This window comes from Phocoena sinus, chromosome 5 (genome assembly GCF_008692025.1).
Source record: "Phocoena sinus isolate mPhoSin1 chromosome 5, mPhoSin1.pri, whole genome shotgun sequence".
Lineage (NCBI taxonomy): Eukaryota > Metazoa > Chordata > Mammalia > Artiodactyla > Phocoenidae > Phocoena > Phocoena sinus.
In genome coordinates, this window is record NC_045767.1 from 65,313,932 (window position 1) to 65,421,140 (window position 107,209).

Sequence of the window (107,209 nt, forward strand, 5' to 3'; positions counted from 1 at the left end):
CTCAGTGAAAGAGGAGAAAAAATGCAAAATGACCTTAGAGTTATGACTGAGTGTTTCAAAAAGAGAGTTAAATGACAGACTTGGATAGAATAGACATTGGTAAGAGACGGAGGAAAAAAGTCTCAAAAAGCTGGCAAAACACAAGGTCAGGAAAGGGCTGTAGGAAAAAAAAATATTTCTCTGCATTTAGAACAGGAAATTTGAATCTGTAGAGCAGTAATAGTAACTATCAGAAGCTACAAAAAGGAAGACTTGAACAGTTCCAATGTAGGCGAGTATTATCAGGGGTCAGCAAAGCACAATTATCCCTTGTCACGTTTGTTTTTATGTGCTTCAACACATCAAAACACATTGTTCTGTTAGAGACATCAGAAGAGTTACCAGGTGAACTTTCCTCCATCCATCTAAAGCCAATTTCACAACGTTCACATAAATAATGTTTACATATATTATATATTCTGAAATTGGGAAACTTTTTAGATCTAAATCTCATGCTTAAGCAGCACAGTATACTCAGATGTTCTCCTTTACACTCTTCAAAAATATTGAGGATTCCAAAAAGCATTTGTTTATGTGGGTTAAACAATATTGTGTTAGAAATTATAACTGAGAAGTTATTGAAACATTTATTAATAACTATAATAAAATCCATACATGCTTATATAAATAGTATAACTTCAGTGAAAAATAACTATATTTCCCAAACAAAATCTCTTTAATGCCTGGCTTAATAGAACACAGCTGGATTTTCATGTATGTCTTTGCATTCAATATGTTGCACATGTTGTTTTGGTTGAAGTACATGAAGAAAATCCAGCCTCACGCAGATACGTAGTTGGAAAGGGAAAGAATATTTTAATAATTTTTTCAGATAACTAAATCTAGGCAAATGGTAGTTTCTCAAAGGTTAGGTGCAATATGGAATCTGAAATGTTATGAATGAACTTTTTGTATTCTGGTACATTAAAATCCATTGGTCTGTCTTGATCCTTGAATGGATGTTTTACCCATGCATGATTTTGTGACATCATGCATTGGTCATTTGGAAACTATTGCCTCACTAACTTATGCAGATCTTCCAAATGTTGACATATTTCATTGCATAATTTCTAGCAATCACATTTATTAATATCACCCAATTTAATCAGAAAGGTCTTTAAGCATATTGGGAAGCTGTCAAGTCACAGTGGCAGATATGTTTTCTAAAACTCTAATTTTCTAATGCCTTAGGAGTTAGGAAAAGAAAATATTAGAACCTATTTGCCTTTGTATCATTTAAAAAATATCTGTGTGGTTTATAATGTACATACATTATATGTGTAGAACTTCCTGTATATAATTTGTTAAAAAATAAGACGCATATTAAGAAGTTTTCTTATGGGTTAAAAAAAAACTCTAATTTTCAGTTGAAAGCTTGAATTTTATCATTTCAACAAATTCTGCCAGTTGTTTTCCTTGACATGATAGGCTTACCTTGTTCATTTTTGATAAAATGCCTGCCAAATACCCAACTCTTAATAAACATAGTTTGTCTCAATCATTATTTTAAGTAAAAATGGTGTTCCATGAAAAAAGTGGCTAAGTTCAGCTTGCAATGCAACCATTTGCACAAGTGCTTTACCATGAACTTTGGTATGCAGAAGTCCTTTATGTACCTTTCCCATGTATCATATAGAATATTGACATGTACTTTAAAGTTGAAGTTTAATAAAATAATTTCTGGGGCATCTCTAGTGGTGCAGTGGTTAAGAATCCGCCTGCCAATGCAGGGGACACGGGTTCGAGCCCTGGACTGGGAAGATCCCACATGCGGCGGAGCAACTATGCCAGTGCGCCAAGACTACTGAGCCTGCGCTCTAGAGCCTGAGCCTATGCGCCACAACTAATGAAGGCCGCGTACCTAGAGCCCGTGCTTCGAGAAGCCACTGCAATGAGAAGCCCATGCACCGCAATGAAGGGTAGTCCCCGCTCGCCACAACTAGAGAAAGCCCGCGCGCAGCAATGAAGACCCAACGCAGTCAAAAATAAATAAAAATAAAATAAATAAATTTTTAAAATTCTATTGCTTCACTGAAGACATTCTAAAGTGAAACTGGCATTTTCAAATAGTGAGTGTATAGCATTAGTAAAATTATTACTAGTAATTTTTTGCATACTACTGCTTCTACATCATCAGTGCATATGTCAACACAGTAAAAAGGCAAATAATATCTTAGTTTTATTATGATAATAGTTTGGGCATTGCACATTGACTCTTGAAGACATCTCAGGGGCCCCCCAGGTGCCTTCAGACTATACTTTGAGATGAATTTTTCCTTATCCTTGCTAGAATGCAAATCCTTTTATGATTCGAGGGGTTTTTTGGTCTTGTTCACTAGTATGCCTCCAGGGCTTAGATTATGCCTGGCACATAGTAGGCATTCAATAATTATTTGTCTAATTAATTATGTAATGAAGTAAGCAATCAGAACTAGATCATAATAGTGAAGAGCTTATAATCTGCATTACTGGAAACTCATTTTTTAAAAATTAGTTTTGAACAGATAAAATTTACAATGGGATACATGATGAAAAGTCTCCCACTTTGCCTTCCCCAAGGAACTTAAGCTGTTTTCTCAGAGATAACCACTGCTGTCAGTTTCTCTTTTTTCTTTTTAATGTTCTGTACATTTTTATTTATTTATTTTCATTGGGGTATAGTTGTTTTACAATGATGCTGTCAGTTTCTGATGTATTTTTCCAGTGATATTTTATGGATTCACAAGCATATTCCTTTCTTCCATCACATACTTCATGGTATACTACACACAATCTGGACTGAATAGTGGCTTTTCTAAATAAAATTTTTCTTTTGGAATAATTTTGTATTTACAGAAAATTTTAGAGAATCTTGTATACTCTACTCACTTCTACTACTGTTAGCATCTTACATAATCATAGTACCATGTCAAAACTAGGAAATTAACATTGCTACAATACTACTAACTAAATTACAGAATTTATTCAGATTTCACTAATTATGTCCTTTTGGTTCTAGGGTCCAATCCAGGATACCACATTGCTTTTAGCACAATGCTCTTTTTCCCTTAGAATGTATTTTGAGGATCGTCTCAGGTCAGTTTATATGCAGTTGCCTCATTCTCTGGAAGGACTGTAAAAATGGACTGAAAGTGGAATTTCAGGACCAATGGTTATGTGCATTTAAAAATTACCAAACCTCTCTTCCCCAAAGAAATTAGCATACCCTTCTAATTAGTCTCCCAGTGATTTGAGTGTTGTAAATTTCTTTGAAGTTCCAAGATTAATATTGGGGACTGAATGAAGGTGATAAATGTAAAGTATTCAAAAAATTTTTGCACACTTCGAAATTACTATTTTTAATGTACTAGCACAAATTCACATAGCATTGCATGATTTATACATTATACCAATAATTTATTGGGCCATGACCCACATGTATAGTCGGTTCCTGTTAGGACCACTAGGGGGCTCTGCTGGAAGGGTTTTACAGTTAATTAGTCCATTTACGGGAATGTTTCGAGATGATGTTTTAGATTTCTAAACTCTTAAAACTTGAAAGAGATCATCTCATCCAGCTTCCTTATTTTGCAGAAGAGGAAACCAAGTTTGGCCGAGAAAGCTGGTATGGAGGAGAGCTGGAATTTAAAATCCTCTCTTGGTTCCCGCGGCAGGAGTTCAATAAATTCTTTTTTGCCATGTGCCTCCACTGAATGATTCACCCCCAGTGGCTATTTTCTTTTCTACTGCCACAATTTTGGTAATTTTTGCTAAGACGGTGTATTTATGATATTCTTCTAATAGGACACTTTACTGATTGGTTAGGTGAACGAAATGCAAGAAATATAAACTTCTAAATAAACGTTATTACTTATTACAAAATGTTCTCTATTCAAAGCATCCCTCAGCATCAAAACCATATTAGTTACTGGAAGCCCTAGCAACCACTTTCAAATTTACTTTCCACTTAAAACATTTTACTCTTATCTTTACTCATTTATTCATTCAATATTTATTGACTGCCTACTAGCTCCAGACACTGTTGTAGACCCTAGGGTTACAGAAGCTGCCCTTCGTCCCCAAGAAGCAACTATTTCTCCATTGTTCACTTTATAAACTATTTTTACAGGGCTTAGTTCAGTGGTTCTCATAGGGTGGTCCCTGAACCAGCAGCAGGAGCAGAAGCACCTGGGAACTTGTTAAAAATGCAAATTATTAGGCCCACACTACACTCCAGCAATCTTTTTTTTGTTTGTTTTTAAACAAGCTCTCCAGGGATTCTGATGTACATTCAAGTTTAAAAACTATGGTTTTAGTTCCACGGCTTGGCATGAATTATCTAAGTAGGTCAAAGATCAACATCCGGCTTCTGAACTCTCAGACATCTCCGTGGAGTAAGCGGTCTTAGATACAACTGAGACCCAACAATGACCATACTTAATTTAATGATTTGTTATACCTGGAAAGATCCTGGGCTGATTGTAGTAACAGTATTATAATGGCTTCAGAACAAAAACGAACCGCAGTAGATTTTCTTTACCAATAGAAAATGGGCCGGACTGAGTTCCGGGACAGTGTTTTCAGACACTAGACACACACGACTACATTAATCCCGGGGGTTCTGGGTCTGGCTGAGTCAGGGTGGCGCTCTGAGCCGAGTGGGGCCGCGTGAACCGGTCAGGTTGGATTCGAACCTTCGGTTAGAGGCTAAATTCTGGAAGCCTCGACCATATCACATTGGTTCGTACAGAGGAGGAGGCGCCGGAGAAGACCGGGTAGGCCTGGGTAGCGCCGGCCGGCGCAGAAGCCGCACCTTCCTGGCCCCAAACGCCGGCAGGGCGGAGCCACGCGGCCGCAGCTCGGGCAGAGACGCGAGGCGCGGCGCAGCGCTGCGCGGGTTCGCGACTGTGGCGTAAGGGGCTACGACGGCAGCGGCTGCGCCGCCCGGCCGGGTCAGCGTCGTGCGCATGCGCGGACCCGGCGCCATTTTGGTGGCCGGGCGCGGAGGTGATTCCACGCTCAGGAGAGCGCGGCGGCAGGGGTGGCGTTGGCCGCGTTCGTGTGCACCGGTGTGACTCTCAGAGGGAGGAGGCGGTGGAGGAAGAGGTGGCGGCGGTGGCGGTGGTCGTAACGGTGGCGGAGGAGGCGGGTACGAATCAGCTGCGGGCGGAGACATGGCCAACATCGCGGTGCAGCGAATCAAGCGGGAGTTCAAGGAGGTGCTGAAGAGCGAGGAGGTCAGAAATGAACTCCCGGACGTCCCCCACCTCAGCCCAGGGCGGGAGGGCCCTTCCAGTGGCGACCCCAATATCCCTGGTAACCCCCGGGTGGCCTGCTTTGCTGCCACCCTTCTGCTTGTGGGGAAGCAGCAGTCTCCCCCTCCTTCCGCCGTTTTCCCCTCCCTCCCAGGGCCCTGGGATGAACGGTCTCGCGGGCGGGTGGTTTGGGGAGGAATACAGCTAGGGGGGCGGATGGAGGAGGGGCGCTTATCGGCGGGGTGTGAGCTCTAGAGAGAGCCCCAAGGCAGTGGCAACAGCTGGAAGTGTGGCTGTAGGGTGGGGAGGGAGCAGGCCGAGCCTGAGAAAGCCCGGGAAGTGGGTTGGGGGAAGGGGAAAGGTGGTAACTGGATCCGGAGAGCCGCGCTGCCCAAAGGCCCACTCTTTTTAAGGGTATTCTGGGTTATAACTGGTCTGGCCGCCACGGTCCTTTCCTTAAGGGAGGAGCGGTGCGAGTCCTTAGGTATTGATGAAAGAAGGACGTTCAGAGTTACTCCCTCTCAGTTCGGTATTGGGAGAGAAGAGAAGGCATAATGGGGTGCTGTCTTCTTTGAGTGGGCGGGGGGATAAGGGAATTTTCACCTGAGATAGGAAATTAATTCCATATTAGACCGTTATCTCATTTCTACTTACCCCGACATCTAGGCCTCTTTTCGATTGACATCTAAAGCTTTTTGACTGGGTAAAGGCAAGTTGTTTGGTGTATTAAAGGCATTTAAATATTTTTAGCTAGGATTAGGATAAAATAATGGAGTGTACGAGAAGCTTATTTCAAAATACTGTCTACAAGTTACAGAGTGTCCCAAGACAGTGCCTCTGTGACAATGTTGTGTTGTGCCATGAAACTTCACTATGATGTCCCTCATAGTTAACTTCATTATGATGTCCCTCATAGTTAACTTGATTCTTACTTTTGAAGAACATCCCTATTAAAAAACATGAGGTTTCAGCAGATTAATACATTGTTATATTTCCTTTTTAAGTAAGTAGGTTAATCCCAACATATTTATATCTGAAATGATTAAAAAAAATTTTGTCTTAACCTGCTCTTGAGTCCTTTGGAAATTTTAGATACTCTTGTATTAGCCGCACTTATTAATGTAAGATATTTAAAGTGTTTTAGTAATTTGACTCAAAATTATGAACGAATCAGTACAGTTTTTTTTTTCATACCCAAATCAAGAAGAATGCTAGGTTGTTTTCCTCCTTGGATTCAACAAAGAGAGATTAAAAATACTGACTCGTTATTTTCAAGATGTCACATATCATTATTGGATGTATTATTGCCATTTGTACTTTACTCTTACATTGGTACTTTAATGATCTTAATGCTTTGTGAAATTCAGCATTCTAAGTATGTGATGAGTTATTAACATAAGTCTGATAGCAGTTGAACTTTGAGTCTAAAGTGATTATGTATTTTTCCAGTTAGACATGGAGAAAATTCTTTAAAATTATTTAAAAATGCCAAATCCTAGCAGATTTACTGAATGTAATAGTATATAAGTAATGATTGGTTTTACAGAGCATGTGTATGTACTCTGACCTCTGTATTTGTTCAAGTGCCAAAACTCTGAATGGAAGGATGACTTTGTATTTTTGTGGTACAGTGCAGAAAAAGAGTCGTAAATGCCTGTACTGATTTACAGTGAAACAGTGATTCTAAGTTTTTCTCTAAAAAGAAAATATATTCCAGGACAGTTGACATATATCTTCCTAATGAAAGTTTGCAGCTAATATTGTTGCCAGTAGCCTAAAACATTTCTTCTATGATACGGTTGTACAAGCCTGACACTTAATATAAGACTTTAATGCGTTATTTTCTATTAATTAAAAGTGGTAAGTTACTGCTCTCATAATTCATATAGTCTCTCTGCATTATGTGAGTTGACTTTTCACCATGATATTCTTAGTACTTAAATTGATTCTTAAAAGAAATCTTGTATTGCTATAGTAATACATATTGTTAAAATAATACAGCTCTATATCGAGTAAGGGATGATGAAGCCTTGCTTCAAGTGACATAGTGTTTCAGAGGAAGAAAACAGAAAATACAAACAGGAAAATTTATCTTTTTAAGGACAGTACCTTTATAAATCTGGAATGAAACTTACTCCGGAAAGTAAGTGAAAAGAACATTTAGGAAAGGGTCAGATATTGGAATATATAACCAGTAAATAGCTTTATTTTCGCCAATATTTTATTTAATTGATATTTTACTAGGTCCAGTTCTATAAGTGGATTATGTTGATTATTTTCAACTCATTGAAGAACTTGTAGTACAGTCCACGTGTTTCCTTTTTATGTAGGTAAATGCAGTATTTGAGTGGCTGGTCAGTTAATCAAGTATTTCCTCATGTAAATCTCCATTTTACCAAAGTTTATTTCATATGCTTGTGTTTACTAAGACTCCTGATTGATTTTAAGGATTTTTTTCCCCCCTTTTAAGTGCCTTAGTAAAGATAGCTGACATTTGCTGAATTCTGGCCATAAGAAGTAAGTGGCCACTGTTGGAGTGTGTTGTTAGTTAAAATATAGCCTCCAAGATAAATGTGAAAAGCACAGTGCAGAATAGTGGGAGGAGGCCACCATTTGTATCAGAAGTGGGAGAATAGGTGTATTTGTCTGTATAGGTGAAAGGATTAATGAGAAATTGGTAACATTGATTGCTTCTCTGTCATTGGGTGTCTTGGGCAACAGGCATCAAAAGATCCCTTTTGAATTTTGAGTCATGCTAATACTTTATTTACTCAAAATAAACCATGTAGGCCTTTTTTCCTGAAACTGTGTTTGGAAGTCTGTCCTTTATGTGTCAGGTTTATTTAAATCTGAGTGTGAATTTTAAGTAATGTTTCAAAGTTGCTAGGCATGGAAAATTGATTTAAAGTACATTTTATGGTTATTTTTTGAGTTGAATTACATAAATGAGTTGTTACTTATGAGGATAGAATAAAACTATAATCTGTATTCATAGGTTGTATTATTATGTACTATCAATTATTATTGGTATTAACAGCTAACCACCATTTGTAGAGGAGCTCTCAGTTCCATTTGTTTATATACATTATTGCTAATTCTCAAGAACAGGTCATTGAATTAGATTTCTTATTTCTTAGATGAGAAAATTGAGATTCAGAGAATTTAAATTATTTGTCCGCAAATGTATAGCTTTGAGATGTAGATCTAAGTCTGCTTGTGTTTATATTGTACCATGCTGTCATGACTTGCCAAAGGTAGGCATACTTTTAATTATTTAAAAATAATTGAACCTGGTTTGTATTACTGATTAAAGGATTTAAACACAACCTAATTTGTTAGTTTAAACATTAAAATAAGTGTTACCTGTAATTAAAGGTTTACTTGCATTTCAATATGGAAAATATTTTTAAATTTGATGTTCAGTGTAGTAAAATGCCCTTAAATCAGTGCACACACTCTTGCTTGTTCTTGTGCTGTATGGTACTTGTAGTTTTTTTCATATTGTAGCTGCTCTTTGCTAGCTAGGATTTTCTAGGATTCTCATAGGGAATATTTAAATCTATGGCATTAACAAATTGGTTTCATGAAAACTACTATTGTATATGTTTTCCTTAAGTATTTAAATGGATTTTTGTATCTTTTATTTTAAATTTTATATATTTGATTATTCTGTGTAGAACTAGTTGCAAATCTTTAGAAGAAAGTCTCTTGATTTATATAGACCATGCAACCTTGGCACTATGTGGGGCAAATAATGAATTCTTTGTAGTGGGTGGTTCTCCTGTGCATTGTAGGATGTTTAGCACTATCCCTGACTAATAGCACTAGATGCCAATAGCACAGGCAATCCTCCCTCCACCTCCCTACCCTCTCCCTGCTAATCATATCAACTAAAAATGTCTCCAGACTTTGCCAAATGCTGAGAACCACTGCTGTAGACAAAACTCTTTAGAAGAACATTTAAGACTGTTAACTAGGTAGGATGTGTAGTATAATTTCTCTAAAAGATGAATGAATGGGAAGTAAAGGTACAAAAAATTATATAGCATGGCTCTACTAGGTTTGAATGTTCTGTTTTTGTTTTAAGACTTTGACCCTTATCAATTAATTATCATCATTTTCTTTTAAACTTTTTCCTTTTTGATGTAAGGAAAAAGCTGAAATTTCCTGCTATAAAGTAATGTTACCAGAATTTGAACAATTTTTTACTAATAGAAAAGTGGTATGTTTTTACAGTTATGTAAATTATAGTTCAGTTTAACTTATTTAGATAGTGTGCCTTAAGAGGTTCTGGGTGTAGGTTGAGCAAGGAAAGTGTTATAGATTTGAGGTAAAAAAAAAAAAAAAAACAAAAAGCCTGTCCAAGTAATACTCTTTGGGGTGCATTTCTCTTCTCTCTCTTTTTTTTTTTTTTTTTTTTTGGTTATTATAAAGGCTTTGATCTCTGTCAATCCGGCACAGAGTTAGATGCATTTGGGATCCCTTTGCAGGTCACCCCTTTGTAAAGAATATATATTCTTATTTCTCAGTAAATATGTGAGCAGTTATTGAGCATATTGACAACAGCCCTAAAAGACTTACCTGGTTGGAGGAAGATAAAAATGTTAGATGCAAAAAATCAATGCTATGGCAGTTCTGAGGGTATGTGTATGTAGGGAGGTTCTTGAGCTAGGTTCCAAAGGAAAGTTAAGACTGACTTCGAATTTCAGGAGACAGTCATAAAGGAATTACAGGAATACTGTAATTTACAAGTAAATGATCTCTTCTGTAGATGCCTGAACTGGAACTAGGGAGCAGGGTTATGGACAAAATTAGGCAAGAAACACATTTTTATATATATGTGTATATATATAAATATATATATATATTTATATATTTATTTTAACATCTTCATTGGAGTATAGTTGCTTTACAGTGGTGTGTTAGTTTCTGCTTTATAACAAAGTGAATCAGCTATATATATACATATACCCCATATCTCCTCCGTCTTGTGTCTCCCTCCCACCCTCCCTATCCCACCCCTCTAGGTGGTCACAAAGCACCACATTTATATATTTATAACAAAAAGGTTGCACAGCTCTGATATACACAAACATAGTTGTGGAGTTAGAACACATAAGTTTTCTTTGGAGAAAAAAACACCTTTTTCATATCAAAATAATAAATGGTAATATACAAAGTACATACAATAAAGTGTGACCAGCACCCAAAACAAACAGAATATTATTATTACCAGCACCATCAGAATCCCCACACCCCACGCCTTTCCAGTCATTTTCTTGGTTTTTAATAGCACAGACTAACTTTGAGTATGTTTTTGTTTTTGTTTTTGTTTTGTGGTACGCGGGCCTCTCACTGTTGTGGCCTCTCCCGTTGCGGAGCACAGGCTCCGGACGCACAGGCTCAGCGGCCATGGCTCATGGGCCCAGCCGCTCCGCGGCATGTGGGATCTTCCCAGACCGGGGCACGAACCCGCGTCCCCTGCATCAGCAGGCGGATTCTCAACCACTGTACCACCAGGGAAGCCCTGAGTATGTTTTTTTGTTTTTTGCTTTGAGTATATTTGAGTAAAAGGATAGACATAAGAGCATATACTATATGATTTCATTTTAAAGGTTTTCAAAAGATGACTTTCAAAGTCTTTGTTCAAAGCATGCATTAATAGTGTCTTAGAAAATGTGTTGAATGTTAAAGTTGAAAGAGATCTTAGATCTAGGCCAAAAACTTCATCTATAAGATCAGGAAACTGAGGCCTAGAGAGATTGATTGTTGCTCAGTGACTCAGATCTGGTTAATGGTGAACTTCACCCAAGCTTTTGGCGTACCAGTTTATTCCAACCATTATATATGGTTGCTTTATGGGACTATACTTTTCATAAACAATATAAAAGCTGAATGCTAATAAAACTAAGTACAACAGTGGGTGACAGTTCAGTATTGAGTATTGTATTTAAATATATTTTGCTTTTCTCTCTTACTGTGAGAAAAGTCTGCCAGGAGGCAGAGATACTTATTTCCCCAAGCATGGTGTAGTAAGTTTAGCTTAGTGATTAAGAGTGTGGGCTTTGGAATTAGATTTGCGTTCAGTCCTGGCTTTTCTGCTTAATACCTACAGCACTGACTGTTTCAGCTTTCTTATCTGTAAATAGGGAGATCAAGAGAGGCTTTACAGTGCTTAGAGCAGTGCTTGGAACATTCAGTAAATGGATAGCTGCTAAGATGTCAAAATTAACTGTACTTTCATACTCTGCTATTGTTGTCCTTGGACCATAAAGGTTTCCTTCAAAGGTTTAGTGATAGCTCTACGGGAATTTGCCTCCAGAAAAGGCTTAATAACATGATGAGGGACTTTAGTACTTCTGATATTGTTTCTTTGTGTGCAAATAACCTGTGGGGGCTGGTGGCCAAGGGGAATACAAAAGAATATATGTGGGCTTTGTTCTGAAGATGTTGGTTAGTCTTTCTTTAGGAGACAGTTATAAATTGGAGAGAAGTTTGTGTTAAAATGACCTTTCTGAGTGAAAAAGAAGTAAATTATTTGGGAGCCTTTCATATAATATGGAGTAATGGGATTATTTTGGACTTCTTGACATGGCTCTGGTCTCCTTTAACTGGACCATGGAATCCATATGCTAATCCTCTGGTGTGTAATCTTGAATTCCTTTGTAAAATCCCTATTTTAAAGTTGGGTCTTGGAAACTAGAAAGTCGTGGTCACATCCATGTGACATCTGTCGTATGTTCTGTTATGTAATTCTGAAAAGGTGAGACAAGTTCATTCCATTCAAAACCCTTGTCCTTTCCCTCCCTTAGTTCTTTACTTTTACTGCAAATTTAACATTTATTTATTTATTTTGGCTGCTCCGCGTCTTAGTTGTGGCACGTCATCTTTAGTTGCGGCATGTGGACTAGTTAGTTGTGGCATGCATGCGGGATCTAGTTCCCCGGCCAGGGATTGAACCCGGGCCCCCTGCACTGGGAGCATGGAGTCTTACCCACTGGACCACCAGGGAAGGGCCTTTACTGCAAATTTGAAACAGTAGCTACCTGTAGTTGAATGTCTACTATCCGATATTTTATATATATCACAGCCTTATGAGATGGGTGTCATTCTTGTTTTATGGATTAGAAAGTTGCAGCTCTGAAGAAATTAAGTAAGTTTCCTCAGTGTCGAGTAACTTGGTGGAACAGGGGTTTAAAACCAGGTCTCTGACTCTGTTTACTGGTTATGGTGGAAAGAATAGGGTATAATCATATCTGCTGCTTGCTTCCTATCCATTATCTTTAAAGATGTTTAAAAAAATTATATTTTAGACTTAGAAGTTAAGAAATAATATATGAACACCTTTATATCCATGGTCCAGATTTAATAGATCTTAACTCATACTGGGTTTAGCCCTTCCTCCACCTCCCCAAGAAATAAAACAAAACATACAGACAAAGCTCATTCTGTTCTCTTTCCTTCTTTAAGTAACCACTATGCTGGGGTTGAGTATATCCCCCCCCATTCATATTTTTGTTTTTACTATTGATAAACACAGTATTTTTGAGTGTAAAATCACTTTTTAGTATTTTAAACTTAAAAAAAATCTTTTTCCATAGATGATTTATAATATTCTACATCTCCTGCAACTTTTCTTCTCAGCGTTGTTTTTTGAGATTTATCTGTGACGATGCATATGCTCTAGTTCTTCAATTTTATTAAAAAAATTTTTTTTAATTTATTTTTTTTTAGTTCTTCAGTTTTAAACTACGTTGACCCTTGACCAACATGGGTTTGAACTGCATGAATCTATTTATATGCGGATTTTTTTCCATAGTAAATACTGCAGTACTACACAATCCACTGTTGATTGAATGTGAAGATGTGGAGGAACTGGGTATATGGAGGGCCAACTATAAGTTATACTTGGATTTTTGTCTGAGCAGGGGGTCGGTATCCCTAACCCCCCTTGTTGTTCAAGGGTCTACTATGTAGAGTATTTCATGTCACAGTTTTAAAAATTCATTGTTATTGATGGCGCATAGTTCCAACTTTTAGAGATTATAAAAAAGGATGCATTGCACATTATTATAGTTGTTTTCTTGGGCACATAAGGGTTTTATAGGAAGTAGACTTTCAGGATCTGAGTGTATTTGCATCTTCTACATGACTCGATATTGCATCATTGTTCTCCCAATTGTTCTCCCAATGATTGTATCAATTTACACTTGCTCTAGAAGTAAATAAGAATTCTAGGGACCTGACATTTGGAAGATTTAGATTTTTGTCAGTCTGATGGATATGAAATGATAGCTTATTTTAATTTTCATTTCCCTTGTCAGTAGAGATATTAAGCATGTTTTTGTGTTTATTGGCCATAAGGCTTTCTTTTGTAAAATTAGTGTTTGCATTCCTTACCCTTTTTTTTTTTGCGGTACGCGGGCCTCTCACTGTTGTGGCCTCTCCCATTGCGGAGCACAGGCTCCGGACGCGCAGGCTCAGCCGCCATGGCTCACAGGCCTAGCCGCTTTGCGGCATGTGGGATCTTCCCAGACCGGGCCTGCATCGGCAGGCAGACTCTCAGCCACTGTGCCACCAGGGAAGCCCTCCTTACCCATTTTTAAGAATTTGTGTGGTTTGTATTTTTCTTATTAATTTGTAGGAATTCTTTATCTGTATAATTTTGTCTACTTCTGTTATGTGGCTTAATTTCTGTCTTATCTTTTTTTAATGCTCTTTTTAAAAAAATTGTGGTAAATAACATAATAAAACTTTTCTTTTCTCTTTTTTTTTTTTTTTTTTTTTTGCGGTATGCGGGCCTCTCACTGTTGTGGCCTCTCCCATCACGGAGCACAGGCTCCGGACGCGCAGGCTCAGCGGCCATGGCTCACGGGCCCAGCTGCTTTGCGGCACGTGGGATCTTCTTGGACTGGGGAACGAACCCATGTCCGCCGCATCAGCAGGCGGACTCCCAACCACTGTGCCACCAGGGAAGCCCCATAAAACTTTTCATTGTATTTTTAAAAAATATTTATTTATTTATTTTGCTGCGCTGGGGTCTTAGTTCTGGCACGTGGCATCTTCGTTGTCGCATGCAGGATCTTTTAGTTGCAGCATTCAGGCTCTAGTTCCCTGGCCAGCCTGGGCCCCCTGCATTGGGAGCGACGAGTCTTAACTGCAGGATCACCAGGGAAGTCCCTCATCCTGTATATATTTAAGTGCACAAAAATTTCAGTGGCATTAAGTGTATTCACATTGTTGTACAACCAATACCACCATCCATCTCCAAGACTTTGCTTTTTGTAAAATTGAAACTCTGTACCCATTAAACACTAACTCCTTACTTCTCAATGCTCAACCCCTGGCAGTTACCATTCTATTTTCTTTCTCTATGAATTTGATTATTATACATTATTTGTTCTGCTGGCTTATTTCACTTAACTTTATTGTATCTTTGATCTTACTGAGTTTACTTTTAAAGTAGCCAAATTTGTCTGTCTTTTCCTATATGGTGTGGTTTTTGTATTTTGTTTAAGGAATCTTTTCCTACTCTGGTTATCATAAAGATATTCTCCTGTATTTGGTTCTTAAAAGTTAATTCATTCCTTAACTTCTGTACTCAGGTGTCTTCTGTCTCTATCATATCATATTGAAACTACTTTTTCAGGCATTACCAATGTCTTCTAAATTGTGAAACAAAAAGTAACTTTTCAGCAATTGTCCATTTTGTACCTCTTTCTTCCACGTTTCCAATTCCATCTTAGAGCTTTCCCCTTTCGGTTACTCTGATAGGACTTTTCTGGTTTTTCTTCAGCTTCTCTTACTGTCCTTTGTAAGTTACTGATCTCATCGTCCTCCATCATCCATTTATCTCCTGAATCTTTGTTTCCGCTTTTGTGTTCTTTGTTAATCATCTTAGGTCAGGTTTTCATTTCTCAGATGGACTATTTATATTAAAATAGTTTGCTTATTTACATTTAGTTCTCTGCCTTTGGTCTGTCCCAGCTTCTAATTCAACTGGCGCCATGCCACTGGATTTAATTTTTTTTTTTTTAACCTTCCAAAGAAGTGCCTTTATTACAGGGTTTAGGAAAGGAAAAAAGCTCTAGAAAAAGGAAATTTCCAAAATAGGTCTTCAGCAAGGGTGGGTGCAGTGACAAGTCCAGGCTGGAGTCTTGATCTCACTAGAGGTCACTTCCAGGTTGTGAGGACGGTTGTCCTGGAGTTTCTCGATCGGCCCCCTCTGGGCCCCAGCGACTGGCCCGGTGGACTTCTCAGCCCTTGGTCAGCCTTGTCGCCTTGTGCCAGCTCCTCGTCATACAGAATTTCATAATTGCCAAGGACTTCCTTTGGGGGTGACTTGTTTCATTTACAGTCTGGAATTTCAACGTTAGGGACCGCGATGTTGAGGGTGTCATTAATCAGGTTATACTTAAGGATTTGGTCGTTGGCAGTGCTGGAAGTGAGGGATGGGGAGCATTCACCTTGATCAGCCAGGGCTTCAGCTTGTCGTTGATGATGATGTCGTAGCCGTAGCACTCAAAGCAGTGTTTGTCGTTGTTCATCATGGGTGCCACGGCCTTCAGGGACTGCATGAAGATCCAGTGGATCTCGTTGAACAGCTTGCTGGTCACCTCCTTGCCTCAGATGCTCTCCAGGTAGAGCCGCAGGTTGTTCACGGTCCACGTGCCCCCGTGGATGTAGTTGTAGTCCTCCCCTTGTTTCTGAATGGCAACGTTGGTGAGATGAACAAACACATTATCCAGCTCACTGGTACTCGGGGTGTATTTTACTGTGCAAAAGCAGCAAAATCCAAGTGTATGCATGTAGTAGCGCAGTGGGCGGTACGTAGACACCAGAATATACAAGCGCAGGTCAAACTTCCTGCCGCTGATTAGTAACGGGTTGTTAATGTACAGAGAGATCACGTAGGCTTCCTTGGTAGACTGAGTCATGAACGAAGATGTTTTGCTGTCCCAGGGCCACTTTTTGATTTGTGAGAGCTTGTTGATCAGAAAGATGCCCTTTCCCTGAGCTTTGCCACAAGGTTTCATGATCCAGGTGCTGGAAGGGCTTTTCCTGAACTCCACGAACAGGTTGTAGTCGGCGGGCAGCATGTAGGTGACGGGGACGAAGTCCAGGTAGAGGTGTTTCCCACTTTCGTCCTTCTCTGCTAAAGGACTTCCTTTCTTCTCCAGCTCTTTTCAGTATCTCTTGATGTTTTTCACCATCAGATCCTTCTGCATCAGTTCATAGTGGTTCGGGAAATGGTTGACTATTTGATCATCTAAGAGCCGGTAGCCAGTTTTGACAGTAAAAACATTGCGGATGGTTTGCTTGCTCTTCCAGTAAAAATTCCAGTCCTCGTTTTCTGTCACTTGGACCCATCCTCTCTTTTCAGAGTTATTTATCAGCAATGACTTCTTTTTTTTTTTTTTTTTTTTGTGGTACGTGGGCCTCTCACTGTTGTGGCCTCTCCCGTTGCAGAGCACAGGCTCTGGATGCGCAGGCTCAGCGGCCATGGCTCATGGGCCCACCCGCTCCGTGGCATGTGGGATCTTCCCGGACTGGGGCACGAACCCGTGTCCCCTGCATCGGCAGGCAGACTCTCAACCACTGCGCCACCAGCGAAGCCCAGCAATGACTTCTTGATATCAGTGATCCATTTCACTTTTCCTGCCATAATCCATAGGTACTTAAGGAGCCAGTGGGAACGTCCAACTTCTCTTCAGTTTCACCCAGTTTTGACTTGGATTCTCACCTGATGTCAGATTGTTTTCCTGTGACTTCCTCCTGTGGGGCACACAGCGCAGAGGAACGCCCAGGAGTGCAGAGGACGGTGGCCCTGCACCGCGGCCCAGCCCTGCCTCCCTGGATTTAATTTTTAAAACGTTATTTTGTCATTTTCCTTTACACTGTCTACGCCCTATTGCATGAAGTCAAAACCTTTTTACTGTTGTTCTAGCCTACCTTTCCTTATTTCCTGTCAAGTCTCAACTTAAGTTGAGACTGAACATACCTCAGACCCTCACTCTCCCTCCAGCCTTTAGCTATATTGAGTTGTTCTGTCTGCTTGGAATAAGTCCTTAACCTCCTTTCTTTGCCTTTTGAAAAACTTACTTCTCCTAAAATGCCATTTCTGATAAGCTTTTCTTTTTTTCCTTTTTTAAAATTTATTTATTTGTTTTTGGCTGCAGTGGGTCTTTGTTGCTGCACGTGGGCTTTCTCTAGTTGTGGCGAGCGGGGGCTACTCTTCATTGCGGTGCGCGGGCTTCTCATTGCGGTGGCTTCTCTTGTTGCGGAGCACGGGCTCTAGGTGCGAGGGCTTCAGTAGTTGTGGCTCATGGGCTCTAGAGCGCAGGCTCAGTAGTTGTGGTGCACGGGCTTAGTTGCTTTGTAGCATGTGGGGTCTTCCCGGACCAGGGCTCAAACCTGTGTTCCCTGCATTGGCACTGCACCATCAGGGAGTCCCTGATAAGCTTTTCTTGAACCCACAGTTTACCTTTTTTCTCCAGTATCACTTTGTTGGGGTTTTTTTTTAGAGCAGTTATTATATTTTTGGTAATTGTATATATGTCTTTTTGCTCCTGCTAGATCATTGGGCTCCTTGAGGATTCTTATTCATCTTTTTCTCTTCAGCGTCCAGTATGGTGCCTGAAATGTAATAGGCTTAGTAACATTTAAAGTATGCCAAACCTCCCCCCCCTCGCCCCCCCCCCCACCCAAATCTTTGATAGGTGTCTAATCTTTTGGAGCTATTGCTGAAAGTGCTCTTTGCCTAGGTTTAGGACAGGTCTGTGTTACTCTGTTCATTATTTTTAGTCTTTGTGTGATTATGGATTTTTCTAGTGATTACAAATGCAGGGCTAACTAGCATATGTAGCTATTTCTCTCAAGTGACTGTGGGGTGCTTTACTTTTAGGTTTCTTTGTTTCATGTGAACCATCCTATTTGGGATTGGTGTACTTAATTGTGGGTTGTCAGATACTATTGCTTTTCAGCAGTGATATAAAACACTTTGTGCTTCATTTTTCTTAAATCATTCTGTACTAGTTCCTTTATTTTTAAAATATATGTATAGAATATACTGCAGTTTATGCATCTGTGCATTGAATATTTGGTTATTTCCAGTTTCTTGCTGGTACAAATGTGCAAGAATTTAGTGTGTATTGCTAGATGAGATTTTAGAAGGTTATATATGTCAGACTTTTTTTAACGTCTCTTGGCTTGGTCATACTTTGATTATATCCTTAGGTGTTTACTTACGTGCTTTATCTCCATCTGTCTGATGGAACTGTGAATGTGTGTCATTGAGGACATAGACCTGTCTTACTGATTTTTACATCCTCCATTGCTTAGCACATTGCCTGGTGAGCAGGAGGCATTTGTTTTCCTGAATGAGGTTCAGTATTTCTTAAGCTCCAGGGAGCTAATCCCCAAGCACTATGAAAGTAATACCTTTCATCCTGCTTCTGGTACTAGGAAGAATTGAATATGTTGATAAAGGTGGCCGCCAGTGAAGTTAGGTTTCTGTTGATAATGTAGTCAGGTCCTGAATTGGGATGGTATACTGTCCAAGCCCAAAACTGGGGAAATAAGATGGTGGGAAGAGAATCTTTTTTGCTTTATTTTGTAGTTTTCCCCTTTGAAGATCTCAGGGGGCATCTATTTAGTATTATATATGACATCATCTGTATCCTATGGTTTAGTTTAAACTCTTTAGTTAGCTCTACATTTTTCTTCATTTATTCAACAAATATTTATTGAATGCCACCTGTGTTTGCTAATAAGCTAGACATGGTCCATGCTGTTATGGAGTAAATTATGGTCCAGTAAGATGGTGAGACATTGAACAGCTAGTTATGTTTGTTGAGTTTAAGTAAGGAGAACTGTGAGGGTGAGGTAACCTAAACTCAGGGAAAGAGTTCCTTGGGAATAACCCTTAAACTAATACTTGGGAGGATAAATTGGAATTAACTTAGTCATATATTAGGATGATCAACTCTTACATGCACATAGAAAGCTAATAATTATATAGTCAAGAATGTAAACCATTTAATTGCTTTTCTTTTTTAAATAAATAGTCAAAATTCTGTGAATATAAAAGTAAGAAACTTACTAAACTTTGAAAAATACAGGGAACTATATTATAAAGTAAAAATTATCAGTAATCTCACTCCCAGAGATAATTCTTTTCTTTAAAAAATGTTTGTCTATGAAATATTTCACATATACAGAGATACATCTTAATTTTGGTTTTCCTTTCATTTTATCTATGTATGTACATATATATACATATTTAGATTTTTTTGGGGTGGGGGAGCATTGAATACAATTCCCATGGGACTTTAAACCGAAATCTGTAATTTTTAATCATTTGAAGTTGTTTTTCCCTATTAGATTCCAAGCTTCTCAAGGGTAGGCATCATGGCTCATCCATCTTTGTATTATCAGTACCAAGAGCTCTTTAACAGATATTTGAGGGCTCTCTTTATGGTAGGCACCATGATATGTGTTGGGGATATAGTAATGAGTGGGATAAGGGAAGACAGACAAATAAGTAATAAATGCAGTGCAGAGCTGTATAATAATATTGTCCAGATGAAATTAATTGGTTGTTTTTGATTGGGTGTTCAGAAAAGACTTATCCTAGAATTGTAAACTTAAATTGAGATCTGAATGATAAAAGCACGTCACTGGGGAAGAACAGTCCAGATCAGAGGAAACTGTTAGTGTAAAAGCTCTAAAGTGGGAATGAATTTGCTATGTGTAAGCAACCAAAAGGAGGTTGTTGTGGCTGCAGTATTGTGGGTAAGGGAGGAGAATGGTGCAAGATGAAGTTGGAGATGTAGGTGTGAGCCAGATCACACACAAGCCATTTGAGGATTTAAAGCAAACGACAGAATTCGTGTTTTTAAAAGATCACCTTGGCTGCTGTGGGGAATGAATTGACCCTGAAGATAATGAGGAAACGTTTACTACTTAAAGGTTGAGTTTTGCTGGATGTAACAAAAGAAACAGTAGTAGTGATTGAAATAAATAGGAAAAGTCTGGAGGGGAAGTATCCCAAAGTTGCTTGGTTAGGGGCTTTATAGTGTTAATAGTCTACTTCTAACTTTCAGGTTACTATTCTTAGGAGTTTGACCCTTGTCCCTAAACTCTCAGAATGGCTATCAGAGGACCAGGCAGCCTATCTGAATTGTAAAAAGGGAAAGGCACCAGGCACCGCCAGCTGAGTTCACTCCCTTTAAAAGAGATATCTGAGGTTCCATTCAGTGACCTCTCTTTTTATTTTTTTATTCACCACAGTGTCATAATCACTTCTTGGTTTAAGGTAGGCTAGGAAATGTTTATTAGCTGAGCACATTGCTCCCCAATTAAAATGAGAATTTTGTTAGTAAGGAAGGAGAAGGAAATTTGTTAGGCACTTCCTATGTGGGGTTGGGGATAGGAGGCAGGAATGAACTCAGGAAGCCTTTCTAGGTAGCCTAGGCAAGAGATGATTGTAGCTTGGGGTTAGGGTGGAATAGAGGAGGCTTAAGAGAAGTGTTTGGGTTATGTTTTAAGAGTGGAGTCACCAGAGCTTGCTGATGGTGTAGAGAAATAATGAAGAAGCTGGAAAAACACCTAGATTTTTGTCTTTGCAACTAGATGGATGGTGGTGCTAATTTTTGAGTTGAGGAGTGGGAAGAGCACACTGGAGGTGGGGAGGATAAGAATTTAAGCAGTTCGTTATGTGAGTCTGGAGGTTAGATCTGAAGAGAGATTTGGCATCATAGATACATAGATGGTATAATTTGATGCTTAGACTGGGTAACTTAACTCTAGGAGAATTTGGTTAGAAAAGGATGGGTCTAGGACAAAATCTGGTTTTTGTCCTGGTTCCATAGCACATGTTGAAGTTGAATTGACGAGAACCAACAAAGGAGAGCATGGTGTCATTGAAGCCAAGAGAAGACAGAGTTCCAAGAAGAAGGTGGTCAACTTTGTCATGTTGCTTAAATGGGAGAAATGACCGTTGAATTTGCAGTGTGATCATTGTGACCTTGACTGGAATATTTTCATTGGAATGGTGTGCATGTGTTATTGGGGTGGATTGTTAAGAGGAATGAGATGAGGAACTGGCAACTATGGTCAACTTTTTAAAGGAGTTTTGCTTTTACAGGGAAGGAGAGAAGAGGGGGAGCTGGAGAAGACCATGGCTTCAGAGATCTTTAAAAAAAATTTCTAGTAGATATTAGAGTATGTTTGTATGTTGATGGATGGGAGAAATTGATTATGCTAGAGAGAGGAGTAACTGAAGGTGCAAAGTCCTTGAGAAGAATGGGGTGGTATTCCTAACATAAGTGGAAGGATTAATCTTTAATAGGAGCAGAGACACTTAGGGCAATGTTAAGTTTCTATTTGGGATTTGTGGTTTTCACTTGAACATCAGACCACTGAATGGTGGTTGTCCCCTGCTCCCTCCCCCAGCAGTGCTGCTTGGGGCAGACACAGGAAGTTTAAAAAAATTTTTTTTTTAGTTCATTGGAGAATGAGTTTAATTAGCATTAGGGCTTTGCCATATGAGTACACTGCAGGAAGAAAGGTATCAAGGTTGTCAAGAGTATTTGCAAGGGAGTGATTATAATGAATGCCCAAGGAATCTAAACTGGCTAAGGAGGAAGTGAGGACCTTAAAGGTGACTGATAATGAGAGAGAGTCAGGGAGAGTGGTTCTGTTTTGATGAAGCCAGCTAATAGCTGGGTTTGGAGTACCAAAGTGAATTTATTTGATCCACGGAGGTTGGGAATCTGAGAAACTTGAAGTGGATTTCGGAGAAGGTGCAGGTTTAGGTAACGACAAAATCAAGAGTATGATTATGGGGATAAGAGCTTACAGTCTGTTAGTATTTGTCGGGAACATAGGCATTCTTAATCCTGTTTCCTTGCTCTTCTATGAGAATTGAGAAGAAATGTACAAAGATGACAAATTAGGCAACAGTCTCTCTCATCAACCACAGATAGCTGTTGATATAAACATCCTTTAAATCAAATCAAGATCTTTGTATGTATACTGTTTTATATCTTTTTCCTCTTAATATATCTTGTGTTTTCCTCAGGGCATTAAATATTCTTTTAAAATATTTAGTATTTAACTTGAGTATTAGAATTAAATAGTATTTATATATTAATATTTAGTAGTGCCTGACTAAACCATTCTTTTGTCGAATATTTATAAGTTGTTTCTATTTTTTCTTGTTATAGCCTTTCCTGCTGAAAGGCATATCTTTACATAATACTTTTTTTAAAAAATAAATTTATTTATTTTTGGCTGCATTGGGTCTTCGTTGCTGTGCACGGGCTTTCTCTAGTTGCAGCGAGCGAGGGCTACTCTTCATTGCAGTACGCGGGCTTCTCATTGCGGTGGCTTCTCTTGTTGTGGAGCACCGGCTCTAGGCGCACAGGCTTCAGTAGTTGTGGTTCGCGGGCTCTAGAGCGTAGGCCCAGTAGTTGTGGCGCACAGGCTTAGTTGCTCTGCGGCATGTGAGATCTTCCCAGACCAGGGATTGAACCTGTGTCCTCTGCATTGGCAGGCGGATCCTTAACCCGCTGTGCCACCAGGGAAGCCCCCATAATACTTTTTAATCTGAGTTTATTTCCCTAAGATAGATTACTGGAAGAAAATTACTAGGTCATAGTATCTGAACTTATGACCAAGGTGTGTTCTAGAAAGTTGGTTGTAAATTGCTCTAGCACTGGCACTGTATGAGGCAGCCCATTTCATCATATTCTCACCATTAATACAACCTTCTTTTAAAAGTCAGATAGAAAAATTAACTGTTCCATTTTATCTGTTTATTTAACTTGTTTTTTTTTGAAAAACATTGTTTATTTAGATAAACATTTGACCAAGCCCTAGTTTATCCAGTGAACTTGAGCACGTTCTATGAACTAGACATTCTGTGGGCAAGTAAGTGGCAGAAAAAATAAAACAAATAATTCGTTTAACTTTTTATTAAAATTTTCAAGTGGAAGAGTTGAAAGAATGTATGCTTCTGTCATCACTGCCTAGATTCAACAATTGTTAATGCTGCTGTTATGAAGATAATTCACTACCAAAAGCTGAGCATGCATCTCCTCTAAATAGCATTCTTTTACATAACCACAGTATCATTATTCTATGTAAGAAAATTGTTAATTCCTTAGTATCTAATATTCAAATTTTCCCATATCTCCCTAGTTACTTAAAAAAATGTCTTATAGTTTTTTGGATTTTTTTTTTGAAGGATCCGCTTAAGGTTTACACATTGCATATGAATAGTTTTTTTGTTTGTTTGCGGGGTTTTTTTTGGCTTGCGGGATTTGGTTCCTCAACCAGGAATTGAACCCTGGTAATGGCAGTAAAAGCGCTGAGTCTTAGCCAGGGGATTCCCTGAATGTAGTTTTTAGTCTTTTAAAATTTATGATGGTTCTCCTGCACACACCTCCATTTTTAATCCTGGAGATTTCCTCATGGTGATGCTTTAACTTGTATTTCTTATAAACTGGGAGATCAGGTATAAAGGTTTGACTGGATTATCAGGTTAAACATTTTTGGCAAGACTCCAAGTGTACTGTCGGTACTTCATATTGAATTATGTTAATATATGTGTAATATCAGGTTTTCTCACTGTTCGTGATGTCAGGTCAATTTTGTAATCACTTGATTAAGGTGAGAGCCACAAGATCTCTTTGTGAAGGTACGTTTTATTCATTTTGCAGTTCGCAAGTAAACTGAAGTTAATGCTTTGGTACTTTGCAGATATCTTACTCTTTAGTATCCTTTCACCTGAAAAGGATCATCATCCATTGATTTTCCTAATTGTCAACTTTATATTTACCTAGCTAGAATTCTTCTAGAAAGAAGAGCTTTCCATTGTTAACTGGGATGAAAATTGCTTATTATCAGAGTATAGATTTGGTTTAATAGTCACCTCCTATGGCAGCGAATGATTTTCCTCTTTCTCTTTTTTAAAAATTTTTTAATTTATTATTTTTGGCTGCATTGGGTCTTCGTTGCTGCATGTGGGCTTTCTCTCGTTGTGGCGAGCAGCACTTCTCATTGCGGTGGCTTCTCTTGTTGTGGAGCACGGGCTCTAGGCGTGTGGGCTTCAGTAGTTGCAGCACAAGGGCTTCAGTAGTTGCAGCACGTGGGCTTCAGTAGTTGTGGGCTCTAGAGTGCAGGCTCAGTAGTTGTGGCGCACGGATGTAACTGCTCTGCGGCATGTGGGACCTTCCCGGACCAGGGATTGAACCCATGTCCCCTGCACTGGCAGGCAGATTCTTAACCACTTCGCCATCAGAGAAGTCCCCTTTTCTCTTTTTTTAATCAGTGTATGGATGTCTTAGCCCATGCTGCCACAGCAAATTACCATAGACTGGGTGGCATAAACAGAAATTCATTTTCTCACAGTTCTGGAGGCAGGGGACTTAAAGTCATAGCTGTGAAAGTAATTTGAGATTGGTTTCTGTTTGAAATTATTGTGGTTAAAATACGTTTATGGGGGCTTCCCTGGTGGCGCAGTGGTTGAGAGTCCGCCTGCTGATGCAGGGGACACGGGTTCGTGCCCCGGTCCGGGAGGATCCTGCGTGCCGCGGAGCGGCTGGGCCCGTGATCCATGGCCGCTGGGCCTGCGCGTCCGGAGCCTGTGCTCCACAACGGGAGAGGCTGCAATAGTGAGAGGCCCGCGTACCGCAAAAAAAAAAAAAAAGTTTATGCAAAATAAATTTGTCTATGTTTGATTTTATAAAAGAGTTTGTGTTTAGATGGAAGGATTACTGTAAGTAGTAACAGTGATGGCAAATATTCTTATCCCTTTTTATAAGGAAAACATAGTTTTGCCTCAGTTTTAGATATATATCCCTTGTTACTTTAACATCTGTATTTGTCAAATTAAGGCATTTCCAAATACCTTTTTGATAAAATTTTTCATGGAACTGTATTCTTGAATTCTTGGAATAAACCCCTCTTGGTCATAGTGAATAGTACTTAAATTTGTTATGGTATGTTAACCAAGATTTTGTTGAGAATTGTGTATCTTTTTAGTGAGACTAACCTGTGTTTGTTCAGAATTGTGCTGGCTGAGTTTGGGGGATCAAAGCCATTGTTTGTCCTATAAAATGTGTTTGTAATCATTCTGTCCCTTTCATTGTTTTGGAACAGTGTGGGATCATTTTTTGTAAAGTGGAATGTATGTTTGAGAACCAGGTAGCTTTTTAGAGAGTGGTTGCTAAGTTTTTGTCAGTTTCGGTATTAAAAAAAAATCTCTTGGGACTTCCCTGGCGGTCCAGTGGTTAAGACTTCACATTCCAATGCAGGGGGTTGCGGGTTCAATCCCTGGTCGGGGGAGGTAAGATCCCACATGCCTTATGGCCAAAAAACCAAAACATAAAACAGAAGCAGTATTATAACAAATTCAATAAAGACTTTAAAAATGGTCCACATCAAAAAAAAAAATCTCTAATTTAATATATTACATTTCACTTATTTATGATCTGTTTTAAGGTGTAGTAAACACAGGATATGGTTTATCTCGTTTTTTAAAGGTTTTTAATTTATTTATTTATTTCTTTCTCTCTTTTTTTTTTTTTTTTTTTTTTGGGTGCATCCGGTCTTCATTGTGGCATTCGTTATGGCACTTGGGCTTCTCTCTAGTTGTGGTGCACAGGATCCAGGGTGTGCAGGCGCAGTAGTTGTGATACGTGGGCTTAGTTTCTCCACGGCATGTGGGATCTTGGTTCCCCAACCAGGGATCAAACCCACGTCCCCTGCATTGGAAGGTGGATTCTTTACCACTGGACTACAAGGGAAGTCCCGGTTTATCTCGTTTTTTAGTTTCCTTTCTCTTTCCTGCCTTTAGTTTACTTATTCTGTATTTTATCAATTGAGCCCATGACTTTTTGGTTTTATTTTATTTTATTTCATTGAGTCACTGGTTCCATTGTTTTTCTTCCTTTTTGTTTGGTTCAGTTGTTTAGTTTTTTTTTTCCTTTTTGCTGTCAGTAGTTTGAACCCTTTAAAATTCCTTCTTAAATTTTCTTAGGTGACATAGGAGTTTGGAAGGTTAAAAGAAAAGTTGTTTTAAATTACTTAAGGGTACAGAGTCTCATTGTTAAAATTTTTCAATTACAGAAATACACAGAGTAAAAGTTTTCGTTACCCATCCACCCTTTCCTTCCTTCCTTCCCTCAATCCTAATCCTGTCTTTCAGAAGGAACCTATAACAATTTTTTCTATGCATCTACATATTCAGAAAACATAGGGACTTCTAGTTTGTCAACTGAAAAAAAATACACAACCTAGAAGTTGAGAATTACATTTTGTTTGGCGGGTTTTCCAAGGACTTAAGCCTGGAAGATAGCCTCTCAGATTGCTCTGAGGAACCGGTCCAAAGAGGTAAGGGAGGAGCCAGGACTTACAGGAGTTTTGCAACAAAAACCAGGTAGTCGGAACATCAAAAGATTACCATTAATTAAAGAAAACCAGACATCTCAGGGTAATGAATTTAACACTTTTCTATGTATGGGAAGATGCAAGAGTTTGGACTCATTGAAATCGTTCCTTTGATATGCACCTTAACTATTTAGGGCCTGTATGTATCCTGCTTTTTTCCATCCTGAATCCCCTCAGGGTACACTGTCAGGACTGGGTGCAGTGGCTGAATGCTAGATGGCTGCAACATCCTTTGTTTACGGATACTGCAAGCAGTATTTTTCGTCTACAAGTTTATGAACTTCCATAAATACAAACAAGAGTACAGACACACTAAAAGTTATTTTAGCTCTGTGTGATGATAGATGTTGTAAAGGAAAGCTTGTGCAGTATCACAAGACTTTTGAACAAAGAGATCTAAGAACAGCCTTCTGACACCTGATTAGTTGGTAAGAGAGTTTTATATAGTCCTTTAGATTTTGACAAGAGAATGCCATTAAATGATTAATAAAAATTTAAAATAAATTTTTATTTTGTAGTGTTTTATTATGATATTTCTGAACAAATTACTTGAGTATTTTTGTTTTTGTTTTTTTTTTGCGGTACGCGGGCCTCTCACCATTGTGGCCTCTCCCGTTGCGGAGCACAGGATCGGGTCGCGCAGGCTCAGCGGCCATGGCTCACGGGCCCAGCCGCTCCGCAGCATGTGGAATCTTCCCAGACCGGGGCACGAACCCTTGTCCCCTGAATCGGCAGGCAGACTCTCAACCACTGTGCCACCAGCGAAGCCCTGGATTTTGATTTTAATATATATGGTGACACATTTGAAGAGTTCAACAACGTGTAAATTTATTGTTGGAATTCGTAACTTTGTGCTTCCATTTTATGTTTATCTTCATTTTTATTTGCATAAACTTTAACAAACAACTTTCAACTTTGACAGAATGCCTTTCATTTTCATGAACTAATTAAATTTCTAGTTACTTAGATATATTAATATTATTTAACAGTTAATATTCTAATATTTTTGTCTCTCAAACTTTTTATTTTAAGCCTCTGTTGTGTCTGTGGATATGGTAATTGATTGACAAATATTTTTGGATCTTCCAGGTCTAGGAAATACTTTAGTGGCTCAAGGATAATTTTCATCTTGCCTTTTCTTTATTTGGGAATTTTAAAGCATATCTAGGTTATCTTGTCTCTATAGCTTCACATATAAATGTCTTTGATATTCTCAGCATGTATTAATATCTTTAAAAATATATTCTTACACAGAAGTACCATTATTACATCTAACAGATTAACCAAAACATGTCGATATCATGTAATAAAGTCCATATTCAGATTTCTCCAGTTGTCTCAGAAACATGCAAAGGCTGTTTTTCATTTTTACAATCTTTTTAGTTTTTATTCTGCAAATTTGTATAGTTGGTAATCATAGAATAAATACTTTCTGTTCTATTTTTTTTTTTCTTTACATATCGTGAACACTTGAATGTTTAGTACTCATTTTTTTAACTTGAAGACTTAGAAAAGAAAAATAGCTGTCACGTTCACAGCAAAATTGAGAGGAACGTACAGAGATTTCCCGTATACCTCCTGCCCCCACACATGCATAGCCTTCCCCATTATCAACATCCCCCACCAACATAAATATCTTTTACAGTGGTTGAATCTACATTGATATGTCATAATCGCCCAAAGTCCATAGTTTACCTTAGGGTTCACTCTTGGTGTTGTTTATTCTGTGAGTTTGGACAAATGTATAATGACACGTATTTATCCTTATAGTATTGTACAGAGTATTTTCACTGCCCTAACAATCCTCTGTGCTCTGCCTGTTCATCCTTCCCTCTTTCAAAACACTGACAACCACTGATTTTTTAACTGTCTCCATAGTTTTGCTTTTCCAGAATGTTATAGGGTTGGGATTGTGTAATATATAGCCTTTTCAGATTTGCTTGTTTCACTTAATAATGTGTAGTTAAGTTTTCTCCATATCTCTTCATGGCTTGATAATTATTTTTATTGCTGTATAATATTTCATTGGATGCAACAGCTTGTTTATCCATTCTCCTGTTAAACGACATCTTGTTGGCTTCCACGTTTTGGCAATCATGAATAAAGCTGCTATAAACATCTGTGTGCAGGTTTTTGTGTGGACATAACTTTTCACATCCCTTTGGTAATTACCAGGGAGTGTGATTGCTGGATCATATGGTAAGAGTATGTTTAGTTTTTTAAGAAACTGCCAAACTGTCTTCCACAGTGGCTGTATAATTTTCTATTCCCACCAGTAATGAATGAGAGTGCCTCTTGCTCCACAACCGTGTCAGCATTTGCTCTTGTCAGTGTGCTGGATTTGTGCCATTCTAATAGGTGTGTAGCGGTATCTCACTTTAATTTGCATTTCCCCATGACTTGACTGGGGTGTCTTTTCATATGCTTATTTGCCATCTGTGTGTCTTCTTTGGTGAGGTGTCTGTTTGGATCTTTGGCCTTTTTAAAAAAAAAAAAATTAATTTATTTATTTTGGCTGTGTTGGGGCTTTGTTGCTGCGCACAGGCTTTTTTCTAGTTGCGGTGAGCAGGGGTTACTTTTCGTTCAGGTGCGCGGGCTTCTCATTGTGGTGGCTTCTCTTGTTGTGAAGCATGGGCTCTAGGTGTGTGGGTTTCAGTAGCTGTGGCTTGAGGGCTCTAGAGTGCAGGCTCAGTAGTTGTGGCGCACGGGCTTAGTTGCTCCGTGGAATGTGGGATCTTCCCGGACCAGGGCTCGAACCCATGTCCCCTGCATTGGTAGGTGGATTCTTAACCACTGCACCACCAGGGAAGTCCCTTTGATCCTTTTTTTTTTTTTTTCAATCTTTTGAGGAACCTCCATACTGTTTTCCATGGTGGCTGCGGCCAATTTATATTCCCACCAACAGTGCACAAAGGTTCCCTTTTCCCACGTCCTTACCAACACTTGTTATTTATTGTCTTTTTGATAATAGTTGTAGAATGCATAAATTTATTTTTATTTTTTTATTTTTATTTTGCGGTACGCGGGCCTCTCACTGTTGTGGCCTCTCCCATTGCGGAGCACAGGCTCCGGACGCGCAGGCTCAGCGGCCATGGCTCACGCACCCAGCCGCTCCACAGCATGTGGGATCCTCCCGGACCGGGGCATGAACCCGTATCCCCTGCATCGGCAGGCGGACTCTCAACCACTGCGCCACCAGGGAAGCCCGCTTTGGCCCAATTTTAAATTAGGTTGTTATCTTATTGTTGAAGTTTAAGAGTTTTTTGTGTATTTTGGATAACAGTCCTTTATCGGATATTTCTTTTGCAGGTATAGTCTCTCAGTCTGTGGCTTGTCTTCGCTCTCTTGACATTGTCTTTTGCAGAACAGTTTTTTATTTTAATGAAGTCCTACTTATCAGTTATTTCTTTCATGAATTGTTCCTTTGGTGTTGTATCTTAAAAAATCATAGTCATACCCATGCTTTATACTTTTATATATTATATTTATGTTTGTGATCCATTTTGAGTTAATTTTTGTGAATGGTGTAAGGTCTGTGCCTAGGATGTGGTTTTTTGTTGTTGTTGTTGTTTTTTGTGGGATCTCAGTTCTCACACCAGCGATTGAACCCAGGCCATGGCAGCAAAAGCTGAAATCCTCACCATTAGGCCACCAGGGAATTTCCTGCATGTGTATATCTTGTTGTTTCAGCACTGTTGTTGAAAAGACTGTCTTTATTCTGTTGTATTGCCTTTGCTTTTTTTTTTAAAGATCAGTTGACTGTATTTATGTGGGTCTCATTCTGGGCTGTCTATTCTATTGCATTGACTTATTTGTTAAATCTTTGGCCAATATTACATTGTCTTGAGGTCTGTAACTTTATAGTAAGTATTGAAATTGGGTAGTGTCCTTTATTTTTTTGGTTCTTCTTTGTTATCATTCATCAGGGTTTTGTAGTTTTCCTCATATAGTTTTTGCACATACTTTGTTAGATTTATACCTAAGTATTTTTTTCTTTTTAAAATTTTTGATGTTAATGTAAGTGGTATTATTATTTTTTTTTATTATTATTATTTTTGAGGTATGTGGGCCTCTCACTGTTGTGGCCCTCTCCCGTTGCGGAGCACAGGCTCTGCATGCACAGGCTCAGCGACCATGGCTCATGGGCCCAGCCGCTCCGCAGCATGCGGGATCTTCCTGGACGGGGGCACAAACCCGTGTCCCCTGCATTGGCAGGCGGACTCTCAACCACTGCTCCACCAGGGAAGCCCTGGTATTATGTTTTTAATTTCAAATTCTGCTTGTTTACTCCTGGTATGTAGGACGGCAGTTGACTTTTGTATGTTAACCGTGTATCCTGCAACCTTCGTATCATCACTTGCTTGTTCTAGGAATTACTCTGTTCTTTCAGATTTTCTACAGAGATGATTATTTCAAACAAAGACAGTTTTATTTTTTCCTTCCCAATAGTACACCTTTTATTTCCTTTTCTTATTTTATTACATTGGCTTGAACTTCAAGTATGATGTTGAAAAGGAGTGGCAAGAGGGGATATCCTCACATTGTACCCGATCTTACTGGGAAAGTGTTGAGTTTCTCACCAATTAGTATGATGTTCATTGTAGCTTTTTTGCAGATATTCTTTACCAAGTTGAGAGAGTTTCACTCTATTCCTGACTTACGGAGAGTTTTTATTGTGAATGAGTGTCAGATTTCATCACATGGTTTTCCTGCACCTTTTGATATGATCATGTGGTTTTTGTTTTTTAGCCTGTTGATTGGTTGGATTACACTAATTTTATTTTTGAATGTTGAACCAGACTTGTATATACCTGGGATTAAATCCCACTTGGTGGGGATATATGTATACATATAGCTGATTCACTTTGTTATACAGCAGAAACTAACACAACATTGTAAAGCAATTATACTCCAATAAAGATGTTTAAAAAAATCCCAGTTGATTGTGGTGTATAATTATTTTTATATGTTATTGGAATCAGTTTGCTAATATTTCATTGACGATTTTTGCATCCCTGTTCATGAGAGATATTGGTCTGTAGTTTTCCTTTCATCTGTGTTTGTCTCCTTTTAGTATTAGGGTAATGCTGGCCTCACAGAATGAATTAGGAAGTATTTTGCAACTATTCTGTGAAAGAGATTGTAGGGAATTTCTTCCATAAATGTTTGGTAGAATTCATCTTTGACACCATCTGGGGCTGGTGCTTTTTGTTTTGGAAAGTTATTAATTATTCAACTTCCTTAACAAATATTAGTCCTTATTCAGAGTATCTATTTATTTTTGTTTTGACGGAGTGTGTCTTTCAGAGAATCAGTCTACTACATCTAGGTTATCAAATTTGTGAGCATAATCATTCGCAGTACTCTTTTATTCCTTTGTCTGTGGGATTAGTAGAGATGGCCTCTTTCATTTCTGATATTTAGTAATTTGTGTCTTGTCTCTTTTTTGTTGTTATTGTTAACCTATCTAGAGGCCCATCAATTTACTTGATTGTTTCAAGGGACCAGCTTTTGGTTTGGTTGATTTTCCTTTGTGTTTTCAATTTCATTGATTTCTGCTCTAATTTTTATTTTTATTTTTTTAGGCCGCACTGTGCGGCATGTGGGATCTTAGTTCCCCAACCAGGGATCGAACCTGTGCCCCAGGGAAGTCCCTCTGCTCTAATCTTTAAATTAATTTTTCTTTTGCTTCCTTTGTATTTAATTTTTTCTTTTTCTAGTTCCGTAAGGTAGAATCTTAGATTATTGGTTTTTTCTTCTTTTCTAATACATGCATTCAGTGTGAATTTTGCTCTAAGCACTATACTTCATGAAATCCCACAAATTCTGTTAAGTTGTACTTTTGTTTTCAAAGTTGGAAATGTTAAACAATTTCTCTTAATATGTCTTATTTTACTCGTGTTATTTAGAACTGTGTTGTTTAGTATTTTGAGGTTTTCCTGCCATCTTTCTGTCATTGATTTCTAGTTTAACTCCATTGTGGTGTGAAAGCATGCTTTGTATGATTTCTGTTCTTCTGAATTTGTAAGGTGTGTTTTGTGGCCCCAAATATGGTTTACCTAGTAAATATTCTGTGTGACCTTGAGAAGAATGTGTATCTTGCTGTTGCATGAAATAGTCTATGGTTATCAATTAGATCCAGTTTGATTGTTGGTGCTTATTAGTTCAGCTGTGTCCTTACTGTCTTTCTGCCTGTGGATCTGTCAGATACTGGCAGAGGAGTGTTGTAGTCTTTGGCTATAATACTGAACTCATCTAACTCTCTTTGTAGTTCTATTGCTTTTGCCTTATGTATTTTGAAACTCTGTTGTTATGCTCATACAGTTTAAGTTTTTTGTTGTTTTTGTTTTGTGTTTTTGGCCATGCCGAGCGGCTTGTGGGATCTTAGTTCCCCATTGAAGTCCTCGGGGAAGTCCCCAGTTTAAGTATTTTTAATGTCTTCTTGGATAATTGACCTGTTTATCATTATGTGATGTCCCTCTTTATTCCTGGTAATTTTCCTTGCTGTGAAATCTGCTTTGTCTGAAATTAAAATGACTGCAATTTTCTTTTTTAAAAAAAAACTTATTTATTTATCTATATTTATTTGGCTGCATTGGGTCTTAGTTGTGGCACACGGGATCTTTGTTGCGGCATGTGGGATCAAACGTTGCAGCTCATGGGCTCTTCATTGTGGCACACGGGCTTCTCTTTAGTTGTGGTGAGTGGGCTCCAGAAAGCGTGGGCTCAGTACTTGCAGTGCGCAGGCTTAGTTGCCCCATGGCGTGTGGCATCTTAGTTCCCTGACCAGGGATCGAACCACATCCCCTGCATTGGAAGGCAGATTCTTTACCACTGGACCACCAGGGAAATCCCCACTACAACTTTCTTTGGATTAGTATATTTTCCTCCGTCCCTTTACTTTTTTTTTCAAAATTGTGATGTTGTAAAATACACAGAAAAGTCACCATCTTAACCATTCACGTTGCCGTGAATCCACTCTCCAGAGTGTATTCATCTTGCAAAACTGAAAGTCTATACCCAGTGAACAATAACTCCCTTTTCCCTCTATCCCCAGCTCCTGGTAACTACCATTTTACTTTCTGACTCTGTAAGTAGAATCATAAAGTATCTTTTTGTGACTGACTTATTTCACTTATCGTAATGTCCTCAAGGTGCATCCATGTTGTGTCAGATTTCCTTCCTTTTTAAGGCTGAATAATCCATTGTGTACACCACATTTTGTTTATTTATTCATCTGCCAGTAGGCACTTGGGTTCTTCCACCTTTTGGCTTTTTTGAATAATGCCATCATGAACATGAGTGTGCAGATTATCTTATTTGAGACCCTGCTGCAGTTCTTTTGAGTATGTACCCAGAAGTGGAATTGCTGGATCACATGGTAATTCTGTTTTCCTTTTTATCTTTTTTTTTTTGTGTGTGTGTGTGTGTGTTTTCAATTTTTTGATGAATTATACTGTTTTCCATTGTGGCCACACCATTTTATATTCCCACCAGTAGTGCACAGAGTTCCAGTTTCTTCACATCCTTGCCAACACTTGTTATTTCCAGTGTTTTTGATAGTGGCCATCTTAGTGGATGCGAGGTGGTATCTCATTGTGGTTTCGATTTGCATTTTCCTAATGATAGTTGCATAGTGAATTGAGCATCTTTTTATGCACTTGATGGCCATTTGTATATCTTGTGGAGAAATGTCTATTCAAGTACTTTGCCATTAAAATTTTTTTTAATGGTTTCCCTATTATTTTAAAAAATATTCATTCATTCATTATTTATTTATTTATTGGCTGCGTCGGGTCTTAGTTGGGGTGCAACTCTTCGTTGTGGTCTTAGTTGCAGCTTTTCTCTAGTTGTGGCACGTGGGCTCCAGTGCGCATAGGCTATGTAGTTGCGGCATGCAGGCTGTCTAGTTGTGGCATGTGGGCTTAGTTGCCCTGCAGCATGTGGGATCTTAGTTCCTTGACCAGGGATCGAACTGACGTCCCCTGAATTGCAAGACAGATTCTTAACCAGTGGACCACCAGGGAAGTCCCACTTTGCCATTTTTAAATTACGTTGTTTGTTTTTTGTTGTTGAGTTTAAGAGCTCTATATATTTTGGATATTAACCACTTGTCATTTATATGATTTGCAAATATTTTCTCCTATTCCATAGGTTACCTTTTCACTCTGTTGATTGTATGCTTTGATATACAGAAGTTTTTCATTTTGATGTAGTCTGTTTTATTTTTACTTTTGTTGCCTGTGTTTTGGTGTTGTATTTAAAGTGATTTTTCATAGACAACATGAAGTTGAATCCATTTTTTGTCTACTTCAACAGTATATTTTAATTATTTAGACCATTGACATGTAAGATCATAACTGATAGCTGGATTAATGCCTACCATATTTTTAAATGGTTTTCTTTTTATTGCCCTTGTTCTTTTTTTGTCTTTCACTCTTTTCTGCCTTATCTTGTTTTTAATTGATCATTTTATATGATTCTAGTTTTAGTTTTTTTCTTCTCTTAGCGTAGCAGTTGTGCTTTTTAAAAAAAAAAAAAAAACTTTACCCTTGAATTACCATACACACTTACTTAAAAGTGCTCTTCTAGGAATTCCCTGGTGGTCCAGTGGTTAGGACTCTGCACTTCCACTGACGGGGGGCCTGGGTTCGATCCCTGGTTGGGGAACTAAGATCTTGCAAGCTGTGTAGCACAGCCCCCCCAAAAAAATGCTCTTCCAGATAACACTACATTACTTCATGGGTAGTGCATATTTTATTTCATCTTCATTTATTCCTTTCCTAATGCTGTTGCTTTCTTTAAATACATTCAAAGTGTCTGATCGATATCATTATCCTTCTTTCTGAAGAATTTCTTTTAACATTTCTTGCAAGGCAGGTCTGCTGGCAATAGATTCCCTTAATTTTTGTTTATCTGAAAAGTCTTTATTGTTGAGTTCTGAGGGATAATTCCATTGGATATAGATATCTAGGTTGGTGGGGCTTTTTTTTTTAAACGTTTTAAATGTATCACTTTATTCTCCTCTAGCTTCCATGAATCCGAAGAGAAGTCTAATGTAACTCTTATCATTGCTCCTGTATAGGCAAGGTGTTTTTTTTCCTCTGGCTTCTTTCAAGATGTTTTCTTTGTTCTGATTTTCTTCAGTTTGAATATGGTATGCTTAGGTATAGATTTTGGTTTGAACTCTGAGCTTCCTGGATCTGTGATTTGGTATCTGTCGTTAATTTAGGGAAATTCTTAGTTATTACTTCAAATATTTCTTGTTTTCTTCTCCTTCTGGTATTCCCATTACTCATATGTTTCACCTTTTGGATATTCTGTTGTCTTTTTCATGTGTTTTTCCTTTGCATTTCAGTTTTGGAAGTTTCTATTGACACTTCTTCTAGCTCACTGATTCTTTCTCCACATTTATGTACTAATGAGTCCATCAAAAGCATTTTTTTTTCTGTTAACAATCTTTGATTTCTAGCATTTCCTTCTGATTCTTTCTTAGAGTCCATCTCTCTGCTTACATTACCCATGTGTTTTGGATGTTGTCAACTCTTTCTGTTACAGCACTTAGCATATTAGTCATAGTTTTAAGTTTCCAGTCTAATTCCAACATTTTTGCCATATCTGAGTCTGGTTCTGATGCTTACTCTGCCTCTTTAAACTGTGTTTTTTGTCTTTTAGTATGCCTTGTAATTTTTTTCTTGAAAGCCAGGCATAATGTACTAGAAAAGGAACTATACAAGTAGGTCTTTAGTGTTACCTTTTATGTTTATCTAGCTAGGGTTTAGGCTGTGTTTACGATTTGCAGTAGCTATAGGTGTCAGGCTAGAGTGGGCTGGAGGGTATTGCCCCTCTCTCAGGTTGGTTAGATCTATTAAAACCCCAATTGATGTTATGCTCTGGTGAAATAGTTTCGCTTGCGGGCAGGCTTTGTTAAGAAGAATCAAATACTCTGGGCTTATTTCTAAATAAGAGAAATGGCTACTTTCTCCCTTCCCTTGCCAGAGCATGAGGGGATTTTTCTCTGATCTTCACTGTGAAAACCTTGTAGGAATCCTGGAGGTAAAAATTCACAAAAGTGGTAGGGCCCCCTGGGAGTTTTTCACTCTCAAATTTATCCCCACTGTGCCTCCAGCAATGTCAATTACAATTTAGGTTTTCATACTCTGGTAGTGGTTCAAGCAGAGATGCTTGTGAGCTTTTGTTCTGGTTTGATTCTCTTTTTCTGCCCGTTTGTCTCTCCAGTTATGGGGGCTGTGGTTGACCCTGTGACTTCAAGTCTCTGATGGTTCTAAGAAGAGTAGTTGATTTTCAGTTTGGACAGTCATTTATTCTTCTCATTTCAGATTTCACCCATTCTACCCCATTCCATCTTCTTCATTACATTATCTGCCATCCTTACTTTTAAACGTCTAACTCTACCATAGCTGTGTCATGAGCATTTAAACATACTGTTTAATGGCTATGTTATAAAGAAACCCCACCTTCTGCCCTCTTTCTTCATCCAAACTACTGCTTTGTTTCTCACTTCCCCCTTTATAGCCAACATTTGGAGGAGTTCTCTCTAATCATGCTCTCCATTTCCTCACCATTCATGACTATCCAGTTAATAGTGGGTGTTTTTATCTTTTCACTTTGCAAAGACCTCCCTGCTGCTCAGCCTTTTTAAAGTGTTTCAATCAGAACAAAAGTTACATGTGTATGTGTTTAAAATAATTTTCAAACAGCACCATGGTCTCCCATTTACCTCAGATCCATAATTCTTCGTTTTCTTACCCCCAGAGATCCACCATTGCCGATTTCTTGTATGTGTTTTCGGAAGTTTGTGTGTGTGCACATTCAGGGCTTTCACTATGAAGAAGATAATTTTTGCATATTTTTTCTTTGTGCAGTCTTAATAGTAATATATGTAAAGTCTAAAGTCTCTTTGAGTTAAGTGTAAAATAAAAATTCTAAATGGTAAATATTGTGTCATAGTGTAAATGGTGGTATGTATTTCTTACTGGGCAGACACTGGGGCATCCTATAATTGATGGTATCTTAAGAGTCGGTGAAATAGAATGTATATGCCTTGGCTCCTGCATCATCTTTAGAACCAGGCTTTTCTGATTATTAGCTGTGTGTGATCGCTTTGTGTCTTAGTTTCCTTATTGGTAAACACATAAAGTTGTGAGGGTTAAATGAATTATTACATATAAGTCAGTTAGGATACAGCTTATATGGTGTATTTGTTATTATTAATCTCTCAGCAACATTAACTACTCTGCTTTTTTTTTATAAATTATTTACTTTTGGCTGCGTTGGGTCTTCGTTGCTGCGTGCGGGCTTTCTCAAGTTGTGGCAAGCAGGGGCTGCTCTTCGTTGTGATGCGCAGGCTTCTCATTGCGGTGGCTTCTCTTGTTGCGGAGCAATGGCTCTAGGCGCGCAGGCTTCAGTAGTTGTGGTGTGCGGGCTCAGTAGTTGTGGTGCGCGGGCTTCAGTAGTTGTGGTGTGTGGGCTCAGTAGTTGTGGCTTGTGGGCTCTAGAGTGCAGGCTCAGTAGTTGTGGTGCACGGGCTTAGTTGCTCTGTGCAGGTGGGATCTTCCTGGATCAGGGCTCGATCCCGTGTCCCCTGCACTGGCAGGCGGATTCTTAACCACTGCACCACCAGGGAAGCCCTAACTGCTCTTCTCTTTGAAACATTTTTCTTTCTTTGGTGCCAGTGATAACAGAGTATCCTGGATTTTCCTCTTGTTCACTGTATATTCAGCCAAGCTCACTCCTGAACTCTAGACCTGAATTTTCAACTGTCTACTTGGCCTTTTGGATTTTCATAAATATCTTTTTTCAACATGTCCAAAGCTGAATTTTTGATTTTCCTTCTTCCCCAAACTCTGACCCCTCAATTTCCCATTTCCTTATCTTAGTTATTGTTTTACCATCCACCCAGTGAAAAATCAAAACCGTAAGAGTGATCCTTGTTCCTTCCTTAAGATCATACAGTTTTAGTATATAATAACTAAGTTCTATAAATTTTATCTCCTGCTGGTCTTAATTCATCTGCTTCTCTTCATCTCGGTGTACTTTCTAATCACTCTCACTGGATTCCTAACCTTCTTCTCTGTATCTGCTTTAATCTCCCTCCAGGCATTTCCCTCCCACTGCAGCCAGGATGTTTTAAAAGACCCAAATCTGTTTGTCTTGTCACAACATTTTTTTTCTTATTGTTCTTCATGGCCCTGCGTAATCTGGCTCCTGCCTACTTTCCCTCCCTCATTTCTGCTCTTTTATTCTGTGTATTCTAGTCACATTGGTGGCTTTTCAATTTCTAAACATGCCAAGTCCTTCCTCGCCTCTACTTTGCACAGGATGAACTTTCTGCCTGAAATGCTGTCATTGCCTAAGTTAAATCGTTTAAAGGTGATTTCCTGAGGGAATCAATCCTCTTCTTAATCATGACTCATGATATCCTATCCTTCATTTAAAAATTATATAATTTGTTGTTTAATACCTTAGAATGAAAACTCTATTTATGGGGATAAAGTAGGTTAGAGAACATTTCTGGTTGATGATTTTACCACCAGTACCTATTTGCCTTGCAAATGGTGGGTACTTAATAAATATTCATGGAATTAGTAGGTTCAGAACTGTAATTATTCTGTATTCTAGATTGTGTGAAGTGTGATGACAAAAGTCCAGAAAGTAAGATTTTAATGGCACACTGTTTCTGTAATTGGAGAGGCTATTATTTCCTGGTTCTTTGGAGCTACACTGTCCAGTACTGTACCCACTAGCTATGTGTGATTTTTTTCTTTTCCTTCAAGTTTAAAAAAAATTACTCTTTTAAAAAGTGTATTAGTCAGTGGTTTTTAGTATAACAAGGTTGTGCAGTTATTACAAGTATATAATTCCAGAACATTCTTGTCACCCCCAAAAGATCCTTCCTATTTTCCCCTCCTCCCTGAGAAACCGATATTTTACTTTCTGTTTCTGTGGATCTGCCTATCACATGTGGCTTTAGAACACTTGAAGTGTGGCCATTCCAAATTGAAAGGTGCTGTAATTGTAAGACACTGAATCTTGAAGATTTAGTATTATAAAATGTGAAGTATCTCAGAAATTTTAATTACATATTAAAATAATTTTTAATATATTGGAGGTAAATATTAAAATTAATTTCTCATGTTTCCTTTTACTCTTTTTAATGTGATTAGTAGAAAAATTTAAAAATACATTTGTAAAACACTCCCTCACACCATACACAAAAATAAACTCAAAATGGCTTAAAGACTTAAAATATAAGACATGACACCATAAAAATCCTAGAAGAAAACATAGGCAAAACATTTCTGGCATAAATTGTACCAGTGTTTTCCTAGGTCAGTCTCCCAAGGCAATAGAATTAAAAGCAAAAATAAACAAATGGGACCTAACCAAACTTAAAAGCTTTTGCATAGCAAAGGAAACCATGAACAAAACGAAAAGACAGCCTGTGGACTGGGAGAAGATATTTGCAAATGTTGTGACCAACAAGGGCTTAATTTCCAAAATATACAAACGGCTCATACAGCTCAATAACAAAAAAACCAAACAACCCAATCAAAAAATGGACAGGAAACCTAAATAGACATTTCTCTAAAGAAAACATACAGATGACCAGTGGGCACATGAAACAGTGCTCAACGTCATTAATTATTAGAGAAGTGCACATCAAAACTACAGTGAAGTATCACTTCATACCAGTCAGAATGGCCATCATTAAAAAATCTACAAATTTTAAATGCTGGAGAGGGTGTGGAGAAAAGGGAACCCTCCCATGTTATTGGTGGGACTGTAAATTGGTGCAGCTACTATGGAAAATAGTATGGAGGTTCCTTAAAAAACTAGAGTTGCCATATGATCCAGCAATCCCACTCCTGGGCGTATATCCAGATAAAACTATAATACAGAAAGATACATGCACCCCAGTGTTCATAGCAGCACTATTTGCAATAGCCAAGACATGGGAGCAACCTTAATGTTCATCAACAGATGAATGGATAAAAAAGATGTGTATATACATATACATATACACACATGATGGAATACTAGTCCGCCATATAAAGAATGAAATAATTCCATTTGCAGCAACATGGATGGACCTAGAGATTATACTAAGTGAAGTAAGTCAGAGAAAGACAAATATCATATCACTTATATGTGGAACCTAAAGAAATGGTACAAATGGGGAATTCCCTGGAGGTCCAGTGGTTAGGACTCAGTGCCTTCACTGAGGTGGCCCGGGTTCAAGCCCTGGTTGGGGAACTAAGATCCCGCAAGTTGCATGCCCCCCGCCCCCCCCAAAAGATGCAAATGAACTTATTTACAAAATAGAAACAGACTTACATAGAAAACAAACTTATGGTTACTAAAGGGGAAGGGGGTGTGGAAGGGATAAATTGGGAATTTGGGATTAGCAGATACAAACTGCTATATATAAAATAGATAACAACGTCGTACTGTTTAGCACAGGAAACTATATTAAATATCCTGTAATAAACCATAATGGAACAGAATATGAAAAAGAATATATATGGGGGCTTCTATGGTGGTCCAGTGGCTAAGACTCTACACTCCCAATGCAGGGGCCCTGGGTTTAATCCCTGGTTAGGGAGCTAGATCACACATGCTGAACTAAAGATCCGGAGTGCTGCAACTGAGACCCGACGCAGCCAAATAACTAAATAAATATATTTTTTAAAAAGCATATATATGGGCTTCCCTGGTGGCGCAGCGGTTGAGAATCTGCCTGCTAATGCATGGGACACGGGTTCGAGCCCTCGTCTGGGAGGATCCCACATGGCGCGGAGCAGCTAGGCTACTGAGCCTGCGCGTCTGGAGCCTGTGCTCCGCAGCAGGAGAGGCCGCGATAGTGAGAGGCCCGCGCACTGAGATGAAGAGTGGCCCCCGCTTGCCACAACTAGAGAAAGCCCTCGCACAGAAACAAAGACCCAACATAGCAAAAATAAATAAATAAATTCAAAAAAAAAAAAAGAAAAAGAGAAATGGTCATATAATTACCATTTAAAAAAAAAGCATATATAAGTATAACTGAATCACTTTGCTGTATACCAGAAGCTGACACAGCATTGTAAATCAACTATATTTCAATTAAAAAAAATACAATCACTTATGAATAATTGGAAAAAAATAAAGTACATTTGTGGCTTATGTTATATTTCTATTGGATAGCACTGGTCTAGAATGTGGTTTTTAGTAAGGACCACAGATGTGTCCCCATGGCCTCAGTTTCCCATTTTTCTTCTACTCTCTTAGTTTCCATGTCAGCCCTGCTTTGGAAATGTGAACGTCCCAAGTTTCAGGTTTTTAACTGCTTAGGAGGTGGAAATGTTTCTTCTTGAGCCCTAGAATAGTAGGGGAAACATTATGTTAAATTATGAGAAAGTAATGGCAAGTGTTATACAAGCCTCATTTCCAACAAATGAGGAAGAATTGAATTTCACGTTTATTTACATGATAATAATGAGCAGTGTTCTTGAATTTTGGTAGTAGTGATTTGACTAGGAAACAAATTAATAGTTTTTTTAATAGCATATGAGAATTATCTATAACTTTAGGGGTCATTTAGAATTATATTTGCTTATCTGAAATTTGGATTTAAATTATATTTTAGAAAACTTTTTCCAGAATAAAAGAAGAGAGGCTAAAGTGATAAATTATTCCTTTAAAGTATAATATTTGCTTTATGTAGAAGTTTTCTGCTCCAACATCATTATCAAAAGTCAACATATTGAAGTGTTAAATGGCTACTATACATTCAGCATTTACTATTTGGTAGGCATTAATATTGTATTCATTAAATTCCCCCATGAACTGTATGTGGTAGGTACTATTATAATTCCCAATTGACAGGATGAAACTGAGGTATGGAGTGGTTAGTTAACTTGCTCAAGGTCACATAGGTAGTACGTTTTAAACAGGTTAAACAACAGTAGCTTATACTTAGTGCTTTCTCAATAAAATCTATCAATTTTTAGTTTCTCCCAGGAGAATGTAAGCTCCAAGTGGGCAGGGACTTAGTTTTGTCACTTAGTTGTTTCACTGACAGTTGAGATTGCTTTCTGGCATGTAGTAGATCCCAGGAATTATTTGAAAGAATTTTGTGATGATGATGATGTCAGTTCATCAAGAGACTTGGCCTTGAGAATCTACTAGAATTGCTTTAAATTTTGCACTGTTGCTTATTAGCAGTAATGTTCGTTTATCTACCACTTCCAAATTAACTTCAGCGTTATGTACTGTTTGGCATACTTTATGCATGTTATATCTTAATAAAATATTCAATAAAAAATTGTTTACTAGGAGCTGTAGCTTTTGTTCATCTCTTTTCCTTTTATGTGTTGGAAATGCATTGGAGCCACAAGGAAACGTAAGAAAAATCAAGACTACCAGAGGTCCCACTGTGTGTTCAGATAAGTTGGGAGAAGAAAGTATAGTAAAGCAACTTTCCAACTGTTCTTAGAAAAAATAGTATAGTGATAAAACAATTCAAGGTTTCATCCAAAAGCCTCAGCCTCCCTGGTTGTTGCAGTCATTAAAATCGAAAACACATTATTTTATTTATTTTTAGAAATTACAGTTTCCATTCTTAGTTTGGAAACAGACCTGTGAAATAAATTTTATAAAATAGGGCTTTGAAATCAAAGGTTTTTGTAATTAATAGTGTTAGGAGAAGGGTAACTATGCTACTTCTATCCCGGAAATTTTCATTTAATTCTGAGGTGATTCTCATTTTACAATAATAAAATTGAGAGTTAGATGGTGACTTACCTGAATTAACATCACAAATAAGTGGCAGAACTGGGAATCACCTCCCATCTGTCTGACTTCCAAGGCCATGATTTTTTAAAATACTGTCTGTCATTTAGCTGTTTTCCATTTTTTCCACTTACAGTTCTTGAGTCTTAAAGTGGGATTTTAAGTTATTTTGTGTGGGCAGTGGGGTTGGAGTTTTGGATTGTGGAAATACTGGATGTTTGAATTAAAGTATGGATGTAATAAATGATAATTGTTGCGTGATAGAAAAATTAAGCTGTGAAAAATCTGTCTTTAACTTTCCATTTTCTTTTTATCTTTGGTTATCTGTGGATAAAAACCCTACTCTAGAACATAGAATACTTTATAATGGGATTCATCATGGTGATTGTATTTTCTTGAGCTGTTTAGTAAATTTTTCATACACGAATAGTGTTCTTTCCCTAGAGTGAAAAAAAGACTCACTTTTCTCTGAATTACAATTTTGGGGGAATGAGGACAGAGGTAATATTTGTTTATTAATATTTGTTTACTTAGCATTTTACTAAACAAACAGTTGGGGACAATCTAGAAGGCAGCTTTTCTAATTTGTTACTTCTTTCTACCCTTCCCCAAACTTCAGTGTAGTAAGTGTCCTTTAGTATCCTGCCATTTTAGGATTATTTACTTCTTTTGGGGAAGGGGATATTGTGGGAACCTTATTGAGAACTTTGAAAGCATTCACGATTTGCAAGATTCGGTTACTCTTGTTTCCCTTAGAAATCGTAGGGGAGAAAAATAGATGTCTGTAAGTTACACTTTTGGCTTCTTAAATTGGTCGGTGAATGAACGTCTGGTGCCTATGATTTTCATTTTAACATTATCAATTCCTGTGCTTACTGGAAAAAGTATTTTACCATTACTAAAATTGTACATTTCATCCTCTTCTGAAAATACCAAGGATGATAATGATTTTTTTAGGGCACAGGAAGAAGTTCCCCATTATGCATATTTATAATTAAATTTAATTTGGGGGTAAAATTATCTTCAGAAAAATATGAAATACTTTAATCCCAAATGTAGAAAAAGGTTATGAAATAAACCAGTACTAGTTAAAATGCATAAAGTAAGTTTTTTAATCCTATGTTCTTATTAAAAGATAAGATAAATTAGGAGTCATTAAATCTTTAAAATTTGAGTTTTAAATTATGTATTTTTTCTGTACTTAACATTCGGTACTAAACTGTTTAGTACAGAGAAAGTGAAAATGATGGTATCTTCTCCTGGAGGTGAGGGGAGGAAGTCAGGGACCTTAAAACAATAATTCCTACGCTGTTTCATCCAGTAAGCAAGTTTAAGAAGGTGGGTTCAAAAGCAAAAATTTACTTTTGAAATCTTGTCGGGCTTTCTTTCATAAGAGTACATGTGTCACTTAGGTATAAAGTGTAAAGTACAAAATAAGTAGATGTAGATAAATATAAAAATCCTAACCAAAAAATGAAAGGAGAGCTTTGTATATTAAGGATTTATGTTTTAAAAAATTGAGAAAAGGGGAGGATCATTGTGTTTGGTGAATAGACCAGTAAGATACTGAGGTAGGTTACATAATGTAAGCGGAGAGCCCATTTGCAGGCAGGTACTTGGGAGCGTTAAAGTGAATCCCACTGGAAGGTTTCCTGAATCATGGTCACTGTTTACTATGAGAATGGATTGTTAAAGATTATTGAGAGATTGAAGTGATAATATTGATATGACAGTACTTTGAGAAGTGTAAAGTACAAAATAAGTAGCTGTAGATAAATATAAAAATCTGTTTTGAGAAGTAAGTAATTGCCATTGAAGTAAACTAAGCAGAAAAACAGTTTGAGGAAGGCATTAGAAGATTCTATTGAGGCATTTAGGCTTTAGGAATTATTGTGGAAAGTGATATTAATTAGACACTTAGAGCTTTCATCATCCTGGTTGATGGTGTAGTATTTCAGTTAACCTAAACATCTAGAAATTTAAGTGAGAGCTTATAGCCTAAATAGTTTTTAATCTTGAATTTTCTGTTTGGGCTAGAACCCATGTAGCCCGGGGGTATCGAATTGCAGAGTTCATCTACAGATGAATAGAATTATCACTTTGGACCTAACACACATGAACTCAGCAAATATAAAATAAAGGTGTCTGCTAGTTTTCTCAAAACATTCCTGTAAAGTCAACCAGACATTGTACTGTTGTTCAAAGTGGTGTTATGTCATTAAAAACATTGCAGTTAAAATTTGTTAGCATTTTTGTTTTAAATATTCAGATTGGCTAATTACGTTCTAGAAAAGCAGACTATTATTTTTACTAGAGCAGATAAGCTTATGAAAGAGCATGTTTCAAAATTTTTTATAGGTAATACTTTAATAAAAATAGGCCTTTTCCTTGCTGATATAACTAACATTTATTTTCTGTTTATTTTTAAGACGAGCAAAAATCAAATTAAAGTAGATCTTGTAGATGAGAATTTTACAGAATTAAGAGGAGAAATAGCAGGACCTCCAGACACACCATATGAAGGCAAGTACTTTTTTCTGTATCAAAATATTGTGCATATTAGAACTTGTCTGAAACATTAAATCAGAATAATCTCAAGCATTTATAAACTACGTGAAAGGTAACTTCATTTGGCTTAAGGATATATACAGCAGTTTTTAAATAATAAATTTAGGTACTTATCTAGACTGATTTTTCTTACTGAATTTTAGCTAATTTTTTTCTTTTTCCAAAGAGCCAAGTTACAGGTTATATTATGTTAGAATCTAACAGTATAAAACATCTAGCATGTTAAGACTAACTTATATGGATTCTCAGTTACCCTTCATATGGTATCTGTAAACAAACCTTGCCTTAAATTTCTGACTTATGTTAATTTTTAAAGAAAAGCTTCTCTCCCCTGTTTGTCATTTAGCATGTAATTTACTCATATGTCTTCATACAGGCTGTATTCCACATATTTAATTTTCTTTATTCAGGAAATCTTTGATCGTTTCAAGACATATAGAAAGGAGACAGTTTTGCTGAACTCTGTGTTTACAAACTAAGTCTATAGCTACTTTAGACCATGGAATTGGGTGGTAAGATACAGAAAGAAGCTTTATAGCTTTTTATTTCCTCATTAGGCAGATGTTCAGTAGTGAGTGTTACTGTAAATTTGGATTATATAGCATAACCAAGATTCTTGCATATAATAAGCATTCAAATATTTGTTTAATGGAAATCATGTCACGGAATTTGTAGTAATAGCACTTACTGAGTTCTTACTTGTTAGAGCTTTACGTGTACTTTCTCATTCACTCCTTATAACAAATCTTATGAGGTAAGTACGGTTATCACTGTTTCATAGATGAAGAAACTTAAGCTCAGGAAAGTTAAGTAACTTGGCTAAGACATCTAAGCAGCACAGCTGGGATTTGAGTCCTAATAGCCATTGACTCCAAAGCCTGTGTTTCTAATCACTTTCTGCTCTTGAATAAATCAGGATTGATTGAATATTGGAAGTGGTGGTTATGTCTCCTTTGAATGTAGTGGTTCTACAATTCTGTAATGAACAGTTACCCAAAATTTTTCAGAAAAATTCAACGTTCTAGACTGTGTTTCTCTTTTCATTCAAAGTTTTAAAGACCCTAGAATGTCTTTAGCACATTCTACCAACTCTTAAATGACAAAATTTTATTTTCTGTTTTATAGTTCATATGAGCCATTTCTAGACTTATTTAATTTTGTATATTGTTTTATGAGTGCCTCCTGTATGCCAGGCCCCATCTGGATGCTTTCATGGATGCTATTCATTTAGTCCTTTTGACAGTTGTTAGATGGAGAAGAGATCTTTAGTTATCTTATAAAAATCAAGTTCGTCCTTAATAGCAGATATTGTTTGTAATGATATACAAGCTTCTTCTTGAAGGCATACATTATAAATATTCTTGAATTACTTTTTAGGTTGTTTAGATGTATTTTTGAAAGATATTAGGGCAGTAGCATTATCACCATGGAGCTCTTCCAGTAAATTGATATTTATAAACAAGAGATCTCCTGAACTAGGCAGAATGTTTATTACCTTCTTAGCAACCCTTAATAAAGGTACATGAATTTTTAAAAAATTGGACATACTTATTTGTAGAATGATTAAATTATAACTATACCATATTCATTAGTTAGAAACAAGTTTGGTCATTTTTAAGTGCTTATGTCTGCTGCTGCCACTAAATGAGACATTAATGTTTGATAAGATTAGTTTTAATATGCTTCTTGGGTATATATTTGAAGTAGATAAACTTAAATTGTATTCTTTTTATCATAAAACTATTGAAGTTGTTCATTTTGTTTAAGAAAAGCACATTCGAGGGCATAAGATACTTTTTTTGAAATACGAACAGGGGTAAAATATTTTGCTAATATTTATCTCAGGACTCTTGCTAAATTTTGAGGGATTTTTTTTTTTGAGGGTTTTTGTTGTTGTTGTTGTTTTATCTCAATAGCCAGGGCAAAAGTTTACATGTGGAATGTTAAATTGTTAATAACATCATTAAGAAATCAGGTAGCTATTTTATGTAGTGTTAAAAGTAATCAGATTGAGTTAAAATGACCATATTGTACATGTTTTCTTCTTTTGCCTTAACGGCTCAGTGGCAGAGGAACAATTTAGTTCTTGAGGCTTTGTACCTAAGAGTTGTTTTAAATTTATGGAATCATTCTTGGTATTTTTTGAAAAATTCATCCCTTCCCCATTTAAAGATTATAAATGTGTAGTAGTAAAAGCTGTTCTTCAAGAAGTAAAATGTTTTATAGTGAAAACTGTTATAATAATAATGTAGTTATCATAAAGCTCCCTTAGTTGTGTTACTCTGATATATATCAAATAATGCTGTGGTTAATGCTGTATTGATTATATATTGAAGTTGTCAAATAATGCAAGACAGAGCATACCAATAGCATATGGAGTAGAAATAGGATTTGGGGGACTCTAGGGTCCAGCATTATTTATATAGTATTTCAGGGCTCTCGCACTGCTCCTAAGAGATTGTTTTGGACATTCAAGAAGGAAAAACTTTATATGAAAGGTTATAGAGACAGTAATTTGGAATTTAATGAAAAAAGTAAGATTCATAGGAATGAAAAAGAAGAATGTACACATTACTCAGGCTAAATTTATTATACCTATATTTGAATCTAGCATTTATAACTCTGAATATAAACAGTTATCTCTGTATACACAAAAATTTCTTGAGGTACTCTTCTCTTACCTGTCTTTTTTTGTTTCTTTTTTTTTTGACTTCTTTCCTTTATATTTCACTGCTGCTGTATTCTATGTGCTTCAGGCATCTAGTTCAACTTGTGCATTAGTCAGTATGGGATTCTATTAAAAGGAATAAGCAAGAAAAGAAGAATTGGCACCAAAAGGGCTTGAAGAAAGTGGTACCAAGTGAATTGCTCTTTTGTTTTTTTCTTAGATCCACATTCATCTGTTCTAACAATGAAGGAAGTGGCAGGATATACTGAGAATTGAGTGTACGGAATTTTGAAGTCAGTAGCGTTCCTAGAGCACAATTACTGTTTTTGTTTTATTACTTTTTATTATGGAAAATTTCAGATATATACAGATGGCAAAAACCTCCAGGCACTCATCAGCCAGCTTTAATAACTGTCATTTCATGGCCAGTCTTTGATGTAATTCATCCCTTGATTATTTTGAAGCAAATCCCAGGCATAGTTTCATATATAAATATTTCGCTAGCTCAGTTTTATTTGCTGTATTTTGGAATGATAGATATTCTTTGGTAATGGATCATAAAATCTTAGAATTGGAAGGTTCCGTAGAGTTAGGATTCAAATCCAGTCTGCCATCCAGTGCAAGATTCCCCCTTCAGAGTTTCCTGAGAAGCAGTTATCCTCCCCCTTTAATATCCTAGTTATGGGAAGCTAGATAAACTTAAAAAAAAAAACTTATTTAGCTGCTAGTTGCTCAAGATAACTTCAGACCAAAATGGAATGTTGCCTACTGTTTATATGTTACTGGTTAGAACAGTCTCTTTGTATACCCATTTACAGGGAGAGACTAGGTTTTTGTCTTTATTCCTGCCTCTTGTCTTACTATTGAATTTTGTTTTTTAAATTTTAACAAGAAGTGTTGGCATTTAATTTAATGTCCCAGATTAAAACTTTGGGACATTTTTGCATTTGAGAGAACCAGCTAGAAGTAGATTTTTCAGTTTTTGGCGTAATCTGTGTATCCTTTTTCTGTGTACCACCTATGCCTTTATACTTCCCTATCTTCTTTCTTTTTTTCTTCTTTTCCTTTTTTCTTTCCATTTTTTTCCTGTTATTTAGCAACTCTTATTAGTGTGGACTAAAGGAAACAAAAGGAGATGGAACCTGTGCTACGTAATTGTTCCAGTGAAGTCTTTGGCATTGGATCGTCTGTGGATTTAATGTATTCATCCATTTCTCCAATTATTCACTGATAAACTAATATCAGTTGTTTAAAATGGGTATTCTGTATGCTTTAAATAACCTTTAAATTAAAAACTAGTGCTTTTGTTTATTTCCTTTTTGGGTTTCAGCTTTAAAATGAATCTGTTGTAATTGACTAAAATAGTATATGTTTTGAAAAGTTCTATCACTATATTTGGCTTTACATATTTGAGGTGAGCAGCACTGTTAACTTTCTGTTTTCCCCATTTTTTAGGAGGAAGATATCAACTAGAGATTAAAATACCAGAAACATATCCATTTAATCCCCCTAAGGTATTGTAAGCCTATTTTTGTGCATGAACTTTTCTTGGCTCGTTTAATTAATATGTACTTTAGTGTTTATTAAAATTACAAATGTTTTAGTTGTTTACTGTGTAAATTTAGCATGGACAAGATGTCAGGTAATGACAGATGGTTTGCTTCTGGAATTAGAATGAAAAGTAAGCTTACTCAGAGGCAGCTAGTAATAACTTTAGACAGGAATAGGATGTGTATCTGACAACAGCTTAAATTCTGGGTCTGGAAAAACTTATAGTGTTCCCAAATTTAGAGAATCCTTATACAAGTCCTTATTTGCCTCAGAGAAGTATATTTTTTAGGGAAGAGAGTACTCTGACTTTATTCAACAATTATTTGAGTACTTTGTGCCAATATAGCAATAAGTAAGACTTACACTGCTGTCCTTGCTTTCATGGAGCTCATGTTCTAGTGGGGGGAAAAATGAACAAATCATTGCAACTGTGATGAATGTTAAAAGAGGAAACAGAATAATCTAGGATTGTGTATAACAAGGGGAACTAACCTAAACTTATTTTTTGACTGAATTGCTTCCTTTATGTCTTACTTTTGCTATCATCACCATTTTAGTTTAGGCATTCAGCTTTATTACTGCGCCTGTTTTGCCTATTATTTGATCACCCTTTCATCTTTGCCATACTATTCATTCTTTGCACTGCTGTTCTATAAATCTTCCTAAAGTGCAGTTTTGATCATGTTTCTTTTCTTTCCTTGTTAATAGTCTGAACTCCTTAGCTGGGCATTTAAAAGCTCCTGTAACCTGACCTTAGTCTTTTTTTCCATCCTAATCTTCTGCTGCCCTCACCCACAATATGAGTCTCTTTTTCTCCAGCCTAGATTATTTGCTGTTTGTAGGTTAATGCTTATTCTTTCACACTTCCCTGTCATTTTCACTTGAACCATTGTCCCTATCATTTAAAATTCTACTTTTCTTTTGAGGTCTAGGTAAAGTATCACTTTCTCCATTACGCTGTGCCTGTCAAAATGTTTCTCCCTCTATTCCCAATAGCATTTTATATAATTTATATAGTACCACCACAATTACAGTACCAATTAATGTATTGTATTATTTGGGGATATGTATCTTTCACTAGCTTTTGTACTCCTGAGGTCAAAGACCATGGCTTAATACACCTTTGTATTTTCTATGGCTCCTGAAAGTATAGTGTCCCTTGAGCATATGATAGTAGTCACTCAGAAAATGTTCCAGAATTCATTCATTCAGCCTACTGGTTGTCCCCCATTTAAGAATAGACACAGCAGTGGAAGTTCCAGGGTGAAGTTGAGTCACCTACCAGTTTAAGGTGCCTGTTATTCTGTTGTTTATGTATATCTATTTTCTGATAAGCCTGGTTGATGTTTTTAAATTGTGGTAAAGTATACATAACATAAAATTTACTATTTTAACCATTTTTAAGTGTGCAGTCTAGTGGCAGTTAAGCACATTCACATTGTTTTCCGTGTATCACCACCATCCATTTCCAGAACATTTTCATCTTCCCTACTAAACAATAACTCCCTGGTATTCCATGCTGGTAACCACTGTTAACATTTTTTTCTCTATGAATTTTTCCTACCCTAGGTACCTCATTTAAGTGGAATCATACGACTTTTGTCCTTCTGTACCTGGCTCATTTCACTTAGTATAATATCTTTAAGGTTCATCCATATTATAAGTTGTGGCAGAATGCCATTTCTTTTTAGGGCTTAATAGTATTCCCTTGTACATACCCACCACATTTTGTTTATCCCTTTAACCATCGATGGACATTTTGGTTGTTTCTACCTTTTAAGCCTGGTTGATTTTTTTTTTTTTTTTTTTTTTTGCCTTTTATAAAAGTAATTTGTGTTTGTTGTAGAAATTTTTTTAAAAAATAAATTTATTTATTTTATTTTTGGCTGTGTTGGGTCTTTGTTGCTGCGCGTGGGCTTTCTCTACTTGCGGCAAGCAGGGTTACCCTTCGTTGTGGCGCATGGGCTTCCCACTGTGGTGGCTTCTCTTGTTGCGGAGCATGGGCTCTGGGTGCACGGGCTTCAGTAGTTGTGGCTCGTGGGCCCCAGAGCGCAGCCTCAGTAGTTGTGGTGCATGGGCTTAGGTGCTCCGTGGCATGTGGGATCTTCCCGGACCAGGGCTTGAACCTGTGTCCCCTGCATTGGCAGGCGGATTCTTAACCACTGCGCCACTAGGGAAGCCCCTATTGTAGAAATTTGAATAGTGAAGAATTAAAAGAACATTTCTTTTTTTTCCAGTATGACCATTTGGAGATGACCACTATTAAGCTTTCATCTTACATTTGTGACTTAATTTTCATCCTTACCCTAGTTACCCTCCACTAGGTAATCTTGGTTGTCAGTGTTATCATTAGAATGAGTAGTAGTCACTTGAGGTTACTTTAATTATAGAATACTGTAAATTTAAGAAAAGAGGATTTTAAAATGTTTCGAGATAAGGATGACCTCAAAGCCTAAAAAAATTTTAATGGAAATGAGGGAAGAAAGAAAAGATCTCAAGAGAGAAAGCTCTCAACCACTATATTTTTACTATTAAATAATGATAGTAGCAGTTGTCACTTGTTTTGTGCTAGGAATTTTATATGCCTTTCCTGAAAGTCTTCATAACAGTCTTAATGAACGAGGGAACTGAGGCTTAGAGGTTAAATAGAAACTAGATCCTATAAGGCCCACTGTGCTCTACTTCTTGTTTCTAATGAGGAAGGAATAAGGGCAAAATCTCTGAAACGGTCAATATGACTCTACCAAGAACAAAAATAATCAACCACAGTTCAAATCTTACTTCTGGCATTTAACTGGCTTCTTGATTTTAGGCAAGCTATCTAACCACTGTGTGTTTCCTCATTTGTAAAATCCTTTGAAAGGATTATGAAGAGTAAAAGAGTAGTCCATTTAAAAAACAATATTTCAATAATTCTATGAAATATTTTTTCATATTTTTAACATCTCTGAAATCAGGATATATCTTTCAGTGGATGAGATGTTATAACTTAATTGGCAGAGTTTTTTTCTTTCTCAAGGTACATAAAATAACGGTGTATTGAATAATTGATGGTACCTGAGATTCAGTGAAATACAATACTTAGAACAGTGCCTGCACAGACTAAGCATGCTGTAAATATTAGCTAGCATTAACCAGTGACTACCACCCTAAGAGGCCCTTCTTGAAGTAGTCTGTTGGCTTCCCTCTGCAACGTTGTAAAATACAGTAGCATTGATGCTTAAATTTCCTCTTTAATTTGAAATTCTCATACATTACTGGTAGGAATGTAAAGTGTTGGAGCTGGCTTTGAAAAATATTTTGGTCAAAATGGTAAACGTAGAGTTACCTTATGACCTAGCAGTTCTACTTCTACAACACTTATTTCTTTTTTAAATTTATTTTTTATTGAAAAAAAAAAAAGGTTAGATGCCACAAAGTAGGTGTCAGTGCCTTAACCATATGCATGTTGTCAGGCCCCAGAGCTTCTTCCATCCTTGTCGAGGGCAGTGCTAACCTTCTCTCCTTTCATACAACACATAGCAGTTCTACTTCTAGATATCTACTCAATAGAAACGAAAACATGTCCACACAACTTGCACACAAATGTTCATACCAGCACTATTCATAACTGCCAAAAAATGGAAGTGCTCTAAATGTCCATCAACTGAATGGAAAAATTAAATGTGGTATATCCATACCACATTTGGTTATAAAAGTGCTGATATGTGCTACAAAATAGATGAACTTTCAAAACATCACGCTAAATGAAAAAGCCAGGCACAAAAAGCCACACATTGTATAATTTCATTTATATGAACATTAGAAGAGGCAAATCACAGTGAAAAAAAAGTAGACTGGTAGTTGCCTAGGGCTGGAGGAGTGTGGAGGAATGGGGAGTGACTGCTGTTGGTTACGTAGTTTCTTTTTTTAAAAAATTAATTCATTTTCAAATTGTTTATTTACAGTTTATAGAAATACAATTCGTTTATTTTAATTTTATTTTATTTATTTATTCATTTTTTCGCTGTGTTGGATCTTCGTTGCTGTGAGCAGGCTTTCTGTAGTTGCAGTGAGCGGGGGCTACTCTTCATTGTGGTGCACGGGCTTCTCATTGCGGTGGCTTCTTTTGTTGTGGAGCACGGGCTCTAGGTGTGTGGGCTTCAGTAGTTCTAGCACACGGGCTCAGTAGCTGTGGCGCACAGGCTTAGTTGCTCCACGACATGTGGGATCTTCCCGGACCAGGGCTCAAACCCGTGCCCCCTGCATTGGCAGGTGGATTCTTAACCACTGCACCACCAGGGAAGCCCAGTTGTTGTTGTTGTTTTTAAAATAAATAAATAAATAATTATTTTGCTGCGCCGGGTCTTAGTTGCGGCTTGCAGGATCTAGTTCCCTGACCGGGGGTCAGACCTGGGCTCCCTGCATTGGGAGTGTGGAGTCTTAACCACTGGACCCCCGGGGAAGTCCCTGTAGTTTCTTTTTGAGGTGTTGAAATGGTCAAAAATTAGATTTTGGTGATGGTTGCACAACTGTGAATGTACTAACCACCATGAAGTTGTGCACTTTAAAGGGGGGCAAATTATTGTCTCAATAAAATGTTTATTTCCCTCTGTAGTCTATAAATGTAAATCAAAAGTGATTGCATAGTTCTGGTTCTGTCTTAGGCACTTGATACATTATTTCATTTAATCTTTGAAATCACTATTTTATTAACACTTCCTCCTCCCACCTTTTTCAGAAAAGCAAGAAAAATGGACTAAAAACATAAGAACTGAGGTCTGTCTGATGTTTTTGCTACTAGTTCATGTTGCTCTTCAGGCCACTACTGTCTTAATTCCAGCCATACCATGTTGAAGTAACTTCAAGATTTAGAAAGGTCTTCCTTCAGTCAACCCACATTTGTCTCCCTCTGGCTTCTACCAGTTAGTTATACTTGGAATTTAGTATTCTTTTAAATATGGTACTCCTCCCATTTATGGCCGTAAGCTTTTGGAGTAGATGCTAATTAATGTTGATAAATAAGTTCTAGATATTTACTATATTAGATTTGAATTTTGACTGTTTGGTAGATAATGATGGAAAGAGTGGGGAATATTTGTGTAAATTTCTTGTATAATTATGTTCGCATATGTTTAATATGTAGCCTCAGGTTTAATTTTAAGCCTTCTGAGGTAAAAGTATTGACGTTAACTGTCATGTTCTCACTACTGTGCAGCTAAAATTGCACCCAGTTGAAAACTTACATTGTTTTATCTTAACATGGTTACAGAGTATTTTTTATTACTCTGCAATAAACTGTTGACCTGAAGAGCAGAAGGTTTAACTTCTGAACAGAGAAGATGTATCTTTGAATCAGCTGAGTATAGGATAGAAGAAGTTTGATTCAATGCATACTTTATTTATAAAATTTATTTTATTTTATTTATTTATTTTTGGCTTCATTGGGTCTTTGTTGCTGCACGCGGGCTTTCTCTAGTTGTGGCGAGTGGGGGCTACTCTTCATTGTGGTGCATGGGTTTCTCATTGTGGTGGCTTCTCTTGTTGCAGAGCATGGACTCTAGGCACGTGGGCTCAGTAGCTGTGGCTCGCGGGCTCTAGAGCGCAGGCTCAGTAGTTGTGGTGCACAGGCTTAGTTGCTCCGCAGCATGTGGGATCTTTCCGGACCAGGGCTCGAACCCATGTCCCCTGCATTGGCAGGCAGATTCTTAACCACTGCACCACCAGGGAAGCCCGCATACTTTATTTATTTATTTTTAACATCTTTATTGAGGTATAATTGCTTTACAATGGTGTGTTAGTTTCTGCTTTATAACAAAGTGAATCAGTTATACATATACATGTGTCCCCATATCTCTTCCCTCTTGCGTCTCCCTCCCTCCCACCCTTCCTATCCCACCCCTCCAGGCTGTCACAAAGCACCGAGCCAATATATCCCTGTGCCATGCGGCTGCTTCCCACTAGCTATCTACCTTACTACGTTTGTTAGTGTGTATATGTCCATGACTCTCTCTCGTCCTGTTACAGCTCACCCTTCCCACTCCCCATATCCTCAAGTCTGTTCTCCAGTAGGTCTGCATCTTTATTCCTGTCTTACCCCTAGGTTCTTCCTGACATTTTTTTTTCTTAAATTCCATATATATGTATTAGCATACGGTATTTGTCTCTCTCTTTCTGACTTACTTCACTCTGTATGACAGACTCTAGGTCTATCCACCTCATTACAAATAGCTCAATTTCGTTTCTTTTTATGGCTGAGTAATATTCCATTGTATATATGTGCCACATCTTCTTCATCCATTCATCCGATGATGGGCACTTAGGTTGTTTCCATCTCTGGGCTATTGTAAATAGAGCTACAATGAACATTTTGGTACATGACTCTTTTTGAATTTTGGTTTTCTCAGGGTATATGCCCAGTAGTGGGATTGCTGGGTCATATGATAGTTCTATTTGTAGTTTTTTAAGGAACCTCCATACTGTTCTCCATAGTGGCTGAACCAATTCACATTCCCACCAGCAGTGCAAGAGTGTTCCCTTTTCTCCACACCCTCTCCAGCATTTATTGTTTCTAGATTTTTTGATGATGGCCATTCTGACTGGTGTGAGATGATATCTCATGGTAGTTTTGATTTGCATTTCTCTAATGATTAATGATGTTGAGCATTCTTTCATGTGTTTGTTGGCCGCATACTTTATTTTTAAAGTAAGTTGTAATAATATTCTACGAATGAAAACTCCATTAAATTAGGAATACTCTAGCTCAGTGATTTGTCGAACTTACTATTGGAGATTAGGTTGTGAATTTTCCTCTTTTTCCTTTGTGTTATAAGTACTTTTATATATGAAGTTGAGTATAAATACCAATGCTAATAGCCTTCAGTGAGTCTTCCTTTCTGCACATGCATATTTAAAATAAAATAGCATTTTCTTTTGTACAATAAGTTAGTTAAAGCAGGTTTAATATTGTAACTTCCTTGAGTTCCAAGCTTGAAACTGGAAATTCCTGATGGAAATAGAGCTCACATCTACCATGAGGTGGAAGGTAAAATATTTGTTGAACTAAAGAGTGCATAAATATAGGTTGCATCCTGTGGGAGGAGATAAGATTACTGAGGATGGTGTACCAATATAAATACCTAAGAATCGTCCCCTTCCTTTATTTCAGTCTGGTAGCACTGTGTACATAGTGTTAAGATTTTTGTTTCTAAATTCTTTGAGTGCTCCTCAAAGCTAATGAGTGTTGTCAAGTTACCCAGACGTGCTAGATTAGTTTCATTTGTGAAAATAAGGAAACTTGAATTGTTATTCATATAAGTATTTTAGTACTGTAAACCATCTCATATTTGAGTCAAGTATGACTCAAGTAGGTCATAATAAATGTCTTTGTATTGTTACTTTTATACTTCATCCCTTCCAAGTTCTTTGTACATTTTTGTTGCTATAGGTCAGGGATGGTAGTACTCTGGGAGAATGTGATGAATACAATGGATATGAATTGAGCATAGAATGATGGGGTATATGTGGTTACCATTGGTAATATTAAGAGTTGAGAAAGAAGTGAAAAATCTAAGAAAGGAGATAGTTGATGATAAAGAATGACAAAGAGAGGAATAGATAAAAGAGTGCAAAACCACACAAAGAACTACTTATAGAACAGTTACTTACATCTGTACTGGTAGATAATGGAGTGGCCTCTTGAAAATTAATTTCTTTATTAGATTATCTGCAAATTCAAAGTTATTTATTTCTAACTGTAGATTGTAGTACAAAGAAATAGTTTAATAATTTCCTTGGTCCTGCATAGAAATAGTTTAATAATTTCCTTGGTCCTGCATATACACATATTTGTTTTTCATGTAGAGTCTTCAGAGAATCATGTATTGAAGATTCTTCTTTAAAAAGCAAGAACAATTCACACATCCTTAGATCATCTGCCTAAATTGTAAACCTTCTGACATCTTCAGTAGTAATTTAAAATTCTGTTTTCCTCAGGACTTCCCTGGTGGTCCAGTGGTTAAGACTCTGCATTTCCAGTGCAGGGGGCACGGTTCAATCCCTGGTCGGGGAACTAAGGTGCCACATGCTATTTGGCGTCGCCAAAATATTAAAACAAACAAACCAAAAAAGTATATATATAATAAATATTATTGCACATTCATTCAGTGTGAGGCACTTTAGATGCTTGGAATGCTCTACTAAGCAGGATAGACACCATGCATTTTAGAGAAGACCAGGCAAATAAGAAAGAGATGATAGAAGTGTGATCAAGTACTGTGACACAGGAGAAAGTACAGGGTGCTATGGGACAGGTCAGGAAGAAGTGATTATGGAAGCTGAAACTTAAATGATAAGTAGGAGTTAGCCAGGAGAAGAGGATATCAAGGTGTGTTATTGAAAGAAGAAATGTATGAAGACCCTGAGTCCAAAAAAAAATTAAAAAAAAAAATATGACTTGTTGAGCACTTGAATTGAATGTAGGGTAGATGTGAGATTTGAGAGCGAGGCTAGAATCAGTTTAATGGTGTGGGCTTACATAAACGGAATGAGAAGTCGTTAAAGGGCCTTAAGTAGAATAGTGTGACATGAATCAGGTTTGTTTTAAAGGGCTCTCTAGTTTCAGTGTGGATTGGAGGGAAGGAAACTGAAGGCAGTAAAGTCATAAACTGTTCAGTAACCCAGGTGAAGAATGATAGTCTCCTTTAAAGACATGGTGTTCTGTGGATGGAAAGAAGTAGATATCATGGAAAGCAGTAAGGTTATTTTAAGAATTAAAAAGGATCAAGGAGTGGAAAGTCTCCATTAGTTTTAAGTGTTTTGAAGTCATTGGTGAATGGAAGTGCTTTTTCAGATGGCTTGTGAGTTAGTGAGTGAATATGTGAGGAATTAAGAACAGATAGTATAGACAAGTCACAGGGAAAGAAGTGGAAGCATGATAATTCTTTTAGCTTCTTTTCATAAATAGCTTACATTTGGAGCATATATATTTTTTGAATTTTATTTTTTATATAGTCGGTTCTTAATAGTTATCCATTTTATACATATTAGTGTATAATGTCAATCCCAGTCTCCCAATTCATCACAGAGCATATATTGATGAGTTAATTTTTGCAAGGTACTAGAACATAGCTTGGTTCATAGTAATTAATCTGTTAAATGTTAAAGAATTTTGACCTAGATGACTATCATATATATGTGTCAGGTATAATCCTCCTCCTCCTCCTCCTCCTCCTCCTCCTCCTCCTCCTTCTCCTCCTTTTCCTCCTTTTCCTCCTCCTCCTCCTCCTGTTCCTCCTCCAAAAGCTCATAAGTAAGAGCTGATGAAGTAGATTTCATTTCAAGGTGATGTGATAGAGTTAGCATTTTCACACCGTTGATTTCTTATTCTTTCATGCTTAAATAAGTACACTCAGAATCTGAAATTAGATTGTGTGAGTTTGTATCTTCTGTTGCAAACTACTTACTTGATATTGGGTAAATTTCTTAAACTCTGAGCCTCAGTGCCTGGCAAATAATAGTAGGCCTTTAAATATTTGTCAAAAATTTTTTTAAAGTATTTAAGAAAAAAAGTGCTACAAAAAAATCAGGAGTAGTCTTATAGTCACTTTCTACTTCTGTTTCCATGTACTGATTTTGCTTACTTTTTCCTTCAAACCTATTCTACACCCTTCACTCTAGAAAAATTGCCATTTACTATCTATATTTTGATTTTCTGTACTACTTTATCTACCTGAATGGATCTTAGTCCATGTTAAATTTCTCATAGCATCTAACACTATGCTAGGTAATTTATAAACACCTAGTTAATTGTTGGGTTTCTTTGAGCATTTATTAAAAGGTTTAAAAAGAATGTATGTCATTGATAGCATTTGGCTCACTGAATGCTTTGTCTCCTACACCCTTCCCTTCACTTAGGCAAAATGATGCAAGTATGAGCATTTTTTTTAGCTCGAGGATTTCATTTTCTTATAGTTCTACTTAAACTATATATGTTTTACTTCTGTACTTTAAAACTCAAATGTGCTTTATATTCTAGGTCCGGTTTATCACTAAAATATGGCATCCTAATATTAGTTCCGTCACAGGGGCTATTTGTTTGGATATCCTGAAAGATCAATGGTAAGAGATTTTGAATTCACCTTCAACCCTCTCTCATATGAATTCTAAGACTGTTTAGAGTGTTAAATGTGTACTTGCCTCAAAACATAAGCATATATTATACTTTTATCTGGCAATAATTTTAAAAGTAGATGAAGTCTCTTAAGTACATAAGAGAAAATATGTTACAGTTGAAATTGGAATCCATATTTAAATAGTGATTTATTAGGTAATGTCAGATGCTAGCTTTCCATCTTGAAAAATCTTGGATTTTATTTGTCGTTTTGGTAAATTTGATTTTTTGCTGTCTCAGAAAGATATTTGTGAAAGACTAAAATAATTTAAGTATTGTGATCAGCTCTGACTTGGATGGAACGTAGACAACAAAAACGTTAAAACGTGTTAATTGAGTGCGATTAAGGTTCTAAGATTCTAAGAAGTACCTTTGTAGGTGGTATCGTCATTTGTACAGTGCTTTCACATGTTTTGTATGATTTTATCTTGGCAGTATAGTGTTTAACCACTAAGTTAAAATCGTGGCTCTGCAATTTACTCATTTTTGTGGTCTTGAGTAAATTACCTGGTCTTTTGCCTTCGTTTCCTTATTGGAAAAAATTGGGGGTTAATACCTATTTCATAGGGCTGTTGAGAAGAGTAAATGAGTTGTTTTATGTATTTCTCTTAGATTAGAGCCTGGCATATTCTAACAGTATGGATTGAACAACCAAGACGAGATATAAAAAGACATTGGGGTAGAAGAAAACAATAAGTTATGTGTTTGATTTGTTAAGAAAGGGAAAGAAATGAACCTGAATAAGCTGAAACAGGATGACAGCATTTAGCATATGGGTCACTTGGTATATTTAGTAATTGGATAAACAGACAAGAGTTGCTGGTTTTGTTTTGTTTTTCCATTCTAATAGCACACCTGAGTAAAGCCTCTCCCTCAGTAGATCATCTCTTGGGATCCAGTTTCTTGATCTGTATTCCATACTGTTAAACATTGAACATTGTGGACTAGACCTAACTTTATCTTCTGTCATTCTTTTGATTTGTGACTTCATAATTTATTGAATTTCTGTGCCTCCATGTTTTTATCTATAAAGTCATCTCGAAGACCCCTTATAGCTCTGTTGTTCAGTGATATTAATGAAAATTTGCAGTATTAGAGACATTGTCCTTTTTTTCACTTGGTTTCTAGGACATCAGTTCTTCTGTTCTCCCCTTCCTTTTCCCACTCCTAGACTTCTCAACTAGTTCCTCCCTCATCTGGAGCTTTGTACATGAGAATACCTCAGGGCTAAGTCTGCTTTTTTCCATCTATACTCATTTCCTTGGTGAGCTCATCTGATTTCATAACTTCACCGTTTATATACTTGCAACTCACATTTTCTGAACTCTAGACTCATGTCCTGCTGCCTGTTTAACATCTATACTTGAATATTTAATGGACAGCTCAAACTTAAACATGTTGGAAACTGAACTATTTCCTCAGCCCAAAATTTACTTCTTCCCCATGTTAGTTTTGGCAGCTACATCCTTGCAGTTCCTAAGGCCAAAAGTTCATCGTGATTCTTGTTCTTTCTCTGGTACCTTTATACCAGAGAAATCTGCAAATCCTGTTGTTGAAACTGCCAACATTTTAGCAGCAGTTCATTACTACTACCTTGGTCCAAAGTTGCATTGCCTCTTGCCTGGATGGTTACAGTAGCCTGTCCTTCTGCTTCTGACTTTACTCAGGCTATTCTCAGCAGACGGAATGAAACCTCCACCCCTTTGAAAACAAAACTCCACACTAAAATTTTCCACTGTCTTCTCTTTTTGCTCAGAGTTAAACCAGCAGTACTACCACTTCTGATTATCTTCCTATAAATAGTTGAAAGATTATGGTGTATATAGAGAACTTGAAATTTTGTATCAGAACACTTTTTATCAGCTATTCCCATTTCCTAAGGCAGGTCAAATAGCTGAATTTAGTCTTTTCATATCTATATTATTGAAATACTAAAAGATATCAGAGACATCAGATAAAATAGGTGAGATTGGATATCCATGGGTTTGTCAGCCGCCCCCCCACCCTTTATTGAAGTAAATTGACATTCAGTGGATATCTAAATGTCAATGTTAAGGCTAATTTGGAACAGTTATCTTAGAAAACAGTTTGTTAACCTTGGTCTTTATTAATACATGTGGATGGTGATTTACCTTTAATATTTAACAACTTATGTTAGTATGGGTTATTTCTTAACTTTGTAACTTACCCTGTGTGGAAACCATATTATGTTTTTCTGGGACACCTCTTATGACTAAAGGTGTCTGTTTACCTGGGGAAGAAAATGGCAACACGTAAAAATTGCACTCATTGATACTGCTCTTCCAAGAGACACGAACGGGCATTAAGAGAATATCTGTATGGTTGATAAGCTGCACTCAGCACCATTAGTCATCAGGGAAATGCAAATTCACATCACAATTAGGTAACACTTGTAAATGGTTCTCATGCATTGCTGGTAAGAATGTGGTTCAGCCACTCAACCAGCAGTATCTGCCAAAGCTAAATAAGTATACACCTTCACTATTGGCACAGCAGTTCTACTCCTAGGTATATATCCAAGAGAAATCCGAGAGAAATGAGTGCATATGTCCACCAAAAGACTTGTACAAGAATATTCATAGCAGACTTATTCAAACTGCAAGTCACCCAAATGTCTGTAAACAAGAGAATGGATATATAATGCTATAATCATGCAGTGGAACACTACATAGCAGTTTAAAAAAAAAAAAAGGCATGTTGACACAAACAACATGGATGATTCTCATAGACATGTTGAGTGGCAACAACCAGACACAAAGGAGTACATACTGTATGATTTCATTTTATGAAATTCAACATGAGTCAGGCTAATTTTGGGTGATAAAAACTAGGACAGTGGTGGGTAGGTAGGGTCGTGAATAACAGGGGCAAGAGTGAGGCTTTCTGAGTGCTGGAAGTACTATGTATTTTGATCTAGCTGGTGGTTACCACGGGTGTATACATATATAAAAATTCATCTAGCTGTCAAGCATTTTACTCTGATTATACCTTAACAAAAAAATATAACAAAAAAGCTGCCGTTATTTTTAAGTAGCATTCAGTGTTTCGAATGAACATAGATTATTTATTAATGATTTTCTGGAAGATCCTTAACAGACAAGTTAGTCAACAATACACACAATTTGGTGCTTACTCTACATATTAAAGGCCCCACCTATCCATATGAATGAATATTAGCCATATTAACTGTGCTTACTGATTTTTGAGATCTGAGCAAAATTAATTTACTGAAGATAGATTTATAAAATACTCACTTATTTGTATCCACTGATTAATTAAAATTAGCTAACACATTTTGAAATTTCATACTTCTGTTTGCCTTTTAGGATTTGTTTTTAATAGATTTATGCTAATATTATACATTAAATGCTAAAAATATTAATGTATGAATTTAATCAGTTTGTGAAAAGCAAAATAAATGGAATAGAAAGTTGTATTTTTGTTTGTATATTTTTTCACATTACCAAGTTTAGATTTTAAAATTTATGTAGAACAGTCAAAAAATGTACACATTTCTTTATACCATCAAAGATGTTATAGTTTCTATAGTATTTACGGTCAAAAGAATAAGTTTTGTTTTAATGTTAATTTTATTACAGCTAATTATGAAAACATTGTTATTGTTTGCCATTGGTCTTGTGTTCAGCTTTTAAAACCTTTTCAATTAGGTTTCTTTTTAGCTAATTAATTCTTAATGGTTTATGAATACCTCCCTTGCATTTATTATGAAAGTTTTCAAGCATACAGAAGACTTAAAACTTTGCTCATTGAGATTGTTACGAATTGAATCTAAAGTTACAGCTCTAGATTTTTCCTTCAGTTTTGAGAATAAGCTGTCCCTTTGCATTCCCACCAACAGTGCACAGGATTCCAATTACTCCACATCCTTGCCACCGTTATTTTCTGTTTTTTTGACAGTAGCTGTCCTAATGGATGTGAGGTGGTATCTCATTGTTTCATTTACATTTTCCTAATGATTAGTGATGTTAAGCATCTTTTCATGTGCTTATCGGCTACTGGTATATCATCTTTGGAGAAATGCTTGTTTTAAGTCCTTTCTTGGTCAGGTTTGTTTTTTGTTGTTGAGTTGAAGGAGTTCTTTATATATTTCAGGTATTAACTCCCTTGTCAGATCTATGATTTGTAAATATTTTCTCCCCATTCTGTGACTGTATTCTATTCTTTTCCTCTATTGACTTTCACTCTATTGACTGTATTCTCTGCCTAGGAAGATTTAAAAAATTTTTTCTTTTTCTTTGCACAGGAGTTTTTAATTTTGATGTAGTTATAGACCAGTTTCTCTATTTTTCTCTTTTGTTGCCTGTCCTTTGATATCCAAGAAATCATGGCCAACTGCTGTGTCGTGGACCTTTCACCCTATGTTTTCTACTAAGAGTTTTATAATAAGTTTAGTCTTAGGAATTCCCTAGAGGTCCAGTGGTTAGAACTCAGTGCCTTCACTGCCGGGGCCCTGGTTGGGGAAATAAGATCCCACAAGCCATGCGGTGCAGCCCCCCTGCAAAAAATTAGTCTTACGTTTAGGTCTTTCATCCATTTTGAGTTAATTTTTTTTCTGATATTTTTAAACATTGAAGAATAGTTAATTTACAATGTAGTGTTAGTTTCAAGTGCACAGCAAAGTGATTCAGTTATACATATATATGTATATATATATTCTTTTTATGATTCTTTTCCATTAAAAGTTATTATAAGATATTGAGTATAGTTCCCTGTGTTGAGTTAGTTTTTATATATAAGGCATGGCAAAGGTCCACCTTCACTCTTCTGAGAGCTCATTAAGTTGTTGTTTGTTTTTCCTATCATAGTAGCTTTATTTATTTATTTATTTTAGCATCTTTATTAGAGTATAATTTCTTTACACAGTGGTGTGATAGTTTCTGCTTTATAACAGAGTGAAGTAGCTGTACATATACATATATCCCCATATCTCCTCCCTCTTGCGTCTCCCTCCCACCCTCCCTATCCCACCCCTCTAGGTGATCACAAAGCACTGAGCTGATCTCCCTGTGCTATGTGGCTGCTTTGCACTAGCTATCTATTTAATTTAATTAATTTATTTATGTTTTAATTTCTTGGAGTATAGTTGATTTACAATGTTGTATTTCAGGTGTACAGCAAACTGAATCAGTTATAGATATACATGTATCCAACATTTTTGGCAAATTAAGAAAAAATGATAATGTTAGGAGAAATTGGGAGCTTCCTCCTTTTTCTTTTTTAATTTTTTTTTTACTGTTGAAGAAGAATATTATTTTCTCTCCTTGTGCCAGTGCTTTTCTTTTTTTTAATTTTAAAATTTAATTTTATTTTTCTATACAGCAGGTTCTTCTTAGTCATCAATTTTATACATATCAGTGTATACATGTCAATACCAATTGCCCAATTCATCACACCACCATCCCCACCCCTCCGCGGCATCCCCCCCTTGGTGTCCATACGATTGTTCTCTACATCTGTGTCTCAACTTCTGCCCTGCAAACCGGTTCATCTGTACTGTTTTTCTAGGTTCCACATACATGCGTTAATATACGATATTTGTTTTTCTCTTTCTGACTTCACTCTGTATGACAGTCTCTAGATCCACCCATGTCTCAACAAATGACCCAATTTCGTTCCTTTTTATGACTGAGTAATATTCCATTGTATATATGTACCACATCTTCCTTATTCATTCGTCTGTCGATGGGCATTTAGGTTGCTTCCATGACCTGGCTATTGTAAATAGTGCTGCAATGAACGCTGGGGTGCATGCGTCTTTTTGAATTATGGTTGTCCTAGGGTATATGCCCACTAGTGGGATTGCTGGATCATATGGTAATTCTATTTTTAGTTTTATAAGGAACCTCCATACTGTTCTCCATAGTGGCTGTATCAATTTACATTCCCACCAGCAGTGCAAGAGGGTTTCCTTTTCTCCACACCTTCTACAGCATTTGTTTGTAGATTTTCTGATGATGCCCATTCAGACTGGTGTGAGGTGATACCTCATTGTAGTTTTGATTTGCATTTCTCTAATAATTAGTGATATTGAGCAGCTTTTCATGTGCTTCTTGGCCATCTGTAGGTCTTCTTTGGAGAAATGTCTGTTTAGGTCTTCTGCCCATTTTTGGATTGGGTTGTTTTTTTTTTTAATCTTGAGGTGCATGAGCTGTTTATATATTTTGGAGATTAATCCTTTGTCCGTTGATTTGTTTGCAAATATTTTCTCCCATTCTGAGGGTTGTCTTTTGGTCTTGTTTATGGTTTCCTTTGCTGTGCAAAAGCTTTGAAGTTTCATTAGGTCCCATTTGTTTATTTTTGTTTTTATTTCCTTTACTCTAGGAGGTGGATCAGAAAGGATCTTACTGTGATTTATGTCAGAGTGTTCTTCCTATGTTTTTCTCTAAGAATTTGATGGTGCCCGGTCTTACATTTAGGTCTCGAATCCATTTTGAGTTTATTTTTGTGTATGGTGTGAGGGAGTGTTCTAATTTCATTGTTTTACATGTAGCTGTCCAGTTTTCCCAGCACCACTTATTGAAGAGACTGTCTTTTCTCCATTGTATATCCTGGCCTCCTTTGTCATAGATTAGTTGACCATAGGTGCGTGGGTTTATCTCTGGGCTTTCTGTCTTGTTGCATTGATCTTTGTTGCTGTTTTTGTGCCAGTACCATACTGTCTTGATTACTATAGCTTTGTAGTATAGTCTGAAATCAGGGAGTCTGATTCCTACCGCTCTGTTTTTTTCCCTCGACTGCTTTGGCTGTTCGGGGTGTTTTGTGCCTCCATACAGATTTTAAGATTTTTGTTCTAGTTCGTAAAAAATGCCATTGGTAATTTAATAGGGATTGGATTGAATCTGTAGATTGCTTTGGGTAGTATAGTCATTTTCACAATATTGATTCTTCCAATCCAAGAACATGGTATATCTCTCCATCTGTTGGTATCATCTTTAATTTCTTTCATCAGTGTCTTATAGTTTTCTGCATACAGGTCTTTTGTCTCCCTAGGTAGGTTTATTGCTAGGTATTTTATTCTTTTTGCTGCAGTGGTAAATGGGAGTGTTTCCTTAATTTCTCTTTCAGATTTTTCATCATTAGTGTATAGGAATGTAAGAGATTTCTGTGCATTAATTTTGTATCCTGCAATTTTACCAGATTCATTGATTAGCTCTAGTAGTTTTCTGGTGGCATCTTTAGGATTCTCTATGTATAGTATCATGTCATCTGCAAACAGTGACAGTTTTACTTCTTCTTTTCCAATTTGTATTTCTTTTTCTTTTCTGATTGCCACGGCTAGGACTTCCAAAACTATGTTGAATAATGGTGGTGAGAGTGGACATCCTTGTCTTATTCCTGATCTTAGAGGAAATGCTTTCAGTTTTTCACCAAGGAGAATGATGTTTGCTGTGGGTTTATTTTATATGGCCTTTATTATGTTGAGGTAGGTTCCCTCTATGCCCACTTTCTGAAGAGTTTTTTTTTTTTTTTTTTTTTTTTTTTTTTTTTTTTTTTTTTTTAACTCATAAATGGGTGTTGAATTTTGTCAAAAGCTTTTCTGCATCTATTGAGATGATCATATGGTTTTTCTCCTTCAGTTTGTTAATATGGTGTATCACATTGATTGATTTGCATATACTGAAGAATCCTTGCATCCCTGGGATAAATCCCACTTGATCATGGTTTATGATCCTTTTAATGTGTTGTTGGATTCTGTTTGCTAGTATTTTGTTGAGGATTTTTGCATCTGTATTCATCAGTGTTATTGCTCTGTAATTTTCTTTTTTTGTAGTATCTTTGTCTGGTTTTGGTATCAGGGTGATGGTGGCCTCATAGAGTAAGTTTGGGAATGTTCCTTCCTCCGCAATGTTTTGGAAGAGTTTGAGAAGGATGGGTGTTGGCTGTGCTCTAAATGTTTGATAGAATTCACGTGTTATGAAGCCATCTAGCCCTGGACTTTGTTTTGTTAGAAGATTTTTAATCACAGTTTCAATTTCATTACTTGAGATTGTTCTGTTCATATTTTCTATTTATTCCTGGTTCAGTCTTGGAAGATGATACCTTTCTAAGAATTTGTCCATTTCTTCCAGGTTGTCCATTTTATTGGCATAGAGTTGCTTGTAGTAGCCTCTTAGGATGCTTTGTATTTCTGCGGTGTCTGTTGTAACTTCTCCTTTTTCATTTCTAATTTTATTGATTTGAGTCCTCTTCCTCTTTTTCTTGATGAGTCTGGCTAATGGTTTGTCAATTTTGTTTATCTTCTCAAAGAGCCAGGTTTTAGTTTTATTAATCTTTGCTATTATTTTCTTTGTTTCTATTTCATTTATTTCTGCTCTGATCTTTATGATTTCTTTCCTTCTGCTAACTTTGGGTTTTGTTTGTTCTTTGTTCTCTAGTTCCTTTAGGTGTAAGTTTAGATTGTTTATTTGAGATTTTTCTTGTCTCTTTCGGTAGGCTTGAGTAGCTATAAACTTCCCTCTTAGAACTGCTTTTGCTGAATCCCATAGGTTTTGGATCGTCATGTTTTCATTGTCACTTGTCTCTAGGTATTTTTGATTTCCTCTTTTGATGTCTTCAGTGATCTCTTGGTTATGTAGTAACGTATAGTTTAGCCTCCATGTGTTTGTGTTTTTTTAATGGTTTTTTCCCTGTAATTCATTTCTAGTCTCATAGCGTTGTGGTCCGAAAAGATGGTTGATATGATTTCAGAGTTTTAAATTTACTGAAGTTTGATTTGTGACCCAAGATGTGATCTGTTCTGGAGAGTGTTCCATGCGCACTTGAGAAGAAAGTGTAATCTGCTGTTCTTGGATGGCATGTCCTATAAATATCGATTAAATCTATCTGGTCTGTTGTGTCATTTAAAGCTTTTGTTTCTGTATTAATTTTCTGTTTGGATGATGTGTCCATTGGTGTAAGTGAGGTGTTAAAGTCCCCCACTATTATTGTGTTACTGTTGATTTCCTCTTTTGTAGCTGTTAGCAGTTGCTTTATGTATCGAGGTGCTCCTATGTTGGGTCTATATATAATTATTATATCTTCTTGGATTGATCCCTTGATCATTATGTAGTGTCCTTCCTTGTCTCTTGTAACATTCTTTATTTTAAAGTCTATTTTATCTTATATGAGTATTGCTACTCCAGCTTTCTTTTGATTTCCATTTGCATGGAATATCTTTTTCCATCCCCTCACTTTCAGTCTGAATGTGTCCCTAGGTCTGAAGTGGGTCTCTTGTAGACAGCGTATATATTGGTCTTGTTTTTGTATCCATTCAGGAAGCCTGTGTCTTTTGGTTGGAGCATTTAATCCATTCATGTTTAAGGTAATCATCGATATGCATGTTCCTATGACCATTTTCTTAATTGTTCTGGGTTCGTTTTTGTAGGTCCTTTTCTTTTGTGTTTCCCACTTAGAGAGGTTCCTTTAGCATTTGTTGTAGAGCTGGTTTGGTAGTGCTGAATTCTCTTAGCTTTTGCTTGTCTATAAAGCTTTTGTGATTTCTCCATCGAATCTGAATGAGATCCTTGCTGGGTAGAGTAATCTTGGTTGTCAGTTCTTCCCTTTCATCACTTTAAGTATATCATGCCACTCCCTTCTGGCTTGTATTGTTTCTGCTGAGAAATCAGCTGTTTACCTTATGGGAGTTCCGTTGTATGTTATTTGTCGTTTTTCCCTTGCTGCTTTCAATAATTTTTCTTTGTCTTTAATTTTTGCCAGTTTGCTTAATATGTGTCTTGGCGTGTTTCTCCTTTGGTTTATCCTGTATGGGACTCTCTGTGCTTCCTGGACTTGGCTGGCTATTTGCTTTCCTATGTTAGGGAAGTTTTCGACTATAATCTCTTCAGATGTTTTCTCTGGTCCTTTCTTTCTCTTTTCTCCTTCTGGGACCCCTATAATGCAAGTGTTGTTGTGTTTAATGTTGTCCCTGAGATCTCTTAGGCTGTCTTCATTTCTTTTCATTCTTTTTTCTTTATTCTGTTCCGCAGCAGTGAATTCCATCATTCTGTTTTCCAGGTCACTTACCCGTTCTTCTGCCTGTTATTCTGCTATTGATTCCTTCTAATGTAGTTTTCATTTCAGTTATTTTATTTTTCATCTCTGTTTGTTTGTTCTTTAATTCTTCTAGGTCTTTGTTAAACATTTCTTGCATCTTCTCGATCTTTGCCTCCATTCTTTTTCTGATGACCTGTATGATCTTCACTATCATTATTCTGATTTCTCTTTCTGGAAGGTTGCCTATCTCCCCTTCATTTAGTTGTTTTTCTGGGTTTTTATCTTGTTCCTTCATCTGGTACATAGCCCTCTGCCTTTTCATCTTGTCTATCTTTCTGTGAATGTGGTTTTTGTTCCACAGGCTGCAGGATTGTAGTTCTTGCTTCTGCTGTCTGCCCTGTGGTGGATGAGGCTATCTTAGAGGCTTGTGCAAGTTTCCTGATGGGAGGGACTGTTGGTTGGTAGAGCTGACTGTTGCTCTGGTGGGCAGAGCGCAGTAAATGTTTAGTCTGCTTGACTGCTGATGGGTGGGGCTGGGCTCCTTCCCTGTTGGTGTTTGGCCTGAGGCAACCCAACACTGGAGCCTACCCAGGCTCTTTGGTGGGGCTAATGGTGGACTCTGGGAGGGCTCAGGCCAAGGAGTGCTTTCCAGAACTTATGCTGCCAATGTCCTTGTCCCCTCGTTGAACCACAGCCACCACCCTCCCTCCCCCGCCCCGGCCTCTGTAGGAGACTCTTCAGCACTAGCAGGTAGGTCTGGTTCAGTATCCCCTGGGATCACTGCTCCTTCCCCTGGGTCCCGATGCACACAGCACTTTGTGTGTGCCCTCCAAGCGTGGAGTCTCCGTTTCCCCTGGTCCTGTCGAAGTCCTGCAATCAAATCCCACTAGCCTTCAAAGTCTGATTCTCTAGGAATTCCTCCTCCCGTTGCTGGAACCCCAGGTTTGGAAGCCTGACGTGGGGCTCAGAACCTTCACTCCAGTGGGTGGACTTCTGTGGTATAAGTGTTCTCCAGTCTGTGAGTCACCCACCCAGCAGTTATGGGATTTGATTTTACTGTGCTTGCGCCCCTCCTACTGTCCCTTTGTGGCTTTTCCTTTGTCTTTAGATGTGGGGTATCTTTTATGGTGAGTTCCGTGTCTTCCTGTCGATGATTGTCAAGCAGCTAGTTGTGGTTCTGGTGTTCTCACAAGAGAGAGAGCACATCCTTCTATTCCGCCATCTTGGTTCAGGGCCCTAGCTATCTATTTTACATTTGGTAGTTTATATATGTCCATCCCACTCTCTCACTTTGTCCCAGCTTACACTTCCCCCTCCCAGTGTCCTCAAGTCCATTCTCTATGTCTGCGTTTTTATGCCTGTCCTGCCCCTAGGTTCTTTAGAACCTTTTTTTTTTTTTTAGATTCCATATATATGTGATAGCATACAGTATTTGTTTTTCTCTTTCTGACTTACTTCACTCTGTATGACAGACTCTAGGTCCACCCACCTCACTACAGATAACTCAATTTCATTTCTTTTTATGGCTGAGTAATATTCCATTGTATATATGTGCCACATCTTTATCCATTCATCTGTGGATGGACACTTAGGTTGCTTCCATGTTCTGGCTATCGTAAATAGTAGAGCTCATTAAGTTGTAAAGAATAATGTTTATTGCCTTGTTGAGTTGTAAACATATTTGTTTTTATTGTAAATAAAAATTATTGAGTTTAATAGTTGTTTTAGTATATACAATTAAATACTCTTTGAAGATTTTTCTTCCATATTCAGATACATTTCCTTGAAATAATTTTATTTTATTTATTTATTCTCTTGGCCATGCCACGCATCATGTGGGATCAGTTAAACATTATATAACTTAATATTTTGTTTAAAGTATTTTTATAGATTTCTAAATTGCGGAACTTCCCTTGTGGCCCAGTGGTCCCAATGCAGGGGGCATGGGTTCGATCTGTGGTTGGGGAACTAAGATCCCACCTGCTGCGTGGTGTGGCCAAAAAAAATAAAAGATTTCTAAATCAGGATGCTTAATTCCACTGGGATATTAGAGTAGCCGGCTTTGTATATCCTATTTCTGTGATATTTTGTACTTTTGTCCTTTTTTGAGTGGTTTAAGTCAGCTTCAAGGTGATATATCTGGGCAGCTCTTGATGTGCATGTGCCTTTAAACATTCTCTGTACAATTACCCAAATACAAAATGAAGTTAGAGTAAGTAAGTAATTAAGAAAGATTTCATCTTGTTAATAGTGATAATGAATGGTAGAACAAGAATTAACATTTAAGGACTAAATTTGGAATTTTATGCTTTGATTATTGTCTTAAAAGAATATTGTCCATTCTAAAGATTTTAAAACTTTTGGTTGAAAATAAGTTGTGCACACTCTTAGGAAATTTAGTCTAGAAAAATAATTTCTATTTTCCCAGCCCTGTTTCAGAATTAGAAATTTCCATTACACAGGACTGCCTTGGCAGTCCAGTGGTTAAGACTCCATGTTTCCAATCCAGGGGGTACAGGTTTGATCACTGGTCGGGGAACTAAGATCCCATGTGCCATGCAGTGCAGCCAAAAAAAAAAAAAAAAATTTCCAATTTATATAACTATGTAGTGGTTTAAAAAGTTTTTAAAATTTTATTTTCTTTTCAATGCTAGTTTAGCATTTCACCTAATTTTAAAACATCATAACCAAAGTTTTTCCTATTTCTGTAGCTTCTCTAAAAGGATGAGTTGATCAATAAAATTTTTTATTCTGATAGCTTTGTTTTTTTAAACACAACTTTAAAAAATGCTTTTTGAGGTGTGATTTATCTTAAACTGCACACATTAAAAATGCACAATTTGAGGGCTTCCCTGGTGGCGCAGTGGTTGAGAGTCCGCCTGCCGATGCAGGGGACACGGGTTCGTGCCCCGGTCCGGGAAGATCCCACATGCCGCGGAGCGGCTGGGCCCGTGAGCCATGGCTGCTGAGCCTGCACGTCCGGAGCCTGTGCTCCACAACGGGAGAGGCCACAACAGTGAGAGGCCTGCATACCGCAAAAAAAAAAAAAAATGCACAATTTGATAAATGCACAGATACCTCCATGAAGCTATCACAAATCAAGATAGCGAACATAACCAACATATACAAAAGTTTCCTAGTGAGTGTCCCTTTGTAAGTGCTCCTTCCCACCCTTCCTGCTCCCCCATTCCCCAGCAACCACTGATCTGCTGTCACTATAGATTATTTTGCATTTTCTGGAATTTAATATAAATGACAATTCTGATAGCATTTTAGATTAAGAATCATTTGTATTGTAATTTTTCTCTAGTAGATAAAATATAGACATGTTTGTGATACTGGTTTAATTATATTGGTTTAGAACAGCCTTTCTCAATTCGCTTTAAGCTGTAATGCACTGAAGTAGTATTTCTCAAAAATTAGTTTGCATCAGAATCACTTGGAGTATCTGTTAAGCCACCCCAGAGTTTCTGATTCAGTAGGTCTGGGACAGGGCTAAGAATTTTCATTTTGTAGAAGTTCCCAAGTGATGTTGCTGCTACCGGTTGAAGAAAGCGCATTCCTTAAGACATTTGTTGTTGATAATAAATTAAGTTTCTTCCTAAGCATCCAGGATGGTACTATTTATATACTATCCTTGGGGAAATTGAGAAAATACTTAGTAATTTTCTCTGTTCTGTGGTTAAAATGAGGAATCCAGTTCAAAAAGACTGCCTAATTTGTGTGGTGAAAATGGGCATGTTCTTTAGTAATCTTCAACATTTAGCAGAAGCAAGAAGAACTACAATTCTGCAGCCTGTGGAAGGAAACCACATTCACAAAAAGATACACAAAATGAAAAGGCAGAGGACTTTGTACCAGATGAAGGAACAAGATAAAACCCCAGAAAAACAACTAAATGAAGTGGAGATAGGCAATTCCAGAAAAAGAATTCAGAGTAATGAGAGTGAAGATGATCCAGGACCTCATAAAGAATGGAGGCAAAGATCGAGAAGATGCAAGAAATGTTTAACAAAGACCTAGAAGAATTAAAGAACAAACAAACAGAAATGAACAACACAGTAACTGAAATGAAAACTACATTAGAAGGAATCAATAGCAGAATAACAGGCAGAAGAACAGATAAGTGACCTGGAAGACAGAATAGTGGAATTCACTGCTGCAGAACAGAATAAAGAAAAAAGAATGGAAAGAAATGAAGACAGCCTAAGAGACCTCTGGGACAACATTAAACACAACAGCATTCTGATCATACGGGTCCCAGAGGAGAAGAGAGAGAGAAAGGATCCGAGAAAGTATTTGAAGAGATTACGGTCGAAAACTTCCCTAACATGGGAAAGGAAATAGCCACCCAGTCCAGGAAACGCAGAGTCCCAAGCAGGATAAACCCAAGGAGAAACACACCAAGACACACAGTAATCAAATTGACAAAAATTAAAGGCAAAGAAAAATTATTAAAAGCAACAAGGGAAAAACCGCAAATAACATACAAGGGAACTCCCATAAGGTTAACAGCTGATTTCTCAGTAGAAACTCTACAAGCCAGAAGGGAGTGCCATGATATATTTAAAGTGATGAAAGGGAATAATCTACAACCAAGGTTACTCTACCCAGCAAGTATCTCATTCATATTGGACAGAGAAATCAGAAGCTTTACAGACAAGCAAAAGCTAAGAGAATTCAGCACCACTAAAGCAGCTCTGCAACAAATGCTAAAGGAACTTCTCTAAGTGGGAAACGCGAGTAGAAAAGGACCTACAAAAACAAACCCATGGTCTTCCCTGGTGGCGCAATGGTTGAGAGTCCACCTGCCGATGCAGGGGACACGGGTTCGTGACCCGGTCCGGGAAGATCCCACATGCCGTGGAGCGGCTAGGCTTGTGAGCCGTGGCCGCTAGGCCTGCGCACCCGCAGCCTGTGTTCTGCAACGGGAGAGGCCACAACAGTGAGAGGCCCACGTACTGCAAAGAAAAACAAAAAAAACACATAACAATCAACAGAATGGTAATAGGAACATACACATCGATAATTAGCTTAAACGTGAATGGATTAAATGCTCCAACCAAAAGACACAGACTTGCTGAATGGATACAAAAACAAGACCCAAATATATGCTGTCTATAAATAGAGACCCACTTCAGACCTAAGGACACATACAGACTGAAAGTAAGGGAATGGAAAAAGATGTTCCATGCAAATGGAAATCAAAAGAAAGCTGGAGTGGCAATACTCATATCAGGTAAAATAGACTTTAAAGTAAAGAATGTTACAAGAGATAAGGAAGGGCACTACATAACGATGAAGGGATCGATTCAAGAAGAATATTTAACAATTGTAAACATATATGCACCCAAAATAGGAGCACTTCAGTACATAAGGCAACCACTAACAGCTATAAAAGAGGAAATCAACAGTAGCGCAGTAATAGTGGGGGAATTTAACACCTCACTTTCACCAATGGAGAAATCATCGAAACAGAAAATTAATAAGGAAACACAATAGAAGCGGATAGATTTAATTGATATTTATATCAGTTAAATGACACAATAGACCAGATAGATTTAATTGATATTTATAGGACATTCCATCCAAAAGCAGCAGACTGTACTTTCTTCTCAAGTGCACACGGAACATTCTCCAGGATAGATCACATCTTGAGTCACAAATCAAGCCTCAGTAAATTTAAGAAAATTGAAATCATATCAAGCATCTTTTCTGACGACAATGCTATGAGATTAGAAATCATTTATAGGGGAAAAAAGTGTAAAAAACACAAACAAATGGAGGCTAAACAATATGTTACTAAATTACCAAGAGATCAGTAAAGACATCAAAGAGGAAATCAAAAAATACCTGGAGACAAATTACAATGAAAACACAACAATACAAAACCTGTGGGATGCAGCAAAAGCAGTTCTAAGAGGGAAGTTTATAGCAGTACAAGCCTACCTCAAGAGACAAGAAAAATCTCAAACAATCTAACCTTACATCTAAAGGAACTAGAGAAAGAAGAACAAAAAACCCAAAGTTAGCAGAAGGGAAGAAATCGTAAAGATCAGAGCAGAAATTAATGATATAGAAACAAAGAAAACATTAGCAAAGATCAATAAAACTAAAAGCTGGTTCTTTGAGAAGATAAACAAAATTGCTGAACCTTTAGCCAGACTCATCAAGAAAAAGAGGGAGAGGACTCAAATCAATAAAATTAGAAATGAAAAAGGAGAAGTTACAAGAGACACCGCAGAAATACAAAGCATCCTAAGAGACTACTACAAGCAACTCTATGCCAATAAAATGGACAACCTGGAAGAAATGGACAAATTCTTAGAAAGGTATCATCTTCCAAGACTGAACCAGGAATAAATAGAAAATATGAACAGAACAATCACAAGTAATGAAATTGTGATTAAAAATCTTCCAGCAGGGCTTCCCTAGTGGAGCAGTGGTTGAGAGTCCACCTGCCAGTGCTGGGGACACGGGTTCATGCCCCGGTCTGGGAAGATCCCACATGCTGCGGAGTCGCTGGGCCTGTGAGCCATGTTCGCTGAGCCTGCCTGTCTGGAGCCTGTGCTCGGCAACGGGAGAGGCCACAGCAGTGAGAGGTCCGCGTACCGCAAAAAAAAAAAAAAAAAAAAAATATTCCAACAAAAGTCTATGACCAGATGGCTTCACAGGTGAATTCTATCAAACATTTAGAGCAGAGCCAACACCCATCCTTCTCAAACCTGCCAAAACGTTGCCGAGGAAGGAACACACCCAAACTCATTCTATGAGGCCACCATCACCCTGATACCAAAACCAGACAAAGATACTACAAAAAAAGAAAATTACAGACCAATATCACTGATGAACATAGATGCAGAAATCCTCAACAAAATACTAGCAAACAGAATCCAACAACACATTAAAAGGATCATACACCATGATCAAGTGGGATTTATCCCAGGGATGCAAGGATTCTTCAATATATGCAAATCAATCAATGTGATACACCATATTAACAAATTGAAGAATAAAACCATATGATCTAATCTTCAACTTTTAAAATAGTTCACTACTATGCTATTTCACTATTCAGAAATATTTGTATATTAAGTGGTCAAGTAATTTTTTAACAGAAATGCTAAGAGTCCTTTTTGGTTAGGTAGATACCATTTTCTAGATAAATATTTGCTTTATAAACACATTTAGAGGCATGAATATTATGTATATGAAGCAAAAAATTTTCCCTTTTCAGAATGATTTTTTAATTTTCTTTCATTTTTTATTGAAGTATATAGGTGCTGTACAATATTATATAAGTTACAGGTGTACAATTTTATGTTAATTACAGGTATACAGTATTATAAGTTACAGGTGTACAATATAGTGATACACAATTTTTAAAGGTTATATTCCATTTATACTTATAAAATAATATTTATTATTATTATAAAGTATTGGCTGTATTTCCCATGTTGTACAGTATATCCTTGTAGCTTATTTTATAGTTGATAATTTGTACCTCTTACAGCCCATCCCTATATTGCCTCTCCCTCCTTCTTTCTCCCCACTGCTCACCACTAGTTTGTTGTCTTTGTCTGTGAGTCTGCTTCTTTTTTGTTGTATTCTCTAGTTTTATTTTTTAGATTTCATATTTAAGTGCTATCATACATAGTATTTGTCTTTCTTTATCTGACATATCACTTAGCATAATGCCCTCCAAGTAATTTTATGCTTTCTTGAAAATAAAGGATATTTGCTTGATGGTATCTTGTTTTTAGAATTGCACAGAAAGGAAGTTTCACATGTTACTTTATCACTTTATTTTTAGTTTGTGTCTATAGAAATGGATAGAAAGTAAGTCAGTAGATAAAGCTGACCAGAAGGATATGTCAACAACACGGGCAATACGAAAAAAACTAAGCCAATTAAGGGCAATTTGAGGTGTCTTAAGAAATAGAATGACTCATTTGTTGTAAAAAAAAAGGTAGGCAGATATATAATTACAAATTTCTAAGACTTAATTATATGATTAAGATAAAAATCTAGATTATTTTTAGCTTCAGTAGTTTCCATGTTTTATTCAGAAAACCTCTATTTTGGTTTGTCATGCCAAGTGTTCTTAACTAGGATATCTTCCTATTTTGAATTTCAGGGCAGCAGCAATGACTCTCCGCACGGTATTATTGTCATTGCAAGCACTACTGGCAGCTGCAGAACCAGATGATCCACAGGATGCAGTAGTAGCAAATCAGGTAAGGTAGCTGCTTTTGAACGACTTTCTTGTACTTACCTATGAGTGTTTACTTTAGTGGTTTGCAGTGGTCAGAACAGAAGCATACGTCTATTGAAAGTAAATTTGGAAATGGTTTCCTTTCTTGCTGTGAGATTATTGTATCAGATGTAATAGTGAAAACCTAATTTTGTGATTTTTTTTTTTAACACAGTAGTTTGTTTATATGGTAGATGCTTTTTTCCTAACATATTATGAAGTTTTCAGAAACACAATGTTGAAAGAATTACACAGTGAATACCCACATATCTACCTACCATCTTGATTCTATGATTAACATTTTACTTTATGTGCTTTATCATGTGTGTATCCATTTATCTGTCTCTTAATTCAGTGATGATCCTTCCCTCATGATAATGTTAATCAGCTCCAACTGTGGCAGTGAGTAGTTGCATGGTGAAGGTTATCAAAAACCTTGTAATTGCCAAAAGGAATAAATATTTTTCAGTTGTGATCTTTGATTTCCAAGGCAGAGGTTAGCAAATTACTGCCAGACTGACTGTTTATGTAAATAATGTTTTATTGGAACATAGCCACCCTCATTTGTTTACAGCTACAAGTGGCAGAATTGAATAATTATGACAGAGACAGTATTGTCTGAAAGCCTGAATAATTATTTTCTGGTCCTTTAAGAAAGTTTGCCAACCCATACTCTAAACCAGTGGTTCCCAACCATTTTGTAACCAGGGACTGGTTTCGTTGAAGACAATTTTTCTTCGGACCGGTGGTGGAGGGTGGGGGGTGGGGTGGAGATGGTTCAGGCGGTGATGCGAGCGATGGGGAGCGGCAGGTGCAGCTTTGCTCGCTCGCTGCTCACCTCCTGCTGCGTGGACCGGTTCCTAACAGGCCGAGGATCGGTACTGGTCCTCAGCCTGGGGGTTGGGGACCCCTGCTCTAAACCAGTAGGATTTATTGAGCCTCGTGTGTTTTTTTAATTTTTTTGTGGTATGCGGGCCTCTCACCTTTGTGGCCTCTCCCGTTGTGGAGCACAGGCTCCGGTCGCGCAGGCTCAGCAGCCATGGCTCACGGGCCCAGCTGCTCCGTGGCATGTGGGATCTTCCCGGACCGGGGCACGAGCCCATGTGCTCTGCATCGGCAGGCAGACTCTAAACCACTGCACCACCAGGGAATCCCTGTTATTTTTGTTTTTTAACCCAGAAATTTTTTCTTCTCTTGACTTCTGAGATACTGTTCTCTTTTCCTATCTTCGTAGTTGTGGTTGTTCCCTCCTACTTCCTACAGTTGTTTCTCTTCTTTCTCCACTCTGCCGCCCTGCGTTTTTGTTTTTTTTCTTGTCCACACTGCATGGCTTGCGGGATCTTAGTTCCCCAACCAGGGATTGAACCCATGCCCCCTGCAGTGGAAGTGTGGAGTCCTAATTACTGGACCACCAAGGAATTACCTCTTCTCCCTTTTATTTTTTATTTATTTATTTTTTTTGTGGTACGCGGGCCTCTCACTGTTGCGGCCTCTCCCGTTGCAGAGCACAGGCTCCGGACGCGCAGGCCCAGCGGCCATGGGTCACGGGCCCAGCCGCTCCGCGGCATGTGGGATCTTCCCGGACTGGGGCACGAACCCGCGTCCCCTGCATCGGTAGGCGGACTCTCAACCACTGCGCCACCAGGGAAGCCCCTCTCCTCCCTTTTAAATATACTTTCTCAGTTCTTACACTGTTTCTTTCACTTTCCATTTTACACGCTCACTTGGATGATCATATCCATGCTGATATTACCACCTGTATGTTGATAACGATATTCAGGCTTGACCTCTGTCCTGAGCCCAAGAGCCTGTTTGCAAGTGGAGAGCTCTATATGAATATTCCATGGGTACCTTAGTACAGCATTCCCAAAACTGAATGCAGAATCTTAAACCTGTGAACCTGTTCATCGTTCTGTAATATAATCAGCTTATTTATATATCCCAGTCACAGGCTTGGAGTACTTCTCTATGTCTCTTTCTCTCTCGTATCCCAGTATCTCTCTGTCGTAATACTTCTCTGATTACTTAATTCACATGTTTAAAAATTTCTCATTTTACTGCTCTGATGGAGCTCCCTACCTCAGCCTCTTCTTTCCCTCATATTCTACACTGATAGCAGTTAGCTTTATAAAGTGTAAATCTTATTTCACTTTACTGTTAAAAACCTATTAGTAGGGCTTCCCTGGTGGCGCAGTAGTTGAGAATCCGCCTGCCGATGCAGGGGACACGGGTTCGTGCCCCCGTCCGGGAAGATCCCACATGCCGCAGAGCGGCTGGGCCCGTGAGCCATGGCTGCTGAGCCTGCGCGTCTGGAGCCTGTGCTCCGCAACGGGAGAGGCCACAACAGTGAGAGGCCCGCGTACCGCAAAAAAAAAACCGATTAGTAGCTTTACTGTCACCTACTTGATAAGTCCAAATTGTTTAGTTTGAAGAGTTCCTCCATGATTTGAACTGTCTATAAATCCAGTTTCATCTCCTAAATTCTTACTGTTCTTCAAACTCACGCTGTTCAAGATGGTGTCATTCCTACATGTCATTTCACCCAGTCTGCCATTTTCTCTCTGCCTAAGAAAACATTTCCTCTTAGAAACTTCTTCCTTTCCTTTGAAAAGTTCGTCACTCCTTATGTTGTATATATCCTTGTTAATGTGTTCTTCTATTATTTGCCTTAGAGTGCTTAGAATTATGGTTTAACGTGTTAGATATGTGCTATTGGTTCATTTTCGATAGTCAGAAACATGGCTTGAGTTCCAGCTTTGATTTCCTGTTGAGTTCTGAGCCTCAAAGGTTGAGGTTGGACTCAGTTTTCTTCTAACTCTGTTCAGTAGTTTGACTTATTTTCTTTTAATAATGGTAGAAACTAGATTTATCATTTTAATGTATAGAAATATTTAATGTGTATAAAACATCTTAAGAAATATTAAAGTGAATTTAATATTTTTAATTTATACTTGGCTTTATTAATTAATGGTAGTCCCAGAATATTTGAGAATAAATTTACTTCTTTCCAATGCATATGGAAAATCTTACCTTTTGAAAAGTACTCTATGGTGAGTTCATAGTCATCTCAAAACATGTGCTGTAAGTTAGGACTTTGCACATGGGGTTTTCTTAAATCCCTGTACACTAATACAGTTCTAGCAAAACAGCAAAGTCAAGTTGTATTCTAGCCTGAGCTATGATTGATACAGAAGTTGGTTACATTTATTAATGTGCACATAATTTTAGAAGCTAGTAATTCTGTTTATCTCTGTAATGTTTGCCACTGCACAGTGTTTAGAGACAACTCTAATAACTCCATTTAGTATTAGTTTTCTGCTACTTTGTTGAAATTGGGGATTAAAGTTGATAAACGTTACTTTTGTTTTTCTTTCCTCAGTGCAACTTGTGAATCACAGCTTCAGGTTAAACAGTCTTTTCTTGAGTGACATAGTGTGTTTGCAGTGGAAAGTGAATCAGTCACATTTTAAAAATTGAATCTACATTTATTTACATTTTACTTAGAAAAATCAGGTTTTTAGGCAATTAGGACATGAGTTAACTATATTGAATATTATAACTGCATTGTCATGCTAATCAATTTTTTTCCCCCATATAGTACAAACAAAATCCCGAAATGTTCAAACAGACAGCTCGACTTTGGGCACATGTGTATGCTGGAGCACCAGTTTCTAGTCCAGAATACACCAAAAAAATAGAAAACCTATGTGCTATGGGCTTTGATAGGGTAAGTACATAAAAGCATGTTGATTTTTACTTATTCATTAAATTATTGCTGCAAATCCTTGGCTGACAAAAGTGGCTCAAAAAAATACCCTAAATCTAATTTTGATAAGCAAACTTTGTTATTAAAACCAGTGATCTTTCTTTTTTTCTTTTTTTTTGGCTGATTCCAGTCATTGGTTTTAGAAGCTTCTTTTTATGAAGTGCAAGGTAACTTAAAAATGAGAAAACAAGGTGTGGTTTCTTAATATAAAGACAGTGGGTGATGCAGTATTTTAAAAATATTTCCTTGAGATTTTATTTATTTATTTTGTCCCCTTTTCTTTTCTACAGAATGCAGTAATAGTGGCCTTGTCTTCAAAATCTTGGGATGTAGAGACTGCAACAGAATTGCTTCTGAGTAACTGAGACATAGAGCTGCTGATATAGTCAAGCTTGCCCCTTCTTGAGGAGCATCAACATCTGTTATTTTTAGGATTCTGCGTAGATTTCTTTTAAACTGGCATTCTTGCCTAATGATGTTATCTAGGCACCATTGGAGACTGAAAAAAATCTCTGCTCTGTAAATAAAGCTAATTAAACGTCTCTGTAAATTTAAAAAGGGGAAATACTTTAATTTTTTTCTTACTTAATAGTGTAAAAATTCTTTGAGCTAAGCTAAAACCATGGAAAAAACATGCTACTTTAGTGTTTAGCAGTGTACCAAGACTAGCAAGAGTTTGCTTCAGGATTTTGTTGAATAATTAAGATAATATTTTGAGTGTGTCAGGGCCATTCAAATCGTTGGTGTTGCATCACAGCTACCTTAACTGTTTTTAACATGGATCCTCTGTGCCTGTGAATTTACTTGCATGCTTGTACTTGACTTCTTAGGATGGGTAGCTGAAAAGACCACCATTTTAAGCATTTGAGAATTCTTAAATATGAGATTATTCAGAATTGAAGATGGTGACCTATTCAGAGCCTTTTTGTCCTTGTCAGCAGACTGGGACACCATATCTGTTTTTCCCCTCTTACCACACACAGCTAATATTCTAATAGTAAATTTCTCTCTTTGGTGGGGAAATGTGCTGAGGGACAGTATCCCTTGCTCCATTTTTAGGTTGTCCATTTGGAATGTTTTGTCACAATTCTTCACTCTTAGAACTTTCATATATAAGTAATAATGTAAAAACGGAGCTGCCAGTTTCGTTTCTCTTGCAAAAACAGTAAAAACTTGATGTTGCAGTATTCCCAGATTTAATGAAAGAACCCAGCTTAATTTTTCAGTGAATTTAACATCTTTCTATTTTTAAACTGATGAATTTTTTCTTTGACAACTTGCAAGGGTGAAGTCAACTGTTAGCAGTTTTTTAAGCCTAATTTTGGCTTTATAAGAGGTTGCTTTATCAGATCCTTTAAAGGCACTCTTGTGTGCATTTCCCCCAATTGACACATGAAAGCTGTGTTGGTGTTTTACTGTACATACTTCAGATGCACATAGGAATAGAAGTGTGTTATAAATCTAGCTTTCTTTATGATGTTTCTGATAATATGAGAATTGAAAACTTTACCTTCTCTTGTACATAGTCAGACTTTCTATACGTATTAAACTTACATTTCATTCTAAGTTCAAAAGTTTGAAAATTATTAGTTTTGCAAGCTCAAACACTAATGTGACCATTTTATGAAGGGTGAAATGGATTTGTGTAGGCTGTTCTATACATAGAAACACAGTTATTATTACATATTCAGGACCAATGCAAAAATAACAAAAATGTAATGGAATCAGAGTGAATTAAAGTAAGGCTGTATACTGAAAGTCATATTATAAAAGGTTTGCTTTCTTCAAGTGTTACTTATCCTAAATTTTAATGGTTAAGTGTTTGGAAAATAGTTTTGAACCATAAATTCAGCATAATTTCATTTGACTTCTCAATAATCTTAGAAGCAATAAAAGAACCATTATTAAATATATTGTAATGTTAAGATGTGGAGGTTCTTCCAACAACTTGTAAGGCTTTCCTAATCAATAGTAAACTCTTGTAGTTGATTTTATTGCATACTAAACACAAGTTGCTGTTTTTTTCCCCTATATGTTTGCTTAAGTATAAATTTCTTTATACAATCACTTCCTTTTGTTGTAGTTTAGTTACTTTCTAAAGATGCCAAAGGAAACAAGATTTTTCTTTATTTATTTTAAATAGCTAAAACCATGTACTTTTCTTTATATTTTTGAAGTAAGGTTGGAATTGTGTGAAAATGTGGACAGTTTTGTTCCATTGTTGGTTAGAGTTAATTTTTTTTTTTTAGTGGCGGGTGACTTGGTAATATTAGTAATATTTGGATTATTTTAAATATCAGACACCTCTACCCAGTTTACTATTTGCCTATTTTATCAGGGTATATTTAATTGTCCTGTGGTTTGACAAATGAGAGAGAAAGAACTGAGAATTTACTAAGGGTCAAGCATTATATACTTTGCTCTTGGAGGCAGCTATACCTTGCCTATGACTTTTATGCACATTAGCCCCTTAGGGTTTACTCATCTAACTACAGTTCAACATCCCCAATGCCCAGGAAATTGAAAAGTACAATATTTTGTAAGAGAGGTTCTTCATAATGAATTTTTCATTTCTAAAATTTACCTCATTTACATTTAATGTGATAATCTCTTTCTTTTTCTGGTACATTTCCTACTGTCGCCTTCTGTTGTTTTGTTTGTTTGTTTTTGTTTTTTTCCTATTTTTCTACAGGTAGATTTATTTCCCAAACACAGAAATAAAGACAGTTGCTCTTTTCTGTGGTCTTATGTATGTTCGGAAAAAGAATATTAAAAGTGCAGGTCTAGGGAAGAGGTACCCTGATGGAAATTATTTTTATTCTCAATTATTTGTGATTTGTCAGTTGTGAAGACCTCAAAAATTATGGTAAAAAATATAAATAGTTTTATCCCATTTAGGGCAGACAGATTTGCTACAAGTCACTGATACTCCTATAGACTTTTACTGTAATCAGGTCTGTTTCCTGAGTATGTGCCTGACCTTTAAAAGAACAAATAATTAGTTATGTAGTATTTCAGTACAGATGACTAAATGAATGAGTAGCAATTTGTGACCCAAATAAGTATATGGTAAGATATATAAATATTTGAGAAACTGGTACTAAATCAGATGCTCTGTGTTGGCTCCCCCAAATGTTTGGAATTGTGACTATGATTTACTTAAACACATAACACGTTCAAGTATATATATGTGTGTTTGTATTCTGACGATTTTGCTTTTGAGGAGAGTTAGCTATGGAATGAAAGACATAATTTTTCTTTTTTTGGGAAGTATTTCACGTTTGTGATTGCTGGTGGTGCTTAAACTATGCAAAATAATTTTAAAGTATAAGAAAAAATTGGCAGATAAAATGGATATTGCTTATTTATGTACTACAGAATGCAGCATATCGTATTACTGCTGCTTTGTAAGTTTATCAATGTGAAAAGCAGTTCTTGGCTCTAAGTGTATGCCTGATTTGAGCTTTTAAAACTCTACAATAGGGGTATAATAATGTTCCACGATCCTTGTTAGCACAGGAAACAAAAACTTTTTTTTTTTTTTTGGTGTTTTAAAGATGGATTTGGGCTTGGAAGAGTTGGAGCCAGGTATACTCTTGAACCTAGATGGAAACAATGTTTGGATAGGAAAAGGAAGCTGTTTACAGTTTACTTGATTTCATGGAGTTTTACAAAATGATGTTGTATTTAATCACTTTTTCTAGTTCAAGAAATTTCAATTCCAGGGTAAAAACCATTGATTTTAAAAATTTGCATTTCCATTCTTTTAGTACCAGTTAAAAATAAATGCTTAACATCAGCTATTTGCTATCACTTGGGGAAGAAGGTAACTTGAAGTATTTACTGATAAATAGCCTTTCTTCAAGTGTGACTTTTCTGCCGTGTCTACATATTATGTCACATGTTCTGTTTGCACTGTTGCAATATGGATCAAAAATCTTGTGGCATAAGGGTAGGGGAATGTCAGTATCTCACTTGTCTCATTTGTTCTGTTACTGCTCTGTTGGACTGATCTACCCTCATAAACCTGTGATCATCACCTAAATGTAAGTTGTGAATGTGTCACCTTTTGCTTGGTTATTTCAACCAAGCATTGAATATATACATGTATATGTATATATTCAATGCTGCTGTATATAATCAGGTGTGGCACAGTTTATTGGTTTGGTCCTAGGGGGTGAGTGGATTCATATCATTTGCACTGTGCTGTTTAATGATCCTTGTGTGCTTGCTGTTACCTACTTTTTACAGGCATCATAATAAAAGCTAGACTATTTCTTTGGGGGGAAAGAGACTTATTTAATGTAATTTAAAGACTTTTCCAATAGAAAATGAAATACTATTGAAAATAATATCTATTTTTTAGCTTTCAGCAATTGATGGTGCTTTGTTGTGGTGTCTGCTGGAAGTCTACTGCCATTATAGGGATTTTCATTAACTTCACTGAGGAAGAATCTTGCTTGTTAGCTTCTCTAGATCTCTATTCTAAACAATCTGTTAGTGATGATAAATTCTATAGGGTGATCTATTCTGAGCCGTTAACTTCCTGTAAGGGGAAAATTGGGTGGGTTACCAGAAAGACTATTGAAGCAGGGTGGGCTGGGGGTGGAGGGTTGGGTATTTGTCTTGAGAATTAAAAACTACGAAACACTTTTGTACACAACTGATTTTTTAAAAAATAAACACATTTTTAAAGATGTTGAATTTTTTTTCCCCCTTACTGGGAATTCTTAAAAATAAATGCATGCATGTTTTCCCCTGAAAATGGTTTATATCTTCTTTCTAGGTGCTCATCAATAGACAGGTAGTTAAGCCTCCACATTGCTTTAAACAAGAAAAACAACCAGGTAGATATTTCTACTAGGCAAGTTTTACAGTAATGAGTATACGTTGATAAATGCAATAAATTATATTAGTGCTTTGAATTTTAAAATAGGTTGAAATTCTAATTAAAACTATTTGAAAATATAACACTATTTGGCTAGAATCTAATCCAAAATTTAGAGTAATCCAGAGGTAGTTGATACTGAAAGTAATATTTATTTTCATGTAAGCACACAAATCTTTCTGGAAAGGGTGCCTATGCAGTGGCAAGGACTCTGAATTGTTTCAGCAAGTTCTGGGTTATACTGGATAACTTCTGCCACTATTGATACTGATAATTAGAAGAGGCTATGTTGGTTAGGGTTTGTATTATTTCATATGGCAAACTGATTGTTAACTTTGTGTCTCTAGGGCATTTATTACCAGCTTTCAGCAGGCTTATGAATTACTGTAGCCTGGAGATGGAATTGCTTCTCACTGGAATACCAGTATGAAGGGCTCTTTTCATGGAGCAAGCTATATCCTTACATACTAAAAATCAAGGATAACAAATGGAATTCGAGAGAGCCCTCATGCTAATCCTTAGCACAGGATGGTCAAATTGAAATGATAGTAAACACTTGGTATGTGTTTTGTTTCATTCATCAAAGAATTAACATGAATTCTCTAAAGTTTTTAGGAGTATCTCCTACAGTAATATACTATCTACTCAAGTATTCATATTGTAATGTTCATTTCTCCTCATTGAATTTCAGTAAAAGTATATTAAAGCACAACTTTATAAATCAACTTAATCTTTTATCATAAATTACTTTTTAATAGGATGTTGACCAAAGTCAAGAAGGGCAAACTGTTTTAAATATTCAGTTTACAATACTTGATACTTGTAGAGGCTTTTTTCAAGATACACAGATAAAACAAGGCAAACACTAAACGGGGCAAAATTTCAGAAACTCAGAGTGTTTCATACTTAGTTAATATACCTAGTACTCTGTTTCTCCCTTACAGTGTAAATGCTTAGCTACATGTACAGAATATACCTAATTTTTATTTAAGAGCAACAAATAGTGACTTTTATCTCCTACACAGCTAACATTCAGCTCTCTAGTTACTGTATTCCTCAGCTCTTCATCTTTAGTATGTGAAAAATATATATTCCTTTGCTATATACATTCATTATTATTTGTATTATATTGATAGATGAATGTCCTCCTGTCCTAAGTAGTACTGAGGAACAGGATTAATGACGTTCCAGTGGTATCTCCTAACCATATTCATAGAATTACAGAATTTTAAGGAAAAGGAGACCTTCCAGTCTCCTTTTTTAAAATAGATCAATTAAAATAAGTTGGATACCTAGAGTCACAGGTTATTTGGGGGGACAATCCCTTAATATTGTTATTTATATGTGCCTACTAAACCTGGTAGCTTTTTGAGACCTAAAATGCTATTCTTGTTTTCCTTAAAAATAGGAAATGTGGAGGGATCCTTTGCAAGCATGAAAAGGAAAACCAGTTCAGGTGAGAGTGAGGTCTTCATTCCAAGGGAAGTATATCCAAACCACTCCTCATGGTATGAATTGAATAGAATGTTTTGATGAACTAAGTTCAACTGTAGGGTTTCATGACTTCTACTGAAGTTGCTTTACATGCACCAGACACACTTTTTTTCTGATATTTGGAAGAATAGAATAAATAGCATTGTTCTTGGTTTATGCAACCCATAGAAAAAGATCTTTTAAACTGCAAAATCTAATTGGCCCTAAATATCATTGTATTTCATTACAGATACTTTAGTTCTTAATTGCATAATGTCATACTTCTGTGTATATGAGGAGAAGAGGTAGTTCATCTTTGGTTAGTCAAGATGTCATGACCTGGAGGTAAAACAAAGGCAAAATTTTAATAAGGAAACAAATTCAGGATAATAGTCTGCTGAGGTGATTATTAGCATGGTTGATTTTCTTCATTAAAAAAAATTATTTTTCCAAATAATAAATGTGTATTTTTAAAATTTATTTATTTATTTTTGGTTGCATTGGGTCTTCTTTGCTGCGCGCGGGCTTTCTTTAGTTGCGGCCAGTGGGGGTTGCTCTTTGTTGCAGTGCGTGGGCTTCTCATTGCGGTGGCTTCTCTTGTTGCGGAGCATGGGCTCTAGGCATGTGGGCTTCAGTAGTTGTGGCGCTCTGGCTCTAGAGCACAGGCTCAGTAATTGTGGTACATGGGCTTAGTTGCCCCACGGCATGTGGGATCCTCCAGGACCCGGGCTCAAACCCGTGTCCCCTGCTTTGGCAGGCGGTTTCTTAACCACTGTGCCACCAGGGAAGTCCCATAAATGTGTATTTTTAAAAATTAGTAGTGGCGAAGAGTCCACAGTGGAAAATGTGTGATCCTCTTCCTACCTCTACTACTAATCCATAGAGACAGTAGCTTCTGAATATCTCTGATTTTTGTTTTTGAGTTGTCTCCAGGTCATTAAGCAATACGCTTATTCCTCTTTAAGTAACTCTAGGCTTTGTAACAGTAAGTTAGTTACACTTCTCTTCCATCAGTTATACCTAGTATCTCTTCATTCCCTATTTTTATCCCTAACCTTTATCTTCACTTAGTAATGGAATTTAGGTTGAGGGAGGGCTGTTGCATACACAAAAGCATTGAGAAAGTAGTGTGACTTTGGCTGCAGTGCATGTACAGGTAAGGAGCATTTACTCACTGAAACAATTTCTGTTGGAACTGAGGTAGAGGTAAGATTCAAAAGTAAACTGAAAGAAGGAGACTGTGATACCTAGATTGGGGTAGTAATTAAAAGATGAAGAGAGAGGGAGAGATTATGATAGGAAGAAAGAAAGGCAAGATGTAGTAAAAGATCAAGGTTGTGAAAAAAAAAAAATCAAGGTTGTGAACCTTGATCACACCCTCACTCCCTTGGAAGGGAGGGTAGGAGGGGAAAAGAGTGCCTGGGTGGGAAGACATGCATGTAGGGAGTGTAGTCAAAGACCTTGGCCCTAAATGGTAATCCTTTTAATTGGTTCAAGTTGACAGTCCTACATTCTAGCCCCAACCCTTTCAACTCGATTCAGTAGATTGATATTCTCTTCACTGGGCCTTTGAGTAAACAACTTCTCTTCTCAAGGATACCTCCTTATACTGTTTATTACTTTCTACAGGTCTTAGTTTTTTTTTTTTTTTTTTTTTTTGGCACTATCTAGCCATTCTTTCCTCCATATCTCTTTTCGTTAAACTATTCATGCTTTTATTTCCTTTTCCTACTCCACTTATCACATTTACAAAATGCTGCCTTCTGAATAGTCTGCATCTTTTCTTAACTCTCACAATTTGGGCCTGGCCTTCTAAATTTGTTCTGAAAATCCTACAGCCCTTCCAAATTACAGATACAAAAAAATGAGGCCCTGACTTGCCCAGAGATAAGAAGACATTGTCAGACTGAGAACTTGGGTTTTCTATCCACTATATCTCTTGCTTTACTTTTATTTTTAAAAGTTTTAGTGGTAAAAATGTGCTAATTTCAGGAACCTTAGACTCAAAAAACTTTTAACTCTACATCCTAGAGTTTACTTAAGTATTTTGGAGTATTCTCTCCTTGCTGTGCTGTTTTTACACAATTAATAGTTTATAATTGTCAATATTTGACTTTTTAAAACTGATAATCACAGTTCTTTAAAAACTCTTGGGAATTCCCTGGCAGTCCAGTGGTTGGTTAGGACTCGGTGCTTTCACTGCTGGGGCCTGAGTTCAGTCCCTGGTCAGGGAACTAAGATCCTGCAAGCCACGCAGCACAGCCAAAATTAAGTAAAAAAAGAAAAAATTAAAAATTCTTTACATGAATATTTTAAATAGTTATAAATAGGTCTTTGAGTAGGGCTACCATATTTTACATATCAATTACCCTATTAGATGTGTGGATGGTTTCCTATTTTTCTCTATTAGAAATTATGCTGCCTGGACTTAACGTAATGGGTACCACTAATGTTTTAATACTAGCTGCCTCCTAAAACTCCACTGAAATGACATTTCTAAAGGTATAAATCTGTAGCGCCACAGAATGGAAGATGGAAAGTAGACTGAAGAGTAGAAACTGATTTGGCATAGTAGAGGAAGTTCAAACCTAAAAATTTGACTATGGAAGGAATGCTTATTTAGAAGCAAGCTGATTTACTTCTTAAGACTTAGAATAACCTAGAAATGGGAGAAAAAAGACACTGCTGAATGTAAGGGTGAGCTTTTGAGCTGGAAGTAGGGTTGATTGAAAGTCTATTCCTTTCTACCCAGTTAGGTAGGTAGATAGTTTACTACTGTCCTCTTACCATGGAATGAGAATTTCTGTCTTATGAATTTGAAACAAGTCTTCAGACTGAGAGATACCAGTCATAGATTGAAAATGAAGATAAGATAAAATTCTGTGTACTTGGATGGCATATTCCTAGTTTCTAGAATGGTGACAATTAGGTCTCAAGGGAAAAGGAGGGAGGATCCTTTTCTGTAGAAACTCAGTGGTCCTAGAAAAATACCTCAAAAGGGATTCGGACATTTGAAGATTTTCCAGTGAGAAAGTTGAGTCCCCACCAAGTGAGTTTCAAAGTATGAACAAACTCAAAAATCACTAGATTTTTGAAGATTGATCCAGCACTAATAACCGAGACCAAAACAGGATTGATAACAGAAAGAAGAAAACCTGAAAATGAATGTTTTCAAAGGTAAGAAATTTATGTATCTATGAAGAAGGTACAGAATGCTTTAAAGAATAGATTTTATAAATTAAATATAGCTCAAATTAAAAATTAGTTAAAACATTTGAAGTTCAAGGAGTATAAGAAAGATTAAAAAATCCAAAAGTATGGATTTTTTTAAAGAGGTCCACTCCAGATTGTCCAACATCTATTAGGAGTTTCTTAAAGGAAATGGAATAAAGCAAAGGATCAAGAAAATAATCAAGGATACTTGACACTCTTCACTTTGAAAGCACTCAGCACAATGAATGCAGTGAATGGGAAAAGACCCATAATAAGGCATATTTTGTTTCAGGACATTAGGAGAAATGAGAAAGTCTAAAAAACGGGATTGGACTATGGAGAGTGGGCCCCTAAAATGAAGTGGGAATAAGAATGGTATCAAGTTTCTCAGTAGTGCTATGGGAAGCAATGACTTCTAAGTTTTGAGTGAAAATTATTTCTAAGAGTTCTATTCCCAGCAGAGGTGCCAGTGTAGAATAAAGATACTTTCATATATTCCAAGCGTCAAAAGAATTTTTTTGTCTTCTCATTGTCCCTTTCTTGGTAAGTACTCGAATGACCTACTCCATCAAAATGGAGGAGTAAGCCATGCAAAAGAAAGATGAGATACAAACCAGAGCTTGTTATTTCTGGGATAAATGAAGAGAAATCCATAATGCCAGCTGTGTAGCAACATTGAGTAGCCATTTCAGTACATAGAGGACTAGAAAGATGAAATAGTTTGGGGTAAGATTAATAAAATGAAAGAAAGGAACTGATAGATGATCTGATGGTAGCCAATAAACAATAGTCACAGTACTCTTAATTAGTCTTTCAGTGCCTCACCCTTAACCATATGCAAAAAACTAAGATAAAAAATTTGAGAAATGCGTTCAACATGAAACCAAGATGAAAAAAAAATGGAGGAAACAATGTAGGGAACAGAAGAGTAGTTAAAAGTCTAGTTATTCTTAATTGACATTGAATTCTTTGCACCCATACAACACTAACAAGAAAAAAGGATCTTTAGGAAATAAGAACTTTAAAAAATTTTAAATGGTCATGGATGGGGCTTTCCTGGTGGCACAGTGGTTGAGAGTCTGCCTGCAGATGCGGGGGACACGGGTTCGTGCCCTGGTCTGGGATTATCCCACATGCCGCGGAGTGGCTGGGCCCATGAGCCATAGCCGCTGAGCCTGCGCATCCAGAGCCTCTGCTCCGCAACGGGAGAGGCCACAACATTGAGAGGCCCGTGTACCGCAAAAAAAAAAAAAAAAAAAAAAAAAGATCATGAAGTTAAAAAATTGATTCTCGGACTTCCCTGGTGGCGCAGTGGTTAAGAATCTGCCTGCAGATGCAGGGGACACCGGTCCAAGTGCTGGTTGGGGAAGATCCCACATACCATGGAGCAACTAAGCCTGTGCACCAGAACTACTGAGCCTGCGCTCTGGAGCCCGCAAGCTACAACTACTGAGCCCATGTGCCACAACTACTGAAGCCCGCATGCCTGGAGCCCATGCTCTGCAACAAGAGAAGCCACAGCAGTGAGAAGCCCATGCACTGCAACGAAAAGTAGCCACTGCTCACTGCAACTAGAGAAAGCCCGTGCACAGCAAAAAAGACCCAACGCAGCCATAAATAAATAAACTTAAAAAAATTGATTCTCTTTCAAATTTATTTCTGTCCTGACAGGATTTAAGGGAGACTCAAAGCATTCCTTATAAGACCTTCATGATCTGTCACACACTTTATCACCACAAACTGCCTAAGGAACCCATCCCAAGAAGGAAGCTATAATCGTAACTAACTATACAACTTCTAGAGCTTTTCAAGACTAATCACATCGTGCTTTTTATCTGGCTTATCTAATTCATCCAGTTCAAGACTCAAAAGTTATTTGACCTAAAACATAGAGTTTTAACCGTAAGAAACTAATTCCTAATCTGACTGAGTCTTACTAACTGACCGTTTCTCCACCTCCTTCCACTGTGCCCTAATTTTTAGAATTGTCATAAATAAAATTGAAGCTTGACTACTCCCTGAGCCCAGTGTTTCCCCAGAGTCTCCTCAGTTGGTAGCTATACTTTTCTATGTTGACAATCATGTAATCTGTGAATAGAGGCAGTTTTACTTCATTTTCAACCTGTCCTAATAATTATGTTAGCTATAGGTTTTTTATAGATGTTTTTTATTAAGTTAGGGAAATTGCCTTCTATTTATAAGCTTAATGGATGTTGAATTTTGTCATGCTTTTTCTACATTTATTGAGATAATCATGAGGCTTTTCTTAATTAGTCTGTTTAAATGGTGATTAATTTTCAAATGTTGCACCAGCTTTGCATTCTTGGAATGAACCCCACTTGGTCATGACGTATTATCCTTTTTATATGATGCTGGATTCAGTTTGCTAATATTTTGTTGAGAATTTTTGCACCTGTGATCATAAGGGATATTGGTTTTTAGTTTTCTTGTTACCTTTGGTGTTTGCTAATGGTGGCCTCATAAAATGAGTTGAGAGGGTTTTCTCCTCTTCCATTTTCTTTTTTTGTTTGTTTCTTGGGGTTTTCTTTGGCTGCATTGGGTCTTCATTGTTGCGCACGGGCTTTCTGTAGTTGAGGCGATTGGGGGCTACTCTTTGTTGCAGTGCATAGGCTTCTCATTGCAGAGCACGGGCTCTAGGCGCGTGGGCTTCAGTAGTTGCAGCTCGTGGGCTGAGTAGCTGTGGTTCGCGGACTCTAGAGTGCAGGCTCGGTAGTTGGGGCACACGGGCTTAGTTGCTTCTTGGCTTGTGGGATCTTCCTGAACCAGGGTGCCTGTGTCCCCTGCTTTGTCAGGTGGATTCTTAACCACTGCGCCACCAGGGAAGTCCCTGCTCTTTTTTCTTAACATAGAATCTTAAGTTCCTGATTTTAGAGCTTTCTTTTTTTTCTAATATAAGCACTTAATGCTTATATTAGAAAAAATATAAAGCACTGCTTTAGATACATCTCACAGATTTTACTGTTATATTTTCATTTTTTCAGATTAAATTATTTTTTAAATTCTTTTGAGACTTCCTCTTTGATCCAAGGGCTACTTAGATGATAGTATATTGTTTAATTCCAGATATTTGGTGGTTTCCCAGATATTTCTGTTATTTATTTCTAATTTAATTTTATTAGGATCCAATAATACGTTTTTTCAGATTTTTATTATTTTAAGTTTATTAAGATTTGCTCTATGGCATGGAACATATGGTCTGTTTTGGTGAGTGTTACATGCGTACTTGGAAAGAAGTATAACCTGACATGGTTGAGTGGAATACTCTGAATGTCAGTTAATCAAGGTAGTTGAAAGTGTTGCTCAGGTCATCTATGTCCTTATTAATTTCCTGCCTACTTGTACTATCAATTACTGAGAGGAGTTTTGAAGTCTCCAACTATGTTGATGGATTTATGTATTTTTCTTTTCATATCATTTATTTTTGCCTTGTGTATTTTGAAGTTCACTTGTTTTAAATGCATACACATTTAGTGTTGTTCTGTCTTGAGGAATTGACATCTGTTATTTTCCAGGGTCCCTCTTTATCTCTGATACAATTCCTAGTTGTTTTTTTTTTTTCGGTATGCGGGCCCCTCACTGTTGTGGCCTCTCCCGTTGCGGAGCACAGGCTCTGGACGCGCAGGCTCAGCGGCCATGGCTCACGGACCCAGCCGCTCTGCGGCATGTGGGATCTTCCTGGACCGGGGCACAAACCCGTGTCCCCTGCATCGGCAGGTGGACTCTCAACCACTGTGCCACCAGGGAAGCCCCAGTTCCTAGTTTTGAGGTCTACTTTATCTGAAATTAATATAAACACTCCAGCAGGTAGTGTTTGCATGATACATCTTTCTCCATCCTTTTACTTTTAATATATCTGTGTCTTTTTTTTAAACATCTTTATTGGGGTATAATTGCTTTACAATGGTGTGTTAGTTTCTGCTTTATAACAAAGTGAATCAGTTATACATATACATATGTTCCCATATGTTTTCCCTCTTGCGTCTCCCTCCCTCCCACTCTCCCTATCCCACCCCTCCAGGCTGTCACAAAGCACCGAGCTAATATCCTGTGCCTTGCGGCTGCTTCCCCCTAGCTATCTACCTTACTACGTTTGTTAGTGTGTATATGTCCGTGACTCTCTCTATCCCTGTCAAAGCAAACCCTTCCCCCTCCCCATATCCTCAAGTCCGTTCTCCAGTAGGTCTCCGTCTTTATTCCTGTCTTACCCCTAGGTTCTTCATGACATTTTTTTTTTCTTAAATTCCATATATATGTGTTAGCATACGGTATTTGTCTTTTTCTTTCTGACTTACTTCACTCTGAATGACAGACTTTAGGTCTATCCATCTCATTACAAATAGCTCAATTTCATTTCTTTTTAAGGCTGAGTAATATATCTGTGTCTTCAAAGTAGATTTCTTATCACTAGCATATATATAGTTGGATCTTGCTTTTTAATCCACTCTGGCAATCTCATGTCTTTTAATTGGTGTGTTTTGACCATTTCCATCTAAAATGATAACTTATATGGTTGATTTAAAATCTTCAGTAACTTTTTTTTATTTTTTGGCTGTGCCACGCACATGTGAGATCCTAGTTCCTCCACCAGGGATTGAACCTGCGCCCCCAGCAGTGGAAGCAAGGAGTCTTAACCACTGGATGGCCTGGGAAGTCCGTTCAGTAACTGTCATTAATCCCGTACTCCACATTCCTAAAAGTGAGACAGATACACTCACTGGTATTCACCTTCTTCTTCACCCAATTTAGATTCCATGGGCCATCACTATAATCATCCCCTTATCGTTTGCTTCCTGACTTTCCTTGCAGTATTTCATCTCTGCATAGTCAGCTCCTATATATACCTGCATAGCTGTTTTTTACCTGGAGAAAAACAGTTGTGCTGTTACTGTGAACTGATAACCACTTTTCTGAAGTGGGCCTTTAGCACCTAGCTAAGATCTTATATCTCTCTGATCATTTCAGTCTTCCACTCTCTGAGGTGACTGGTGCACAGCTTACTTGCCTCAAATCTCCAACAGCTTCTAATTCCTGACAACTAATGAACTAATTTTTTTATATTGAGAGATAGAGCAAGGAGCACTAAATCTTTTCATTATCAAATTTATCTTCCCACCTGCATCTGGTGTTATATACTCTCTTCCTTCTCATCTATTTAAGGACTTTACTCCCATCTTTCTTCTGCATTGTTAATTTCTCTTTTTTTACTTTAACATACAAACTGGGTATTACAGCAAGTCCCCGACATACAAACCTTCAAGTTGCGAATTTTCAAAGATGTGAACATGCATTCACACGTCCAGGCTTATAAGTTAGTTCACGTGTCTGGCGTACTTTGTCACGTGTGTGCATCCTCTGCAAGTGGTTGTGTTTTTGTGTACTTTACTGTATAGAGTACAGTAGTACAGTATCTTTATTTCAAGCCCAGGATGTCTGGAAGCAAGCATAAAAGCAGCAGTGATGTAGCTGGTAACTACGGTACTTTTCAAGGTAGTGTACTGTAATATTAAAAATGTTTTCTTAGTTTTTGTGTCTGTTTTTTTATGTATTATTTGTGTGGAAAGTATCTTTAAGCCTGTTACAGTACAGTACTCTATAGCTGATTGTGTTAATTGGGTACCTCGTCTAACTTTGTTGGACTTAGGAACAAATTGGACTTATCAACGTGCTCTTGGAACAGAACTCGTTCATATGTAGCAGACTTACTGTATGTCTCCATCTTAAAGAGAAAAAGGAAGCCTTTATAGGCTCTTACCCCATCCAGTCTAGGAATTGAACTCATGCGTGCAACTCACCTGCGTGCTTTTAACCGTTATGTGGGACATTTCAAACTTAGGTTTAAAAACAGAATCCTGGGAATTCCCTGATGGCCCAGTGGTTAGGACTCCACACGTCCACTGCAGGGGCCTGGGTTCTATCCCTGGTCAGGGAACTTAAGGTCCCGCAAGCTGTGCGGTGTGGCCAAAAAAAAAGAAAAAACAATCCTCTTCCCTCTCCATTACAACCCAGATCTGCTGCTTCCTTCATCTTTCCTTAGGTGGTTGAATGGTACATTATTTATCCAGTTGCTCAAGCAAAAACCTCCCAAATCATCCTTCATTCCTTTCTCTGCCTAATGGCCCATGTTCATTAGCAACTCTTATTAGCTCAACCTTTAAATATATTCTGGCTCTGATTTCCACTTGCTGCTGTCTGCTACTTTCCTAACCAAGCCACTATCACATTTGCTTTGACTATTAAACTTGTAGGTGTCCCTACTTCCACTCTTGAACTCCTACAGTCCATCTACTACACAGCAGCCAGATTGTTATTTTAAAGTAGTACTTACCTGCTCAGAATGGCTTAATTTAGAATAAAATCCATGTTCCTTACCATGTTCATAATATGACTCTATGTGACATTACCACTTCCTCTGCTCCTGACTACTCCTCCAACCTTATCCCTTTCTTTCCCTTGAGCATTCTATGCTAGATGTACTAGCCTCTTGGTATTTGTCAAACACAGCAGGCTTCTTGCAACCTCAGGTCTTGTGTATAACCTGTTCTCTCTGCTTGGAATGCCTTTTCCCCAGATCCTCACATGTCTTGCTTAATCATTTCATTTATGTTGCTGTTCTAATGTCAGGCCTTCTCTGACCATCCTAACTAAAACAGCTTTTACTTCCATTCATGTCTCCTCCTGCCTGCTTAATTTTTCTTTATGGTACTTTATGGCACTTACTATTAACCCACTTTTCAATTTTGTTCAACATGAGGATTGGGATTATCTTACTACTTTATCTCCAGTTAGCAGAACATTGCCTGGGACTTAGAAGAATATAGTAGGTCAGTCATCAGTAAGCACTTGTTGAATGAATGAATGAAATAGAAATGTAATAGAGCAGCGGTCCCCAACCTTTTTGGCACCAGGGACTGGTTTCATTGAAGACAGTTTTTCCACTAGGGGTTGGGGGGTGGTTTCAGGATGATTCAAGCACATTGCATTTATCGTGTGCTCTATTTCTATTATTATTACATTGTAACATGCTTGTTAATGGCATTAACGTGCTCATATATACAACTCCCCATAATGCAGAATCAGTGGAAGCCCTGAGCTTGTTTTCCTGCAACTAGATGGTCCCATCTGGGGGTGATGGGAGACAGTGACACCCGATGTGTGTTGCTTATGTCCAGTCTACTCTGTAAGATACAGCTTAATTGTCACTTGCCACTTGCTGATAGGTTTTTTTTTTTTTTTTTTTTTTTTTTTGCGGTACGCGGGCCTCTCACTGTTGTGGCCTCTCCCATTGCGGAGCACAGACTCCGGACGCGCAGGCTCAGTGGCCATGGCTTACGGGCCCAGCCGCTCCGCGGCATGTGGGATCTTCCTTGACTAGGGCACGGACCCACGTCCCCTGCATCAGCAGGCGGACTCTCAACCACTGCGCCACCAGGGAAGCCCTAAACTTTTTTTTTTTAACATTCAGAGATTCAGAAATTTTACTTATACACACCATCTTAAGAAGTTGCTTGTAGATAGGCTGTAGCAAATTGGAGTATATCAAAAATAAAGATACTTGGGGTCAAAGAAACAGTGGAGCTAATCCAGAAGAGTAATACAGGAAAGACCCATGATGACAGCACAGAAAGAAACCCTTTATTAGAGCAGGACAGAGGGCTTTGAGAGGACTTTTTGACTCTTAGAAAAAAAGACTTGATAAAATATTAGATATAGAGACAGATTGCCTTATTGCATAACCTCATTTATTCTTTCCATGTGAGTGGAGCCCCTGATATTGCACAGTTCATGTCCCACATGGATGAAGCAACTAGAGATGCACAAGAGGAAGACAAATGTAAACTCGAGTACAAAACCCACAGTAATAGGAATAGCTAATATTTTTTGGCTATATACTAAGTACCAGTAATTGTTCTATGTACTTTTACATGTATTAACTCTATTTAATCTGATTTTATTTTATTTATTTTTTTAAAGAGGTATTTTTTTTTAATTTATTTTATTTATTTATTTTGGGCTGCATTGGGTCTTTGTTGCTGCGCGCAGGCTTTCTCTAGTTGCTGCGAGCAGGGGGGCTACTCTTCATTGTGGTGGCTTCTCTTGTTGTGGAGCACGGGCTCTGTGTGCGCGGCTTCAGTAGTTGTGGCTCTCGGGCTCTAGAGCACAGGCTCTGTAGTTGCAGCGCACGGGCTTAGTTGCTCTGTGGCATGTGGGATCTTCCCAGACAAGGGATTGAACCCGTGTTCCCTGCTTTGGCAGGCTGATTCTTAACCACTGTGCCACCAGGTAAGTCCCTAATCTGACTTTAAAACAACCTTGTAGATCCTGTGCTCATTTTACACATGAGGAAATGGCAGAAAGATAAAATAACTTCCTCAAAGTTAACACTGCTAAGAACTGCCTTATTCAGGGTTTGAACTCCAGTATGGGCTGCTATATAGCAATTAAACTACACAACTTGGTACTTTATGAGCAATATTTGCAAGGCAGTAAACACTGATAATCAATTTAACCAAATGTAGTGATAAATCTGAATTGCAAGATGAGGGGGATGGCTCTTAGAATGTCAGATTTTCATCTCAGAGCAGATTGTAGATATATCCAGAATTTATAAACTAAGAAATAGTATTCAAAGTACATTATTTTAAAATATGATGGCAAATATCCAAAGAAATGGCCGAGAAAGCTTATCTCTAAAGAGTAAGACCAGAGACTGAAAAAGGCTGGGCAAAAGACTGTTATTTTCACTATAAGCCTTTTGTTTCTTTAACTACCATTTATTTATTCTTTTCATAAAAATATGTTTATATTAAAAGAACTTCCATTCCCACCCTATAGTAATGTTTCTCTAAGTACACATTGTACTTTCTGCCTCTGCATTTAAAATTACTGTTTCTTCTTTTGGATACGATTCTCTTCCTTTTCTATAAATTGAAATCTTATCCATCAAGTCCACCCCAAATGCCACCTCACATCTCCCATAGGACTCCGTAAGCGTTCTAGTACTTATGTACATCCTTGTTAGTTGTTGACCCAATTGATTGTAAACTCTTTTTTTTTTTTTTTTTGGCCAAGCTGCACGGCTTGTGGAATCGTATTTCCCCGATCAGGGATTGAACCCAGGGCCACAGCAGTGAAAGCGCTGAGTCCTAACCACAGGACTGCAAGGGAACTCCCTGTAAACTCCTTTTTTTTTTTTATTGTAAACTCCTTAAACACGATCTTTTACTCTCATGACATAAAACAGGCACTCAGTGAATGTCAAATGAATTGACTTATGTGTGTACTGAAGAAATAAATATCAAGAGGAGCAGCGGAAACGGAACTAAGGAGGCACCATCAGCAACATTAAAGGCATCAGAAAGATGGAGCAGATTTGAGCTGGTCATTTCATACGGACAACATTTTCGACATTTTGTTGTTTTCTTGCAATCTGAGCAGTTTTGATCATGTGATAGGATTAACAGCTAGTCTAGAAGTTACAGTGGTGAGCTAAAACTTCAGAAGTTTGGCTGTTTAAAATAATTACCAAGTAGAGTCAGGTGAAGGTTTGCTTTGCTTCGAAGATATGATAAACTTGTGCGCAGATACTTCTTTGTGACAAAAGGAGAAATGCCAGTAGGGAGAGAGAAATTGAACATGTTGGGGAGATGGAAAATACTATCTTTTTTGTGGGAAGAGTGGTCTACAGAACATGTGTGGATTCTATAATCAAGAAATACATTGGGGGGGCTTCCCTGGTGGCGCAGTGGTTGAGAGTCCGCTTGCCAATGCAGGGGACACGGGTTCGTGCCCCGGTCTGGGAAGATCCCCACATGCTGCGGAGCGGCTGGGCCTGTGAGCCGTGGCCGCTGAGCCTGCGTGTCTGGAGCCTGTGCTCCGCAACAGGAGAAGCCACAACAGTGAGAGGCCTGCGTACCACAAAAAAAAAAAAAAAAGAAATACATTGGATATAAAATGTTTTACTACTGTTTTGAAGGAATTATTGTCTAGAGTGTAGATTGCTGTAAATAAACCCTGTAGGAAGTAGGGAGAGTCATAGAGATCTTTTAGGCAATCCCTCTCATTTTTACTGGTGAGAAACTCAAGTTGAGATGTGACTTGCCTAAGGTTCATATATACGTTATTAATAAATCATGTAGCTGGAATTAAGACTACCTCCAAATCCATGTTCTTTATACCTTCCAACCCAGTCTGAAATATCCTGTCTCCCTGCTGATTAAGTCCCTTTTTAACTAAATGTCACTTTTCTGAAACTTTCCCTCTTACATCTCTCTGAACTCCCTCTCATTCAGACACAGTAAATGTTTTCAGAACGCTTATACTTCTTTGTGTAAACTTTTATTATAGCACACATCACACTGTATTAGCACAGTTTTTTTCCATCTCCGTCTTTTCCTCCTTAATGGTTAGAGTCATGTCTTTTTAACCTGTAACCCTAGCACAGAGACTGGCAGAGTACTGGTGTTCAGTAATGTCTTCCGATAGGAATTCTTATTATTATGAACCATTTTGATCTGTGAAAATGGTACCAAAGGTGCTGTTTATAAGCCATGCCAAAAATATTCAGGGAGTTTGTGTTTGTGGGCAAAATTTTGGAAATAAAAGACATCTAAATAGCCAAACAGAAATGGAAGATGTCTCAACTCAAAAGCCCCACAGGACTTGGGTAATTCTAGGCCTTAGTGATCAGATTCTAGGCCTCTATGAAAGTCAGGTGAAGCGCTATTCTAAGAAATGATTTGGAAAAAAAGGGAAAGTGAATTGAGTGTATAACAGCTCTGTTTATAAGGGCCCTATACCATATATTTCTTTTAAAGGTCTGTTTCTACTCTACCTCTTTCCCATGCTTCCTTTCATTTATACCTTGACAAGCATCAAAAAAGATTTGAGGCAAGTTTTAAAAGCAAGTAGAATAAATTAATGGTAAAATAATTGTATTAGGGTCAAGGAGAGGAGAATAGAGAGTCAAGAGCAAAGACATCCCAAAGTGCTTATTCCTCTCAGTGGGCCCAAACCAAAATACCATCGGTGCTGTGTCTGGTTCCGCAGTTTGGATCTCTGGGTAACATCTATTTCTCTTCTTACTCTGATCCTGTCTAGATATTACGTAACCTGTGGACTAAATTGAAAAGTTAACTGCAAAACATCTTGTATATAAAATAGTGTAGAAGAAAAAAGTGGAAAATAGATTAAAATATATAATATTTAAAATTTTATATAAATTTCTAAAATATGTAAATATGTTATATAAATCATATAGCAAGAGACTATAGTTCATTGCTGCAATCTTTAGATCTGCAGCTGGTCATGAGGCAGTAGTTGACAGATATTACCATTATGATTTTCCTATATCTATTCCAAATTCACTTTGCATTTCGCTAGCACTTTGACAGATTGAGTTTTTTTCATTAGGATATTATTCTCCCTGGATTCCTCCCATACCCGCACCCTGCCACATTGTGGAACAGTAACTCATTTACCTATTCAATAATATAGATCAGTCATTCCAGTCACTATAACATTTCTCTGTCAGTGATGTACCCAGCCTATTCAACACCTGTAGTGCATCATTTTTTTTTTTTTTTTGCGGTACATGGGCCTCTCATTGTTGTGGCCTCTCCCCTTGTGGAGCACAGGCTCCGGACGCGCAGGCTCAGTGGCCACGGCTCACGGGCCCAGCCGCTCCGCGGCATGTGGGATCCTCCCAGACCAGGGCATGAACGCGTCCCCTGCATCGGCAGGTGGACTCTCAACCACTGCGCCACCAGGGAAGCTCCAGTGCATCATTTTTTAACACCCTTTATTCTACAAAATTATTTCCAGTAATCATTGAAATAATAAAACAGTGAAAATCTTCTTTTATTGAACTTCATATATGTATAATCATTTAAAATTTTAGAGTAAAAAGAGGAAAAGTAATAGATTAATAGTTTTAATTTACATTAATATATTTTTTGAGAAAAAGGAAGAACCTACATATTAGTCTGATTAGTACAATGAATATTGCAATCTTTATTTTTTGAATCTTCTCCAAATTTATTAATATTGTCAAAATTGATCTTTCTGTGTTAATGTTCAAAAAGATTATACCCAGATATGTCATTTATCCTTACTCATAGATGAGTGAAGAACACTTTGTTTTAAATTTGAAAAGTATTGAATGAAGCAACTTGTAACAAATTATAGGAAAAGTCTTAAACATAAGGATAGTGTGTCAGAAATTCATAAAGTCCCATATCACAGAATATTCCAGAAATGGCAATACTGTCAGTGTTTTTGCTTTTCAGGGTTGATTGTAGTGACTTCAATAGAAAAAAAATTCAAACAAAAACTCCAAGTTGTCATGTAGAATGGCAAATTGCAATATTTGAAGTTCAGTTTCTTTATTTGATTATTTTAAATCTAGGGGCTTCAGGCTTCTGCCTTCTGCCTAGAATGTAGAAAACTGTGAAGAGGGTAGTTCCCATCCTAACAAGAACAGGCAGATAATCCACAAAGTCATAACTTTTCTTCAACCCATCAGAGAACTGAGGTAACCCAGTGGCCTGAAATCTAAAGAAAGGTGCCTGAGACACAAGGGGAGTGTTATGCCTACGTGTAGGCGCTTCTACATGGTCCTCCATCGGCACTCACAAGGAACACTTGGTACCGGTGGAGACCAGAGATAAGACTTTCTTGGTAGTTCAGGCCTGGGGGAGGTGAGCAGTTGCTGCTATGGAAAAGAAACCAAGCCCTGCCTGAACTCATCTCTGCCAGGTTAAAAAAAAGCAGTATCTGCTTGAGAAGGAGAGCAACCTTTCACCGCAGAGTACAGGTGAAGATCAAATGAGGCTGGAAAAAGAAAAAGAAAAAAATCCCTGTCCCGTGGGGAAGAGGAAGAAAACTATCTTGGAGCCAGGCCATTAGAGCCTCCTACTGCTGAGAGGGGGTCAGGATCATTGAGGAAGCCCCACCCCTTAAATGTTTTCCTGCCTGCTGACCCAGTTTCTGGTGAGGCCTCTTCCTGGACTGTAGATCGCCACCTTCTTGCTCTGTCCTCACGTGGCCTTTCCTCAGTTAGTGCAGGTGGAGAGAGAGTGTACAAGTTTTCTGGTTTCTCATCTTATAAGGACACTAGCATTGCCAGAAGCAATGCCAAAAATAATATCATAGAACTGGTCCTGTGAAGATGCAGCCTCCACTGCCAATGCCTGAGGCACCCCAGCCAGCCTATAGCACTGATACCACCAATTCTGGACGTTGGATACTGCTGCCCCCCATTTCTAGGGTGGAGTGGTCCCCATCCTGTAGTGCCACAGTCCACATCTCAAAAGCAGGTTATAGGTGTTTGGTTGATAGCATCCAGGTCATACGTCTGAGCCCTTGGTGCAAGGGAGGCTAGGAAAGTAAGTGTTGGTGTTTTCAGCTTCTACGGAGGGAAATGGGCTCTGCCTCGTGGGGTGTCAGTTGTGGGGTGGGGGTTCCCCAAACCCAAAAAGGGCATTCAGTATGCTGTCTGAAAAATGATGATGAGGTTTTACTTGTAGATGTGGCCTTTTTGGGGCTGAACGGTATGGAAATGTGAGGAAGTGGAAACTTTCTCCCTGGTTCAAGAAAGATTGATTAACAGAAGTGGAGTGGTTGGCCCAGAACCTGGAAAACAGATGCAGCAAGCAAGAACGAAGTATCGATCGCTGCCTGAGGATGTTCTGGCCGTAGCTGGGGCTGCCGGTCTGCTTGAATGGTGACAACAGCTGTGAGCATGTGAGCATTCCTATGGCCAGGCATTCTGTGAGGTTTTCTCCGTATATTACCCTCATGACTATGAAGCAGTTATTATCTGACAGGTGAGAAACCTGAGTGGTGAAAGGGCCTATGAGATTTCCAAGATCTCACAGTGCCAGGTACATCAGAGCAGAGGTAGGTTCTGCAGGCAGTTGCAGCTAATAGAGGCTGATCGTGAAGATGACCCAGCCAACTCTTCCTGTAGAGCCTACACTTCCCAGACCTCATTCAACACAGCTTCCCACAGAGACTTCCCAAGCAGAGAGAAGGAAATAATCAGTCATTGTGAACGTGCTGGCCTCTGGTTTACACATAGTCTTTTGTGTAAATAAAAGACTATGTTTAATAGTCTTTGGTTAATAAGGCCAGTCCCATGGAAAAAACTGTTTCCAGACCCTCCTGAGAGCAGGAGTAACCCCAGCAAGTAACCCTCTGAGAAATGGAGCTCACTGATGGGAAGGTGGTGCGCCTGTAAACTCAATTATTGTTAATAATGGTGCTTTTGACATAATGTGGGTTTAACAATGTGATACTTAAGTAGATGCTGCTTTGTTTTGTATAGTTAAACATTTTTTTGAGAAGATGTCTCATTTATCTTAAACTTTAAGGTACAACTTACATATATAAAATACACCCCCCTTAAAATGTGTAATTCAGTAATTTTCAATAAATTTACTGAGCTGTGTAACCATCACTATGATACAGCTTTAGAACATTTTCATTACTCCACTAAGGTCCCATGAGCCAATTTACAGTTAATTGTTGCTCTCAACCCTAGCCCCAGGCAGTCACTAATCTACTTTCTGTCTCTACAGATTTGCCTTCTCTGGATAGTTCATATAAAAGGAAGCATACAATGTATGCTTCTTTGTGTCTGGCCTCTTTCACTTAGCAGAATGTTTCTGAGCTTCATCTGTGTTGTAGCATGATCAGTATATCCTTCCTTTTTATTGCTAAGTAGTATTCTATTATTTATAAATTTGATATATATGGATAGATCACATTTTGTTCATGTAACCACCAATTGAATGATTCTTGTTCAATTTTACCTTGATTTCCTTAGGATACTGTCTGCTGAATGCATACGTGGAGGCAACAGAAAACAATAGGTGCTATCATCCCAGCTGCTCCCCACCATCTTGTATTCATTATCCTTCTCTTTCTACTTTTGTATTTCACTCACCATCAGATTCCAGAGAGGTTGTGGGCCTCTCAGAAACCTGGTGGAAAAGTTTAAGCAGGAAGCACTGAGTTGTGCAGTCAGACTATCTGGGTTTTAATTTCCACGTTCTTGCTGAGTCTTGGGCTTATTGTTTTAAACACATCTCTGAGCTTCAATGGCATGTGTAATGGAGATGAACA

General features: G+C 37.5%; 1 protein-coding gene, 1 non-coding gene and 1 pseudogene across 5 annotated transcripts; 1 reads left to right on the plus strand and 2 right to left on the minus strand.

Moving 5' to 3' along the window:
- The first annotated feature begins 4,987 nt into the window (after positions 1-4,987).
- UBE2K (ubiquitin conjugating enzyme E2 K) lies at positions 4,988-84,559 on the plus strand. Of its 4 annotated transcripts, none has more exons than XM_032632478.1 (7): positions 4,988-5,255; positions 45,950-46,043; positions 50,212-50,270; positions 60,323-60,405; positions 78,609-78,708; positions 82,324-82,452; positions 82,782-84,559. In XM_032632478.1, the coding sequence occupies exons 1-7, from the start codon at positions 5,193-5,195 to the stop codon at positions 82,854-82,856; spliced, it is 603 nt and encodes a 200-aa protein (XP_032488369.1). In that variant the 5' UTR covers positions 4,988-5,192; the 3' UTR covers positions 82,857-84,559. The 4 variants fall into 4 exon arrangements, with proteins under 4 accessions (XP_032488369.1, XP_032488371.1, XP_032488368.1 ...); XM_032632479.1 differs by lacking the exon at positions 4,988-5,255 and adding an exon at positions 41,850-44,021; XM_032632480.1 differs by lacking the exon at positions 45,950-46,043 and having other exon boundaries at positions 5,020-5,255.
- LOC116754170 lies at positions 15,326-16,938 on the minus strand (annotated as a pseudogene).
- Positions 53,700-53,825, minus strand: LOC116754846. The gene has a single exon (XR_004350180.1). It is a non-coding gene; the product is annotated as a U6atac minor spliceosomal RNA (small nuclear RNA).
- Positions 84,560-107,209: the final 22,650 nt, after the last annotated feature.

Coding starts and splice junctions, on each gene's coding strand:
- UBE2K (XM_032632477.1), top strand. CDS start 45,848: ATGAAAGAGCATGTTTCAAAATTTTTTATAGGTAATACTTTAATAAAA. Junction 60,406..78,608: donor GATATCCTGAAAGATCAATG/GTAAGAGATTTT, acceptor TTTGAATTTCAG/GGCAGCAGCAATGACTCTCC. Junction 78,709..82,323: donor ATGCAGTAGTAGCAAATCAG/GTAAGGTAGCTG, acceptor TCCCCCATATAG/TACAAACAAAATCCCGAAAT.